General features: G+C 35.4%; 6 protein-coding genes and 1 long non-coding RNA gene across 9 annotated transcripts; 3 read left to right on the top strand and 4 right to left on the bottom strand.

The window, feature by feature from the left end:
* Positions 1-46,161: 46,161 nt before the first annotated feature.
* LOC123320641 lies at positions 46,162-47,943 on the bottom strand. Its single transcript, XR_006538783.1, has 3 exons — positions 47,225-47,943; positions 46,621-46,836; positions 46,162-46,510 (listed from the first exon to the last, which is right to left on the bottom strand). It is a non-coding gene; the product is annotated as an uncharacterized LOC123320641 (long non-coding RNA).
* A 19,376-nt stretch (positions 47,944-67,319) lies between these two features.
* Positions 67,320-69,437, top strand: LOC123321102. The gene has a single exon (XM_044908605.1). It carries the CDS (start codon positions 67,320-67,322, stop codon positions 69,435-69,437), a length of 2,118 nt encoding a protein of 705 aa, XP_044764540.1.
* A 7,384-nt stretch (positions 69,438-76,821) lies between these two features.
* LOC123320859 (cytochrome c oxidase assembly protein COX15 homolog) lies at positions 76,822-79,190 on the bottom strand. The gene is made up of 7 exons (XM_044908316.1): positions 78,915-79,190; positions 78,727-78,853; positions 78,242-78,374; positions 77,922-78,108; positions 77,548-77,815; positions 77,227-77,495; positions 76,822-77,111 (listed from the first exon to the last, which is right to left on the bottom strand). The coding sequence occupies exons 1-7, from the start codon at positions 79,080-79,082 to the stop codon at positions 76,977-76,979; spliced, it is 1,287 nt and encodes a 428-aa protein (XP_044764251.1). The 5' UTR covers positions 79,083-79,190; the 3' UTR covers positions 76,822-76,976.
* Positions 79,191-79,548: 358 nt separating this feature from the next.
* Positions 79,549-90,949, bottom strand: LOC123320858 (serine/threonine-protein kinase pelle). 2 transcript variants are annotated; one of them, XM_044908314.1, is made up of 8 exons: positions 90,878-90,949; positions 90,403-90,610; positions 89,997-90,347; positions 89,648-89,804; positions 89,292-89,439; positions 89,099-89,233; positions 84,737-85,284; positions 79,549-81,598 (listed from the first exon to the last, which is right to left on the bottom strand). In XM_044908314.1, the coding sequence occupies exons 2-7, from the start codon at positions 90,538-90,540 to the stop codon at positions 84,783-84,785; spliced, it is 1,431 nt and encodes a 476-aa protein (XP_044764249.1). In that variant the 5' UTR covers positions 90,541-90,610; positions 90,878-90,949; the 3' UTR covers positions 79,549-81,598; positions 84,737-84,782. The 2 variants fall into 2 exon arrangements, with proteins under 2 accessions (XP_044764249.1, XP_044764250.1); XM_044908315.1 differs by lacking the exon at positions 79,549-81,598 and adding an exon at positions 84,405-84,585.
* A 2,060-nt stretch (positions 90,950-93,009) lies between these two features.
* On the top strand, positions 93,010-96,641 carry LOC123320857 (sulfite oxidase-like). Its single transcript, XM_044908313.1, has 2 exons — positions 93,010-93,344; positions 93,412-96,641. Exon 2 carries the CDS (start codon positions 93,441-93,443, stop codon positions 95,112-95,114), a length of 1,674 nt encoding a protein of 557 aa, XP_044764248.1. The 5' UTR covers positions 93,010-93,344; positions 93,412-93,440; the 3' UTR covers positions 95,115-96,641.
* A 5,249-nt stretch (positions 96,642-101,890) lies between these two features.
* Positions 101,891-116,061, top strand: LOC123320861 (putative cystathionine gamma-lyase 2). Of its 2 annotated transcripts, none has more exons than XM_044908317.1 (2): positions 101,891-101,981; positions 114,342-116,061. In XM_044908317.1, the coding sequence occupies exon 2, from the start codon at positions 114,372-114,374 to the stop codon at positions 115,542-115,544; it is 1,173 nt and encodes a 390-aa protein (XP_044764252.1). In that variant the 5' UTR covers positions 101,891-101,981; positions 114,342-114,371; the 3' UTR covers positions 115,545-116,061. The 2 variants fall into 2 exon arrangements, with proteins under 2 accessions (XP_044764252.1, XP_044764253.1); XM_044908318.1 differs by lacking the exon at positions 101,891-101,981 and adding an exon at positions 114,116-114,191.
* Positions 116,062-117,609: 1,548 nt separating this feature from the next.
* LOC123320862 (kelch-like protein 17) lies at positions 117,610-143,841 on the bottom strand. The gene is made up of 14 exons (XM_044908319.1): positions 143,322-143,841; positions 138,676-138,876; positions 135,555-135,651; positions 133,758-133,994; positions 132,025-132,131; positions 131,631-131,747; positions 131,360-131,573; positions 125,617-125,761; positions 123,032-123,132; positions 121,449-121,604; positions 120,760-120,820; positions 119,725-119,828; positions 119,553-119,643; positions 117,610-118,995 (listed from the first exon to the last, which is right to left on the bottom strand). The coding sequence occupies exons 2-14, from the start codon at positions 138,871-138,873 to the stop codon at positions 118,782-118,784; spliced, it is 1,842 nt and encodes a 613-aa protein (XP_044764254.1). The 5' UTR covers positions 138,874-138,876; positions 143,322-143,841; the 3' UTR covers positions 117,610-118,781.
* Between the last annotated feature and the right edge of the window lie 338 nt (positions 143,842-144,179).

The following is a 144,179-nucleotide window of genomic DNA, read 5'->3' as shown; positions in this document are numbered from 1 at the left end:
GTTTACATCATTCATGTGAATTATAAAGAGTCCAAGAATCGATCTCTGGGAAACTCCTGCTGTTATGCTCCTCATCTCCTAAAGGAGATCATTCCATTGGACCTGCCGTTCTCTGTTCAATAAGAAAGAGCAAATCAACCCCAATGCTCTTCTATCGAAACCGTAGTACCGCATCTTACTGATCAAAATGCCATGATTCACTCTATAAAAACCTTTCGTTAGGTCTTTGGAAATTATTTGTGAGTTCGATTTTTCACCCACAGCTTCAATAATTAGGTTCATCAGCTCAATGAGCATTGTTGATGTGAATTTGGCGTTTCTGAATCCATGTTGTTGGCTGTTCAAAATTTCATTGCTTTTAAAATACGTAGAAAGCCTAGTTTTTATAATCTCTTCGAGTACTTTCGATATGACAGGTAAAATAGGTATAGGTCGATAGTTTGTTGGTTCGTGTTCATCTCCTTCTTATGGCCTGGTACGATTTTTGTTTTTTCTCACATCGTAAGGAATCACACCCTCAGACAGACATTTGTTAAAAATAATTGTGAGGGGTTGAGCTATTTCATTGCATATCGCTTTGATGAATATTGTGTTCATTCCATATACACTGTGGTCCAGATCGTAACCAAAAAATTTCAACCACGTATTCTACATCAAAAATAAGCCCTAGTTTGTCATATTAACATATGTCAAAAAATGTTTCCGCTCCGAGATACGGGGTGTTAACATTATAGAAAAAAAAAATTCTATTAATAACTTTCACACTGCTTGAAATATTTTTATGAAATTTGAGACATAGGTTTTGATCGTCAAGGAGCACTTTTGCATAATATCATTTCTTTTCTATTCTACCAGTGGCGTCCGTACTGCAGCGAAACTGAATATTTTCAGATGAAAAAATGATACGCCACTGGTTTTACCGACAATGAAAATTACTATTTAAATCCTTATTCAAATTGGAGCCAATTCGGTCTTTTGACTTTTTGCTGTACGAGGCACCGTTTCCGGTTAAAAAAATAAAACACATTCTCATGCATGAAGAAATCGCCAAAATTTTATATGGTAGGTACATAATAATAATCTTCTTCGGTACTCCCCAGCTGCTTCCGCCGAGTTTCCATTTGCCACTCCATAACAGAAATGGATCTCTGCTTGTTCCTGACTCGTAAAACAAAAAAGCATTTAGTTGTTAAAGAGAAACTGACTTATCACTGTGATAAATTACTGTCAATCTTGAAATAAATGTTCCAAGCTGGCAACAGTTTTTTTCTCCAGGACACACTTTGCTTTCCACAATAAGGAAATTAGAGTTTTTTATGGTTATGTCTGTATTGAAACGAGTAATTGGAAACCAAACCATTTAAGTTTTTTAATCAAATTATTCTACCCAAAAAATAGAAGTTGGGTGTGTGTTGAATTTATATAATTTAAGAAAACTGCTACAAAACCGAAGTGAGCATTTTATTGCTATATCAAATTTTGGCGTTTTCCTCATGCATGAGAATGTGTTTTATTTTTTTAACCGAAAACGGTGCCTCGTACAGCAAAAAGTCAGGAAACCGAATTTGCTCCAAATTGAATAAGGATTTAAGTAGTAATTTTTCACGCTGTAGTATGGACGCCACTGGTAGAATAGAAAAAAAATGATATTATGCAAAAAGTGCTCTTTGACGCTCAAAACCTATGTCTCAAATTTGATAAAAATATTTCAAGCAGTGTAGAAGTGATTAATGAAAAACATTTTTTTTTTGTATAATTTTAACACCCCGTATCTCAGAGAGGAAACATTTCTCGACATATGTTTATATGACAAACTAGGGCTTATTTATGATGTAGAATACGTGGTTAAAATTTCTTGGCTACGATCTCGACCATCCTGTATATCTGTAGTGTCTTTGCTATTGATGCCCTTGATGGTGGTTATCACTTCAGATCTAAAGTTTGAATTTTTAGAACATATTATATCATATGTGAAATGTTTCAATAGATGCCTATACAGTCGACTAATGATTTCGAATTTCAATCGATACTTCTCGATCTCGTTTCGCTTGTTTGAAGCTTCTATACCCGAACTGATTCCAAAGTTTTCATATTCGGAAACAATACTACCATATGTCCTTTATTGTCCAAAATATTCGCAAGATTTCGAGACCACTGTGTGACTCGTGGGCATCACTAGGCAAAACCATAACGATAAAGGCCCCAGGACTCATTTGTATGGATTCAAACACATATTTAGAATCCTAGGGGAAAGCAATCAGATTACTTCGGATTCCGGACAAACATCTTCATCCTTCCAGGCACACAGCAACATTTGAAGTGCTGCAATCGCAAAGCCGAACAGTGGGTTGGAGGAAGAGACCCAGAACCTAACGTGGGGTTCCCAAAATACATTTTCATCAACCTCTAACGTTTTTCGTCGGTATAATTATAGGCGTGCGACGAATGAAGAGATCTTTATCCACCTCTAGCCATGCCGTAACTCCGCATATCTGCCTCTAATTGCTCACGGTAATTTTTTTTCCGTAAGCCGCATAGCGCTCGAGTTATTGTAATAGGTTTCCCACATTTTTCCGATACCGTCGCAGCCTCCTACGCCGAACAGTCCGAACATTGATAATAATAGTAATCAATATTGGGTGCCGCGGGCGTCCCAAATGGGTCTGTTATATTAATTATACTCATATGATCTACGCGGTTTCGATTCTATGCAATTTTATCGATGTACGTGGGGCCTTATGGGGAAATCTGACCTCTTGGTCGGGCCGTTATTCCTATATTTATTCGATCGTTTTCGTGGGCCCGGACGTGGCACGCGATGGGTGCTGAGAGATTTCGGTTCATCATTTATAGGGTCGAGATGGGCAACCGATGAATTACCATAGAGCAAATTCGAAGTTGCTATGAATTCTCGTTTTATAAGCAACTGGCTGACTCAGCAGACGTTGTCCTGCCATAGTGAGGAAATATTCGGTCACTGAAAGAAAAAGAAATGAATAGAATGGTATGAAGAGTGAAAAAAAAATATTTCAAACTGTTTATTGAAATAATTGAGTACATTTTGTACATATATTCAAAGATCAAGACTAGAAAGATGGTAAACGAAGCGACTAAAGTGATGTGAGCGCCATCTGTGTTTCAAAAGTGTTTTTAAGGCCCTAAAACTGGTTAAAATATTAATTCTAGAGACATTTTCAGAAATATATGAAATTTTGTGAGATTTCAGATGGCCATTTTGATCAAAGACGTTTTGAATGTTTTGATTCTCGTACCGCCTTTTGTTTATCCAGTTCGTTCTAGTTGCTGATTATTGAAATATTTGTCTAATTTCTTAGTGAAAACCTCAAAATATCGTTCGGAAATTAATGTTCGGTGAAAAACTGAGGATCAAATGAAAAGAAAAATGGAAATGTAGTTATTGAAACTTATTACGTATGACTCGGTCATTCATGGATTTTTATTTTCAGTGCTACAAAGTGGATAATATTTTCAGAGCATAAAGGCCTGCAAACACTACTGACTACTCCATGTGCAATGAACATTTTCCTGGAAGTCAATTGAAAACTGTTCATCCACTTAAATTGTTGTATGCAGAAAAAATTGGAGTATCGAGCCATCATCAAGTACCTGTATTTAAAAGGAGGAAGCAGATTTACGAAGATATGCTTAATCCCCTTGGTGATCAATGTCCTTCATATACGTCCGTGAAAAATTGGACTGCAAGCTTCGAAAGAGGTCAATTTTCCGTTGAAGATGATGACCAATCGGAAAGGCCAGTTTCTGTGTCAGTCCCAGAAAACTCCGATGCAGCTCATGACATTATTTTATCACACCGTCAAACTGAGCTAAAACAGATATCTGAAGCACTGAATATTTCATACGAACGCGTTTATCATATATGTAGTTCACGTCAATTTGAACATGAGAAAAATTGCTGCAAAATGGATCCCCGAATGTTTGAATGTTGACCAAAAGCGTGTAAGGGTAGAAGCATCGCGTTCGACCTGTGCTCGATTTGAAAACGATGTAGACTTCTTAAACCGAACTGTTACTATGGATGAGACTTGGGTACATTTATACAATCCAGAAACAATGCTACAATCGATGGAATGGCGACACTCTGGTTCTCCAAGACCTAAGAAGTTTCGTGTCCAAAAATCTGCTGGAAAAGTTCTTGCTTCAGTTTTTTGGGATTGCCATGGAGTCACCATGATTGATTTTTTGGATAAGGGTAGAACAATAACCGGAGATTGCTATTCGACATTACCGACCACTACACGGGAAAAAGAGAAGAAGAGAAATAACGCGGAAAGCTATCCAAAGGTTTTTTGTTTTTGCAGGACAACGCCCCTGCACACAAATCTCATGTTACCATGCAAAAATGGAAAAAATTCTTGATTTAGGGTTTGAATTACTAGAACACCCCCCTTATTCACCAGATTTGGCTCCATCCGACTATCATCTCTTACCTCAACTGAAAACAAGTTCAAAAAGTCGAAAATTTTCTTCCAACGAGGAGATAATAAAAGCTGTTGAAGTCAAGACTAATAAAATATTTTGACATTGAAATTTTGTTTGGTTCTATAGTAGATAGTAGGCTAAGAATTTTTCAATATATCCTCGTACTTATTTGGTTGAGCTCTCAGAAATGATTTTTTCTGAAAATTATCAATCAATCCGAAACCCATTAAACTATAAATATAATATAGGTATATTTGATTTCGTCTTCTCAAGCTCTATTCAAATTTCGAATGAAATATAGGGTGTTTCATTCAAATAAAGGGTAACTGTAATTACCTAATTAATTCATCATTGGTAGGTACTCCTGTCCTTATTTTTTCAATCAATTAGTAGTACTGTATTGGCGATTCATTGAAGACTGATTCATGCCGAACAAATTTTTCTTGAAAATTTTTCTGGTAGCTCCTATAGATTCGCATTTACCATTGGTATATTATGGTTCGTACTTTTCACTTCTATAGATAATTATCAAGTATTGCTCATAATATTTATTATTCCCTACATTTTATAAATCAAATGGCTGCACAAATCTGAAGAAACCTTCAATGGTTCGTTGGATATACCACAAATCGTGAATGAAATATTAGAAACAGACTTGTAGAACATGTAGAGGAATGAACGTACCCTCTAGAAAATTTGAAACAAATCTGAATAGCATCAATTAAGCTGATTTAGCGCGATCAAAATATCTATTGCAGAATCGATCGATGCAAAATGCACAAATGGAAATTTTGCCGTTCAATAACTCGGTTTCCTGATAGCGCTCTTCTCCGGTCAATAAACAATATTGTCCGAGCTGTCAAACGTCATTCCTTGGACCGCCGATATTGCTGTTGGCAATAATAGATTGCTGAATATCGAGGAGAGCCCTCCAAAGAAGCGTCTTGTACGTTTGCTATACGCGAATTCGCCATCTCTCAACAACAGTTATGATAATTATAATTATGAAAGAATCCACGGGTTTATTCAACCATTTAACCAACCTTGCCAACATTTGAAAGCGCGTATTTCGAAAATTCACCCATCCTTAGTTGGATTGTTCGATTTCACCAATATTCTATTCCTAAAATAGATGACTGGCTCATTTGTATACAGAGTGGCAGTAGGTACAATGTTTTCTTTATTCAAATAAAATTGCATAATGGTTCTTGAACTCCTCTAGATCCAGCTTGAGCGAACCAAAGATTCCAATACAACGCCCTTTTGTTTCATCATTTAAGCAAAAAAAAACAATGTATAAATATTGTTATATATAATATAAATTTTGTATTCCATTCTATTGTCGATACAACTTAATTCGAACACGGTTAATTTATGGATCGATGTAAAAACTTCAGAGGATACAATTTCGATTGGTTTTTTCTAAAATAAATTATAACAAAAAATTTGTCTAAAAAAGGTATATATCTCAACTTTTGAAGGCTATTCTTAGTGAATAATTTTTATAACTAAATTCTGTATCCTACTGTATTCATGTATTCAGTTGATGCCGTGATATATCATTTTATTTGTAATTGTTATACAAATTTTGTTAGGTACTTTTTGTACTTTTCTTATATATATATTATGCGATGTATTATGTACCGCCTACTACGAAATATACAGGGTGTTTTCAAAAGTAAGACTTTCTGTTGGCAGAATGTAGAAGTCATGAAATCAGAATTTTCAATATAAAATATTCAAGATGGCTGAGATATAACCCCCAGAATTTCGACAAAATTTCATCGAATTTCAAATACGCGACGGTGGAAGGTGACTCCTTCAAAACAAGACAAAACAAAACAAGACATAAACATATAGCTGGACAATGGTTCAGTACATCAGACTCCATCTCATTAGTTGCATCAGGTCACTCGAAAAAATTGTTGTTTCGTGAGATTAAAACAGTGTAGAAAATTGAGACTGTGCTTATGTTGACAAATAGCAATTATTGTTACCCTATTACACACAATTTTTACAACGATTGTTGGGGGGTTCGAACAAGAAGAAAATTGTGACCATTTTGAAACAAATTTTGAATAATTCAGAGTTTTATTGGTGATCAATTTTTTTACACTTGTGTCCTAAGACCCGTTTGCACCAAACGCACTTAGTGTTAAAAGTGTCCCATAAAATGAACCCCTAAGTTAAATTACGTTGCACCAACTCTTAAGTGACATTTAAATGGCTAAGGCTAGCCTTAAATTTAAGCGCTCCTGTAATGACCACTTAGTTAAGGGCGGGATTCTAACCTAAAATAATTTGTTGAACTGGCTGCAGAACTTCCCATTTTTGATGGATTTTGAATATTGAATGAATTAATTACTGAATACCAAGCCTTTTCTTTCATTGTAATGTCATCATTTTTTTTTAATTTTCAATTTGGTGTGACAAATCATACTATAGTTAGCAACAAACTCTTTTCTTCTGTTGAGAAGTTGAGTGCCCTTCGTAAATGACCGCCACTTGTTTGGCAATAATTCACAGTATTCGTACTAACAAGGGAAATAAGGACATTTTCTTCACGTTTCTCTTCAACATAAGTAAAACAAATTCACACAAGACCTTACAAAGACAGTGTTGTACTCATATAAACTTAGGTACCTTTTATTTGAAAATCGTTATAATTATCAATATTAATGCTAATTCAACAACAAAAAGTTGTTACTCTTCGATAATTTTATAATTGTATAATCCTTGACACTGACTGACGGGACAATAAAGTTAGGTTAATGAAATGACAACGATCATCGGCAACCGGCCAACCAATGAAATGGCTTTATTGAACTAGGGTGAAGTTGCACCAAAATAAAAAACTGAAATATTACTAGATATAAAAACTTAAGATTCTGTTAAGCCACAGTCGTGCAACTGGAAATAAAATTAAGCGTCCATTAACTTTAAACGACACTTAGTTGAGTACTCGTTTTAAGGGGGATTGGTGCAAACGGGCCTAAGACTTTTTGTCAGTTGGTATCCCACGTAAATATCGAACGGGCCAATATCCTAAACGAAACCATATGTTTGAGTCAGTCATCACGAGATAAGTTTTTCCCATTGCTTTGCGATAATTCAGATTACAATTGATCTAGGGTCGTATTGGTATCTATTTCTTTAAGTTTTGTTCGGGTGATTTTTGGTGAAACGCTTTATTTGAACATTTCTACTTTCTGTTAAAAAAATGCCGCTCCTTCAAATACACCTGTATATATGAATTGAATCCAACGAATCTGAATAGCATATTCAGATAACAGAATTTGAATTAATCATGGTACTCCTGGGTTTTTTTGGCGTATAAATGGATGGCATCGAGTGCCACAAGACATTTGAAGGAAGCCTACGTCCAGGAGTGCATGAAGAATGGCCGAGAAGAAGAAGAAGATGGTACTTCCTCTGGAATTAATATGGAGAAATCTTATCAGCAATAAGCCCTTTCTGAGGGTTTTCTTCTAACAACATCAATAAATGGTTTGAAGCACTAGCTCATTATTTGATAAACACAATATTTCTTTTAGTTTCTGATAACCCCCAGCACTATTCAGAAGTAGGTAGGGGGAGTCCGGGAGACTTGCTCAGGTAGGAGACTTGAACCACCTAAAATATTTCAATTTCCTATCGCTACCGGTATCGTAAATAGCTTGCGACATACTCGTAACCAAAGATTATAGAGTTAGGTTAGGTTAGATTAGGCTCCAGAAGATGGTTTGCTCTATGCATCGCAACAGCTTTTCGAATATATATTGAAAAGCTCGAAATTATTCACAATGCATATTTCGAGGAGCTGTTGCATAGTTCAAACATTGTCAAAGATTTGATGGAAATCGTAAAGGTTACTCATGAAATTGATTTTGCACTTTGCTCTCCTGAATCCTCCGAGAGATTTTTGAATTTATTTATGACCATTCGATGCCATTGGGGGGTTCGGTTCATAAATCAGGCCAAACAGAGCAAAGTTGCAACAAAAAATCAAAAATTAAAAAATCTTTGTCATGAATGAATATTGACTAAGGCTGACCGGCCACAGAATGCCAAGTTGAGCATCACTAGATTCGTAGCTTGTCACTTATATTAGTATTGAAGAAGCTCAGCTGCGCTCAACTTCGCATTCGGTGACCGGTAAGCCTTAGGGATATTCTGGGGGGTTCTTTCATTTTTTCTTGAAACTCATTATTGATATTTTTAAGATTATTAAGTTTTAAAATTATCATTTACAAAGATTTAGGATATTCAGAAAAAATAATAATCCAATAATAAGTTTCAAGAAAGGTGGATGGATATTATTCTTTGCTGACTGCTGGATATATTTTTTTTTTAGCTCAAGAAATCCCTGGAAATACTTCTGTTTGTATTGGTACTTTTATTTAAGATCTGGGAGATCCTACTTATAATTTCTTCACAATCTGTTGAACAGCCTGTTTGATTTTGAGTATCGTTAAATTTTTATGTTAGAATCACTGTAATAACCAATAAGTACTTGTTTATTATTTAATAAGTGTTATATGAAGAGATGTTTGTATCTTCTATCTTTGTTGAATATTTGTAATGTACAATTGCTAACATTCAAAAATCAATTTGTGATTTATGAATAAAACAATTACTATCCAACCAAACGACGATTTTTATTTACTTTTATAGTCAAAAAAATTTATTGCTAAGAAGTAACATCCTGAACACAAAACAGAACACCATTTCTGTTTTGTCGCTCTGGATGTTTTTATGAGCATTGAACATTGAACTTCTATCTCGATATATATAGGATCCAATTCGAATTTCGCGCGCTTTCTAATTACAGTTTTCTGCATTCGGTGAAGATTCTGTTACAATACATATGCAGCGCCATCTGTTGCCTCGGAAGTATCAACAATCAAAAATCGTGGTCGGTTTTTAGTACTACGAATCTAAGGGTGTTTCCTATCTTCCTAACTCTATAATCTTTGCTCGTAACAAGGCACAACTAGTGGCGGCTCCATTTCGGCCTCCATCAGAACAGAACAGTCTTCATTTTCTGAATACGCTTCCAGGTCGATACTTCTGTCGCACATCGAGAATGATACGGTATAATTTATTTGCATGGTTCGCAAATTTATGGGATAAAGTGCATAAATGAATCTTGGAGATGGGATGAGATGTCGCGGTTAAACGGTCGATCAAAAACATAATTAAATATCGGGAAATATGCACTCGAGGTGACGTTACTAACGATGAGAAAATCCCGGAGAAATGTCGAATATGCCATCGATACTTCAAGCTCAATCGTCGAATCGTCATAAAAAACGTCGATAATTCAACGCAGAATGTGAGAATCTTCAGCGAAATACATCTCGCCATTTTGCAGAATTATAGAGAGGGGAACTTGAATAAGGAAAAATTAGTAACAGGATTCGCAAATGTCAATAGTCAACACCACATTCGGAGTCTGAAATTGATTTTTCTGGCGTTTATAATATTTTGTCCCATTGATCATAATGAACACAAACATTCAAGCCACGCTAGTATATTAGTGACGAACATCCAGACGAAAAGTGTTTGCGGACGAAAAGTGTATGCGAAAAACTTCAACGTGAAATGTAATTTTCGACATTTCTGAACAAACTGAACTTTCACGTAATAATTTTTCAACGAAAAGTGGACTATTTTTGAAGGCGAGTACTTTTCGTCCTGATTTACTTTTCGTCCGGCTGTTCATCACCAAGCAATATATTAGATCCCGGGACAATTTTGTGAATACAGAATTGATGAAAATATAAGTGCCTGTGACAATAACTGTCATTTGATGTTGTCAAATTAATTCTTTACGAAACCGGCTAGTGAATTAGGTAGGTGGTCTGAATGTTTTTGTGGTGAAGTCCAATCAAGAATGGATAGTATTAGCGATATGGATAACAGTACCATTTCGACAGAGCTCAGGGAATTGGCAATTACGGACACCCAGATGAGGCCATAAAACAGGAAACTTCTTACTGTCATAAAGGCATGTGAGGTCGACGAAAACATGTAATATGTACCTCGGCAAAAATCCGTCTATATTGTCTCGTCTGCTTGCTATCCTCGGCTGCGTCTCGGCTATTAATTTGCAGGCTCGATTGTAATAGACAGTTTTTCGTCCTTGATACATAAATAACTAATTCTTTGACCTCAATAAAAATTACATTTAGCGTACTAATTCCCGAACTCAATTTTTGAACAGACTATTTTTGAAGGCAAGTAGTATCAAACACTATTCGTCCGTGAGCTCCTTTCGTCAACTGTTGGTCCCTAAGATACCAATACTAGATAAGCGATTGAATCAACTTTAGGATTTGAAAAAATTGATAAAAACATGAGTGTGCGTGACAATAATGTCATTTGCAGTTGTTAAATTAATTGTTCACGAAATCAGCTTGATTTTACGAATAAATCAACAACGTGGTTTGAATAAAGGCTTATTCGCATGTTCCCAAAAATAAACATAAACATAAAAGTCACAGTGATAACAATACTTTCTTAATTTGCTGTACAGGGTGGCAAAATTGTTGATACTTGAACCACAACTTTTTAACTAAACGAGATAGGGGAAAACTAATGGCACATTACCGTCGTCTTTTTTTCGAGAAACTAATAATGCCATCAACTGCATTACTCTATCTTCTATTGTTTTCTAGTTATAGGCCGAAATTGAAATTTCCACTTTGGTCATCTTCTCCGTTCTGTTTGTGCTAAAATGTTGAAATGAAAACATTATACATACAATTTTTTATAGCAATCCAGTGGCGTACTATGATTTTTCCAACAAGTTTATACGAAGAAACACAACTTTATGATAAAGTTCAGCAAATAAACCTCTGGGAAAAAATCATAGTACGCCACTCGATTGCTATCAAAAAACTGTCTGTATAATGTTTTCATTTCAACATCCTAACAGAAACAGAGACAATGACCAAAGTTGAAATTTCAATATTGGCCCATAAACTCGAAAACAAAAGAAGATGAAGTTGATGGCATTACATTTTCTTGAAAAAAGAAGAACTTAATGTGCCATTCATTTTCCTATATCTCGTTGGATTAAAAAGTTATTATAGTCCAGGTATCACCAATTTTGCCCACACTGTACGTGACTGAAAAATATACCTCTGTAATTCACTCTGAAGAAAGTAAAATACACTCTGAGTCTAAAAATCAATAAAAAATATAATTTCACCAAATTTAATATATTCAATAATTTTTGTGTTATCATCTTAGGTTTTTGTCCGAATTATGTATCCTATATTGTATTATGCATTGCAAGATCGAAGAGATAATTTTTCTTTTTGGCTTTTCGAGAGTTGTTTTTATTTGTTTTTTTATTCCATATGTTTGCCATGATATCGCACCTCTCATTAAGTATCCATTGTTTCATCCTATACTTTGTATTTATATCTTTTTATGTTTTTCAGTTTTTTTGGAAGTATGGAGTTATTTTCGATGTTCATAATGATCAATAATGGATAGTGAGAGCGATGTGGATATCATTAACACTCCTCCAGAGCTGAGGTTATTGGCAGCTACGGCAACATAGCAAAAGCTAGCGAAACGGTGAGTTTTTACTTTCATAAAGGTATGAAGAGATGGAGAGAAAAATTTCGGGTGCTTCCCAGAAAGTGCACGGATTATTTTTTTTTTTCATATCTGGACATTTTCTGGACGAATAAAAAAACCTAGTGTCAAACATGGACCCACGATAAACAAACTAATCTGAATTTTTGGATTCAAGATTGGCTCGCAGGGTGCAAAACACAGAGTTGGAAAACGCGCGTCAAATTCCCAGGTTTCGTTAGCGAACAGTGCGATCAACTCTGTACCGTTAACGTCTGGGAGAGAACGCAGAGTCGGTAGGTAGGTACGCGAAATGTCGGACTCGCAGACCATTAAAAGACGTTTTAATTCGATTTTACGGGCTAATGAAGATGCCGTAAAACGGGGTTACATCGCCTCGGAACTATTCATCAATGGGCACCTTAGAGAAGGCGTGAGCGTATGGTGGTACAACACAATTTGCGCAAACTGGTAGTAAATGTATGCAAATGACATTCTGATGGGTTCGGGCAGGGTTGGAGTTGAGCCGCCGATGGGCAATGGTCCATATCTTGAAGATTTCTTCATTTCTTCATATACCCATCCAAATTAACTTCTCGAAAATGTGCGGACATTATAAATGATAAATAAATGTGGAAATCTGGATGTTTGTTATAATTTTTCTGTATGTTTGTCGTTCCATAACTCTGGAACCTGATAACTGATTTTGATGGGAATTTCATTATAATGTAGAGAATTTATCAAATTGGGTTTTCGTGTAGAATTTATTCCTATACATACAGGGTGTTTTCAAAAGTGGGGCTTTTTTTTGACAGAAGATAGAACTCATCAAAATAAGTCGTTTAACCAAAAATTGTCCATATGAAATACCCAAGAAGGCTGAGATACAACCCCTAGAAGTTCGACAAAATTTCATTGACTGAGGGACTGTGCATGGAAGGTGATTCCACGAACCACACGAACCAAAACATAAACATACGGCTCGACAATGAATGGTTCAGTACCAAGTTCATCGGATTAGATGCATCAGGAAAATCGAGGCAGTTTCTTGAAAGTGCTTATTTTAGTTTTATTGAAAAAGTGCTATGATGATATTTTATTGGTGAGATTTTGAAGTATTATTCTTTTTTTTTACACTTGTGTCTCTTCGGTCAGTTTGTATCGAAATGAGCCAATTCATAAAATCGTGTAAGTTACAAAAAAATAATGAGAACAATTTCGAAATCCTACGTTTCCATTTTCATTACCACGTAAATTTCGAACGTGCCAATATCCTAAACAAAACAGCATGGTGGAAACAGTAGATAACTTTTTTTCACAGCTATCAAACGGTCTAGGGTCGTATTAGTATCTATTTCAGTAATCATTCTCAATTTTCTTTCAACTTTGTCATTTTGAAAGTTTCGTATAGGTGATTTTTTGTGAAACGCTCCATTTTGACCAGTTCTACCTTCCTTTGAAAAAAAAAGCCTCTCCCTCAAATACATCCTGTATAATGAAGAGATGACGAAATATATCAAATTTTTCTAAATGAGTCGTGCATGAAATTGTTGATTTCAGGATTTAATGACCGACTCTTGGTGAACTATAAAAGATAGAGGAAAATGACTAAGTAAAATTATGTAGAGCTCCAAAAGTACCGTAGAAAATTCCCTGATGGCATGAATTTACGTTTGGAGGATAACCGACGATAACCAAATTCGACATTTTTAATACTATCAAAAATAATGTTCCATTTAAAGATGGTCTTCACATAACTCCCGAACTCCTATTTTCGTGTTAATTTCGCTATAGTGTAGACTGTAGAGAATTCAGCTGAGTAAGTTCTTGTATGTAATTTGTTGCTATATAATGAGGAAATGACGAAAAATAATCAATTTTGTCATAAACAAATCCTGAATGAAGCCATTGATTTCGGGCTTTTGTAGCCGAAGCTGGGTTAATAAATAAGAGATTCAAGAAAATGATAAAGTACAATTTGAAGAGCTGAAAAAGTTCTTACGAAAAGTGCGAGAAGGCATACATCAAACGCTCTTCCCACAGATGACTCTTGTGGTTCGTCGCATAGGTGACACTTGTGAATTAATTGATGTGATGTAATTGATGTTCCCATCCCCGGTCCAATAAAGGGCTTCGTGCGATCTCCCTATTCCAAAAAGTTTTGAACCTTCCGCCTAAACGGCAAAAATAGCCCAAATTGAACCTTTTCGGAAATTATTTTAGGCGACTTCCCGGTCTCAGGTCTGGGCATTCTATACCATTATGGAAATAGGAATTTAGGCAAGAAACGTGACGGCTACTTCGAAGTGAAGTCATTAAAGAGGCAGGATTATTTTGATTTGGACTAAGATTGTAATAAGTGATAACGTCGTAGGCCGTGGGGAATTCAGGAAGGTTGAGCGAATCTTTCAGTAATTGGATTTTATTCCTTCATCGTGAGGGATTTCGTTACTGGCTCATAATTTTTTTTTTGTTAATAATAATTTTTTTTCGATTTCATTTTTCGTAGTCAGGTTTGTTGATTTTCTGCTCATTATTTTTTTCAAATTATTTTAATTAAATCTTAACTATCGTGTCACCATGAAAATTACGCGAGCGAAGCCGCAGATTCAACCTAGTAATATATAAAAGGAAATGAAGAACGATTTTGTACATGTACTGATGATTCAAGTGAAGTTTCTATAGTACATGGTAAACCTGCCTCGAGAGTAGTAGAGGCATAACAGCATAAATATTGTACCTGATGGAGTCTGTGGCTTCTAAAAAAGGTCCTGTTAAAAACATCTCGAAATCAAGGTTCAATATCTGCAAGGGGCCTCGTCTAGCTCTTCGTAGTGCTCTCACTCTATTCGGCACTGTGTCAATAACAAAGAATTCTATCAATGAAAGTTTACTGGATGTTTTACCAAATGTCTGTCAAAACATTGGCGAGTAAAGTCTGCAGTGGGTCAGGCAAGAAGTGTAATTGCTGTGACATTGCAGATTAGACATGCGCAATACAATTTTGGTCCAGAGAGGCAGCGGACCAATCTATTAGGTTGATGCTATGCATTTTTAAGCGGTTGTTGACACCTCTGGAGCGGCGTGGAGCAACATTGTCTTCAATTAACATGAAATACTTGCCGATGGCTGCCGCAAATGGAACGATGATAAATTCTACAATCAAATCACCATAGCTTGCCTCTGTCAGGGTTTCGTTAACAAGTGAAATAAATCCTGTGTGTCCATTAAAACAAATTCCTCCCCCAACACACACTGATCCTCTACCGAAAAGGGTTGTTGGTGCCAAGAAATGTTAATTATACCGTTAACCCCGTTCTCAACACACCAACATTGGTCCATCAGACTTATACAGATGAATCAGGACTCATCTGGCGAATCTTTTTGCCTTCAAATCGAATCGATGTAACCTTTTTCGGTATGTTCGACTAGCAACTATCCTAGATTGCCGAAATTCGAGATGCTGTGAAAAGGGATCTGGTCATGCAGTTAAGAATATTTTTCGATCTTGTGCGACAGTTGTCACTCTTGCTTTCACACCCGTTTGATGTACTTTATGCACCTGAACCTTTAAGTATCATAAAGACCATATTTTGTGTGTGTAGTAGGCATAACTTGATTCAGGTGCAAAAAGTAACTTTGCTCTCAACTATCCGCTTCAATTTTGAGCAGTGTAATATGTGGATAAATTTTTCTTCCACTTCCAAATCTCTACACTCCGTTCCCATCTACGCTTCCTTAAATTTTCTAAACTTACACACCAAGTCATTTTCGTCTTCTGCAATCAGCACTAGGTCATCGGAAAAATATACGGTAAGGTGTTTTACCTTCCATTCCAAACCCAATGGTTCACACTGTTTTTTCCATTTCTGCAGGGATCTATCCAAATGTATTTTAAATCAAGGTGGGTACGAACAACACCTTTTTTTGAGATCTTAGATTCTGATTTCCTCAGTCCTCCAGATTTAGTCCTTGTATTATTGTAGGTGGCACCTACACCTAGACAAACACGTGCTGTTTGCTGTCTCTAGAGTAGGTCCTTGTCAAATGAGTAAAAGCGCCACTGAGGTGGTTTTCAAGAACAAAAAGTATATCATCAATTGCATTAGTCACTTTTCCCTAATTTCTAAGAATCTGTAAATTGTGAACGATATATTTTGGGAGGGTGCATCCGTATTTCATTGAACTCGCATAAGGAATAAGAACATATGATATGAAGAAGTTCCTTCATATGAGAACGTGAGAATATTAATGAAAAATGACGATATACAACATAATTAATCTCATTCTGATGAAGATTCGAATCTTTGAGTGAACTTATCATAATATGGGCTTAAAAAAATTATTACGTATCAAACAACTGAAGAAAACCAAGTAGGTATATGAAGATAGTTTTTCTTATGTTTCCTCGGTTCCCAAAGATGCCGGTCCGGACCTGCCCGGCAATTCCCAATAAGACTCTCACGTAGACAATGAAGTAAATAAACGTTTCGTACAAATGGATTGTTTGCGGTCACATCTTATAGCTAGCATTTGCGGCCTTAAACATTGTAAGAAAAGGGTAAGATTGATTTATGAACTTTTTTGCCGGTCGTAAAAAAGGAATTCGCCATTTATATACCACGATGTTGACTGCGCAATCATTGGGGTGAATATGGAGTTACGTGGAGTACGACGTATGTAACTTATCGTCATTCATATGGATATTATGAATCGATTTGGAACGAGATCAAAGGAAAATAGACAGTTCGTTTGTAGTCGATGTTGGCTTCCATGCAATATTGAGAAGGAATGACAAGCAGAGAAATATCTGAAGATGAAATAAACTGCTCGTCAAAAGTTATGGAAGATTCATTTGTGTTTTTTTTTTTTCAGAAAACTCCAAGCTGCTATAAAGCCATCTGCATATTGCAATATGCAAGTAAGCATATTTCTGGGTTTTTTGTTAAGTCATGGTTATAAATATTTTTAATGATGGTCCTGATACTGATCCCTGGGTTACTCCTGCTTCCAGATATCCTGTGGTTGGGTATTCGTCGTTTATTTAAACGTCAAATTTCAATACAAACAATAAATTCGTTTTCTCTATTAAAACCTATACAGTGTAGCCCAACGAAAACCTAACACCTCTATTTTCCGTCAATTCGAGGGAAAACAACTTTCCCGCTCTTTGCATCCCTGTAACTGCAAACCCTAAATGGGGATGAGCACAACCCCTTGATTTTGAATAAGGACCTTATCGAGTACTATCCGATCCTGAAATTTCCCTCTTAAATTTCCACCGATAACGAAATGATAGGTGATATAGTAGAAAGTACTTTTTTTGTGATTAGTCTATTAGATGCTGGAAATGGGCACCATCCACTTCCATGCAGTAATGTGAGTTTTGATGAAAACGTTCACATACAATACTCAAGATTTTTGGTGTAATTTGACGGCATTCATTAATAATCCTAGTTCGCAAATCATTCAGGGTAGCGTAAAACTTTAATTTCAGGTGACCCCATAGAAAAAAGTCCAGTGGAGCCAGATCAGGTGATTTGGGTGGCCACTCAATATGTCCCCTCCTCCGAATCCAGGCGTGAAGAAAATTTTCATCTAAGAACTGATGCATCGATTGAACGAAATGAGCTGGTGCATGGTGAGATTTTGTGATTTCCATAAATATCCGCAGAAATATTTAATTTTTGGGGGATGATATTTCATAATTTACATAGATTTTCAGACCTCTTTAGATTTCTCACATGGAAATGGGTATGTAGCACAAGAATTGAATCTTCTCAAGTCTTTTATATTGATAATGAATACTGATATACTCATGCTAATTTCTTTTATTTGATTCAGTTTATTTCATTTCTCAGTCAACTGCTCAATTACATATGACTAATTACATACTGTTGTCGAGTTTCAGATGAATGAATCCTCATGTTCTCCAGGCTGGACCCTAGATTTAGTAGTTTCCCTTCAGAACACGATGTGAACTTCTCAACTATGGTTCAACGATCAATATGTAATAATGATTACTACAATTTTATTGTGTTTGTATGCATATTGTTACCACTGTGATATTTTATATTTGTTTATTACTGTCGACACCATTTGTAATGTAAATTGCAAATAAAGATCCATCTAATCAATGGTAAACCATTATATTGGTTGATAGTCTCTCGTCCTTGGCTCCACCCTGGCAGACCTGCTTTGGTAATCGTGAACACTCAATTAGTATGATCTACGCATTGTAATTTGTACTCTCATTGATGCATTCTCACATTCATTCATCGTGCTCGATATACATGTTAGTTTTCAGCCTTCTGCACTTCTCAAAACCAACGATTAGTGGTTTCCCTCATCAGTACTCTCGATTTTTACCTCTCATAATTAATCAATTGAATCTTCAGTTTTTCTGATGGACGTTCCAATCGTGCTTACTTGTAATACTCACGCCCTTCTCATATTAATTATAATATTCTAGCACTTCTCAGATTAATTAATTTTGCTCTTCTCATTTATTATAACTTATATGATTCATGCTCTGCTCATAGTTGAATTATAATTATCGGTCAACTCACATTTAATGTATTGATCTCTCATTGGGGATTAGACTTAGACAATGTAGTTTTACATCTTGACCTATTTCACTGGTACAACTCGGTCTTCTCATTAAAATTCATTATTTTAACCTTCTCTTTTTCTGATAGAATAAATCAATTTTCATTGTAAAACGCTCTTTTAATTTTGAATTTATTGAACTCCTCGAAGTCTCACCCCGGGTTTCATAAAGCTTGATCGGGGGCTCAACCCTTGATTGACCAATAGACGTCAATTTGTTTTCAATCGTTAATTCAGTCATAATCATTCAGAATATCATTTTCGCATCATATTATGATGTTCATACGTCCATTCAATTATTCTCAATTGCTACTTCTTCAACATATTCAGAAATGAGAAGGTTTCAGTGAGTTCGTTTTAGAAATCGAGTGACTGTCAAATCGTTGATCAGAAACTCAAAGTTTTATGAAACCCGCTGTAAGTCTGACCTCGTGTGACTTCTAATTTAAATTGCTCTGGATTATCTCTGCTTTTGATTGAATAATGTCTCTCTGAGTCTATGGTCTATAGATGTTGTTAATATTTGTCTCTTTAAAGTATTAGCTTCATGCAGATGACTAATTCGTTTTATATTTGTTTTTAAATGATTTTATACCATCTTCAACTCAATTATCTTGTCATTTACAGAATTAAAGAAGCTTTTCAGAATGCTTTGAGAATCAACTACTCAAAAATCCAGAGAAGCCAGTAACATTAATTGTACACGATGCGAATTATTACATTACATTGAAAGATTTATAAGGTAAAGGTGCAGAACTTGAACCTTGCTCCAAAATTAAAAATTGTGATCTCCGCGTGAAGCAAGATTTATTTGCACCTGTTTTGTTTAAAGAACAATCCACCAGTGGCAAGAGAAATATCTTCAATAACATCATCAGTAATTAAAATCATCCAGTCCTCAACGAACCAAAAAGAATTTTCCACATGAATTTCCTAAAATTGCAATTACAAGACGACTACAATGACAACATTAATTATATATTTTTATGATATTAATTTTTCTTTGTTTATGTACAGAAAAAATCTCTAGTTTCTCCAAACTCGAATCTGGATTTTCCGACCAAAAGTAAAATTTATGAAAATCCAAGTTTGATTGAAAAAATGAATAGTTACAATTATTCATTTCTGTCATATCGTCTGAGTAGGTTCTTCGTCACTATTTATCTTGAGCAATATTGAAAACAATCCATTAACTTCTTCTCAAGACAGCTGCAACTAACTGTAAGAAATGAGTAATGAAACTTTAGTAGACATTTATAACTTATTTGAAATGAGTCAAAAAATTGATGATCCTTGATAAAAATTTGGTAGTTTTTGAAAAGAACTGATTGTGGAAAACTAAACTAAAATCAATCAAAAAAAGGCAAAATCAAAGTTTGTGAATTCAACATAACTCCCCAACCACAACAAAATGATCGAAATAAATCGCTACTGCACCGGCAACGTAGCACAGAGTCTAAAACACAAACTGTTAGACATTGCTCGGTTTTTTGCGAATTTTCAGGTGGTTGTAATTGGCATGACTGATATGACTGATCAGTCATTCATGAAGCCTTTCCATATCTATCCTTAATCTACTCTGCTTAGCTCTCACATAATTGGATATTTATTGACGTAGCAGGTTCGGTTCGCCAATGAGTAAAAGACTTGAGTAGCTCCCACATTGAGGAGTATTTAGTAGAGTGAGTTGTAAATAGTTACGCCATCTGTCGTCGTTCATTGAGATGACAGGATACATTCGCTGGTGCTGGTCTAGAATTTCCACGAAATAATTCAATGAAGTAATCGAATAGTTTTATCCTACTCACAGCATCGACCTCTGACCTAGTAATTCGAACACGCCAGCTTTGAACGCTCTTGAGGTGGTCTACGAGAAGCACAAAACGAAGACGAATGCTTGAACAGTTAACAGAAATCGATCTGCATAAATCAATAACTCGAATAACTGTTTGCGATGTCGAATCACATTTTAATACGGATGAAAATTGTGGTAACCATCTCCTTGTCCAATTATGAAGAAGGTTAACCAATTTAAATTATATTTACGATCGTTTCATACGTTCCCACCCCGTTTTCATGAACTGATGTATAAAAACATTATAAATCTAATTGCACGTTAATACATATAAAGATATAGAATACGACATTGCAATTAATTACTGTATAAATCAAGTTGAATCGCTCTGGCGTTTATGACGTGTATCTTCCGCTTTGCGTCAGCTTATGGGTTGTTTTCAACGTCTGGTTTTCTTGATTGTTTTCGCCTGGTATTTTTTCGAACAGCTGGGCGTTTTATATACGTGCAATTAATTAAGGTGTAATAGACTTGTTCCCGTGCCGTGTATTTAAAGTTAGGGTTTTTTTTAGCGGAAGGTTGAACTGGTCAAAAGAGTTCTACCAAAAATCACCTATACAAAACTTTGAAAATGACAAAGTTGAAAAAAAATTTAAAAAAATGATTACTGAAATAGATCCTAATACGAGCCTAGAGCATTTGGTATTTGAAGTGTCGCAAAGCAATGGGAAAAACCCATCTCGTGATGACTGACTCAATCCATCCCATTTATACACAGAAATGGAAATGTAAACATAGAATTGCCGAATTTTCCTCATCATTAAATTATGATTTTATAAAATGACTCATTTCGAAACCAACTGAAAAATACTAGTCACCTCTTCCACAGTCCCGCACCTGAAATTTAATGAAGTTTTGTCGAAATTCTACGGCTTAAGGCTCAGCCATCTTGAATATTTCATATTGACAATTTTTGGCGAAATGACTTATTTTGATGATTTCTACCATCTATCGAAAAGAGCCCCATCTTCGAAAACACCCTGTTTAGTTCAGTTTAGTTCATTCACTTTTAAGAAAGCAGTTGATTAGCCTTGAAAGTTTGACACATTCCACACTCTATAGTATGAATATTTGAGGGTATGACGCTTGTGAAAACATCTTTGTGTTTTAAATCATGTACATTCTAAATCTAAATGAAGATCTAAGTTCACAATGTGAATTTACTTGGAAAAATAACTGAATTCGAAATTATATGTTATAATTAAGGTTTATACAAAATGATTGAAGGGATTCCTTACCTAGTTATTTGCAGGGTAAGTACTGGAGATCAGTTCTCACGTATATACATATATTCGACGTTTCCTGTGTTGTAATACAGTACAGTTTGACCATACTTTCCAACTTTCAGGTGGAGTTATCGTTCATGATTTCAAGCAGTAGATATTTCGGCGTTTGACCGTTTAATTGATAAGGAGGAAGGTTGAGGCTTATATTTTGTTCAGGTTTGATGTAAATTGGTTGAAATATGACAATAAATCGTTGAAAATGTCGATTGTAGTGGACTCTGTGTGAATTATAGAAAACAGAAAACAATGATCAACTACGATATAGTAAAGCTGAAAAAGTTCTATAAAAAAGTCCTCGATGTCATATTAATTTCGATGATAATCAAATGAAAGCACTAGTAAAAAAATGGAAATTATGACTATAGAAAGATCAGGAAACGAAATCATAAGTCTAAGTGATAGTAGTCGGGTAAGCAGTCAAATGGAATAAAAGAATACTGTCTCTTTGTTGTTTTTTGGCCATTTAATTCATGTTCTTCTTCAGGGCTACTTAAAATCACAAATTATAACGCATATAATTTCCTTGGTTGTGTAACAGCATAAAATGCAATTATTTTCAAAACACAGCTTGAAAAAGTGCAACAGTAACTCGAATATTTTAGCATTTAAATTGGATGGTGTCTTCCCAAACCGGGGTTTTGATCATCACACGCTTCTGAATAGGTTCCCATATTTGTCATTGGAGAACAGGAGAGTCTACTGTCTTGTCTCTTCAAGCTGCTCAATTTCTGTTTGGATTGTACTGATTTGCTGACCATAGGCGTAGCCAGGGTTGAGTTTCGGGGGGGTTTTGAAATGAAATTTTTCTGATTTTGACATATAAATTGAGACTTTTTGAAACTAATATTATGTAACTATATTATTTCGGGGGGGGGTTTGAACCCCCAAAATTCCCCCCCCCTGGCTACGCCCGTGTTGCTGACCAAGCTAAAATTTCGTATTCCAGGCAATGGTAGTCGACCGATGTATGTTATGTGTCAAAATTTCAATGTGATATGTCCTCAACAATGGTTCGCGAACTTTCGAGCTCAAACTGAGAGAGTTACAGAGTCCTATGCCTGTAATTTTTTTTTCGTCGACGTCAACAAAAAATTATATTTCCGAACGAAAATTCTACTATTTTTGTCGGCGAGTACTTTTCGTCCTGATTCACTTTTCGTACTGATTTACTTCTCGTCCGGCTGTTCGTCACTAAGCAATACATTAGATCCCGGGGCGATTGAATCAATTTTATGTATCCAGAATTTGATGAAGTGAAAAGTGCCTGAGACAATAACTGTCAGTTGATGTTGTCAAATTAATTCTTCACGAAATCGAATAGATTTTACCAGTGAGTTAGGTACGTGGTCTGAATGTTAGTTTTTAGTATAATCAAGAATGGATAGTGATTGCGATATGGACAACAGTAACATTTCACCAGAGCTCAGGGAATTTGCAATTACGGACACCTAGATGAGGCCATAAAACGTAAAACGGGTAACTTCTTACTTTCATAACGGTATGTGAGGTCGACCAAAAAATGGAATATGCACATCGGCAGAAAACTGTCCATGTTGCCTCGCCTGCTTGCTATCCTCGGCTACGCCTCGGCTATCAATTTGCAGGCTCGACAGTAATAGACAGTTTTTCGTTCTTCTTATACAGGGTAAGTCTTCAATTCGTTCAAATAGTAGATTCTTGAGGTTCATAGAAACACATTTTTCCATTATAATTTTTTCTGAATCGGTTCGTTTTTTGTAGTTCTATCCCGCAAACGGATCTTCGACTAGCTGTGTCGCTTTTCATTTTCGTTTCGCTTTCTCTGTCAGATGTGTTCTTTTTTCAGCTGAATGTATCAGTTTTCAGATAGATATGTGTCAGTTTTCATCTAGAAGTGTCACTTTTCATCTGGACTTATCATTTTTTTGGCTAGACCTTCCAATTTTTTAGCTACATGTATTAGTTTTCAGCTATATGTGTCACTTTTTGAGTATATGTGTAATTCTTCGAACTAACTAAGTAGCTTTTCATTTTCGTTTTAATTTCATTGCCAGATTCATCACTTTTCAAGCTAAATGTGTGAGTTTTAAGATTGTTGTGTCAGTTTTTAGCTGGATTTGTCACTTTTCATCTGGATTTTTCACTTTCTTGACTAGAGGTTTCAATTTTTCAGCTAGATGTGTCAGTTTTCAGCTTGGTGTGTCAGTTTTCAGCTACATGTGTCACTTTTCATTTAGGATTGTCATTTTTTCAACTAGACGTATCAATTGTTCAGCTAGATGTGTCCCTTTTTGGGGTAGAAGTGTCACTTTTCCGACCAGATTTGTATTTTTCCAGCAAAATGTGTCACTTTTTGGGCAGATGTGTCACTCTTCCGACTAGATGTGTAGATTTTCATTTTTTTTTTGCTTTCTCTGCCAGATTCACCACAATTTCAGCTAGATATGTCAGTTTAGCTGGTTTATGGTGTTTTGCTTGTAAAGATTTTTCGCATTATCACGATAAATTAATCGACAAGAGCACGTTTTGTGAGAAATGTCAGTTTTTGTTGAAAAACTGGTTTTTGGGGAAAACTTTTGAACATATTTCTGTTATAGCACTTATGGCCATCGCTCTACGACCGGGCTCGATCCTACGGCCCTCGCGTTTATAAGATTTCACTCTCTAAAACGAAAGTTGTCATTAAATACAATAAGAAATGGATCACGCCTTCAACAGTAAGGCAGGTAAATAATAAACAAATTAATTCAGATGCATAACATCCGCAGATAATTAAATCAACAAATGTTACAATCTAAATCGAACTAACAAACTACCATCGCTCGAAGTATTACCAGAAATTTCATTTCGTCGACAAAGAGTAGATGCTGACCATGGTTTCGGTCTTATTTGACCTCGTCAGAGCAACAAAACTCATTCGTCAACGAAATGAATTGCCGGCCTCTTTTAAATACAATCTTTTGCCTTTCTCAGTTGAAAATGAGCAATATGTTGGCCTCATTCAGTTCAAAAATTCATGCTTTTCACTCAGGGAAAAAGAGAGTAATTGTTAGGAAAAAGACACTTCCTGAATATAATTTTTATTTAGACTACCAGATCTCGCAATATTTCAGCTAGATATCGATTGAAATTTATTCTGGGAGGATTCTGCATTTCTTAATAAACTTTTTAGGGTTTTCACCCCCAATCGATTTACTCCTGCGTAAATTCTTGCACTAATTTGTCAGTAGCAAATTAACTAGAAAAAATTGTTGCCTGACAATGAACTGAAAATAAATAACGTTGAAATTATAATTTTATGTTGTAACGTTTCGGAGTCTATATTTATATATTTCAGCTAGATGTGTCACGTTTTCGACCAAATGTGTCACTTTTCCAGCCAAATGCCTCACTTTTCCAGCTAGATGTGTCAATTTTCAGCTAAACGTGTCACTTGTCCATCTATATGTGTCACTCGTTCTCTAGCAGGAAGGGAACACATTGATACATCTAGATGTATCACTTATTCAAGTGAATGTGTCACTTTTACAGCTGAGTGTGTCACTCTGTCAGGTAGATGGTCGTAATTTCAAAGATGTCTTGAATTTTTTATTTGTTCCTGTAAAACTAGATAATGAGAGTTTACTTGTTTGGATTTTTTGCATTTTCGCGATGAATTAATGAACAAGAACATGTTTTACAGAAAAGGTTGACATTTCAGCCCAAATTTGGTTTTGCTGATAACAGATTTAATCTTTTAGATTCTGTTGGAAAACAGGTTTTAGTGGTTAATTTTCACAAAAATTCCAGTTATAGTACCTCCTTCTGACTATTTTCAAGCGTGACAAGTTTTCTCGATTTCGATGACATCGAAGTAAGCACAATAAATCAGAGATCAAACGTTTTCCCCCCTTTTCCGACAGAAAATCCGAACAACTAGTCAGAAAAACCGTCTATATAAGGTATCGTTTCTGGAGACGCCGACAAGGCGAGAAGCGCTAAGCTAGGTGTTAATTGCCTTCAATTACCCGCTCCTCCGATAGAACCTATAAAAAGTAATGAATTCAATTATTTCGCTTGCCAAACAAGAATGTACTCCATGTAAGACAAAGTGTTGGTTATGGCGGACCGCTCCAAGGCAACTATTTATTAATTACTCCCGACTCCGGGATTCTCGTCCTAGCGCGAATTGATTAGGGGGCTTTTTGCAGCGTGATATACCAACTCGGGGAGATCAATTGTGTATTAGAGTCGATTTGAAGTCGATATGGGTCGTTTGTGGTACTCGTAGAATGCGGGACGTATCCCCTCGAACTATTTATTAGGTGCTACTGATTGATTGGCGGAAACGCGGTTTGCACAATAAAGTGTGGAATACCTTGAAAATCTCTCTCTTCTATCTCACTATTTTCATCCCTTTTACTCCTTGAGTTTCCATCAGTTCATCCAAGAAATGATAATCCACCTTTAAAGAAGATATTACTTCTTTACCCCACCATCCAAATGATGTAAGGGCCATGTACTTTGGTACTTTGTTTTAGGTGAAAAATGGCCATTTCTCATCTAATTGCCACCACCGTGATGTGATGCAAAAGGTGATTCTTCTTCTTCTTCAATCTTCTGTGTTCCCTCTCTTCCTAGGGGGTGACTATGGGCTCGCTCTTAGGACATGCACCCAGCATCCATACCGAACGTGATTGTCGAATGCAATATAATCGAGATTTTCATATTTAAACAATACAAGTCTCAAACTTGGGATTAATTCAGTATCTTGTGTTGGATCAAGATCAGATGAAAAGTGTCATATCTAGCTGAAAACTGGCGCACCTATCTGAAAACTGACACATTTAGCTGAAAAAGTGACACATCTAACAGAGAAAGTGAAACGAAAATTTAGGAAGAGTGACACATCAACCAAAAAAGTCACACATATAGATGAAAAGTGACACACATATCTGAAAAATTGAAACGTCTAGTGTGATGGGCTTTTTCTCTCACCCTGGACGCTCTTTACCTTTGCTCGGGCGCCAGTGGGGCAATCAGTGGAACCCCACGTCTCTCACAGAATCTCCAAAAATTAGAGAGCCCGGGTAGACTTGAATGATCAGTGGAGAAGGGTAGCAGTGAAAACTAGGGTGGTAGCGTCTTCTTTGTCTCTGCTTTCTGACGGTTTTTAATCGTTCAAAAAGGGTACCTACCTCTTCTGACGAAAATCTAGTTCTAACTGATTTAGGGAACTGTCTCTCACTGGCAAAAATAACTGGCAACAAAATAAATGTTTAGTCGTTTATTCCTACTGGATTAAATTATATACAGAAATGTACAAGTCTCAACAAATATTGATGTCAACCGGCGTCCTGGTCAGTGTGGGGGCGGCTGATGAAACACAGACCGTGTTTCATCAGCCGCCCCCTCCAGGAAAATAAGGTTGAAATAGACGGTAAATACGGTTAAATTTTGTACGGTCACTCCAGAGGAGTACGGTAAAAATAGACGGTAATTACGGTCTGTTGAGATCCTGGCAAGTCACTCCTTCTGTCGGCGGAAATCGGTACAGTGGCTGGTCTCAGTCGAATGGCAGTGCACCCTGTCTCTCTCTCCTTGTCTCTCTCTCTCTCTGTTACCCTCTGTCGGCGGAAATCGGTACCGTAGCTGGCCTCAGTCGAATGGCAGTGCTGTCTCTCTCTTTCTCTCTCTATCTCTCTCTCTCCCTCTGTGGTCCTCAAAATGGCTGCCAGTCAGACAGCAGGTCGGAAGGAACTGTCAACCTGTAACTTGATCGGTCGGAAGTCGGCAATATATCAACAAAATAAGCACCAAAAATACGGTAGGAACTCCAAGTCCTACGGGGACCCCACGGCGATCGCACGGACACAGATGGCCGGCACTCTACACAGTCTACGATCACTAGATCAAGTTTAAACGTTTAGTAAGTATTCTCAGCCAGTCCAACGGACTAAAGAAAGCGGAAAATAGCCCTCAGGTATGCACTACGTAAGGAATAATAATACTACGAGTGACTTGCCTTAAACTTTCAAACTTCTTGACGTAATTTCCAACTCACGGCAATAACACCTTAAGCACTTTCCTCGGCAGCTCGATCTCCACTGACCTCGCTCTTGACCTTCCGCGCAGGGCTCGAAGAAGTACCACTCCTCGGGAAAACTGCCCCACTATCTGTAACTCATTTCCCCATTGGCTGCACTCAAATTGCTCGGTCAATTAGCCGGCTCGGAAAGAAACAGAAACAACTGAAGAGGAGGAAAAACTGAACAAGTTGAAAGACCGCTCTCGACTCAGAAAATGTACGGTTGAACGGAAATAATTATAAAATATATGAATTCTGAAAACAAAAGACATTTACGGTTTCTGCTACAAACATGGAAGTAGTCGGTGGAAAACAATGTTAAAATATCAATCGGTAAAGACCCCCTATGATGATATAACGGTTTTCTTCAAAAATATTTCGGTTAATAGGTCGTATTATACAAGTATAGGTGAAGAAATTTCCTTTTCGTGGCGGGGCAAAATCTGCCTCGTCACACTAGTCAAAAAGAGACAAGATCAGATGAAAAGTAACATATCTAGCCGAAAAATTGCGCACCTATCTGAAAACTGATACATTTAGCTGAAAAAATGACACATCTATCCGAGAAATATAAACGAAAATCTACCCAAAAAGTCACACATATAGCTGAAAAGCGACACAGTTAGTCGAAAAAGTTGCATATCTACTCAAAAAGGAACATCTAGCTGAAAAAATACACATCTGACAGTAAAAGCAACACGAAAAGTAAAAACGTCACATCTAGTCAAAAGAGTGAGACATGCGAACGGGAAAAATGACGCGTACTACATGGGAGAGTGAAATGAGCAACAAATTACAAACCTATTGACATTAAAAAAAAAGTTATAATCCACTTCGCAGAAATTCGGAAATCCCCTCTCAGAAGAGAAAAAAAATTCCGAAGATGGATCGACGCCACATGCCCCCCTGCAATTAACGCAGCTATGCCGTCCGAAAATTCCGCTCCCTTTCACTGCCGAATTGTTCGAGTTTCAACCACGCGAACCCACCGTAATCGTACGAATTTTCTCGGAACCACATCCTTGCCCCCCCGCGCGGGGGGACAATTAAACGGAATCGCGAAAAAACACGGCGCTCACCGATACATAATTAATTTAATAGTCGGCCGAGAAATAATTGAATATTTCGGGAAATGGCCCCCTCGCCTCCCCCCTGGAGGGGGGGGCCGGCAGCCGCCGAAACCGGTAGTCCCCGACGACGAACGAGATTTTCGACATTGGCGTAATTAAGAAAAAAAGCGGTCCGTCTGTCCGGCGAGGCGTGCCCCGCAATTAATTAGAAAAATTAAATATGGCCTCCTGAGAGTGAACCCGGGCCCCCGCCCCGGTACGCCCCTCATTATGTCCGGGCAAACAATCGCGTAATTGAACCATAGGTGCACGCCCGCTGCCCAACTCGCGGCGGAAGCCCGGACTGCTATCGTCAGCCCGGCTAATTAACGCGTTGATTTAGTGTGGAAACTGCGGAGGCAACAGGCAGATTGATTGCGTTTTAAACGGTACGTCGTACCGGCACACTGCGATAAGTTCATTCGTTACAGGCCCAAGTTTTTGTGGATTGAAGAGGTGATTTTTTTTCCTTTGATGAAGCCACCTTTCCTTCGAAAGATACGGGGCCATTCTTACCATTTGACTGCGAAATCTGTTCCTCTGATGGACCTTATCATAATGATCAATTAGGGTAAACGATAAGGAAAAATTGGGAAAATACTAACGAGTGTCTGGATCTCTTGCACGCTGGTCAAGTCACTAGAAAATGATTAAAATTCCTCTAGCTGTCGAATGTTTTGGTTACAGAAATTCATTTTTTATATTTCTACTTATACGATCCCCACCCTACGAAATTTGGCACAAATCCCTGTATCAGTAATATGAAATATTATTATATTTTTTTATATTATATCATTACTCAATTTCTATGCATTTTTTATGAAAAAAATTTCAAAAAATCTGGAAATTAAATAAACTCTCAGTAATTTGTGTTTCGGGATTTCTTATACTTCTTATTTTTTAGTGATATGATCGTCCTGAAACTTTGAATAAGTTTTTCTTGAAACTATTCACTCAAATTAAATACCGCTGTATCTTATGCGAAATTTCGTGAAAATCAAGTCACTAGGAAATAGAAAAGGAAACTGAAAACGGTCTACCCTCAAACAAACTATTCGTTTATTGATTCTGATTCTACGAAAGCGCTAGCGGGCCACACAAAAAAGAATCAAAATGTATAATTGCGACTTGCTAAGTCAGAATTCTGAGTTACAAATCGGAATTCTGAGATACAAGTCGGAATTCCGACTTGCAAGTCGGAATTCTGAGTTACAAGTCGGAATTCTGAGGTAAAAGTCGGAATTCCGACTTGCAAGTCGGAGCTAGAATTGGTCAAATGATATTTGCTTTATTCTATTCGAGCTCTCTGTAGAGCAGTTTTGTCTCATTTAAGGCATGTATAGGCAGATTTGGACCCAACCTACGCCTACCCTATCTCTTTTTTTCAAAAGTTTTAACGGACGTTATTGATTCTGACAAACTCACAGAGCTTCTGAGCGGTTCGTCGTTACCTACGGGGAATCAGGATAATATGATGATATACAATATATCTGTAGTATCCATATATGCTCGTAGGGTGACAATAAGTCGATCGCTTCTTCGTGTTTTGATACGATTTCCGAAGGCCTCCTCCTGCATAGCATTTCAAAATTCTGACTTGTATCTCAGAATTCCGACTTTTATCTCAGAATTCCGACTTGTATCTCAGAATTCCGATTTGTATCTCAGAATTCCGACTTGTAACTCAGAATTTCGACTTGCAAGTCGGAATTCCGACTTGTATCTCAGAATTCCGCCTTGTAATTCAGAATTCTGACTTGCAATACGGAATTCCGACTTGTAACTCAGAATTCTGACGGAATTATACATTTGGATTATTTTTTTCTTGTGTGGCCCTTCAGCGCTTTCGTAGAGACTTACGAAATTGTGCATAAATTTTTCTATCAATAATTTGAAATTAAAATTTCATGAGGGTCGGATCAATGAAAAAAGGAAAGCCGAAAAAATTTCCTACCTAGCAGATAATTGTCTGTCGATTGTTTCTGATACACAACTTCATTCAAGAATCCTTCAAATTCATAAAGTAAAACTCCTATTAGATTTGGCATATATGAAAAAAATTTCACCCTGAGTTCAAATTCCACTTCATCTTACGAAGAATTTCTTGAAAAATTGAAAGGGAAAAAATTTTAAAAAATTATTGTGTGCAGAGCAAATCAATAGAAAAAATCAAAAAATTCTGTTTCGCGGCAATTATTCATCGTACTTTATTTGAGATTTCTTTTTATTTTTACTTATGCAGGGTGATTCATTGAGAAATGAGTCAGGGTAGATGAAGGACTCCGAATTGCTTATAAAAAACCCATATTTTGTGGGTGCACCATTCTTTGTAACCAAGATACAGATATTTATTTATTTCTATTTCTAAATAAATAAAGATACGGGCTGATTTACTAACTTTCTACATTTTTTCAATAAATTACACATTTTTGTAATACTTGATTAGTATGTACTTTGTCAGGAGTGCTATCGATTAACATAATGAAACAAGTCTCATTTCAGGTCTGGCTCCAAAAACTGTAATTTCAAGGTTACGAGTCGAAACAACATGCTGTATATCAATAATTTGAAATGTTATTCACAAACTTGGAAATAACAGGAAAGTATAAGTAAGATTCAATTCATTTGGTGTTTCCGCATGCAACTTCTTCACTTGTTTGAGTCAAATCTGAATGTTTCGAAAATCAGGTGGCACAAAATTCAAAAAAATGAATTTTTTTCCCAAAAAGTTTTTTTTTAGCTGATATCATCAATTTTTCTTTATTCTCGTAATTTTTTGATCCAAACCTTATTGAAAAACTAGAGGGCATGTCCGCATTCTCGACAAATTTTATGATCAATTACTAACTTTCAAACACATTGTATACGTACAATGATCATCAATTTGCACCCCATCAAAAAAAAAAGGAAGTAGCCCATTTTGAAAGAAACAAAGCTTCATTTTTAACAAATATAATGATGCAACAAATCTACATTTCGAATTTCAAAAGTTGAACGTTTTAAAAAAATTTTTTTACAACAAGAGTATGATCATCTATCTCTCAACTATTCTTATGTTTTCTTGATGGTTATAGAAAAATAATGCCTTGTATACGTATTGTTGAATGAATGACATAATCACTTTAGGTTCGACATCCCAAAATGCTTTCAATTATAAACCTAAGGTGTATTATTTACCAAATTAATTCATACATTCATAAGAGTGAAGAAATGATCATACTGTAGCTGAAAAAATAATTATAAGCGGATAAAGAAAATGCTAGTTCTTTGATTCTCTACCCTATTCTTTACCTTTTTACCGAAAATTTGTTCCAACATTATTTTTGTATAAAATATTGTAATGATTTTTTCGGAATGCTATAATTTTCATTTTCCATTCTTTTTTCAAAGTTGTGCGATGAACACATGCATACGGGGTGTTTTGGACTCAGTTATTGTTAATTATAATTTGTCCTAATAACGGAAAAGTTCTCTTGTATTTCAATGAAATTTGGATCAAGAAAATAAGAAGGAATGATGATTTCATGGGTTGAATCTAGCAGAGTAATATCTGGGAAATGCAATTTATTTGTTTTTCAACTATCTGTCACCTCACTAACGAAATATCTAGATTTGATTCATGTTGAAAATCGAAAATATTGTATGTGGAAAAACCAGATACATCCAGATTTACTCATTTTTCCCCGCTCTTTCCAAATTTATAAATAAACTTTTAAAATATTGAAAAACAGGATGTTGTTTCGGCTCAAGACCCACTAATTAATTTTTTGAGGCCGGACCTGAAAACAAAATACTTGTTCCATGAAAATTCGTCAACTCAACTGAGGACGAAGAATGTATAAACAAAATATTATGAAAATGTGTAAGGTGGTTCATAAGTTAAAATTAATTGAAAAAATGAGGAAAACCACTAAATCAACTAGACTAGTTATGAAGATAGATTGACCCATATAATATAGGATATTTAGAAGCACCCTGGTGTCCCTCAACAACCCTTTCTGTAATCGCATTCCCCAATGAATCACCCTGTGTGATCCTCACAAAATTTAGTCCTTATATTCATAATTTTAAACCACTTTCTACTCTTTGTTTCATTAAACATGACGCAAAATTTCGAACAAATTATGAAAAATGAATTATCTCCCCAAAAATTTCGCTAGTGTGTTCAGAAATTTTTCTCATATTTTTTTCCTGTCTTATGATCAACAGGCAAATGTGCATATAAGTATCACTGAATTTCAATTCCACTGCATCTTAATCAAGATTTAATGAAGATCTAATCACTCGAAGATGAAAAAAGAACTGGGACGTCAAAGTCAGAAATGAGCATCGATAGTTCCCCGACTGATCGTCGATCAAAATTTTCTGACATAAATTCCCCTGTCCTCCATTCATATCACACCGGAACCACCATGTTGTAGGTAGTATAATTCCAGGAATGTCTGTTCAGATATTCAAGAACCCACCCATAAATTACCCGCGTGACAATGAATAACGCAATGAAAACTCTTATCAAGATCGATGATTCCCAACGTTCCAACCACGATAAAGGAATATTAAAAAATTATGTTGGATTAAATGGAGATACAGAGTGATGGAGATACAGTGTCAATGATTTAAAATTTAAGAGTTAAAGGGTGTGAATGTTTCTCCACATAAAATGAAATAAAGTTCAATAGTTTGATCGTGTTATCAAAAAACGAAAGTATTTCAAATTGTATAAATTCCACCACTAAAAAATGGAGACAACTTCTAGGGAGAAGATCGCAAAAAGAGTTGTTTAAACTTAATTTATACCACAGTACCCATGGTTTTATCCTTTACTTCTCGTTTACTGGCCAAAAAAATAATAAGCCAAAATCGTCAGGCCCATTCGACAAAACAGACAAAGGTCCAACTCAACTCCATGGACTTTTAGACGTCTTGATTCGTATTGTGAAATAAATATTCTACTTCGACACCGTGTAATTATAATTCATGATGATGATGTTCATGTTTCCGGTCCTGTGAGATTGTTGAGATAGGTGTCGTTGATTGATAGATACGAAGGAAGACACTAGGTATCTGACATCGTTGGGCATTTCTTCATTTATGTTCGTTCTGACCTGAAGGTTATGAAGGTCAATTGTTTAAACATTTCCTAAAATAAACCGTATGATGAATGTTTTCAGTAATATTCCCACTCATTGGAATAATTGGTAAACGAAAGTTTAATGATGAATGGGATATGTCCTGTGATTTTCACATAATTACATATTGTCCCCGAGATTCTGGAGAATTTTATCATTTTTCTCGTATGTGCGATATACAAAAAACAGACGTATTTCTTGAACAAGTGCTGGATTACCCTAAAAATTGCTAAAAGAAACAATTTTAAGGAACCAACAAACAAATCAAGGTCGACTACACTTCAACTACCATTTTATCATTTGACTTTTACCATTTGACGAATAATCTCATCCTGTTCCATCTCATTCATGAAAACGAAGATCAAAGAAATGTCTTATAACAAAGAAATAACATTTCAAGCATAATTATTTACAATTATTATTAGAGTGGGTGATCGATCGACAATTCTTCAGTCGTTCATTGGTTATATTTTTTTTTTCATACTCAGTATTCAATTTCCAAAGATCAAAAATGGAAAAGTCATCGAAAATTATAGTTTTGAAACTATTTTTTCTGGATTTCTGATTGGATTCGTATTTATTCATTTATATATTTATTTATTTATCTATTTATTTATTTATTTATCTATTTATGTATCCATTTATTCATTTATTTATTCAATTCATACACTATTCCACAGCCGAAACCAATCAAGGAATGGGAAAAAAAACATCATAATTATGAACTGTAAACTGTAAACTAAACCAAAGATAAATAACAAAATATTTTCATTATGCATAAAATTCATTAAATGAAGCATGAGCTGAAATAAAAATTCGATCGAGAAAAAATATCGTCCCCATGGAGGGTTTTTCAATAGGTGCAAAATTCAAATTTCCAATGAGAAATTGTTTTATGAAGTGACATTAATTGGGATAGAAAGTATTTAATTTTGATTCAATTATGAGTTTTTGAATTCGTATCGACAAATTCCAAAGGTAACTAATTTTGGGTTTTTGTGAACATATACCAATTTTTCAAAGGTTTCATAAAGTTTTGCAAAGATCGAGAATTTCCAAAGGTACCTACTTAATTTCATGGATTATGTTTGAAAAATAAACAACCCATTTATGAATTTTGTGAAAATATCGACTATTTTCAGAGGTATCTACCTATTATGGATTTTTGTACGCATGTCGACCATTTTCAAATGAAGGGTTCAGTAAAAAATGGAAATTTTTCGAAAAAAATTTTCTGTAGAGAAAAAACTTCAATGGTAGGTACCTGTAAAGTTTTCTGTAAATATATCAATAGTAATTAAGAACACCAGTCCTGGTCAAAGGAATATATAAGCACACTATTCTTTCAGCAACTTTTCCGCCCCTTTATTAAAAGTTCTTCAGGCTAAAAAAGTACACAAATATATAGACTAGACAAAAACTCAATCACATAAATAACAATGAAGGGTCGGTAAAAACAAATTCAACAACAAGAAGAATTCAATCTTTGAAATTGAAATAAACATCTTAATAACTTATTAAAAACAACAAAAATCAAAAGGGCAAAAAATAAAATTATAGAAGTCTGAATGAAATATATGTTCGAAAAAATATATGAGATCATGTACATAAAGTTGAAAATACAGCAGTCAGACAAAACAAAACGAAAAATGAAAAAAAGCGACATGATAACGAGAAAAATTCAGCACACCAAATGTGCGATTGCTCTTGTCACTTATGTTATTCAAGTTTGAATTGTTGCCAACCCTCCATTGTTATGTATATCATTTAGGTTTTCGCTTATCTATACATTTGTGTAATTGTATACTTTTTTAGCCTGAAGAAGACCCAATAAAGGGGTCGAAACGTTGCTGAAAGAAGAGAGCTCATTTGCCAGTCCCTTTGACCGTGACTTGTGGTCTTACTTGAATTTGGGAATTATACACATTGTGCCTTACATTTGTCAATAGAATATTTTCACCAGCCTTCTTTCTCCTCAACATTTTTGAACTAGGTGTTTTTTTATGTTGGTCAAAACCATCTTCATAATTTGCTGATTATTCTCATACAACAGCAATCCAGAACGCTAAATTGACACTTTATCTAAAAAATAGTACAGCAAAAACTAAGAATTACAGACCAAGAATAACAATCTTCGAAATTCCTTAGTTCTACTTTTCCACAATTTTTGAACGCACGTCAAGAACGTCAATCATTAAAATCATCGTCAATATTAAAAATTGTGTCCCAATATAAACCGATTGATCTGTATTTTAAGCGCTACCAAGCACTCATTCACAAACAAAACCAATACGAAGGAGAAAAAGAATGAAAATAACCATTCGCATGGCGGACAAATCCAAATCGACCTTGGACATAGAATTTATATCAGACATCTCTCGATGCCTCTCGGGCCGGTAACAATGTGTTTAATTGTCGAGAGGTGCTTATGTCAACATGCCGGGGACCTGAAGATGTGGGTAAATATTATTTTAGACGGTCGAAAGAGTCAGCTCACGCTGAGTAAGAAAAAAATTCGAACATTTCAGGCTCATAGAGTAAATAAATAATTTTCGAATATCTCCCAGTCATTTACATACGTGGGAAGGAGACGTTGGAAGGCTGGCTCTGCGGCGCAGAGATGAACGTTATGATACCGATAGAACGGAACACAGAGGATTATTATCATTTTTTTGGCCCTGGGTAATTCTCTTCTTTTTTTGGAGAGAGGCGATCAAAGATGATATTTTTCGATAATATCGTGTACGGAATAATTTGTCTGGTGGCGGTTGATGGAATTTGGTATAATAAAATAGTTTCGAGGAAGGTGCTGGGGTGCTGATCGACATTAACGAATATGAGTCATTTCCATATTTCTCATTAGTAATTACTGCGGGTACAGCTGTCGAATAACGATATGCGGACTATGTGTGTCTTTGCTACTTAAATATCGAATCTTTAGGTTGTAGGCCTCGAATATACTTCATTCACTCATAGCTCTGTATATTCTATAAACAAGGGAAAATTCAATGTAATACTTAGGTAACTTGCTATTGAACATTCGGCTAAAATAGCAAACTCAATTCGTGATTAAATAAAAAAATATGACAGCTCCACTCATCCATGAGAATTATTTAATTGGAACGGCATCCTTAGCTTATGTTTTTTAGACTGTTGGATATTGTTGCAACGTATGGTTTAAAGTGCTCATGTGCAAAAAATTGATACTATAAGAATTATAACTGGAACTTTTCGATCTTCACCTTTTAAATGGTTAGTAGTTGTTTCATACATTGTACTCCCCATATTCATAGACAGACTTCAGTTATAATTTCTTGGAATAAATTTCACTCCTTTCCCGACTCCTTTCAAATTCTGCACTATATTCCAGAAAATACGATTCCAAGACTGAGATCGCGCAAACCTTCATGGTCTAACACTTTTCTTAATCCGAACGTGAGGGACAAGTAGATTTGGCAGACTCAATGGCGTCGCTACAGGGAGGTAATGGGGGTTAATACCTCCTCTCCAGGAAAATACTCAGCTAGAAATTTTTAAGCATATTTCTTTCACAATTATTTTTACCAGATTTTTCTTTCAATTCAACATACATTGTCAATTGCTGCAGTTGCCTGCTGCCTTTGCTGATGGTCATATTTGCTCTCGAAATTAGCTTTGAGGGTGATTGCTGATTCCACGCTTATTTGAATGAGTCAAGAAAGGCTGATAGGCATTCTTGCATTTCCACCGAGAACGCGAAATATATTATGATGCAGTGTTAAATAGACTTTCTCCTCAGAATAGAAGAAAATTAGAATTCATTTTATGAGCTCGATACATGAAGACCAAGGAGCTCTATAATCACTTTTTTTTTATTATACTTTGTGCAGAAAATATTTTCATCCATTACAGATTACTGAGTGCTGTCTTACTTTTGAACTCGATGTACTTTTTTTCTCGTAGGTTGTCCCCAGCGGTTGCTCTGGCACTTGTTATACTCGGTGATTCCTTCGCGAAAGCTGAAAATAACAGGGTTGTGGAAATTAAATTAAACAGCAGGAAATTTCGGCTACAAGGCTATTTTTACACGTACCTACTTTGAAAGAAAGCTACAATGACCACTTATGCTCAGAGAAAAAGAAAATCTCCCTCTCTCAGAACGGGCTCGTCACTCAATACAGAAGCATCAATAGAGTGTAAGCATACAGTATCCGTACTCAATACAGATTCACCTATAGGCTGTGGAAACCGTATGTCCCTCATGTGTCAAAAATCGGTGAAATTCGCGTCGATGAAAAATGTCTTGACTCTGGCTTATCGGTACTGACGAACAAAAACTAGGTTATCTCCACATTCAGGATGTTTTTCACGTTGCTACATCGTTTTTCAGAAATGAAAAAGGAATAACAACGGTCTGTTGAAAAAAAAATTAACCTTCATTACACCCCCCTTGCGCTGATAAAAAATTAAATCCACCATAAAATAGTGAATTTCATCGAAACGAATTTTTTTTTCTGGAGATTTGCATCAGAATGAATCGAGCTGCAGAGGGACATCTGCTCTTATACCCACCAGTGGGGGATGGAAACAGAATGTGCTTCATGTGCCTAAAATCAGTGAAATTCGTGACGATGAAAATGTCTTGACTTATGCTTATTGGTACTAGCGGACAAAAACTCGGTAATCTCCCAATTCTGGATATTTTTCACGGTGCTATATCGTTGTTCAGAACTGAAAAAGGGTTAAAAACGGTCCGGAATGTTTACAGGTTCCAACGATGGCAGAATTCTTAATTGGAATTGAAATTAGGTTGATTGAAACCAAAACGAGGAAAAAAATGACCCAATTACTCTCAAATGACGATAAATTTTTATCAAAAAAAGAAACTTCAGTAAGGATCACGACCGTTTTGTTTGGGAAAATACACTGCTTCCAAACATTCCCAAAAATGGTCTTCAATTGTCAGACACGACTGACTTCTTATTCATTTGTCTGCGAGGCTAATTAGAGTTGTCGGAAGACTTCGAAATGCTTAGGTTCTTCTAGCGTAATCACCAAACTATTTTTCTATGCGGACTGAACTAGGGACGTCAAAGTTCGGTCCATAATGAAAATGCGGGATGTCAATAAATACGCCATGTTTTTCTCAGTTGATTGAACGATTGGCCACATTGTAGGAATCCAATGGAGGAATTGTATTGATTACAGTCTATTGTACAGCATCCTCACGAAACTCTCATAAATTCTGTAGCCTTCGAATTAGACCACATTCAAATCGTCTTATCTCGTAACAACTTCCAATATCCTCGTTTCCCTTTTTTTTTCGCGACCGCTCAATCGTTTCCTTTTCAGCCATAGAAATCGAACCGATAATAAGGAATTATCCGCGATCCATAAACAATAATCTACGTCCCCTCGCGACGTAATTCTCCACATCGGGGCCGACTTTAAGGCCGATAAACGTCGTATGTTAACAGTTAGGTCAACGGCTAGATGAATGCTGCTGCTTCTGCTGCCTGCATTCTGAATAAAATCATAATCGAATTACCGGAAAGATATTATATTCAATTACGGAAAGACTGTAACAGCTCGCGATGCGACGGTTTATAATATTTCCTAGTTTTCTAGGGCATAAATTTCAATATTTTTTTTTCGCCTCGGATTGACGAGGACCGTACACACATCTGTCGGAATGTCGGTGCTCACGATGAGATGGATGAGGGAAATTCTTGCGCCTTGGGACTCGGTTCGGTTAATCGCCGACCAACGTCAACGTGTGCTCTAGGCCTTGAGTGGATGAGTGGTGGGGGCAATAAGTTTCTGAAACATCTGCGATTTTCATGCCATTCATTCACTCGCCATAGGTTCGTAATCTGAGGATTTTTCTCCCAGCATACTAGTTGAAAGTTGATTGGTTACCTACTTCACTTTTCTGGTTAGCGCATCAGTATCCCAACTAGGTCGCTTTTGCGTCTATTTTGTGCCATTTTTCCGGCTAGTGAATGTTCATTGTTTTGGTAGTGAACTTCATATTTACTAAGTGAAACAAATGCAGAAAAAACAAATAAGTAACTGAAGTCCACACCAGACAAATCACTGCGACAAAACAGGCAGCAAATGTTACATTCTTATTAAAATCTACTAGCTTAAACCCTCAGCTTCGCTCGCGTAATTTTTCATAATAATTCAAGAAATCTAATGAGCAACAAAAAATCAACAAACCTCACTACGAAAAATGAACCCGAAAAGTAATACATAATAATTAATACATGTTAAAAATTGACCGTACCCTTCCGATCTTGCTCTTGTCTACGCTACTGATTAGCTACCAAATTTTCAAGTGCAAACTCTATGGTGCCTTAAGGTATGGTTTCGCTTGTGCGTCGGACGCATGCAGCGACTGCAGAAAGTGGCTGCTGCGTCTGACGCATCGACTCGATTATTGTAGTACTTCTCCATCAGTTCATCTCTTAAAGTTTTCTCATTCAATTTCGATCCTACTGGTTCTACGCAAAAAATAATATACTTTCAGTCTTCTAAAATTATTAATTACTCCATTTTCATGTTCTTTTTCATGCTTTCATTATGTATGAAAAGTGTCTACGTGTGAGATTATAAAAAATCTACAAAAATATTGATGATCCTTATTTGTACTGCTCATTTTATAGTTTTCCCCGAGTCCACTCATGTATGTGCCTCCTCAGGAATATATTTTATTATATTTTACACCTCAACTAGATTTCCAGACCTCTCTTGGTTTCTCAATAAGTTTATTTCATTTCTCAAGTCTACTGTGTTGTTAACCTCTCACTTACATATAACTAATCACTTTTGTCGAGTTTCAGATTAATGAATCCTCAGGTTCCAGGTTGGACCCAGGACTTCTGATTCCCTTCAGAACAGGATGTGAACTTCTCTAATATGGTTCAACGTCCAGTAATAAGCCATAATACTAGTCTACCGTCCTAGTATCCACCCTAGTAATCGTGTACACTCTCAATTGGTATGATCTCCTCATTATAATTTGATATTCTCATCGATATATTCTCATATGAATTCATCTTGGTTGATATACAGATTAGTTCTCAATCTTTCTGCTCTTCTCGAAACCAACGATTAGTGATTTCCCTCATTAGTACTCTCATTTTGTATCTCACATAATTTATCAATCGTATCTCCTATTTTTCTGATGGACGTTGTGAATGTTGTATCCATCGATTATTTTGCTTTCTTCAATACCATTGTTATTTATATTAATTATAATATTATTGCTCTGCTCATTTTTAATGTATTGATATCAATGATGACTAGACTTAGACAATTTTTAGTTTTCCCCCTCTTGGCCTGAATCATTATTACAATTCAGCTTTCTCAATAAAATTCATTATTCTTACTTTATGCTTTTTTGATGGAGTAAAGAGGCTCTCGAGATTAATTTTCATTGATTGCTCTGTCACAGTAAACGTTGTGTTGATATTGAATTTATCGAACTTTCTCAATGTCTTACGTCCAGTTTCATAATCGAATAACGTCACTTTAAGCTAAAAGCATCCTTTACTGTAATTTTTAGTAGGGTTGAAGGAAGCTTTATAATTAAAGGGACTTTAGGTTTGATTATGAAACCGGCCGTAAGTCTGGAATTGGACTGGCAGAAATCTATATATCCTCAGTGTAAAACATAGAGAACGTGCCGTCGCCGAAGGATAATACCGATAGACCTGTTTCGCTCTTATTTAAGCTCATGAGTACCGCATAAATCAACCAACTATGCTTACCGAATGAAGCTGAGGCTTCGGCTTTCGGTTGGTCTGGAAAATTTGACACATTCCAGGACGAAAATATGAGGTTATGACGCTTCTCAAAATATTTTTATTTTCAAATCAGCTCTATGTTATCTGTTCTACATAAAGATCTCACTTATTACGTAGATATTTCTTACAATATGGATATACTTAGGAGAATAAATGAATTTGAAAAGAGGCGGCAAACAGAATCACCGTTTATATAAAATGCTTGAAGGGTTTCCTTATCTAGTTACTTGCATGGAAATGGAAAGTATAAGAGAACGGTGTTCAAAGTTCCAATATATTTATTTTGGCTATGAAACATAATTTAATTATTGCTACATAATATGCAGATGGTTGAGAAGATTTAATGTTGGTTATCTTTAAAGTTGAAGACTACAAATGTTTAGGTAATTCGGAGTTTCATCTAGGAATACAAATATGGAATCTCCAACCAAAATATTCCAAATTTGTCATTGCAAATATTTCCTTTGAGTAAAGTCCAAAACTGTCACCATCCTTAGAGTCTCAAAATATCGAAGAAAATTCTTTGTCATCCTCTTCAAACACAATCCTCTCGATTGTGGAAACCTGTAGCAAAAAAGTCAGAAGAAACATAATTCATTTACATCGAATATGTTCGATACCGTCTGATAAATCGTCGATTTGAAAATATCAAGAATACTATCAGAACGTGCGGCGAAAAAAAATTGAAGGTGGTGAATGTTTGTAGCACCGTCGTTTTGACATAAACGAGACTTCATATGTGCCAAACTCACACCTTTCAGGTTACAAAAACGTAAGAAAAGTATTTTATGGCCAACCGAGTGATTTTATAAAAGTGAATGGATCATACAAAATAAAATGATACGACACCTGGCGTTCAGCGACCTAAGCTGTCACACATGGCTACATAAATTTCAAAAACTTAATATTAAATATCTGTGCAAAACTCAAAGCGGAACGTAAATTTTCATCAAACCGTATGAGCAATCGTGAAAGCGACGGCTGAATCATACTTTGTGCACTTAATAAAAATTCATCAATAGCTATAAACGACCTCTCACGTCGTTACTTTTTCCAGTCATAAATCCGGGTATTTGTCGCTTATGCGGATTAGAAAATCTAGTCCATTTGTCGTACCGAATGCTGCCGTATCAAAATATCGATTCGACCTGTCCGTGAATGAATTATTCAGAAATTAACGAATCCCTACATCATATAATGCCGTGTAGATAAAATGCTAATTGTCCACTGGTTGCGGTATATACTGTAATTTATTTCATTCAACTGTGTACTCTGTAATGTTATAAAATAAACATAATGTTCTCTGATTTACCAGATTGTGGTACAGAGACGGCCGAGCTGTGGGCAACTGGATTGAGATGGTGTCAGGAAAATCGTTTGAAAAAAATTATAGTTTCAAAAACTGAAAAGCACCTCGTGAATGAAGAATTAACGCAAATGTGGAAAATAAGTGGGTCTACTTCATTCACCTTTATAAAAGCAGTCGGCAGGTCATGGAAATTTGACACATTCCACAGGGTATAGTAATTAATTGTGAGGTTATGACGTTTGCCAAAACATTCTTTGGTTTTAAATCAGCGCTATGTTGTGCGTTTTACGTAAAAGTCTCAGTAACTAAGTATTTTATCACAATGTGAATTTACTTCGGGAAATATGAATTCCAAAATATGTGATGAACATAATCAATAATAATAAGAATTACTGCAAACCTATATCACCGGCTGGTGGAATACCAAGTCGAACTAGCCAATTTGTCATCATCTGGACAACGAAAGGGAGAACGTTCCACCGCAAAAGAGTAGATGCTGACCATGTTTTCGATCTCATTTAACCACGTCAGAGCAACACAACTCCTACCCCGATGGTAAACGCTTGGAATCGACAGACCCTAATTAAATACTCATGGTATCTTCTTAGTATTATCCGGTAGTACTCGAGCGCCATCCAGTATGAAACGAAATCCGGTTCAATCCCATTCAGATCGGAACCCAGACGAAGACAATGGCATATGGCCCATATTTGCTCTAATTCAGTACGCTAGTCTGCTTATTGCAGACAACATGCGTGTCAGAATAGAGGAAGTGAGAGCGCGTTCGAGTTCTCGGCAGAATTGATGCATTGTACTGCATTAGAGGAAATATGGGACATATGCCATTGTCTTCGTCTGGGTTATGATCTGAGTTGCCTACTAGATGGCGCTTTAGTACTGATAATACTCATAAGCTACAAGTCCGTCAATTCCAAGCGTGTTGCTCTGGTTGGCAGCATATACTCTTCTTCTGTGAAACTTTATACCTTTCGTTATTTTGACGATGATAAATCAGCTATTTTGATTCAGATCGTAACACTTGTTGATATTTATATCAGAGGGGCGGTATGCATCTGAATGAATCTTTATTAATTGGTAGCAAAGGGTTGGCGACCAATTTCAGATTATTATTATCGCGGATAGTGGGCAACGGAACAGGTGAAAATGCAATTACTTAACCCAATGGGCCTAAGAAAAAACCTAGGTGAATCTCCACTGGACTGATATCTGGAAGGGTGTTTCAAAGAAAAGGAAAAACTAAGCTTCCTTCCATACCGGCTTCATGGTTATAGAAGACACAAGCCACTTCACTCAAAGTTGCTCAATAGCCCTATGGTTTAACTAATAGATGATTAGAAATGACGAACTGCAATATATAATATATAAAAGAGGATAACTTGGTTTCTTTAGAACTTTTCGGAGCGTTCGGAGATATTTAATAATAATAAAATTCATTTCAAAGTATCATGAAGTCCACACATCAATGATGAGCATAAGATGAAATATCGTCGATTTAAGTTTAGACTATCCATCAAAATAGTCGCTCAGACAGTAGAGTTCCACCTCTACTAGCAAATTCTTGACCTTCTTCTGGAATAAACTCATATGTGAACATGTTTTCACATTATCTGGGAGTTGAAAAATCTCATACCTGCATAATTTGGATGAGTTCCTCTTATGAATTCTATGCTTGGGATAACAAATGGTAGCCCATTTCTGGAAACAAGTTTATGTTTTTGTAAATGTACATCATTGTCTCAAAAATGTCCAGCCCATATATTGTTAATATCTGGAATTGTTTCTGTTTGTATCCCTGTATTTTCTAAATAAATAAATAAATAAAATAAATAAATCTCATTCTTTTTGATAACTCTGCAACTTTATGTACATTTCAACCTGATGATCGCTCTTAATACTGATAATAATATTGTTGTGATGACTTACAGACGACGAGTTCCTTTTCCTGCCCGCAAATTGTCGCTAGCGAGTGGGACAAAAAAGTCTGACAAACCCTAGTGAGGCAATCCTATTTACAATCGGACACATATTATTCAACTCATAATTTCAAATTTGTCTTTGCTGTTCTTTTAAATATTCAAATCATCAACTGCAACAATCCGTTTGAGTCCCAAATAGAAGAAAATTTTGTGACATCCTCTTTACTCGCAATTTTTCTGATTGTGGAAACATGTAGCTCAAATATAAGTCGTCGATTTCGAAATATCGGGGTTACCTTCTTTGAAAAATATAACACTTCCTGATGCATTTTTTTTTTCTTTTTGGCAAGCACGGCATTTTTGCAGAGTAGAAAAATGTTGATGAATGTTGGAGTACCGACCTTACTCCGTTCTAGGTAACAACCGACTGCTTTTACAAAAGTGGATGAGTTATCTAGGGAGTGTCCCGAAATTGAAGCAAAAAAATTTGATCACAGATTCTCGTGGCAAAATTAGTAGACCACTACAGAGACAAACGAGACGGTCAACTACCTTCTAAAATGAAGTCACATCCTAATTCTCCATCTCTCTCATTTTTTCGGAAAGCATTTGTAGAGGCGCTGCTTGCAGTATCTCGCAAAAGCGCGGGAAATTTGAACTGACGCATTGCCGATTTTATTCATTTCGAAGAGCCAACATTGTTTTATGAGGAATTTTGCATTTTTGACGAACGGAAAATTTCCTATCTGATAAATATTGCCTTCATTGACAAATTTTCATCAAGGAAAATTTTCAGATATCAAAAATGCAAAGTTTCTCTATTATTCACTAAGGAAATAGGAAATGTAAAACTACATCAGTAAGATTCATAGCTATATTTAAACTCCAAACATAAAAAGTTCCAGCACAATTTTAGTAAAAAACAATTCAATAATTAACAGATATAGGTATAGTTATATATACAATATGTAAATTTTATTTTACAAATGAAATACAAAATAAATGGAACTTAGAGAAAAAAAGAAGTGAAATTAATGAATTCGAAATTTTTCAATGTTGAATTATATTTATTTTTCTTTTCACTGTCTTTTCTTTTTTCTAATTTCATTAATTTCACAATTTTACATACTACACTAGTTTCACACACATTTGTGAGAGCTTTTGAATCTTGGGATTTTCCCTACACAAGGTTTTAATCTTCCTAGGATTATTCTTCCTTCTATGAATGATTTTTATCAATTGCTTTTTTCTTGGTGTACTGTCCATTATTGAAAGTTCGTCAAAATTTCTGAATATTTTCTTCCTTGATACTCGGTGTGGCCAAATGTGGGGTTTTTGAGCTAGGGCTTGGATCATTCAAAGCTGCCTCAGTCACTTCAGTCATAATTTCTGAAACAGTTTATAACTATTTTTCAACAACTACAAGAAACAAAATGTGTTATCATATGAAGGGTTTCGTGCCAGAAGGGCGTATACACAAAATCGCAATTTTCAAATACCTTTTTCAGATTCTACAGATGAAATTCCATATTTACTTTATGTGTCTTAATAGTTCTTGCGGAGGTTTGCCAAGGAATAGGAACTGCGGATCTGTGAAGCTTAAATCTGTTTAGATCCATATATGAGTCTGGTGAAAAATGCTTATTGCAGATCTTGAATGAATGCAGAGATTCACCCTTGAATCCATTCATAGTATTTCTTGCCATTCCTTAGATCTGAAAGTTTAATAATATTAGCACAAAAGATTCCATTCATAGATCGACCATGCTTATAATGACTATTTTACATATCATTCTATAAGATTTACGGAAGACATTATTAGTTTGTTGGAACTGATGTTTCATCAGTCTGTAGTTCCCTAGCTATCAGATATGGGTGTACCTTTTTGAATTGAGGGCCAAATCTACTTCTTATATCAACAACTTTTATTTCAATATATGTATTTGACAACTATGACAAGTTCTACTCCAAAAAACATTACACATCCTGACAACTCGACGATCAACATATATTCAAAAAACAAAGTAGGGGGATTCTTAATTCCAACAAGTTCTTTGGTTTAAGAAACAGAGAAACCTTAACAATAATTACATATTAACTCACCTTGCTAGATTACAGGGAAAATTATGCAATTTTTGAACATTTGCCTCATCACCAACACAAAGTAAACAAAGCAAGCTTGGCATTTTGCTGTCTTAGAAGATCGTCTTCAAATTGTCAAAATAACTCCAGAACTTTGGTTGATAACTAAGTCAACCTCGAAACTTGCAATAAACAGAAAAGAATTGCAAATTATGCGAATTATTACACATGTAAACATAAACACAACCTAAAAGCTGTCATGTCAAAATTGTCAAATGACGCATGTAACAACTAGGAAATGTTTCCTACTGGGGCGACCTCTACAAATGCTTTCCCATAATTAAACGAAGAGAGACTTATGGAAGCTAATACAAGAAAGAGAGAGATGCACGAGTTCCTTAAAATGGGACAGATTTCACTGCCAAGTTAACCGTCTCGTTTGTCTCTGACTACTATTTTTGATTCTGCCAGGGGCCTTCTTTTTCGGAGTTACAGCACTGAGTTTCTACCCTTAAAATAGTCTTTTCTTTTTATTTCGGAATCCGGTCATATGAAAATCACTGAATTTTGCACTCGGTAATTTTATGATATCCGATATCTCATAGTGCTTCCTATTTTGCCGATGGGCCTTCTTATCTTCTTAAGGCTCTTTTAATTGGGCACAATGTCAGTGGAACCACTCAATATCAATCGCGTATTTGAAATCTTTATTATGCCTCAAGAGTTTGTGACCAAATTTTGTTGCATTAATTCTAGGACTGCCTGAAGGTATTCTGATATTATAAAAAGTTAAGGTTACAGATTTGTGAGTTTGTTTGTAGGAAGAATCTCTGCTATCGAGTTCATTCATAGCATGTCAAAAATCACAACTGCACTATCGATATCAAAAGCTTAGACGGTAGCATATTGCAATGCATCCAAATGAATTATTGTACACAATACCCACAGCAATTCATTAACGCCGAGTTCCCATGGCGTACGAGGACGATCAAACGCGAATATTTCAAAGAAACACTGCCCGAGAACTCTGAAATTCATCGTAAACCGATGCCTTGCCCCGGTCATCGGTTACCCTCCGCGCATATCCAAGTAGCAAGCGCGCTTATGAGTGTGAGAAAATAATTTGCAAATTTCGCGAAGTTATCACGTAGGCGACGTGGACGCGTGACAGTATTTCCAGAGGAGATGTGTGATCCGGGAACGGCCTTTGTCGCGAGAGTTTTTCGTTTGTCAAGGGCGAGAAACTGTCGATTTTTAGAAATTTTACGACCAATTCTACGCGATTCGGGTCTTACTGTTTTGAAATCGATTACATATCGTGGGAACGGCGTTTTATATCGATTCCTGCATTTAAACCGAAGGACACTTGGCTAATTCACATCGAACTAGCATAAATCAACCGGCAATATGAAATATTGAATGCATATGCATATGGTCACGAAATTGAAATTAAACAGATTGCATTAATATACATGGTGTCCCACGATAGGTGGCCTAATAGACGTTCCCATATAAAAACCTCGTGGTTCCGGAAATAAAGTCAAATTTTTAAATTATGAGGTATGGTATAATTTTTTGGGGAAGAAGTTCAGCGGTAGATGTAATTTTCAAAGTTCAAAAAAAAATTGTAAGAATTATGTATCATTTATAATGATAAATGTAGAGAGCCTTGTAGAGGTGTTTTCAAGAATAATAGAATTTTAACTCTGTATGCCTTATATATATATTTGATTGTTTGATTTTTTTTTCAAGCACAGAGAAAAGTTTGAGGTATATACTATTCAGCATGATTATAACACAAGATCAGAAAACCTGCACTATCCCATTCAGAGATTATCGATAACAGAAAAACATCCTTCTTACATGTGCAGAATCCTCCCAGAATAAATTTCATCGATATTTTCAAGGAAAGACTGAAAAACTATCTTATTGATATTGAGCCATATTCACTGAGCGAATACTTTGTAGCTGCAAAACGTTTGTAGATGTATTTTTGTGACGTCAATTTCATTTAATCTTTGTACAAAAATTCCTTGAAATGAAGTTATTTATTTATTTATTTATTTATTTATTCATTTATTTATTTATTTATGAAAATGGGGGTTTTCAGCGTACGTATATTGCCAATTGCTACCCTAGAATTACTGCCATGTTAATTTCGTGAGATTCTAAAATTATTGAAAATTCGAGTGAAGAAGATGTTTGTACCATTTATAGAAGGAATGGTGCTTGTTAGAGAAAATTAGCCAGGCATTCTGAAAACCCTCACTTTCATTGAAATTTGACTTTATATCCAAAACCATGAGGTTTTCGTACAGGAACCTGATACATCATTAGATGTATTTCGATTTTTGATTTTCTCTGAGAATATAAGATGAAAAATAGAATGTTTCATTCAGTGGCGCACCCAGAATGATATTATGGGGGGGACACATAGGTTCTGGGGGGGCACACATAACTTCATGCTTGATGAAAGTAGTTGCAGAAGCATTTTTTAAGGTTCAACTATGGCAAAATCAATTAGCATCTCGTTGCTTGGAGGGGGCACGTGCACCAGACTCACCCTGTATATTATAACTTATAACTGTTGCAGTAGAAAGAAACACTATATCATTTCAAGTTCTCGCAATGAGCTATGCCACCCAAAATTTCCTTCGGAAAAACCAGGTAAATCTGTGATCCTCCACGTCTACGGATCTTTTAAACAGAGTTGCATTCAGCAAAAGTACCCAATTTCTCAAATTTCACAGATACTTTTTATTTTTTGAACATCAAGTTACTCGAAAACGACGCATTATACGAGAGCATATGAAGAATACTTTTATTTTAGAAAACGTTAAAATATTCATTACATAGGGACCAACTTAGTTTCAAGAGTTGGATTCTTTGAATTTTTGGTATTTTTATGGTACATAATGGTACAATATGGTCATAATGAGAAAACTGGAAGACGTGCGGGTGATATCTTGTGTTCGAAAAGGATTCATCGAATAAATGAAAAACTATATTCCTGAATTAATTCCATTCGATAAAACCGTTTTTGGGATAGAACTAAAAATAACAGTTTTTATGGTTTTATGGCCTGTGTTTTTGGACCCAGCCGATTCGGAAAAAAACGTTAAGTAAAAAAGTGTTTCTTTTGATCTCAAGAATCTACTCTTAAAATATATATACGAGTCAAAGACCCCTGTATAGATTGTTCCATTAGAGATAACGAAGTTCGTAATATTTTGTCGTATAAGCAGCAACGTCGCAACATTGAAAATATTTTAGTAAGATAGATCAGATGAGTGAACCCTAGTAACCAAATTTTCAGAACAATCCTATGATCCGTTCTCCGTAAACGTCTAATAGGCCATCCATCGTAGGACACCTTGTATAATATGAAGCTAGCTGACCAGGCGAACTCCGTTCCGGTTCAAAGATATGAAATGTTGCATCAACTTGGCGTTGCTATTTTTTCAGAGTGGGAGAGAATAAGGTGAAACTTATGTACAAAAATTTAAAAAAAATCATTTTAATCACATTGAAATACTTAGATACATTGATATCGATTCGATAAAGTGTCAGCAACGCATTTATGAGATGTCATGGTGTACGCACTCGTCAATTTTTGAATTCCATGAAATCGAGAATAAAGGTGCCTACAGATCACTCTGACGTGACGTGGGACCACGTCATAATGCGCATGATTCAAAAATCGAACATAGAGTTCTGTGCGGTGGCGTCCAAATGCATGTATCACGTCACGTCAGAACAATTTGAACGCTTCCGCTCAAAACACTATGATATATTTTTCAGTCATGCGCATTATGACGTGGTCCCACGTCACGTCAGAGTAATCTGTAAGTACCTTAAGGGATTTGTTTCGTGGTTGCGCGAGAAATGAACAAAATGAAGTTTCTACCTGCTGGAGTCTACAGGCCTAAAAAGCGGTTTCTTCTATCACAAGCACCTTGAAATCAATATTGGATGGGGCCTCCTCTACCTCTACTGAAATCTTGAGGAATCTCATTGGTGAGCTGTCATAATGTCTGCGGAGGTTCAGGTAAGTGGTGTTATTGCTGTGATAATGCAGATCAGACATGGTCAATATAATTTTGGTCTGCAGAGACAGAAAGTCTTATTCGACGCTAAAAGAATCCGAATTATGAAAAGTTTACTAAGCCCTCTTCATTATCACGAGATAGATAAAGATATTTTCAACAGTTCAATATATATTTTTATGAAAACTCTTATTAAAATAACAAAATATTCTTCGTTCCTCTATATAAACTTACAACAGTCTACTAACTTTTTATTTACAGAACTTGACAACAGGGGACGTATCGCTTGTTTAAGGTATGAAATACCATTTCATTACCACGTAAATATCGAACGGGCCAATATCCTGAACGAAACCACATGGTCGAATCGATAAGTTTTTTCTATTGCAATCAAATTCACTAGTTTTCTTGTTAATTTTCAGCATCTCTGCAGATTCTGCCAGGTCCAAGTTCCGAGTACGACAGTGTTAAAAAATATTTTTTTCGATCATGGGCATATTAATCTAAATATATAATAAATAATTTTAGGTTCTCTTAGCTGCTCAACTCTATAAGAACGTCAATTCAAATTTTGGCGTACTGGGGAAAGTGTGCGCGGGTAAGTGTGCGCATAGATTCATTATATGTGCATTAGTTCAGTGAGGAATAAATTATGACATTGTTGATTTTCTTGGTTAAGACTCGATCAATATTGTCCTATTTGTTCGGAAAAATATGAAGAGCCACCAACAGGGAAATGTATCAAGTGTTGTGTTGTGTTCACCAGGAATTGTGGCACGAACAATAAGGCCTGCCGCAGACATGCAACTTTTCAGTCGCGCAACAGTTTGATTGCAAGCGGTTCGAGGGCACACACAAAGGCAATCGCTGCAACTTTTTAGTTGCATGTCTGCGCGGCCCCATTTAAATGCATTGTACTCACTTCTGCAACTAAACAGTTGCAAAACTAAAAATTGCATGTCTGCGGCAGGCCTAATGCAGTGCTTATAAAATGGCGCTTCTGTATTGACAATAAAAAGCATTTCTTTAATATTGTAACATTTCGATGACATTATTTTGTAATTTGTTTTGATTGTGTGGTTCACTAAGCATTGCGTTCACTTACCCCGTGAGGGTGCGCACACTTACCCGCAATACAGGACATGTGAACGCACTCCGACGTTCACCATTAAATTTCTTTTTGCGGAAAGAAAACGTTTTTGTTTGTTGGCTTTTTGATGTTTATTTATAGATTAGAAAATTCTCTATCTTATGAATATGTTTTAATTTTCCTAGCTTCAACATTTGAAACAGGGTATGGCTTGAAAGGCAAAAGTGCGCACATTTGCCCCGAAAGACTCTATGCACAACGCAAAATCTCACCCTGGTTGTTTTTTCTATATCACTCATTTTGTTCAGTTGGACGATTCATTCAACCACTCATCAAGTATTTGCTCAATCCGGTGTAATTCTCAAGAGACATGGCTATCGTTATGTAAACCGGTCGTTCAGTCCGAAAAAGGCCGTAGACAAAGCCGTAAACTGATTTATAACCCCGGTCGTTCATGTGGTCGTTCTTAAAACAATGCAAATGTTTACGTTTCGGTTTTTCACACCGTTCTGACAAATTTGCCCTTCTCCAGACTATTTGACGACCGTGTTTGCCCGGATCATTACGTTGTTAGCGTACGTTGTTTGCACAGTTGTCGACAACCTATCAACGTTGTTCTCTTTATCGAATTATCTCGCCCGTCGTTTTTGCCTCGTTGTTTTCCCCTAGATTCGACGGAGGTATTTTTCGGGTTGTTTTCACATCGAAGGTTTATTTTGGGATTTAGAAGAATGGATTGTATCGATATCACGTCGGAATGTGAGTTGATTCAGTGAAGGCTCGTCATAAGGATAACTTTTGCGCGTATATTCTAAATGATCTGCTTCACAAGGGTTAGGGATATCGTATTAAATCGTTTTTGAAAATATGTAATCTTCGAGAAAATCGCTGTAAAATCATTTAAAACTCAATAACAACTTGAATCGATCCAATAAAAATCAGTAAGAGACATTTCGACAATCTGTTCTCCTTTTTTCTGAAGTTTGGTTCTTTGCATATGCTTCATGAATGTTCTTATTTTGAAATAAAGTCATTTTATCAATGGCTTCGATTTGAAACGAGTTTTCTGAAAATTCCAAGATGTAAATTAACAAACGCTGAGGCTAAAACGGCTATCGGAATGCTACAGGGTGGCCTAACTCAGGTTGTTGTAGCGGAAAGGCTCCAAGTCAGCCAAAGTGTGACATCTCGACTTTGGAATAGGTTCAGGGAGATAGTTTCCATGTTGGAAAGACCAAGGCTTGGTGGGCGACAAAAAACAACAGCTGCTCAGGATCGTTTCATCACCGTTTCGGCGAGAAGAAACCCTACATCTACGTGTAGAATGCTACGGAATACTCTTCAAAATGCAGATGGGGTCCAAGTTTCCATCGAAACCATCAGACGACGTTTGAGAGAGGTGAATTTAGGTTCTAGTCGTCCATTAAGAGTTCCAGTAACACGTGACCATAAGCGTCAAATACTGGAATCGGCAACGCAACATATATGAATTGGAACGATCAATGGCGTAGTGTCCTTTTCACTGATGAATCCAGATATGGACGATTTTCAGATTCTCGAAGAATAAGGGTATGGACAATCCCACGCATACCCCGTAATCTTCGCTATGTCCAAGAAGTCCATCCATTCCGAGGAGGTAGTGTTATGGTATGGGCCGGGATACGTTTCAACGGGCGCACAGATCTACACATTTGTCCTGGGAATATGACCGCCTTACACTATAGGGAGCATGTCATTGACAATGTTGTGCCAAATTTCCATTTGGCGAAACTTTCCAATTTCTAGACGATAACGCTAGACCGCAACGTGCAGCCATAGTTGAGAATGCGCGTGAGGAGCTTGGTATTCCACATTTACCAATACCTCCGCACTCAACAGATTTAAATTGCATAGAACAATCATGGGATATGCTTCAAAGAAGCATCAACCTAGCCCAGAATTCTTAAATGAGAGAGCTTCTGCCCCGTTTATGGAACTAAATTCCTCAAGAAATGTTCAACAACCTCGTGTGAAGTATGCAAATAAGATGTCAAGCTGTTATCGATGCCCGTGGAGGCCATACATTGTATTGATAGTCTTAAAATGCTTGAATTCTCTGGGAATAAAATTTCGTTATTTTACACGATTTTTCTTAACCACCCTGTATAGATAAGATAAGATAAAATAAGGTAATTTATTGGTGCTACTTTACAAAATACACTGTATTGCACAAGTCATATTTCCAAATAGAAATAGGATGATTCAACCATCTCATATCACAGTCAAAAATTATATAAAAAACATTTAACAATAATAAAAAAAAACACCTGGACACTACAAATTTGGGAGGATACAAAATACCATTCCAATCAAAAATAAGGAATATAGTGAATATTCAATAATTTATTTCAAAAGATGTCAGGTCACTGGACAAGAACTCCTGCACACTCCAAAATGCATTTGTCGTAAATATTTCATTGATTCTCTTTTTGAATTCTTTAGAATTGAGCCTGTTAACCTCCATAGATAACTTATTGAAAAGTTTATGAGAGATGAAATTGGGACCATTCTTCGATTTTTCAAGTCGCATATACTTGGATTTTATATTATTCCTGTATCGTGTGTGATAATCATGGGTATCCTTATATTTTGGGAGATCCCTGATATTATTATATGCATAGACAAGGCATTCATGAATGTATATAGATGGAAAAGTGAGAATCTTTAGTTCTTTGAAAGCTCTCAAGCAATCATCTCTATATCCCAGACCAGCCACTATTCTAACCGCAGTCCTCTGCAGTCTGAAAATTTTCTCCCTACTGGAACAGTTACCCCAGATGAGTACACAATATCGCAGGTGTGATTCGATGAGGCTGTGATAGACAACCTTAACAACCTTCTTGGATACAATGTTAGCTAAGTTACGTAGTAGAAAGATATTCTTGATCACCTTTGACGCTTTTTCATTGCCATGAGGAATCCATGTGAGACTAGAGTCCAGATGAACTCCCAGAAACTTAATCCACTCATTGCCATTATGATCTTCAAGTCCTCTTAAGTTGAACAACATGGTGTCAGTCTTCTCTTCATTACAAACAAGCTTGTACAGTGCGAACCACTCCTTAGCCCTTAATTCTGCTGCACACGCCAGCTGCTCAGCTCCTCGAAACTCCTTATGCTCCACAGTTATTCCCGAGTCATCTGCTCATAAGAGATATTCGTAGGTCGCCATGAAAAAAGAAAAATCGTTCATAAAGATTATGAATAGTAGGGGTCCTAATATAGAACCCTGTGGCACCCCAAGACTCAATTGACCCTCTGTGGACCAAGTATTGTTGCAGAAGACCCTCTGTGTTCTGTTGAAGAAATAGGACTGAACGAGTCTGAGACCAACCTCGTCAAAACCATATTTCGAAAGCTTGTCAACAGGAGCCTGCGGCGGTACGCAGTCGAAAGCTCGGCTCAGGTCTAAAAATATTATAATAATAATAATATTATAATAATATATTTCGTGCTAGGGAAAAATACATATTTCTTGCACATGTCAAAAGAAACAATATAAAACAACACAATTTGTAAACAATGTAGGTATAATACAAAATAAATACACAAAAATACAAAAAAAACTGTAGTTAGGAAGAAACCAATCGAAAGTCGAATTGCAAGAATTCATCGACACTATAAAATGCTCTCTCCAAAAGATCCTAATACGACCAGTAAACATTTGTTACCTGAAATATCGCAAAACAATGGGAAAAACTATCTCTAACTCAACCATAGATGGTTGTGTTAAGGATATAGGCCCATTCGATTTTTACGAGGAAATGAAAATGGAAACATAGAATCGCCGTATTCTCCTCATTTTTTAGTAACTCAAACGATTGTATGAAATGGCTCATTCCGATACCAACTGACAGAAAACTACTTATGATCAAGTTTAAAAAAAGAATGTTAGTTCAAAATCTCACCAATAAAATTATTCACAAATTTTTTCATAATAGTCATCACAATCTTTTTGTTCGAACCCTCCGACAATCGTAGTAAAAATGGGGTGAAATAGGGTAACAATAATAGCACTTTGTGAAAAATAAACTGTCCAAATTTTCCAAACTGTCTTCAGCCCGAATCGCACGATATAACAATTCTTTCCCAGTGACCTAATACAACTAATCAGATAGACTCGGATTTACTGAACCAATGTCCAACCATATTTCTATGTTGTGTTTCGTTTTTAAAATTTAAAGAAATCTTTGAATAAATGATTTATTTTGATGCCCTCCGGTCAAAAATAAGCCTCACCTCTGAATACACCCTGTATTTCTTGTTGGCTAGCTCTTTCTCTCTTGACCTCGAAGTTACATGCATATGTTAGTCTATCTCTCTTATTTTAAGAATTACAGAGTAAAGGTTCTTGCGCAGGATGTTCGAAATAGATTTTTAATTCGATATTTTTTTTTAATGGATCGTTCGTTTTTTAGGACTTCAGCTGAAAAACTTGGTTGATCATTACTGAATAAGGATCAATCAAAAATCTCTCATTTGCAATTATGTTGAAACTCCTCAACTATCTCGATACGATTTCAATTTTTTTGTAAAGGATCGCAGTCATAAATGATGCTCTGATGTTATCGGTTCTCCCAGACGGTTGTAAATCAAATATGCCGATTGTTCGGGTTCGAAATTGCCATTTAAAATTTGTCGAAACAAGTTATCCCCGATGATGTCTTATTCGTTCCTTCAAAAACCGCCATCACCAATTCAAATTCCATATAACATGAATAATTCAGTCGGTCACTAACTCGCTGCACTTTATTTATAAACCGTGACTTTTTCCGAATTTAGTATACTCATGTCGATTAAATAGCCAATGTCCGGGAGCTTCTTTCTCCCAATGCGATATTTTTTTATGCCTTCAAACCGTTCTTTTTATAAAAACATTCCAAATTCAGAGTCATTGGAATTGTAAAACGTGGAAAGAATTCTTCTGATACCAGTTGTCATCCACCCATTTGTTTATTAAGTATTCCTTTCAAAATTTCAAAGAGTATAATTCTTTTCAGGAATCGACTCTAGAAGAATCTGTCCAAAATTGTCAAGAGGATTTCAGGAAAAATAGAAATTGTTGTGATCAGAAACTGACCATCACCACTTTCATTGAAGCAGATTTCAATGGTAAAATAAAAACAGGAACAGCATTTGTGGATTCATCTGCAGCATACACAAATGGTTTTTCGAACTCGTACAAGCTCACAGAGCTTCTGAGAGGTACTTCGGTACCTGAGGAGAATCAAGATTAAATAAATAAATACAACACAGTATGTTGTGATTTTGAAACTTTATACCCGTCTGATGATAACAGTAGTAATTTCAAAACAAACGGTCTTCCACAAGGATCAGTTATAGCACCTCTTCTTTTCATTTTATATCTGTGTGATATTCCTACGACTTCTTCTGAGAAATTTATATACGGTGATGATTTTGCCCTCGCATTGTGATTTCCGATGTATAGTGAATAATCTATCTATCTACAGATTTAGTAATTTTGGGGAATTACTTTTTCGAATGACGTTTACGTCCTTACCCAGAGAAAATTGAGGTTTCATGTTTCCATTTGGATAATCATAAAAATAGAAGGTTTTTCGTTTGCATAAAAAGTGTACCACTTTTCTACAGTCGATTTGATTTACACCAGTATAGAGGAAGTGTAGTTTATCTACACATAGTCAAAAGGAGATGTAGATAAACTACACCTCCTCTACACTAGTGTAAATTCAATCAGCAAACGAATACTAAAATCGAGTGTATAAAAGTGCTACACTTTTTATGCAAACGAAAGGACCTATGAAAAATTTAATGTAGTTTTCGAAAATTCTTTTTCGAACATAACTTCAATGCAAAATATCTAGGAGTTACGCTGGATTCCGAGCTGAATTTCAGAGCCCATATTGGAAAACTTGCGTCCGAAGTTGAAAACTAGGAATATTATGCTGCATAAACTAGCTGGTACTTCAACTACTTCATGGGGTGCTGATGCAACTACTCTTCGAAAGGCAATAGGGGGAACCAAAAAAAAACATAAATCATCTGGTTAATAACTGTCCAATTTATGAATTTCACGATGGTTTTCGGGCTATTTGTTCAGTTTCCGAATCTTTTTTGAAATACATTGTGAATTTTAGGTCGATCTGACTTATCTATAGAACTTAATTTTAATTTGTCACATTTTTCTAATTTTGTTTTTTATTCCAGATGAAATCTTCTGGTAACTTGGAGAAGAATCCCCTGTAGCTTTTTTTTTTTTCGAGGAAAGGATCAATTTTTGGAGTGCGAAATGCCCTTAAATATGAATTATTTCAGCTTATTTTGTAAACAGTTTAATTTCTTACTTATACCTTCTTATATATATAAGTATACATAATATATTTGAACAATTATTTCTTATCTATTTTTTAACCACAGCAGTTCTTTCAGAGAAATTCATTGAATTCAATGAGGTATTCTTGTATTTTTTTCAGTTGTTAATTGAAAATAAACTATTAGCTGAACTTTTGCTGAATGAATCATACGAGGATGTTTTGATGTCTAGTTAGCCTAGACCAGTTCCATTCATACAAAAATTGCGTTACCATAGCAACGAACAATAACACATTAGAAGTGCCAATGTGAATAAAATATGCTTAATACCCTTGGTGATCAATATCTTTCGGATGCGACCGTGAAAAATTGGACTGCAAGCTTCAAAAGAGGTAAATTTTCCATTGAAGATGATGGCCGATCAGGAAGGCCAGTTTCTGTCAGTCCCCGAAAATATTGATGCAGTTCATTACATGATTTCATCAGACCGTCGAATTGGGCTAAAACGAATATCTGAAGCACTGAATATTTCGTACGAACGCGTTCATCATATAGTTCACGTCAAGTTGGACATGAGAAAAGTTGCTGCAAAATGGATCCCCAAATGTTTGAATGTTGACCAAAAGCGTGCAAGGGTAGAAGCATCGCGTTCGATCTGTGCTCGATTTGAAATGAAAACGATGTAGACTTCTTAAGCCGAATACTATGGATGAGACTTGGGTACATTTCTACGATCCAGAAACAAAGCAACAATCGATAGAATGGCGACACTCTGGTTCTCCAAGACCTAAGAAATTTAGTGTCCAAAAATCTGCTGGAAAAGTTCTTGCTTCAGTTTTTTGGGATTGCCATGGAGTAATCATGATTGATTTTTTGGATAAGGGTAGAACCATAACCGGAGATTTCTATTCGACATTACTGACCACTCTACGGGAAAAAATTTAAGAGAAAAGATGCGGAAAGCTATCCAAAGATGTTTTGTTTTTGCAGGACAACGCACAAATCTCATGTTGCCATGCAAAAAATTTGTGATTTGGGTTTTGAATTACTAGCCCTGGGTTTCATAAAGCTTGATCGGAGAATAAGCGCTTGATTGACGAATAGACGTCAATTTGTTTTCAATCGATAATTCAGTCATGATCATTCAGAATATCATTCTCGCATCAAATAATAATGTTCATACGTCCTCTAAATTATTCTCAATTGCTACTTTTTCAATATATTCAGAAATGAAAAGGTTTCAGTTAATTCGTTTCAGAAATCGAGTGACTGTCAAATCGTTGATCGGACAATCAAAGTTTTATGAAACCTGCTGTAGAACACCCCCCTCATTCGCCAGATTTGGCTTCATCAGCTGTTATATCTTTCCTCAACTGAAAAAAAGTTCAAAAGGTCGTAAATTTTCTGCCAACGAGGAGATAATAAAAGTTGTGTTGGTCAGGTTTGCAGAGCAGAAACATTTTTCTTTGAAAGGTCTAGAGACGTTGCAGGTTCGCTGTAATAAATGTTTCCAATTAAGAGGAGAATATGTTGAGTAATAAAATATTTTGACATTGAAATTTTGTTTGGTTCTATATTAGGCTGAGAATTTTTCAATATATCCAAGCCTATATAATGATAAGTGATATTTGACACAGCAACTTTGTATCTCATCGCCACTATGAGGTGGATCTACCCGACGCTTCTTGTTCACTGTTATGCTTTCAGTCAGGTTAACCGTATGTAGACTGTAAATGACAGTTGACAATCAAACTTAATATCTTAAGGAAGAACATATTGATGAAGGATTGTGATAACAACTAGGCGACAAAACGAATTTCTATAATACCTCTGAGAAAGTCTGAGAATACTTTTCGAAAAAATCAATTTCCAATACCAGTATTTTCAACCCTACCTAGACTGCCTCTCCCGGACCTCGACATTGACACACAACGCAACGTTAAATATCGAATAGTCGACGTATATAGCGTCCATATTTCACTTTCGATGTCGCATAAAGATTCTCTCCGCCCCGCTGTTTAACAACGACCGAAATACCGAAAATATGACATATAAACTCGAATTCTACAGGATTTTTATTAATTTTTTGCGGGGGGACATCTTTTAGTCCAAGGCCGACGCGATTGTGTCCGACGCGAGGTGCATTCCGCCGTCTGGTAAATTTCTGCCATGTCCCTTGTTCCGGCGTCGTTAATATTTTAATTGTGGCATGATTCTTCGTTTTTTATGACCGTCGTTGGTCGCTTGGCAGCCGAAATTGAGTCATTTTTGCTTGAAAAAAATCATTTTTTCCATAGTTGTTTTTGGGGTTCCCCGTGATGCTGCTTCCTCGGGAATTTTTTTAACTACTGTTTTAGAGAGTCTAGATTCATAAACTGGGAAAGATATATGGACAATTCGACAACGCTTATGGTGCAATTTCAATCGACTGTAATATATTGACAAATAAAATATCAGTGGACAGTCCTGGGGTCCCAAACTCTCTAGGTCCATTATTTTCAACAGCAAAACTTCGGAATTCGATCAGACCCATAAATTTCACTCAGGGTACCAACTAAAAATCTCAGAGAAGAGTAGATGCTAACCATGATTTCGCTCATAATAGATCAACACAACTATCGCCTCAATGAGAATTGATACGGAATTGCCTGACTATGTTACATGCTGGTACTCGCTGGACAATATTGAAATACCCCAGTCCCGGTGAAAAGATTATAGAGAGGGAAGATGAGAAACGAAGCGGCTAAAGTGAAGTGAGCGCCATCTTTGGTTCCGAATGTGTTACTAAGACCAGTTTGAATTTTCGCTCTTTCCTGTTTATGATCATTGAAATTTTGTGTGTATTATCTTAGTGAAAACTTCAGAATGTCGTTCGAAAGATATTGCTTGGTGAAGAACAGTGAATCAAATAAAAAAGATTTTCCGAAATTAATTGTTTACTATAAACTCGTACCTTGTGACTAGGTTTTTCATTGATTTTTATTTTCAATGCTTCGAATGGATAGAATTTTCAGGGCGTAAAGACATTGACTTGAGAAAACACTACACCATGTGCAGTGAACATTTTACTACAAGTCAATTGAGAACTGTTCATCCACTTCTTCAAAATATTCAAAAATGAATAGGTTTTATTGATTTTGTTTCGGGAATCAAAGTTTTGTGTGGCCTGCTGTGAGTCTTTTGTTCATTCATTCATCAATTTACATATTGTGTCATAAATAAACCATACCATATACATAAGGAAATCATAAAAAAAGCATAAAGAAACTATACTGATTCCGAGCAAAGATTATAGAGTAGAAAGATAGGAAAAGCCCTCATAATTATCTCTAATACTAAAAACCGACTAGGTACATTTTGGCCAGTGAAAACACATTTAACAATGAGATGGTGCTCAAAACGTACTGTCAATAAAGAAAAACTGTTTAATAACAGTTTTCTGTTTTAGAATTCAGGGGCTCGAAATTCGAATTCTATTTCTTGCATTGGATTTCAATATCGACTTTGTTGAGACCAGAAAACAAACATACTGAGCGACAAAACAAAAGTATGGTTTTTTGTGTGACTAGGATGTTAGTTTTCATCTGAAAATTGCTTGGAATCAATTGATTTCAATGAAATACTCTGTCAGATGTGCCATATTTTTATTTGCAATTTATAAACATTCACAAAAATTTGAAATTATGGACAACAAATAGAGTTTTGACTAGGACAACTCTTGTGATCAACTATACGTCAAAGGTGTTATTTCTGCGCAATATGTTTTTTCGATATTATAAACTCAGTCGACTTTGTACAATTTATATCAGAAATTAATATGAACCAATATTCAATATACCATCATAGCATACACATTTCTGTTCCCCACATATTATTTACAGAATTTTTGAAACCACATTTAAAAAAACCTTACAGAGGTATAATACAAGACCTGTTAGCCCGTCAGTACCTATAGTTTCTTTATAATTTCTTTATGACACAGCAGGTTTCATAAAACTCCGACTTTCCAAACAATTTGACAGTCACTCGATGCCCAAAACGAAATCAATAAAACCTTTGCATTTCAGAATATATTGAAGCAATTGAGAATCTTTGAATGGACGTATAACAGCCGGTTTCATAATCAAACCTAAAGCCGCTTTAACTTTAAAGCTTCCTTTAATCCTACTAAAAATTAAACTTACGGCCGGTTTCATAATCAAACCTGAATTCGCTTTAATTTTAAAGCTTCCTTTAACCCTACTAAAAATGACAGTAAAGGAAGCTTTAAGCTTAAAGTGACTTTAAATTTGATTATGAAAGTGGACGTTAAGGAAGCTTTAAGCTTAAAGTGACTTCAAATTTGATTATGAAACTGGACGTAAAAGTCATAATTTTCCCTAAATAGGCCCTTCATGCAAGGGATGCTTCTTGCATACAATAATTTACGTGGATGTATAGTTCTCAATTGATTTGCAGTAAAATGTTCATTGCACATGGTGTAGTCGGTAGTGTTTGCAGGCCTTCATGCTCTGAAAATTTTATCCACTTCGTAGCACTGAAAATAAGAATCAATTAATGTTACCAGTTTAATACTTACATTCCCATTTTTTTTTATTTGATCCAGTTCCTCACCATACAATAATTTTCGAACGATATATTGAGGTTTTCACCAAGAAATTAGACAAAAATTTCAATAATCAGCAACTAGAACAAGTTCGATAAACAAAAGGCAGTTAGGGAATCAAAACATTCAAAACCTCTTTGATCAAAATGGCCATCTGAAATCTCACAAAATTTCATATATTTCTGCAAATGTCCCTCGAATCAATATTTTAACCAGTCCTGGGGCCTTAAAAACACTTTTGAAACACAGATGGAGCTCCCATCACTTTAGTCGCTTCGCTTCCTATCTTTCTACTCTATAATCTTTGGATTCCGAGCTGAGACAGTGTTAACGCATTTGACGGTAAGTTTTCAGCGCCATGGGCGCCATCTCATTGTTAATTGCGTTTTCACTAATCAAAATGTAATCAGTTTTAGTACTAGAAATATGAGAGCTTTGCTATATTTTCCTTCTATAATCATTGTACCCGAATGCACACCAGCAAGTAGTAGGTCAGGATGGAGACGAGAGGACACAAGGACACAACGATGGAAGAAAACATGGACATAAAGCACAACATGAGGACAGAAAAAATTTTTTTTTCTACAAGCGTGCGCGTTCAAACTTTTTCCCGCACGCATTTCAAGTTGCAAAGAGTCACTTTTCCAAAACGTGCGGGAAAAACGCCTGCTATTTCTTTCCCGCACGCATTTGCGTGCGGGAATGGATTAGCAGGGGTTTTTCCCGCACGCAAATCTTATAGAATAAATTAAATTCTATCATGTCTCTATGCACCGAACGTCAACGATGAGTAACCCATGGTAACGACATGCAGAATTAGTCTGTCATTTTATATATATTATTCAAATGAGATATGATCTGTATCGTGCAATTGCTATATTTATATATTTCAAGCGCTTGTAGAAAAAATTTTGTTCCTAACTCTTGCGGAAAGTGTCTTGCCCGCACTCAACTGCTTACCCGAACTCTGCTTCGCATCGTTCGGGCAACGGCAGTTTCGTGCGGGCAAGTATCACTTTCCGCACTTGATAGGAAAATAACTATAATTTTGTCAGTCATGTTTACGCGAGGTAGGGGACGATATGTGACAATTTCACACATATTTTGAGTAGCGCAATACTTTCTTATGGTGGGTCCCTCATACTCGGCACAAAATTTCAAATGGATGATTTTTTCAGTTGAATGAAATTTTCAGTATTGCAAAATTACCATGTGAAAAGGCGTATGTTCTCGGAAGGGTCCAGATTTTGACTGTATGGGCGAATGTTGGTGTGGCGAAAACGGGGTCACCGGTATGATGAACATTTGACAATCCCAACAACTGTTTTCTGTGATGCCTTAGTGGGCATTTGGGAAGCCATTTTTTTAATTGCTGCACAGATCTTATTATCCCCATTAACCACAACATGATAGCTTTAAGGATTCGATTGTAGAACCTATTATTGTTCATTTTGCGGCAGCTATCGGAACAATTTTATGTTAATCGGCGATAAAGCATGTCCACACTGGGCCAGACCGAATATAACATTAACATTAACAATAAAGAATGAACACGCCTGAATAGCTAGCATCATTTCTGCCGTGATTTGAACGTGTTCCCATTCTCAATTCATCACGTCGGTGTACTGAATTAGAGAAAATATGGGACATAAGCAATTGTCTTCGTTTGGGTTTCTATCTGGAAGGGATTGAATTAGACATCGTTTCATACTTGGTAACTGTGTAGTACTCAGTAGTCGCTGTGTTACTGTATAGTACTCAGTAGTCGCTATGTTACTGGATAGTACTCAGTAGTGCTTGCCAGTATTGAATGAGGGTCTACCAATTCCAAACGTTCTCTATCGGAGAAAAAAGCTATGTTGCTGTGATGAGATCAAATGAGACCGAAAGCATGGTCAACATCTGCTTTTCTTCGATGGGGCGTACTCTATTTGGGGCCTCGAGGATGTCAAATTGGATAGTTCAATTCAGATCGTAACACTTGTTGATATTCATATCAGCGGATGGTATGCATCTGAATTTATCCTCATTATTAACATTAACCTAATGGGTTGGTCTGCTGTCTCCCTAGACCAAAATTTTACATTAGCCGGTCGCATCGGGGAGCAGTAGCCTTATCATTCATTCTTCAATAGATACTTCCATGGCCACTGTTCTTTGAATGATAGTTTTATTGTCTGAAATATAATGAAATGAAGGTGTTCAGCGGCTTGCAGACAGGAATTGAATTCTGAAAAAAGTACCACCCAGAGCAGGATTCGAACGTACGACCCCCCGATTACCGGTCAGGTACTCTCCCAACTGAGCTACCCGGGCTGACGTGAGCATCCATCTGCATTGTCTGGAAAACACTATCCTCAGAATTCACGTGTTAGTATTATCACTTCCGAACTGTGGCGTTCGAAAGCGATTGGATTCCTGTCTGCATGCCGCTAAAAACCTTTTCACTGTTCTTTGAAGCTTACCCCTGTCATGTCACGGCTTGAGAAGCGCTATTTTAAACCTACTCAGTATCAGAGTTGATACTCTTTGTCTACACTTTTGAACCCCTGCCCCGAATGCTTTCCCGTAGAGCTTTGAAGAGCAAACCTTCAAGTGTCGTATTAATAGCATCCTTTTCTCCATTGATCCACGGTACTCAGGTTCAACCTTCTCATATCGTTTTCAGAAAAAAATATCAATCTTAAAATTTTCTATTCTGATTGAGAAATCAGAAAGGAATTAATATGTCGTTTATTGCGTAAGAGACGCTTGGGGAGGTTTAACGAAGAGGGTGAAACAATTGCACTCACTTTTATGGCGAATAGATTTGATGAGAAATCAAAATAAAGTATATCGATGGATTAATTATCCGTTTTATTTCATTGCAATGTTTATCGATATCGATGCTTAATTGAAAGTTGCCATCCCTACCATCGATAAGACGTTAAACCACCCGTGCGTCCTCCGTTCGGCATCGTGTTAGTGTTCACGCGAGCGTGAAGTTAAAAGCGACAAGAACAAGCGGTAGGCATGTAGGATCCTCGATTCTTGCCCATATGGGTAAATTGGGTGTCGTGTTTGCTTAGTTCGAACAGGCAGCGATCTCTTTGTGGCCGGTCCAAATGACGGAGGAAGTTTCACGTTTACGGATACCCGATTAAACAATACGTCGAACACGATGCATAACATGCACCTGTGAACAGATCCGGTATACAGGGTGCTGGATGCTCTACAAGCTCTATGACAAACTTTGATAGATATTAACTTACCTAACTGAATATTGATCCGATTCGTTTCAGTTTAGAAGTTACAAGAAATAACAAGTAGTCATTTTTCTAGCAAGTGCGGAAAGTGGTACTCGCCCGCACTCAACTGTTTGCGGCAGTTTCTTGCAAAAGTTAAGAACAATATATTTTTTACAAGCGCTTGAAATATATATAAGTGTTTTCCTTTTACGAAGCAAATCAAATTTGATTTGATTTAAGGCTCCCAAAGCTAGTAAGAAAAGGCTTCGGGTGAATGGCATGAGGAAGTGGCGTGGTTAACTATGGCTGTCTTGGCCCCTCTAGTCCACGGACAAGGGGTAGAACCAAGAAGTAATGCTAGCGCTGGGGTGTAAGGGGGAAGGATGCGTTTTATAGCCTCTTCCCTCAAATGCCAACCTCACCTACTTGACCAAACATGAGCGGTATAACTCTATTTCCCACAATTACCTAGTCCAAACATTGGCTTGAGCAGGAAATAGCTCTCTGCGTTGCTCAAGTTACGTCTTAGACCTTGTCATCTCAGGATACCTGTGTCACAAGATGATCTAGTCGAAACCGCAACCAAAGTTATACTAACAGCGTTACCAGAGCAGCTTTTAAACAACTTCTAACGCAGCTCCTACAAAAAGATGGATCAGTCGAACAGGACAGAATTTGTATCTGGAGGTATAAATAACAAACGTGGTGACCGAAACCGGTCACCACGTTTGATTAAATGCTGTTAGGAATTTTGAGTTTTTGACTTAACCCACATATCTAGCATTCCTACTTGGACTTTGTTATTTGCTTGAAGATGGCCGAGTTGGCTAAAACAGTCCACCACTACAGGAGACAACTTTTCAAGAGGATGAGATTACACGAAGATTTGTATTTCAACAACCAATGCTTAAACCATGACTTAATTCCTAGGTACGTCAAACATGAGTTTAAAAAGGATAATAGTAAAATAGTTAAACAGCTTGCTAAAGAAATTGCACGCAAACTCATTAAAAAGGAAATAAAACTTATTTACATGAAGTTAAACAATGTTAATACGCAGTTGAAGATGAATTATGACAAGATGAGAACATTAATGCGTTATGAAGATTTAAACACTTTCTTAGGGAGAGTACACACACAGATTTCGGTAGAACAACAAAGGAAAAGACACACATTGGATGGAAAGTTGAAGAAACTAATAGATGATAAAAAAACGGAATCATTGAAAAAACAGCTGAACAATTTCCACAAATTCCACGATAATCTCATAAATTTTACCCAAGTTCACTTGGAAAAGTCCGAAATAGACCTTCTTGAAAAAGGAATAAAGTTTAATCCTACATCCAATATCAATACGGAAAGAAACCTAATTAAGTTGGCAGCTGAGATAGAGGCTACCATGAACCACATAAGAGTCAACAAGTTCGAAATTAGAGATGAAATAAGACCATTACTGAGAAAAGAACTAAAAGACTTGAGGACAAACAAAAAATTGGGTAGAGGCCATTTCAATGATAAAGTTATCAAGTCAATTAGAGAGAAAGTTGAAAGGAACAAACTCACAATAACTAAGGCAGACAAAGGTAATTGTATGATAATTATGAAAACAAAAGATTACAATAAAAAAGTGTTGGATTTCTTATCAAAAAATAATATAAGAGAAAAAAAGATATCCTTATCAACAATCATACAAAAGATAAAAGAAGTTATTAAAAGGATTCCTGACAGTTTAGAGTTAAAAAATATAAAAGGTCTCAAAATTGACAACACTAGAATCCCAAGATTGTATGGCCTTATGAAGATACATAAGAGCACAATTTTAGATGAAATACCTATTAGACCAGTCGTGTCGAATTGCAACGCTCCAACATACCAATTGTCTAAATGGTTAAACATCTTTCTGAAAGAAAAAATTAATTTTTCACCATCATATACAATAAAAAACACCTTAGATCTGGTTAATAAAATTAAAGATATAAAAGTAGAAGATCATTACAAAATTAGAACATTGGACATAGAGAACCTATATACCAACGTGCCTACATTGGAAGTTAAAAGACTAATAGAAGAAGATCTTGATCAATCTAATTTATCAAATGATACAGTCGAAACAGTATGTCAGATTTTAAATTTATGTCTGAAACAAAATTTTTTCCAATTCGATAACAAAATATTCGAACAGATACAAGGATTGGCAATGGGCTACCCCATTGCTCCATATTTAGCAGATAGGTACATGGACTATTTTGAAAAAACCCACATCTTTAATTGGGGTAACGAATTTTCTCCACTTATCGTCTATTACTATCGTTATGTGGACGATATTATAATTTTGTGGAAAGGAACTGACCAAGGATTTAATGATTTTGTCACATATCTGAACAGTAGTGTTAATAACATAAAATTCAAGAATGAACACATCAATGATAAAGAGTGCAATTTCTTAGACCTAAACATAAAGTTGTTGGATGGAAAACATTCCTTCGACATTTTCAGAAAACCAACACATACAGACGTGTCAATTGACATCAGCTCACAACATCATTGGAACCACAAGATAGCAGTTTTCAACAGTTTATTAGAACGACTTGTGAATATACCATTAAATGAGGACAATTTTAATAAAGAAATGGGAATAATTAAACAAATAGCGAGAAAAAACAATTTTGACAATAATATGATTGATAGAATGTTAAATAAAAAATTACATAAACGCTTATTGAGGAGTCATTTTCCTATTAGTCAACATAGAATCGAAAATAAAAGATATTTCCCTCTAAGCTTTGTTGGGACTCTATCGAGTAAGGTAGCTAGATTGCTGGAGAAAGACAATAATATAAAGATAGCCTTCAGACCAACTAACAACTTGAGAAATTTACTTTTCAATAACAAAGATCCAGTTTTCCCCATTGGAGAAGAGTGGTGTTTATAAACTCACTTGTGACACGTGTGGTGCAGTGTATATAGGAAAAACTAATAGGACGTTCAATCAGAGAATAAAAGAACATCTAAGAATTTTGAGGCTAGGCCCACATTACGATGATTCCCATTTTGGCAATCACCTATTTAGAGAAGGTCACCACTTTGTACAAGAAACAGGTCTAAAAATATTACATACAGGCATTAACTGCCTTTTAATAGACTATTTGGAAAAATTCGAAATTTTAAAATTTAAAAAATTATATCCATCCTTAGTTCTGAACTCGCAAGTGGATTTTGGTGAGATGTACGTTATGAACGCTGTTTTATAGAGTTTGTGTGTAGTTCCATATATCCCTTTCTTCGTTGATTTGTATGTAAAAACAATTAGAAACTAATCTATGAATTCTGTGGTTCACGAAATGATTGTTTTCATATTCTATATTCTTAAACTAACCTATATTAGGTCTTGTCTCTCAGTTTTAATTTGATTGTTATTGAGTTGACTTGTGAATTGATGTACTTAATTTTAGTTATTGTGTATCTCGTTTTTATAGAATTGACGACCCTGATTAGAATAGCATAAACAGTAGGTTGCATTGTTCTTTGTCCTTTTGTTTCTTAAATAGTTGTTGTTTTCTTGTAGTGTGCCGATTGGTGTGAGGATGCATTAGCTTTGCTGATGCGAAACCGGTCACCACGTTTGATTAAATGCTGTTAGGAATTTTGAGTTTTTAACTTAACCCACAAATCAAGGATCTATACAGCCTACATCAATTTAAGTAAGGCCTTCGGTGAATCGGAGAGCGCTATGGAAAATAATGGGACGTCTTGGAATACCCGAAAAATTCTTAGCAGTGTATAAAAGCCTCCATACCAACAACACCGCTAGAATACAGCATAATGGCTCTACAACAGATCATTTCTTTACCAACTTTGGAATAAAACAAGGCTGCGTGTTAGCGCCTTTACTGTTCAATATTTTCGCCATAGCTGTCTCTATCATTGCTGACATGAGTATGCCTGTAACGGCCGTGTGCACCGACTTATTTAAGGCGAGATTAACGTTAATACTTGATTATTTCTCTTATTTTTATAGCAGTTACCGTAGCAATCACCTTATTAACGTTAATCCGGTCTTAAATAAGTCGGTGCAATCTGGTTTTAGAGGTGTTGGAATAAGATTCAGATTTGATGGTGGCCTGTTTAATCTGAAGCGCCTCAGAGCAAAAACCCGTACTTCAATATGCAGACGACTGCGCACTTATCGCTAGTAGCTCAGAGGATCTACAGATAATGTTGGACACCTATAATGTAAACATATATACGAAGCTTTGGGCCTTAGACTCAATATCGTCAAAACCAAAATCCTAGTAAGTCCGCCAGAAAGCCCTCAAACAGATATCAGCCTGGAGGATAAAACTCTAGAACAGGTCGATCAGTTCAAATACTTGGGAAGCTTCATAAATACTAGGACTAACCTTGACACGGAAATACAAAACCGTATCAATTCGGCTCACGGGCATTCTGGAAGCTTAAGGACAGAGTGTTTCAAAATCACGACCTCAATCTGAAGACTAAGACAGCTGTTTACAAAGCAGTGGTCCTCCCAACGCTTCTTTACGGAAGCGAAAGCTGGACTCCCTACAGGCGACATATAAAACAGCTTGAACAAACACAACAACGTCATCTAAAACAAAAAATGCTCATCAGATGGTTCTACAAAGTTTCAAATGCAGAAGTTTTGCAGCGCGTGGGTTGTATAACAATTGAGACTCGAGTAACGAGGGCCCGACTCAGATGGAGCGGCCGCATACTGAGGATGCAGGACACAAGACTCTCCAAAATAGCTCTGTATAGCGAAACCAGGAGGCCAGTATAAGCGGTTTAAGGATATACTGCATCAGTCCCTAAAATCAGTTAATGCAAATCATAACTGGGAACAACTTGCTTTAGACAGATTAAAGTGGAGGTCTTAAGGTCCACAGTTATAATGGAGACTCGAGAAGAATACAGCGGAAGTCAGATCTGGTTGGTGACTATCCATGCCCGGAGTGTGGAGGGATCTGTAGGTTGGGTCTCTTTAGTCACAGGATGGCACACAGTCGCAATAAGCCATTAGAAATTATAAGTTTGTTCGCACTGATAGTTTTTTTTTTGAGTTTTTTTGTAGATTTATTATCGGTAACGGAATACAGCAATGAATGAATGAATGCTACCGCTTCGGATTAGGAGAAACTACGACCACTTGCCTACCCCCACCGGGAATTCCAGCGTGGAAGCAAGCAGTATGTCTCACTTTCCCCCTCGGAGTTTGGCATAGATCCAAGGGGCATAGTTCGAAGTGTTATCAGAGTGATTATGACTCACTTGGCCCCCCTGAATCACAAGGTTGGGAGGAGACCCAAGGAGTAACGTTACTGTCTGGCAGACACCTCCAAATCAATGCGCAATCCCTGAGGAACCAGGGCCAGCGGCACAATATAAATATTTAGTAGAATAACGAACTGTATGTGAGACGGGCCAAGATCTCCCGATGATCTACCCCTAAAAGCTTGTGTTCCGCAACCAAAGCTAGGGGAAATACGGAACGGAGGTCATCAGAAACAAAAGAACTTGTGACCGCAGACTGTGAGACCCAGGTTTGAGGATAGCTTCCCTCTACATCCCTAACATCAAAGTAGGGTAAGAAACAACGGAAGCCTATAGTTGGAATCGGCGTAAAGGATAAAGGGGACTTTGAATCGACGGTGTAGGTGAAGTGTAAAGGGGCTTTGGGGCGACGCTGGCTGCTGGTAGAGTGTGAAGGGGCTTTGGATCGACGCTGCAGGTAGAGTGTGAAGGGGCTTTGGAGCTAAGGTAAGTAAATATTGGAAGGAGTTCCAGAGCGACGGTGTAGGTTTACCTGCCGACGCTCTGAAGCCCCTTTCACCACATTACCTATATTGTCGTTCTAAAGCCCCCATCACACTTAACCTATACCGTCGCTCTTGAGCCCCTCTACCACGTGTCGCTCTGAAGCCCCCTTCACACTTTACCTACACCGTCTCTATAAAGCCCCCGTTTACACTTAACCTACACAGTCGCTCTATAGCAGCCCTTTTCACTATTTACTTTCCATGGCTATAAAACTCCCTTCTCTTCTTCTTCTACGTGCGGTGCCCCACCGGGCTGAACTGAGGCCTCGTGACCCATTGTTCGTCCGCTTGTAGTTGGAGAGACTTACACTCTGTGACATGCTGACAAAAATGCCACAAGTCGACAGAGAGGTGTCCCTCTCACCATAGGAGCTGTGGGTGTTCTGTTTCCTAGATGTGTCATCCTTAAGTCCTCAAGGTTGATGCAGAAGAACATAATGTGTTCAACCGTTTCCTCCGTGCTCCTGCACCAGCGGCACAGGGGACGGCTAGTCAGTCCCATTCTATTTAAGTGTTTGTTAAACAAATGGCCAGTCATTGCTCCAGTCACTAGACTCAGTTGTTTCCTCTCAAGAGCTAAGAGTTTTTTGACCTCAGGCACAGAGGATGGTCTCTCAATGAGAAGCCTCGGCTGTCTGAGACCACTTCTTATGCTCCATCCAGAGGAAAATTTCCTGTCCAGCCAACTATTAAAGAAGTTCTTGACAGATGTACGACAGATAGGCAGCACCGGTCCTGGACCTACAAAAGCTGAGCGGGCTCCCTGCTTTGCAAGTTTGTCTGCCTTCTCGTTCCCCGGAAGTCCTGCGTGAGCCGGGCACCAGATAACTTTCACAATGTTATCGGAACCTAGCCCCCGCAGGGCCTCTCTGCATTCCTTTACTAGGTGTGAGTTAACCCTTTCCTCAGAAAGGGATTTCAGGGTTCCCTGACTGTCACAGCAAATATAGATGTGTTTTCCGGAGTACCCTCTGCGGATATTCTCCAGTGTGCAGGCTAGAACAGCATACAGTTCCGCTTGCACTATGGAACAGTCCTTTCCTAGGGGGATGGATAGATTGAAACGAGGTCCCACAATTCCCACTCCAGTCCCTGTGGGCATCAGAGAGCCATCGATGAACCAAGTGGGACCTTCGGGCTCAAGAAGCCTGTTTGGTGTAGACCAAAGGTCTCTGTCAGGGACAATTACCCTGTAGGGTTCGGCAAAATAGAAGCTGGTGCCCGCGCGGTCCCCTCTATGGAGAAGGGATGCGTTGGCATCCCTCACCATCTTGAGAGCCCTCGCATGCCCCCTGAATAGTCCTCTATCGCGCCATTGTCCCTGTTCCCAAACTCTAAGAGCTGTCTTCATGGCCACCTGTGTAACTGCAAGGTCCAAAGGTGGTAGTCCCAGCAGACACTCCATAGCTGCCGTAGGGAAACCCCCTTCACACTTTACCTATCGTCGCTCTTGAGCGTCCTCTAAACTTTAACTTCCATCGCGATAAAACCCCCTACAAAATTCACAAACACCGTCGCTTTAAAGCCCCCTGCACTCATTACCTGCAGCCGCTCTCAAATTCCCTTCACTCTTAACCTTCTGTGGCTCTCAAGACATTTAACCTACACTGTGGTAAAATTCCCCCGTAAAAAGGACTTTACGGAGCTAGGTGAAGGGTGAAGATTGCTTCAAAGTGTAAGTAGGTATAGAGTGAGAAAACTGTTTTAGAGCGAATGTAGGTGAAGTATGACGGGGACTTCCTGTATATAATCACACATATGACACAATTCGAATGATTCTTAAATGCTCCAGATACATAAGTCTCTGAGAGCTGCATATTTACACAAGTGACATTAATGTGGTCTCAAATTCAAATCTATCGAATCCATAGCTTTGTTTTAATTCGCACTCGGAACTGTTCAGAATCGAACCTAAATAGTTTAACCGAGAAATGGTGCGTGCGAAGCTACGCACGGGCTCATTCTGAATAAATAAATGTGCAGGTTTTGAACCGATCTGGAACCAACGTAAAATCGAACCAAAACATGCATCATATGTCTTTGCAGATGATGCTTCCACCATTGTATATAAAGACCAGTTTTTATACAATGCTTCCACTTAGCTTCCAATTAGCACCGTAATCGCATTAATGGCTGTTAAATCTGGCAACGCCTCCCCTATTGACAACTTTGCGCACCTCAGAGTTGGTGGGGTCCTGTCAGTACCGAAAAGTCGAGAAAGTTTAGAAACGAGTGGGGATGAAGGGATAAAATGAGCGGATTCGGACAGAAAGGGTCTCTTCCACATTACGACGAAAACGAGTGAGTACCTTTTTGAAATAGATTTAACTGTATATTTCTTGTGTGTGAATAAAAATCTAGACTGTAGTGAAAGTGCTCATCTCTCTTTTACCAACCCACAAAATTACCTGTCCGAGATCGAATATTCCTATAAATTCCTATTTCGAAATTCAACAATGGCACTTGTGTTGCTGCAACTTCGAATGAACTGAATATGTGTGCTAAGTCAGCTAAGTGATAGTAGTGATGTGAGTGCTTTTTCCAGTTGGCTGAAAACATATAGTTGACGTTTGTGCAGCTACAAAAATCAAATGTACAGCATTCAAAGTAACTCTTAAAAAATGTCTTCTCGTTGGGGGCCTAGTCACACAAGTGACACTGTTGTTTATAGTTTACGGCAAAGATTATAGAGTAGAGAAATAGGAAACGCCCTCGTATCGCTAGTGCTAAAAACCAACTACATTTTGGCCAGTGAAAACACGTTTGGCAATGAGATAGCACTGAAAACGTATTAATTGTCAATACAGAAAAACTGTTTAATAACAGTTTAACTGTTTAATAACAGTTTTCTGTTTTATAATTGAGGGGCGCGAAATGCGAATTCTATTCCTTGTATTCAATTTTAATATTGACCTTGTTGAAACCAGAAAACAAACATCCTGAGCGACAAAACAAAAGGATGGTTTTGTTTTGTGACAAGGATGTTAGTTTTCATCTGAACATTCTTTGGAATCAATTGGTATCAATGAAATACGCTGTTGGATGTGATAAATTTTTAGTGGCAATCTGTGAAAAATTTACAAAAATTTGAAATTATGGACAACGAATAAAGCTTTGAATAGGACACAAGAGTATATATGTGCATAATCGCACAAGTGACATTTGTATTTCACCAAATTCAAAATAAAGATTCGCACTGATTTGCATATTTGTGTTTCTTCAAATTCAAAATATGAATCCCATGGCTGCTGTGCATATTTGTTTTTCTCCAAATTCAAAATACAAATTCTTAGCAAGTGGTTTCTCACCTTCGTTGCATAACTGGAGATTATTTTTCAAGTTGTTTCAAAGTCACATTAGTGACACTTGTGGCTTTAGCTTGAAATGAACTGAATCTATATGTCTTTGCTCGCAGGGCAGCTTTCCTTATACTTACTTCCAATATTTTTGTTCAAGAACGTTGTTTATCTAAAGCTGTATTCGTAATCAATTCGCGGATCGAAGTTCACTTATCGGCACGAAATTTAAAATTTTCAATGAACTTCGGACAAAATACTCAAATGAGTTAAACATGTAATTGGGCAAAACTTAAATATTACGCATGATCCATTCATAGCCAGCACGAAATTAGTTGCCGAAGTGATAGTTTCAAGATTGCAAGAAATTTTGCCGACTTCGAATTCTGTGCTAGACTTGAATCTCATCACGCATGTAGCAGAGAATGACGCAATCTACTCAATATTTCAATTTTTTACGAACGCAGCAATGAATAAGTCTCAGAATGAGCTGGGATACATACTTTCACGAGTTAGTGGATGAGAATTGAATAAAATAAATATATTGCATTGAAAGGCCTTATGAAAGATACGCGAATTCGTACAAGTGAGACGTGTAGCGTGTGGCAAAACCCGATTGATCACGAGTACGGCCGATCTATGGAGGGGAGTCTACCCTCCATAGGCCGATCTCTTATCGCCCCTCCTTTATTTTCTTGCCAGAGAGTGCTAAGAGACTACAGATGAAAAATCAACAAAGTGTCTTACTTGTACAGAGTCTTTAACCAGAGAGTGGCGACAATTAGAAATTTTGCAATAACATGGCGGTTTAAAAGCACAGATTACAATGCTGTCATCTGTTATCCGGATTGGATCATATCACGTCACGTGACCAAATCGGTCATGTTACTGCACAAACGGAACTAACCGATGAAAAACTAGACCATTTTCCTGTTATGAGTTATTATACTAATTTGTATCAAAGAGCTCCCTCATACATGTTAGTAAATATTCAAATTTGATTGATTGGGGTGGGAGAAAAATAAAAAATCGGACTCAGAATCAAATAAATATCAATGTTTAGTTCAGTCATCCTGCCTGTAATATGCCATTCGCGCCCAACAAAGAAAAAAACTACCATCAATTCATCAACAAGTAACGATTCTCTGATCGATTCTGAAAATAGCCAAAAAATAAAAATACAAACGATTCAATAATTTTATTCAAATAAAAGATATGAAAATTATCACAATGAAACAACTAGCATGAGGTAGGCTAGAAGGAATTAAAAATATAGTTACTTTTATTTTTAAAAATTATAAATTTCATCTCATTCTTTTCATGACAAATCGCCAGTCATTAAATCTTAGGTAACCTTTTCAATTCATGTGTTAACCAAACAGCAAACGACAGCAGCATCAATGAGCCACTCTGATGCATTGCGGCTAATGATACAGGTACATATGTGAGTAATGTTGTTACTCCTAGACCAACCTAGAAGAAAAAAATTATTGCAAAACTTCATGTATAAAAGTAAAGGTCCAACCTACGTCTTATGAATAGACTGGTTATACCCTAATCTGTCTAATCAATATGAACCCTTACTAACCTGAAGCCAAGCCATGGCTGCCAAACATTTCGCTGCTGTATATGCTCTTGGTGGAAGTGTCTTCTTCCTTGATGACCACCAAAGTAAAGTTATCAAAGATAGTGTTGTAGTACCTAATATTCTATGATCAAACTGAACCGTTGTGGGATTTTCAGTTATATTTGACAGTTTTGGCGAGAAAGCCATGATGTCATCTGGTATCCATTTATCCGCCATTTTTGGAAACGAGTTGTAAACTAGGCCAGCATCCAAACCTGCCACAAACGCTCCTGAAACAAACATTTATAAGCAACATCTCGACTTCATCACAGTTGATCTAACCTGAAATAGCTGTCAGGAAAACCAATCCTTTACAACTGTGTGCAAGCATTCTGAATTTTCTAGCTGCTTTTATAACACTTTGTTGCGCTGTTTCTAATGTTTGGGCAGGTAGAAGATTATCTAATGCTGACCATAATAGAAGGGTATACAGTATGAATGCCAGTGATAGATGGGAGGCTAGACGATACTGAGAAACTCTTGGAATGTCACTTTCTCCATGGAAACGATCTTCAAGTCCAGATTTTACCATATACCAACCCATCAGACCCTGAATAATTAAGAATTATTGTATAATAGAAGAACTATGAAGATAGCGAAAGCCGTTTCTGAGGATGTACTTTCAGAATCAGTAAAAAAAAATTGTGGATACTCACTTGAGCTCCAATCAATAGTCCAAAAGCTGCCACTCGAATTTTCATACGTTTGCAGAGCATTCCTTTAAACCAGAAATAAGCAGCTGGTAGAGCAAAAGCAGTTCCGATAGCACGTCCCCACATTCGATGGCCGAACTCCATATACCATATCCACTTGAACTCTGACAATGACATATCCCTATTCTTTCTACAACAGTTTACCAAGCTTTTTGTACTCATTGATTGTGACTAGCGTTATAATATCAACCGTTCCACCAATCAAAATTACTTGAGTAGCTTTTATTATTTCTTCTCTTATTGCCTCAATTCCTTGTACTCACATTTTGAATTCTGGATACTGTTGATAATTAGCGAATTCTGCCTGCCACTCTTCTTCTGTTCTCGGCATTTTTTCCCCCAATAGTTTCCATGTTACCATAGAAAGCCCAGATTCAGTCAGTCTCGTAACACCACCTAAATATAGAGAAAAATATTTGATAATTTTGTGAATTCGTTAAACAAATCATTCTTCGAAATAAAAAAAAAATTATTTTCAACAAAAAAAAGTTATTCCTCATGTTTAGAGAAATTGCACAATCTTGTCAGGGTTAGGTGTCAGAATCGATTGTTCGGTTAATTGCACAATATTGCAATTCATTCCATACTACAAAATTCTACAATTCTCTAATACGAAATCATGCTTTCTCAAATCAATAATTAATAAAAAACATTATTTAATAATTTAATTAAGAACCTACAGATTTCAAGATTTCTTCTAAGACTTTACAGATTGAGTAGAATATTGCATTGTATGAGAAAAAACTACCTAAAACTACTGCAACAAAAACCATCCCACTGCATGTTAGGAGCCAATACCCTACAGTTTTCTTTCCATTATTTTGCGGAGTCTTTTGTGCATTTGTTCTCACTACATTATAACTAAGGGATGTAATCTGAAAGAGGAAAATGGTGCCGTATAGTATGATGTTCACGGTTAAATTATGAATTAAGTACCTTGGATTTTGGTAATGCATTAGATCGTGGGGAACAATTAAGGCAGTTGTATGACCTGGAATTCGTTTTTAACAAATTGACATAACTCCTGGTATTCCTTAAAAATATTTGGTTAACTGCACTACGGGAATTAACGAAATGATTCAAATAACGAAGTGAGGAAAACATTTCGGTTTCTGATCTAGTGATCTAATTCAAATTTTTGAGATCTCTAGGAAAATAACAAATCACAGAGCAGGAAAATGAATTTTTGACGGTGAGTGACACTACTGACAATGACTTTTGACGTAAGTAAGGGATAGTAACTTAGACTAGGGACTTTCCTAATCTAAGGATGGTAACGAAATAATTACATACATCTGTGGTCCAAAAACTCTCGTCTCTCTGCTGTGATCAGTCTGATCCTCAGATCAATTAAAAACATTTTATTGTGTCGCATCAGGATATATAATATCCATGATTTTTTCAACTTCGTCATCCTGAAAGTTGGGTGATTTTTGGTGAAACAGAGTTCTACCTTTAAAATCACCCTGTATATTTGACTTGTCGAAAAAATTTGATACCAGTTTTTTCAGTTCTAACATGATGGAATTATGAAAATAGATCTTATATTTTGGTGGAAATAAAAAAACCATTCGGTGTAAAAAAATACAGTTTATTTCTACACTTATTTATTTACAATGTACAATTATGTTTTATGTGTAATAAATGAAATAATATTTACTTAATATAAAATAAAAACTATTGGTAATGCTGCAGAATCTACAAGTTGCCAGATCGAAATAAAATTTATCAGAGGTTTTTTTAAAATGTTTGTTATATATTATTATTCGTTGCCACAATGAAATATGATTATGTATCTATTTTGTAAATTTGAGAAAGCATTCGAGTCAGGGACGTAGCTACAGGGGGTCTAAGGGGCACCGAGCGCCAGGGCCCGGGCTCTTCTGGAGCTTGACTTTTTATGGGAGAATTAACATTAATTGCTGCATACGAAAGATTCACAAAGGGCGAATATTTTTCTATAGAACTGAACCAGTTGAGATTTTATTTTTCTTTTAAATGGGCACTAAGTAAAAATCGTACTCTTTTATGATTTATGAGTTTATTATCGCTTTCAGAATGATTACTTCCATTACTGCACTACGGGGACGTCTACGTCCATCCCAGAGAATGAATGACTGCTGCCAGTCCGATTTTATTTATTTATTATTTTCCTTTATCTACCCGCTTTGCCGCCCTGGGTTTTGCCATCTGTGATACTGTGATTTTTGGATTCCTCATCGGAATATACTCTTACCCCATGTTTTCGGTTTTTTGTATCTTTCCCCCACGCAATTTCAATAGTGCAGTTCAAATTATTGTCAAAGAACTCTGAGTTATCCGCATCGAGAAATAGTTTGTACTGTGTTTAATATATTTCATTTAGTGGGAGCGCCCATCCAAATAGCGTAGCACTGACATGGCATATACATGACGCTAAATTAACCGATTACAGGGACTTGAATCTTTCAGTAACAACCGGTAAGTGTAAATTTTGTGTAAACCCCGTACATCCCTTATTGTCTCAGAAGGAATCAAAGTGACCGCTATTGATTGCTTTCTTTCTTTGATACCTGATATTTTGACTGAATATAATTGATTTGAATATTGTTTGATCCATTAATTTCACTGTGTTAATTTTGAATTACTGACTGTTGAGTTAGTTATTAAGTGTTTCATTTCTGTTTTACTCATTTTGAACTTGATCATCAGCTGTATATATTTATTGACTTGGAAATATCTGTATGGTTCACTGTAATTTAGATTATTGTACTAAATTCGGTTTTGAAGTAGTTGTTATCGCTTCCACCTTAGATAACACCCAACTCTGTCTCCGACTACTAGATGTTGGTTTTGCTATTTCTCCCTTATTGAAAGAATAGCTGGGACTCGAGATTAAACCCTTGATAACTAAACCCGTTACAGTGCTTATGTTTTTTAATTTATCGTATTTTTCTATTCATTTTCGTTCTGCTTTTTTAAATATGAATAATTTTATTCCAATATTTATATGCTTCATTTTATTTATTCATGTGAATAAATGTATGTGTATTCAATTATATTCATAAATTAATGAAAGCTTATGTAATAAAGATATGATTTTCAATTGTTCACCTTATTATTATTATAAATTTCCTTCTCCTCTAGTTCTCGACCTTTGTGCAGACTAAATCTCTAAATTTAAATTAACATCCCCTCATTGAAAACTCAAAAATAATAAAGGGGAACGGTTCCGTGAAATGGTTTGCATCAGGGCGCGGACCAAACTTGCTACGCCCCTGATTCAAGTGAATTTTTTTTTGGTGTTTCTCTTCTAAAACACTTTAAATCAACCAAGTCAAAAATTGAAATGAATTCCCTCCAATTATAATGTTTTTCATCAGAAAAGATGTCGATATGAATGTTTTCGACGCATACCGTGTGTTTTTTCATCCAAAGTGGCGTTCTGCCAAAAATGGCGTATTTGAATTTCAACGTCACCTGGCAAAAATTCTTTTTCACCTTCTGGATCACCAACTCCAACCACCACAACCCTCATTTTTGATTCATTCAAATCGTTTTCTACTTCCGCCTGGTAATCGTCCAGTTGTTTGCTCAATGTTGGTATCTATATGTATCGATGTTTTCTTCAAGTTCATTTCCTAAAAAAAGAATGAAGTGAAGATCTCACAATTGCCGTAATACAGAGTGTAATGGGTCTTCTTCCCAAGAGTTTATTCTCGAGCGCCAGCTATTCTTTCAGAAATGGAAAAATAGCAAACCCACCCAAGCACCTACTAATCGGAGGAAATGAGGCAGAATTCTGACTATTATTTTTGACAGTTCCCTTATTTGGTTATTCAAGAAAGTAGAAAAATATATTTGAACGAAATGGATACTCCATAATAAAACTGAAAAGAATAGATAGGCAGTATGTAAATTTATTAATGTTACACCACTGCCTTAGTATCGTGATAGACATAGAAGTGAAAGATTTTAGCATTGAACTCTATGGGAACTCTATGGGTTCCCATAGAGTTCAATGGATTTTAGAGACCTAATTCTATAGATCATATTAGTGAGGTTAGAATCACTCAATTGGCGGGAGACCCATATTCAAAATGTTTTACATAGGAATAAACTATAAGATGGAATATCGCTAGATGGAAATAAATGTTAGTATAAAGACAGGCAAAATTAGGTGCGTTCATTATTAGAGCCAAGTACATTTAGCATCACAATATACATTTATATGTCCTAAATTCAAAATTGAACACATTATTCAACGGAATATATCCGTATGTCGTAGATCATTTCTGCTATACGTCAATCATGAACCGTAACAAGGAAAATGACATGCTACGCTTGCGCGTTAGAATGATGTCAGCTTCAGAGGTAAGAAACGAAAAGAAGCTACGACAAACTTCCATGGATCTTGCAGACCAATTCAATATTGATCCATTATTAAAAAAATATACCATTTTATTTCGAAATTTTGTTTTCAGCTTGTTAAGAAAGGTTCATAGAACACATTCCAATAGAAATAAATCTTAAGAAATTCGCTAAAATATCCAAAAACAGGCGAGAAGTACGCGGATTTTTAGTCCCATAAGAAATGCATAGGTAATTCAGCGGACCCACAGATAGATCGCGATTCAAAATTCCCGCCTAACCTCACCAATATGGTCTATAATCTTTGAGAGAAGTATCGAATGCGTGTGCTTCACCAAAGTTGCATCCGTAGCACTGCAATGGCCATACCATGTGTTTATGTTTTTTCACCTCTATGAGTGAAAGTTTAGAGACGATCCCTAATACAAGGAGAGATTGCCACACCCTACCTTTATTCAAATATTCGAATAATAAGACCCGTTTGCACCAAACATGCTTAGTGTTAAGTGTCCCTTAAAATGAACTTAACCTAAATTACGTTGCACCAACTGTTACGTGACATTTAAATGGCTAAAACTAACCTTAAATTTAAGCGCCCCTGTAATGACCACTTAAATATAGAGTACTCTAACGATTTGTCAAAATCAGCTGACCGTTCATTACCGTGGGGCACACAAAGCTTTTTATTATCAGTGTAAAGAGGCATTTCTTAGAAAGTTATGGTCTAATCACTCTAATCTAACGTAGGGAAGAACATTTTTTCCAAAAACATGCACAAAACACGATACTCGACCAAAACAGCGGGAAAAGCTTGTGTGCCCCACGACAGCGAACGCTTAGCTGATTTTGACAAATCGTTAGAGTTCCCTATATGAGGGCGCGATTCTAACCTAGAATAATTTGTTGAACTGGCTGCAGAACTTCCCATTTTTGATGGATTTTGAAAATTGAATGAATTCATGATTGAATATCAAGCCTTTTCTTCTGCCCTTATTGTATTGCCATCAGTCTTTCAATTTTCAATTTCGTATCACAAATCATACTATAGTTAGCAACAAACTCTTTTCTTCTGTTGAGAAGTTGAGTGCCCATTGTAGGTTACCACCACTTGCTTGGCAATCATTCATCGTATTCGTACTAACAAGGACAATAAGGACATTTTCTTCACGTTCCTCTTCAACATTAATAAAATAAATTCACACAAGACCTTACAAAGAAAGTGTTGTACTTATATAAACTACTTATTTGTATTTTATTTTATTACCCTTTATTTGACAATCCTTGACTGACTGACTGACAGGACAATTGAGTTAGGTTAATGAAATGACAACGATCATTGGAAACCGACCAACCAATGAAATAGCTTCATTGGACTAGGATGAAATTGCACCAAAATAAAAAACAGAAATATCACTAGATATAAAAACTCAAGGGCCCCTTACTTAAGATTCTGTTAAGCCACAGTCGTGCAACTGGAAACAAAATTAAGCGTCCATTAACTTCAAACGACACTTAGTTAAGTACTCGTTTTAAGGGGTATTGGTGCAAACGGACCTAATAGAAACAGTATTATTCGACCAGACGTTACTTTCGATTCAAAATTATTTGAAAGTGGTGGAAGTGAATGTTTTATGAAAAACTAGGTTATATGTACCTAAGACGTGTCACAAACGCCAAAGTATCGAACGAGTTCAAAATCAAGACTCAAATAGATTAACCCATACAATCTGGTGAAAATAAAAGAAAAGTTAAGATGTGTCTTCGTGTCTCCTAAACCTGAATTGGATGCATTAGTTATATAGATATAACCCAATTAGTCGCATGGGATCTTTCGAAAAATGATGGTAAGGAGTTTGGCTAATAACTAAAACAAGTGTGTATTAATTATTATCCTAAGTTCTTTTTTAAAATTAATTACAAAAAACATGTCAACAGTACAATAGAATATAAAAATAAAAACTTCTAAACTACAAATCTTTGGCAAGGCCGAGATTAACGTGAAAAAATTTAGACTCGGGACGAGATTCTGCTGTTCTGCATTCAACACAATGATATTTTGTCGTTCTTTCTATGAAATGATCAACAGCGCCAGCGGTACCTAGTCTTATTTAACTTCGTACATTAGTTACCAGATTGAAAAATAACCCATTTCACCTTTAACTTTCATATAATACATAATGTATGTTGTTTTCTCTGAAGGTTCAAACATATATTTCCCAAAATTATTCCATTTGATACAATTGTTCGTAAGATAAAACTGAAAATTACATTCTTTTGATTAATTTTTAATAGCCTGTATCTTTTCAACCGAGCAGAATAGAAAAAAAAGGTGAGGAGGAAAAGTACAAAGACTCACCATGTATACATATAAATTCGACATTCGTCATTGTGAATTTTAAAATGTTTACCTTTGGAGGTTCAATCAGGAATACATCACAGACAGTTAAACCGTTCCTAACTTTCTTCATCAGGACAAACAAGATTTTCTAGCTCCTTGAGTACCACAACCATTTCGGGTCGATCTTTGGCCCTTCTACTGACGCAAATTTTGCCAATATTCATCAATCCCCTGAAACAGCTGTCGCCGCCTTCTTCCCTCGGGTCCTTCAGTTCTAAAATGTCGCCCTCGTAGTCAACGACATGGTCCCTAAGGAACTTGGAAGCTCTCCTGTTCGAGTAAGCGGCAAGGCCAGTTGTAATTTCGAATAAGACAATACCGAAACTGAAAGTGTCCACTTTGGTAGAAAACTTTTTCCCTCTGAGGAACTCGTCGGGTAGGTATGGCCTTGTGCCGTGAACTTTGCTGATATGCACGTATTCTTCATGTGGTCCTTCGCGAGCTAAGCCGAAGTCGCCGATCCGTGGAAAATCATTCTTGTCCAGCAATATGTTCGCCGGCTTTATATCGCCGTGAACAAGGGGATTGTCTCCAATTGTGTGTAGGAACTGTAGGCCCCTAGAAGAGAAGAATAACAATCATCAAATCTTCGTGAACTTTCATAAACAATGCTCATGTTCATGTGATCACAATCATCATTATGGGTAAGTACATACACTAATCATCAACAGTACATACAGAGTTAAGTAGGAAAAATTACCCGAACCGTCGATTGTTTCAAAATAATGTACAGTGTAAGGAAGTTTGATTTTTGTTAAAAAAATTCCGTCTTCATTTAAGACGAGTCTGCGACTTTTTCCCGTTACGGCCGGTTTCATAATCAAACCTAAAGTCCCATTAAATTTTAAAGCTTCCTTTAACCCTACTAACGTCCAGTTTCACAATCAAATTTAAAGTCACTTTAAGCTTAAAGCTTCCTTTAGTGTCATTTTTAGTAGGGTTAAAGGAAGCTTTAAAATTTAAGTGACGTTAAACTCGATTATGAAACTGGACGTTAGAGAATATTTTCGTTGTTCCTACCTAAATAAGAGTGGTATTCAAGTTCATTAGGTCATTGCCTTATTTGGGCAATCCGTAATAAATATATGAAAAGTAAGTTGATATACATATTCAACTTTTGAGATGAAAAATATTGAAAGATTTCCAAGTTAAGTTTTAATTTTCTTTCAGGAAATACAAAAAGTTCCTATTTCGTTGAAATAGTGGCCGAACGTTATTACCAGAAAATAAACAAGATGGGAGGTTTTGATCCATACTGTGTGGATTATACACGATTCAGGAGAAATATAAGTTACAATCCTGATGGAATTATTGCAGTGATATTGTGGTTTATCTAGTTTCTACAACCAGTTTTTACACAAATCAGCAAATTGCAGCATTCAAGAGCTTATCTTGTCAGCCTACAAAAACTTGAAAGGTGGCCTTTTATATCTAGGTTACGCCGTAAGATGTTTGGAAGAAAATATTCTGGGAAGTATTTCGCAAAAAGGTCAGCACAGATGGATTGGTGTACATGTAGGGAAGGGAATAATGACCAACCTATGATAAAAAATGCTGCTGAGGATTGGGGAATTCATTGGATCTACAGGGTGTTTCCTAAGTGGAAATTAAAAACAAAGTGATACATTAAAAAATGCCTCTTGATTCATAGTACACGTAAGACAAATTTCATTGAAATATCTGTAGTGGCATTGTAGATATTAATAATAAATGATTTATTTTTGCAAACTTTACCATCCTGTTTCCCAAAAGGTAAGACGTTTAGGACATATGTTCATATAAAGTTTTTCCTTAAAATGAGCCCAAAAATCACCCCCATAAATATTGACATTAAATTAGTTCCATGTATGTATATGGAATGTGTAGGGTACACCATTGTTCCTGACATTTCGTTCTGCAACGTCCGTACGAGTAATTTAGAGATGGAAGATTTTCTTTCTAAAGCCCGTTTGCAACAGCCGAGAATTTACTTGAGAATTCATGCGCCGTGTATTCTCTACAGTTACATACGCACTATCGGTAGAATTCACTGTTCAGTTGCATACAAAATAATCTCTGCCGTTTTCTTGCCAAAATTTCGTAGAGAATTCTCGGCTGTTACAAACGGGCTTCAATTGTAAATATAAAATATGATAATGATGGAATTTAGATGTACATATTACATTTTCTTGAAAAGATGTACTGTTTTATTTAAAAGGTATATTCCCTATACATACACATACTCCATTCACTTTAATAAAAGCACTCGGTTGGCCATGGAAATTTGACACATTCCAAGCTGTATAGTACGAAAATGTGACACTTGTCAACATATTTTAGGGTTTTAAATCCGAGCTATGTTGTCCGTTCTAGATAAAAGTCTCAGTAATTACGTATCTGTCGTAATGTGAATTTACGCCAAAAAGTAAATTATTTTGAAAATCTGATAATCTCTGTCTTCTTTCTTTTTCAATCACTTTCGGCATTTTTGTTATACCAATTTATTTTATCTGTGGCAACGTCCTGATGACTATAACGACATTCCATGTGTGCCAACCTTACTCAGTTCTAGTTAAAAAAACTTAAGAAAATTATTTCATGGCCAACCGAGTGCTTTTATAAAAATGAATGGAGTATATGCGAAGAAATTATATTTCTTCAATTAATCGCACTGAACTCTGTCGAGCGTTGCTATAGATTCGTTTCATTGATTGTTTAGACAGGAATTTGTCATACGCGAATAATTTATAGTGATTGTTAAATAAAGATATTTTTGGATAGGAATTGTAATTAACAGCATAAAATGTTGTTTCTTAATTCCAGGTAAGGTTCTGGAAATATTTTGTAATAATGTACTACCTATGTTTGTATGTTTGAATAATAAAAAGATTCTTTACTACAGAGAAATTCAATTGTGTTGTTGATCTGCAATCATTACTCTAAGAAAAGCATTATACATATAAAACAGAAACATAAAACTATAATCAGTACAAAAATAAACAGAATCAAAATATAATCAGCAAAAGTAAACAGCATATGTATATAATGAGTATAAAAATATAACCGGTACTCAGCTCTTTTGATAGCATTCAACCATTTTTTCATCTCTTTGTAAAATCATTTTGAAACTTCTTATGCTTAAACCCATAACTTCCTTCAGGAATACGAAAAATAACACATGCAACAACACAACAAGCGGATGACATAAATATCTATTTCCTGCTAAAATACTGTGTGACTTGCCAAGTTATTGAATACTTTCATTACCTATAGGTACTGCCGTAAATTCAACACTGTTAACAGAAGTACTACTAACATTAACACCCCCTACAAATTAAAAACAAAAATCATGCAATTTCAATATACTCACGTATATTAACTAGTAAAGTAAAATAATATTTCAAATTATGTGTTATGTGTGCATACAAAACACTTTATGAAGGTCCTCCAAAATTTTTGTTTAAGTCTGTCTGACAGCGGTTCGGAGTGGCCTATTGTAGGAAACAGGAAACATTTAGGACCATTTTCATTCTTTTTTATTACTAAAAACAACAAACAAATATTTCTAAAAACAACAAAAGAGTAACAACGCTTTTGATCGTCAGTGCCGATAAGGCATTTTCAACGGCGCGAATTTCATCATTTTCAGCCCATGGGAGACATTCCTTTTCCTCACCTCTCAGGTGGTATACATATAAGCGGATCTTTTCCAGATTTGCGTTTTAAGTTTTCCTACCCGAGTTATTGCAGATAGCAGTGATTTCGAACATCGTGAGAGTGAGTCGTTATTTTCATTTGTGCGAAAGTCTAGAAAAATTCAGAAGAACTTTATTAGACTTCAAAATATCAGTGTTGTGAGTTCAGAGGTGAGACTTCCCCAAACTTTAAAATTTGAACCTCACATTAAGCGATTACCCTTCCTGTCCGAGTTTTCAGGACACTGGAAGTAGTCTGACTGGTGGTGCGCAAGCCCCTGGAAATGCGAAAAGGAACGGAGAACCGAATCCTGCCGTCTTACTCTCGTCCGACCTGTAACTTTGTGATATTTTGCAGCTGAATTCCGTAGATATTGTCTTAAACTCAAAGTCTTGGTTCTGGCTAATTAACGAATCGGGAGCAATCCAGACGCGTCTCCCTTTCTTCAAGATCGGAAAAGGCCAAAAAAAGCATGAGAGAATTGAGATTTTTGACCAATGTTCACCAACCACAAATGTAAACAAATCCATGTCAGTTTAACAAATCTGACAACAGTGAGGTTAGCACCGATCACAGTCAGGGGTATCGCGTCGTCTGAAACGGATTTCGTAGTATTTTTTTCGAAATGTAAGCACCTATAAGATCTGCTTTTTAACTAATGTGAATTGCACTGTTTATTAAATCTTGCATGTCTTACCTTGCCGTCCCTGTAGCTATGCTAAGTCTTGTGGACCATTTCAATCTCGACTTGGAATCTCTGAGTCTTCCTTCCAAACTTCCCCCTCTCATATACTGATAAACCAGACACGGTTGAGGCCCCCCCATACTGAATCTGTCAAAATTCCACACATTATGAGAATTTGCAGCTTTTGATGATATTAATTACGTACCCATACAAAGGAAGTATATTGTCATGTCTGTAGGCATTCAAGCAATGAAGTTCGGTCATTGATTGTTTCATTTGCTCAATGTAGGAATTTCGATCATCCTCTTTCCTTTCTATTCGTTTTATGGCAACCTGAGTACATTTCCAAGTGCCTAAAAGAAAATTTTCATTTGACACACATTGTACAACGACCTTACCTTCATGGCTGGTTTCATTTCTATACTTTGGAATTCTATTTCCAATCTTTCCATCGTTCTGTGAACAATTAGTTGTAGTGATAGATATTTTGAATTTCTGTCGCTGCAACCAATTGGACATACATACAACTATATGCAGAATTGACTAGATATATTTAATCACCTCTGAAAACAGTGCCAAAGCCTCCCTTTCCTAGAATTGTAGTTGGATCCCAATTATTAGTGGCTAATTGTAAATCATCATAAGGTATTATTGGTATTGGTAATTTCACATCATTCCAGGATCTCACAGAAACAGTTGTCAATCTGGAATTTCCACCCTACAAATAAAAAATTAGAGATTTTCATAAAAGGAATCTTAAATTTTTAAGTAGTTTCATTTAGTTCATATTTTGAATGTGACAAGTCATCTTCATTATTGTTTTTCACTACATTTATTGACTCTCATAATGACGGCATTTAGATAAACTATTTGATACTTCATCAATCTGAGTGTATAATGAATTACTTACTGGAGCAGCCAAATATGGCAATTTCAGGTTCATTTCTGGACTACTTTCATTGCTTTCTTTACTCACAATATCAATATTCTGTTTAGGAACATTCAATATTTTCTCACTTTCGATGTGATTTTCTTGAGGAACTTCAACAATATCCTCTTCCCTTTTTCTTTGACAATGTTTCAACTGAAATTTGATCAAAATATTCGGATTTATAAATTTCTTCAAAACTTCCATTGCCTCAATGTTTTTCATACGATCTAGTAACACGAATAATTCTAGAACAGTATGATTCAGATTTCCCCATAGGGAAAGAAGTTTTTCTGATGGAGATTTACCACAACCTATCTCTCGTCTAACTTCCTGAAAGAATTCTTCACCATTTCATTTTATTTTTTAAAATGCAATTTTTCTTTACCTGAATTGTGGTCCTCTCATAGCCCATATGAACAGACAATTCTTCCCATAAGTTATTTTCGTCCAAAATATTGCAACAAGCTTTGAACTCAAGGTAGGGTAAATCATAAATGTACATTGTTTCTTCGGCAACTGACATAGTCCACAACACTTTACTTACTGAAATTGAAGAAAATTAAGAAAAAAGAAAACTAAACTTGTAGCAAATAGGGAACTCTAACGATTTGTCAAAATCAGCTAAGCGTTCGCTGTCGTGGGGCACACAAGCTTTTCCCTCCATTGATTCGCGTACTGTTTTGGTCGAGTATTGTGTTTTCTGCATGTTTTTGGAAAAAATGTTCTTCCCGACGTTAGATTAGAGTAATTAGACTATAACTTTCTCAGAAATGCCTCTTTACAGTTATAATAAAAAACTTTATGTGCCCCACGGTAACGAACAATCAGCTGATTTTGACAAAACGTTAGAGTACCCTATATAAACAGAAAAATGTAGGTTAGTTTAGGTTACAGAGGTTATGTAAAGGCGATCTGTCACAACACAATCAGCTGTTTCAAAGGCGTTGCCACTTGCCACGTTGCCAGACGAACAGTTGGGAATTCTGAACAATCGATACGCCACCTAGCGTCAATTTTTGTAAAATATAAGAGTATCTAGAGCAGGGGTTATTAAATAATGGCGGAACGCGCCAATTTTTTTTTTGTGCGGACCCAAAGTAATCTAAAAGCAGCATTTGTTATATATGAAAAATTGTGAGTATTCAATTTTACCTGCTCTTCGTCTAATCTCAAATTAATTAAAATGTCCATCATCAGATATACATGCGAAAACGGACCGCGACAGATGTAATTTTTTTTCAAACGGACCCGTAATTAAACTAATTGGTGACCCCCTGATCTAGAGTATCAGAGTCTGGTAGAGTATGTTTAAGGACATATGTATCTTCTTCTTATAGAATGGTCAAGTTTCTGTACCTTTTGAATTGCTTACGAAGAATAGGATACGATAGCAATAAGAATTATTGTCAACATTCTTATTGCTATCGTATCCACTTATATTCCTATAGTCTATAATGGATATAAAATTATCATTGTAACTTCCAATAAGAAATCCACCTCGGAATTATTAGGACAAAAAAGCATTGTGAATACTACTTAGAGTACCTATTTCAAAAATCTTTCTCCATCAGGACAATGAAAAACTTTCTACAGAACTGGAACCTCCATAAATATAAAAAAATCAAAATTGTTTCCAACCCTTTGTATAAGAAGTTGAAATCTTCAACTCCTTGTCTTATAAGTATTCTACAGATAGAAAAGGTGGTAAAATTTTGATACATCACAAACCTAGATTCTTAAAAAAAAATTATACACCCAAATTTCAATGAGGCATTGCGTACTGGTTACAACATGTGTTTCTCTTTCAACGTTGCCGAACAATGATTTGTAAATGAAGGCAAAATCGCTTATTTACTTTCTCCAACAGAATAATACAGATTGAAAGCATAATCGGTCATGCCAAGTGTATCCACCCCGAAATCCGCATAAAACCAAAGAATTTCAGTTGTCAACACCATGCTACGTTGCCGGTGCACTAGCGATTTATTTTATTTCAATCGCTTTGCATAAAGTAAGTTAAGGGTGTGTTCTGTGTCGCTTTGTTTGGCACAATAAAGTGTCAGAAGTTTTTTGAATTTATTTCTCGTTTTTTCAATTTTCTACTGAATAACTATATCTATGGGAGATGATTAACCAACATAAGGTTCTGTAGCGTTCCTCGAACAACTGAAGAATCATCACTTGTAAGACTGGACCTGGTCGAAAGACCCTCCCAGTCAAAAGTAAGATTTGGCGATTATTAATATGGCTGATTTCATAAGGGTGATCAGAAACGAACTAACTGGTCCATCCCCTTTACTGCCGGCATCCCTTTGACTCTGGGGTCCCAAAGGGGGGCGTGGCCTCGGCACTCTTTCTCTCCCTTGACTGGCTTAAGTTTGCCAATATTGACCTCATACCTCATTGCGCAGAGTCAGCAAGATGGAGTCAGAATATGAGCAAAAATCGAGGTAGACCATTTCGCGCATAATTGCATTGTCAATGACATGACATGATGAGCTGAAAAATATATACACATATATATAAAATGAACGGCAATAGAACAATAATATAATATAGTAAAAAAATCTACTAACCGGGAAGAGATAAATCCAAATTATGTTTTGCAATCAAGTTCTCTTCTTCGATATAATATATAAATTAATATATTTTGTTTGTTAAAATACCATGCGTTATGCAATGAAAAGAAACAAAAAAACCCGGATTTTCTCAAAACCTAAATTATGCAGATAGGACCTTTCATGTTAGGATTGTTAGGACGGCAGAGAAGGTAATATGTGTAGGTAATGGTAGTAGTAGTTGCTCATATATGACATACTGAACTAGTTCAGAAAACAGTGTTATTTAAAACAACGACTGCAAGTAACATCATTCATGTCAGAATGTCAAAACCTTTCACACGAAAATCCGTTGAAACTAATGTCAGAAGTAGAAGCTAGAATTATTTTGACAGTCTGGCAATGATGTTTTACATCTGACTGCAGACGTCATTTCATACGGCAAATGGAGTCAGCGCATCTGAAAATGGCACGTGGTGCGATTCTCTGTTAAACTTTCACCTTCAAAAGATATCGTACGTAAATACTGATTTTTAATTGTCATTTAATCATCATAACTAGATACAAAACTCGAATTAGTCTTCATCTTGATTTCCAACTAGAGTTTATCACTCAACATAGTTACTTTGCTGGAATAAATCTCTTTGAAAAAGTTATTTACTTGAGCAATTGGCGATGAGAACAGTATAGCAGAACAAGTGTTACCGGTTTCCTTCAAGATATACGTGAAGAATTTCCATCTGCATAGGATACACATAAAGATTTATCTGTGAGTTTGCCCAAAATTTTGTTTCCTTTAGTTATATACGCGCGCCATATACAGTGTTAATTTGCAGAATTGGAGTAGCTATCTGGACGAACCAAAATGTTCAATAGAAATTTGAGGAAATTAGTTCGTGAAATAAATTCTTGGATCTCTTCGAAGTTCGTCAATGAACCCACACGGTGTTCTGAAATCATCACGAAAGATATTTATAATAGAAAATTCTCGAAATATAAGATTCAAAATAAGATAACTGCACTAGCTGCTGCCGCTGGGTACTTATCGTTAACTTTTCAGGATAAAAGACATGTTATTTATGCAGATACAGTTCAGCAGCAAGATCTTCCAAAGATTCCTCTAAAACCCGAACTTCCAATTTACACCACAGATGAAGTATCGAAACACATAACCAAGGACACAAGGATATGGGTAACATTTCAACACGGGGTGTACGACATTACTGATTTCGTACATGAACACCCAGGTGGTGACCAGATTCTGATGGCTGCTGGTAACGCGGTCGATCCTTTCTGGATGCTTTACAGTATACATCTAAATTCTCACGTTTTAAATATACTAGAAAGATACAGAATAGGTAATTTAGACCCAAAAGATGATCACAAAGATGTAGTGAGGGACATGTCGGATCCCTTCGCTAATGAACCAAGTCGGCATCCTATTTTGAAACCTGCTTCTAAAAAACCTTTCAATGCTGAGGCACCTGAGAATATATTAGTTCAGAGTTTTTTAACCCCCAATGAGATTTTTTATGTAAGAAATCATTTACCTGTGCCTGACATTGATCCTAAGGATTATACATTGGAAATTGAGATAGAAGGTAAATCAGGAAATTTAACTCTGTCTTTAGAGGAGCTGAAGCAGTTTCCTAAACATTCTGTAACTGCAACTGTGATGTGTGCAGGTAATAGAAGGAGCGAAATGCATAAGGTCAAACCAGTTAAAGGCTTGAATTGGGGTGCAGCTGCCTTGGGAAACGCAACTTGGACAGGTGCTAGTCTTAGAGAAGTTCTGGAGAAGGCAGGACTTTCAGAGCATGAACTGGACAAATATGAACATATACAGTTTGAAGCCTATGATACAGACACCACAGGCTCACCATATGGGGCATCAATTCCGATATGGAAGGGAGTAGATAAGAGGGGTGATGTGATCCTTGCTTATGAAATGAATGGGGAAACTTTACCAAAAGATCATGGTTTTCCTGTTAGAGTCATCGTGCCTGGGGTTGTTGGAGCCAGGAATGTCAAGTGGTTAGCCAAAGTAATTGTGTCATCCACGGAAAGCCAATCTCACTGGCAGCAAAAAGATTACAAAGGTTTTTCCCCCAGTACTGATTGGAATAATGTGGACTATTCTAAATCGCCTTCAATTCAAGAGCTCCCAGTTACTTCCGCAATCTGTCAACCTATGAATAATTCCACAGTTGAGGTGAAAGGAGGCAAAATAACAGCGAAAGGGTATGCATGGTCAGGGGGAGGTCAAGAAATAGTCAGAGTTGATGTTTCCTGCGATGGTGGTAAAACTTGGCATGTAGCAGAGTTTGATTACCACGAATCCAAGAAATATCCACGACATTGGAGTTGGACTCTATGGTCTTGCGAACTTCCGGTGCCCAAAGGAACTGAAAATATGGAGATAATAGTTAAAGCAGTGGATTCATCTTATAATACTCAGCCAGAATCTTTCGAAAACATATGGAACCTTAGGGGAGTTTTGAACAACGCATATCACAAAATATATGTTAATCTTAAATGAATAAGGTCTGTCAAAAATGGAAGATAAAAAAATATCAGTTCAATAATTTCCTATATACTAGTCTACGAAACGGGTCATCTACAAAACGACGAAGCCGTCGGGGTCTGTCAAATAAACGTCAAAATATTTGCCGGAAAGATGTGTTGGAAATTCCGTGAGACGTGAGAAAGGATATTGTATATAGAGAGTAGAGAAAAGGAGAACGATCGCTGTACTAAAAAAGGTCCCCGAAAATGGGGAAAATTACAGTGACTCTATCAAACACAGTGGCGACAATTGTGGTTCCGTTTTTCATCGTTTTAGCAAGAATATGGCGGATTCGGTCACATGACGTGACGTGAGCCAATCCGCATTCCGAATTAGAGATCATAGCATTGAAATCTGTGCTTCTAAGCCGCCATATTCTTGCTAAATTTCCAATTGTCGCCACTGTGTTTGATAGAGTTACTGTAGGGAAAATAAGTGAGTCGTATTGTAACGTCCATTTGAAATGAACTGCCTTCATTTGTTTGCAAGATTACGAGAAATGGCCTAAAATCGAAAATGGTTGAAAAAGTAACTAACTAATATTTGTCAGTAAGGAACTTTCCTTACTTTCCCCGATACAAAGTAGACTTTTACTTTTAGTATATGTCACAAGTCGCCGAGTGTCTTTACCGACTGAAGGATTCCCTCTTGACTAACGACGAAAGGAATAAATTTTAAAAAATTCACAAAAATGTTTAATATTTTTCATCAGAAGAAACCGAAGAATTTACGGGGTTCGGCCAACTTCACGTTAATATCAATCACGATTGAAATTGACCAATGACGTGTCGTTTTTCCATCTTTCAGGGTTTTTTCAATTTTAAACATTTTTTTTTTCGAGGCAACGAAAATAAAGATAGTATAGAGTTAGGTTAGGTTTACCTAACATAACTCTATATATTAACCTAACCTAACTCTATAATCTTTGATTGTATGATGGTTAAAAATGATTCTATAGGATTATTTGGAAGGGCATTCTTTGATGGGTTTTCGTTTTTTTTCTTTCAATCGGCTGTACTCAATTTATTATGTGTTTTTCCACCGTTGCATTTGACGAAAAAGTGTATTTACCAAACAAGTGCACCTAAGGTTATTAATATGGTAGATCTAACTAACAGTTGGAAAGTATTGATGTATTGAAAGAGTTTGATTGTAGTAGTTTGAATTTCCATTTGTTTACTTTATTTATTTATTTGTTAGTGAGTAATTATTTGCTGTTTTCAATTTAGATTTTTGCTGATTTTATATGAATACCTCATAATCTGCATAACTACATTGTTAAGAAAAAATTACCTAATTTTAATGTATTGCTTCCAATCATTTATCATTTTCTATATAGAAAACTTATGCTGGACGTAAATAAACCGTTTTTTTGTACTGTTTGTTCATTTAATTTTGGATATTTGACTCATAGGTAAGAAATGCTTATTTTGGTTTGATTGTATGATAATTTTTTACTTTTATAATTGTCTGCACTGACTGATTATACTTTTATTATGACCAGTGATCTTTTAAATACTACTCGTCCCCCCCCTCCCGTGGATGGCGGTAATGACCTCCCAGAAAACAGTTTTTCCAAATAAATCTAGGTGAACTAGATGCAATCCCAACCCCCCGCTTTCGCTCAGTATTTAGGTCAGTCACCACCCCTGCTTACATAGAGCTGCCTAAAGATGGCACCTGAAAAGCAATTTTCAATATTTTTCTTAGATACCAGACAGGGGTTATGTTCCCCTGGTGTTATTATTGGTGGAACTATCCACTTCTTGAGGTATAGCTCACCACCTAATCCCTATTAAGAATTTAGGGGTGATTGCTCCTAAACCTAGGGTTGGGGAGATTTCAGTTTACAATTCTGCTCAAAGTATGTCCCCCTCCCTTTAAAAATCGACTTGTTCCGGCTTTTTCTTTGAAATTATCCCTGTCGTGACATAAGTGTACTCGCAAGTTTTCGAATTGTCACCCTGTATATTCGATAGTTCATAAGATATACCTATAAGGGGTGAAATAAAAGTTGGGAATCATGAACAAAATTTTATTTTTTTCACATAAATGAATACAAATTCGTCATAACATAACAGCTAAATATATATATCACGGGTAAGTATATATTTTATATAATCTATATTGGAATCTTCTGACGGTAAAAATAGGAGATTTGGATGCCTGGAATAGTAGATTTGTGTGCTATTAGTAATTGCTTGGCGCACAAATCTACTATTCTCCTATTTCATAAGATATGCATTCATATAGGGTAGGTATATAAAATATTAAACAAAACCTTAAGAAATAACCTATAGGTTTGTTTTACATTTATAAAAGTTAAACTACCAGTCATCATCAGTTTTGAAATACATAGTTTGATACTTTACGACCATTGCGTAAAAGATCGATAAAAATGAAATATAATTTTTTATAGCCTCTAGATTTACCTATTCCATCACAAGACTATCATTTAATTGATATATTACTTTGCAGTACATCGATCAATACTTCAAAGAAAATGCTTTTGAAAGTTTTCAAAGAAACAACTATCATTTAGTTGTATAGGCATGTATTGGAAAAAAGATCTGATGGAATTGAGTTTTCATTCGAAGTAACTGTAATAATCAGACGAATACAAAATACAATTAGCTTTATTGAAAGAGATCTATGAGAGAAACATTGGATTTGATTAAATTAAATTATCAAAATATATGAAATAGTATACTACCTTTAAATTTCTGCTGAATGGTGATTGTATCGAAATCCCCCCCTCCCGGAATGTCTTTCATTTCTCTATCAGTTTTCTGAAAGCAAAAATTATTCAGGCATGTAGTGTAGGACATGACTGATTACAATTCAATTCTGGGATATTTGAAGTAGGTATACAAAGAATATAATATGGATAATTCGCGGTTTTTTGAAATCATTCACAGTGCAATTAACAATTAACATTTACCTAATAAATTTTGTTATATGATAAGTAGGTAGGTATTTTTGTTAATTGTTCATAAATATCGGTTTAAGAAATCAGAACATTAAACATTAATCATAATTTTTCTCAGTACAGGTTAGGCCGTAACAAAAATTAAATAGTCCATACTTTCAAGGTAAGCGTCCACATGTGGACACTTACCTTTAACCAGAGCTGTGCCAAAGCATTGTGCTTAGTGCTTCTGGAAGCACTTGAAGCCTTACTCAGAAAAACAATTATTAACCACTAAAAAATTTCTTATATATGAAAAAAATAACTGTTGCAGGATATGGTCCAACAAATATTTTTTTTAAGTTATGTTTCGGTTTCTTACAGATTTGAAATATTAATATTAGGAAATCGTTTGTTTATAGTTTATACTGAGTTAGACATCAATTGAACTATTTCCTCATATTGATTGCATTTATGTCCATATAAATAATCAGATTTAGGATTTAGGGAATATGAAAGATTTCAACTGTTAACGGATAGGTAATTGTTAATAGAGAAATAAATCAATTAAGAATTATTGATTTGGATTTCATGAATACATATAGTAGTATTTATAGTTAAGAAATTGAATATTCATCTTGATTATCTTATATGTTATATAGTAAAAAATTTTTTAATATTAAATACCAAAATATGATTATTTTGAAAATAGTACTCTTAACTGTAAAAATTCATATCTCTGCATTAAACTCAAGCTTTTATCCCTTAACTTATGATATTAAAAATATTATGTTATGTTCCATAACTGTTATATATCATTAGTAAGTTGTGCAGAAGATACTTATTAGGGGTAAAATAAAAATCTAGTACAGAGGGAACAAAATATATTCATTAAAATATTAAAAACGTAAACATAACAACTTATCGATATATATAAATGAAGTCAAAAATATGTTCAAATATTTTCATAACTTAAATCTATTAACCAACATATATTATACTGAATGAACATGGGAAAAATCAAAATATATTAATCATCATTATACTCAATAAAAGAACGTAAACTTCATTGTTTTTTATTGAGTTTTTAATGTTGGAACCATGCTACCGAATGGCCTCCCCTGATAGGCAGCAGACATCACATCTACTCTGTAATCTGTGGCAGACATTGCAGTATAGCGCAACGGCCGCTATGTAATGTAATATTTTTCACGAATTCGAAATCTGAATATCCAGCACAGGCCTTCTGAAATATTCTGTTTCAATTCATCCATGAAAATTATGATGGTTAGAATTGTATGTACATTATGAATTTTGGTAGGGTTGTACTATATGTAGCTTTTTTAAATTTTTTTTCATTAATTTTTTTAATTTTATTGTATTCCGATGGTAATTTTGTAATTGCCATTTTTAGTATTTTTATGATTGTATTTGTTTATTTTAATGTTTCCTTGTTTCCTGATATGATATGATATATTATCATTGTAATTTTTTATTTGTACCTATATTGTATTGATATTTATGACTCTTCTCATTTTCAGCCTGTAAAAGGCCCAATAGTGGATCCGAAACGTCGCTGAAGGAATAGTATTCTTTGTTTTTGTTCCTTGACCGATACCATCAATTTCATCTATGTAACTACGCTCCATAGTTGTAACACTAAGGGTTGAAGCGATACAGCTTTCAATTTGATCTTAGAAATTGTTCCACTGGAATCAAAAATCAAGTTTTTTATATAATTCGGTTCTACCGACCTACTATGGAGGGTAGCCTCCATACTACCTAAGAGGCGCTGTTTCGTTTTCAATGGACCACTCTGAAGAAGCTTCTTCAGAGAGAGGATTGAATATTCAAATGAATGAGCTAGGTGAGTCACTTATGTATTTATTAATAGTTGATAGTTTATGCTCATTCCGAAATTGAATTTTCAAAGTGTTTGACAAATGAAGAATTCGGTCCATATCCTTGTAAGAATTCTTATTTGAGTGAAATATTTTTAGGTACTAATGCTGGATGTCAGGAACCATGACACTGTGTACGATTCTAACCAAATGTTCCCGATGTCAACCAAATTTTTCTGATTGCGATAAAATGTAACAGAAAGTGCCAATTATAATTGACAAAATTTGGATTGCTCCTTCTTCAACAATGCCTATAGAAATATTGAGTGAAAGTATATAGATTTCAATTTGTATGTCCAATGTTATATGCATAATTATTTCATTTTTTTTCCATAATATTTCTTTACATTGCATCATTCTTTTGAATAAATATTTTATTATATTGAATATTATGCTCTATTCTAAAGGTTGATCGGGTATGTAGTCAACTATATAGTTTTTTAGCTCTTTATTGTATCAACCAATCTTTCGGACAATGTCTTGTCCTTCTTCGGGGTTACTAGAAAAATTGCAATAATGTTGTAAAAATTACAAAAAAGGTAAGATTAAAATAACTTACAACAATGTGAGACTTAACTATTAATAACGATAAAATTAAAATATCCATATAAATCATCAGTTAAGATCTCAGATGAATCCTAAGCCAACATTCTAATTTTAAAAAACACATGAAACAATGTCAAAGGTTGAAAAACATAGAAGAACAAAAGATACAGACAGGAATGACAATTGAGGACATGCAACGTCATAAACTAAGAAAGTACAAAGGCGTTTTATCATGACAGAATCATCCACTCTCATTCACATTGATCAGTTCGACGATATTACAGTAGATGGAGTTTATACCATTAAAATCTGAGTTTATATTTAAGTTGTTCTTGTGACTCATGATTTCAACAGCCTCCAAAAATTCCCTCTTGTATTTATTTCTTTCAGATCGTAAACACCTCGCATCTGAGAATTTCATAGTATGTCCCGTTTCATTTATGTGTTTTGATAAGCCAGTGGTTTGCTTTGCCATTGTACAATCTCTAACATGTTCCCTTACTCTCGTTTTCAAATTTCTGCCAGTTTGGCCTATGTATGGCTTATTACATTCATTGCACTCTATAGAGTAAATTATTCCAGATTTGTTGGCAGTTGGTGTTTTATCCTTCTAAAATGATTTTAGAAGGATAAAACACCACCAGTTGGTGTTAATGGTATAAACTCCATCTACTGTAATATCGTCGAACTGATCAATGTGAATGAGAGTGGATGATTCTGTCATGATAAAACGCCTTTGTACTTTCTTAGTTTATGACGTTGCATGTCCTCAATTGTCATTCCTGTCTGTATCTTTTGTTCTTCTATGTTTTTTAACCTTTGACATTGTTTCATGTGTTTTTTAAAATTAGAATGTTGGCTTAGGATTCATCTGAGATCTTAACTGATGATTTATATGGATATTTTAATTTTATCGTTATTAATAGTTAAGTCTCACATTGTTGTAAGTTATTTTAATCTTACCTTTTTTGTAATTTTTACAACATTATTGCAATTTTTCTAGTAACCCCGAAGAAGGACAAGACATTGTCCGAAAGCTTGGTTGATACAATAAAGAGCTAAAAAACTATATAGTTGACTACATACCCGATCAACCTTTAGATTAGTATTTGTATAGTCGAGATAAACAACTATTTATATTATGCTCTATTTCTCCACCTAAAGTAAGTTTTGTATGATTTCTAGAAGAATTTGTGGGCTGTTTCCATCATTTGTATTATTCTCTAGAGAGAATGATCGAAAATGATGGAAATAGACCAATAAGTTATCAATCATCTCGTCGACAATGATTTGAATTCCCGCCAAGCTACGATTAGTTCAGCATACAAACACAAGAGGCGCTGAAGTTAGCGCGACCAGGCTTTAGTACGTACCTTGGCCATCTAGAGGGATTAGTTTATCTATGAGTCAATCATTATTCCACGTGCTTCACTGCTTTAAACGACTACATTCTGCCACGTGCTACCCAAGCTCATTCACCTACTGGTAAGTCTACTTGCATTATTGATACTGAAAGTGTTTGTCAACGATTTCATATCTGCTAAGATTTGTATTTCACTCTGCTTGATTCTCATCAATTGTTGTAATTATTACCTAAACTCTATACTCGGTTCCTCCATTTAAGAATTATTATCATCTCCTGGAAAATCGAAAATATGTTGGTAGTGCATGGCGCATTCAGTAAGATTTTGAGTTGGAGTTGCGGCATTCAGGTTGGTATTGGGAATAAACTGTTAACACTGAACCATAGACCATTTACATATAAGAATTGAACTCAATAAAGAATTGCAGATAAGTATATGCACTGACCGAAGATATTTGTAACTTTGTACTGTTATTAATATTCTTGGTTTAATCGAACAAATTGGGAAATTAATTGTATCAATTTGAGTAGTTCTTCAATTTCGAAACTTAACTAGATTATATATTTTTATATAATTATGATTTTCGATCCGCAAACTCTGTTTTTAAAAAGAATTTTATTCTTTCAATTATAAATCACAATTTCGAAAAACTAAATGACTTTATAATTGGACAGAGCGGAAAGGAGTTACAAACAGAATGAATTCTAAAATGGAACTAAACTAGAATGTGTCTCTTTTCACATGGAAACCTTGGATTCTGGAAGAATCCGAGTCATCACTTTCTTCTCGCACTAACACTTTCCGCGAAGACGAAGCTGGCGTCAGCGTTCCAGTACGAGGAGCATCTCGTAATACTTTCCCCCTTAAGAGATAACGTCTCTGTTATCTGCTGGGTGGCCTTGGGTGATGTCTTCCATTTCTACGTGTATGATTTTCCTTGGACTGTAGATTAACTCGGAGATCCTTGTTTTGTTCTTTATAACGAAGATGATTCCAAGAATTGTGAAACAGCACAATATCACACTTGTAGACTGGTGAATGACCTGAGTTATTGGATGTAGGTACATGGGCTGGTCTGAAAGTTTTTCTGCTTCTTGAAGGATTGAAGTTGGTTCTTTCAGATGCCTCAGGTGAAATTCAATTTTGTGGGTGGAGTTCAATGAAATTTTCGAAATGTTTTTGGTAGTTATTTCGAAAATCGGAACTGTGTCATCGTAGATGGATTCTTCAATAATAATTCGGCAGGTGGAACTTAGAAGGTTGATTCCCTGGATTGATTTCCTGAATGGAATTCCATGGCAGTCTTCTAGTACTGTTTTGTTCTTTTTGAAGAGGGTCAGGAGCTGGTGATTCTTCAGCGGGTGGATGATGTTGAAGTCGTTGTTCACTATAGTCTATCCAAATCCGAGAGGCCAGCGTAAACACACTGACTAACGCGTGATATTATTTAAGGTACTCCTCTTATTGGTCAAAGCTTCAGGAACGCCATGTTTGCAGGTGGGAGTAATGCAGAACCGCATTACGTTTGATTCATTGATTGTATGCGAATTGTTGTGCAGAACTGCAGAGATCATTCATTGCTTTTTCTTTCGTAAATTGGTTTATAGTTGTAGCAAGTTATTCAAGTTACAAGCATTTAAGATAATGTCAAGTACTAATACTGCTGAGGAATCGCGTGTTGACTTAAGTCCTCCAAAAAAGAGAAGTCTGAAACGACACTTCAGTGCCGAGATAAAAGATATGATTTTGAATACTTATAAAATTGAGATTATTCAAAATGCAAGAATGTGTTTGAAGGACGTAGAACTCCGAGTTGCTGAGAGACTTGGCATTGGAGCTCGAAGTGTTAGGAGAATTATTTCCGAATACATAAATTCCGGTGTTCTATCACAGCCGGCAACAAATCAAAATCGGACCACCAAATGGGAGTCCTTATCAGATTTCGATAAAAATGTAATACGGCGAAAAGTTCACGAGTTTTTCTTCAGAAATGAACACCCGACTATAGAGAAAGTATTAAAAATAGTTAATGAAGACTCGAACCTGCCAAATTTTAAGAAGAGTACCTTCTCTATAATATTGAAAAAACTTAATTTCAAATATGGACGTCGCAAACGCAACAGTTTTTTAATGAACCGTGACGACATTAAATGTTGGAGAAGAAACTATCTCACAAAAATTAGGACCTTCCGTGATGAAAACAGGAAGATTTACTGCTTGGATGAAACTTGGGTAAATGCCGGTCATACTAAATCCAAAGTGTGGACCGATAAAACAGTTACATCTTCTCGGCAAGCGTTACTTGCTGGATTATCTACTGGATTAAAAATCCGTCTGGGTAGGTCTTGAATTTTGAGTTTAACCCTCGGTTTCATAAAGCTTGATCAGAGAATCAACGATCGATTGACGGATGAACGTCAATTAGTTTTCAGTCGATAAGTTGGTCATAAGCATTCTGAATATCATTCTTGCACCAAATAATTATATATACACCCCCATTTGATGATTCTCAACTGCTACTCCTCCAATATATTCGGAAATATGAAAGTTTCAATGATTTCCTTCGGGAAATCGAATGCCAAATCGTTGATCGAGCAATCAAAGTTTTGTGAAACTTGATGTAAGTACCTTTTAGGTGGAAAACAATTTCAACATTCTTTTTCAAATGAAGTGAATATATTTTTCCAGGCAAAGGGCAAAGAATTATAGTGTGTCATATTGGCAGTGACACTGGTTTTTTAACTGGAGGACTCTGGACTTTCCAATCCAAAAAAACTGGTGACTACCATGAAGAAATGGATGGTCAGTCCTTCGAAAAGTGGTCGAGGGTATACTTCCTAAATTGGAGGAAAATTCTATAGTAGTTTTAGATAATGCTCCTTACAATTCAAGGAAAATGGAAAAAATTCCTAATTCACAATTCAGAAAGAGTGATATCCAACAATGGTTGAGGGAGAAAAATATTGATTTCACCCCTGACCTCATAAAAGCGCAATAGTTGCAGATAGTCAGGCAGAACAAAGAAAACTTTGAAAAATACATCGTGGATGAAACCGCAAAGGCCCAAAATATTACTGTACTTAGATTACCGCCCTACCACTGCGAACTGAACCCTATTGAATTGATTTGGGCCGATGTCAAGAATTTTGTGGCAAATAAAAACACCACATTTAAAATGGCTGACGTCGAAAATCTTTTTCAAGAGGCTCTCTCATGGGTTATTTCCGAAAGATGGAGAAAGTGCGTGAAACATGTCAAACAAAAAGTTGAGGTAGACATGTGGAAACTGGATAATATTATGGATGATATAACAACAGTCATCGACACTACGGGGTAGTCACTTTTACAAAAAAAATATTGTTACACATTTATATACATAGTATTTATTAAAGTGAGAACTTTAGATTAATTGTTCATTACTGAGACTCGTAGATAAGCATACATATTTTTCACCGGAACTGGAACACCCAAAAAGTTTTAAAATATAACGCTCTCGGAATTCAATTTATTAGTACACCTCTGCGTTATCACGTTCTTGACGCGTGATCACTGCATGCTGTAATGTTTACCTCTGGCCTCTTGGATTTGGATATACTATAGTGTTGTTTGGCATCGACCTGGGGTTGACAGAATGCATGCTTCCTTGGTAGGCTGTTGAAGGCAAAGCACCATCGAACTTCCCAATGTTGATTTGCATATTTCATTGGTCCAATATTCCTCGTTGTTGATTTTGATGGAATACGTCCTTGGCGGGATCACAGCAATATCTTGGGTATTGGGTACAGGGTAGATTCGGGAATATGAAGCAATTACTCGTTTGAGAATTGGGATTTTGAGAAGGAATGTGATAGTTTCCTCCGTTCCAATGACAGACATTTTTGCATATTCGATTATTTTGAAAAGATGAACATGATCAATTGGTGATAGTTGCTGTGTCTTATAAATTTTTTCAAGATATGTCCCGATGGAATAAAGTTCTTCAACTTTAATGACTTCTAAATTTGGAATTTCTCTCATTGCAAAACTTATAGTCCTTTCTAGCATTAATAAAGTGTTCAAGAGTGCTTGGGACTGAAGCATTTGGTATTCTACAATGATTCGAAATCCTTCGGTAGATTCAATATTCTGGAATAATGCTTTAGTATGAATAATATTTTCGTTTAGCAGAGCCAAATCTTCTGAATATCTTTTTGACAAATGATTAGCAAAAGAAGTTAATTTATTTATCCTTTCGATTTCGGAAGATTTGCTGTTGTGAAGGCTTTCTAAATTTTCGTAAATAGTTTTCAGATCATCATCGTCTAGGTTACCTGTAATGAATTTAATACCTTTTCCGATGAAATTAGCCAAACCTCTTCTAACTTTTCTATTGACAAATTTTCGTAAGATTTGTTCGATTTGATCCAAATTCAAACTCAATTGGTGAAAAAGTCGACGGGGTAATTCATCGAATGTTTGGTATTTCTGAAGGTCATTAAAATTATCGTTCAACCGATCGAAATTGTCTTGCAAATTGGTAATATTTATGAAGAAAAGAAAATTATGGTAATGATCAAGAATTTTGGCATGACTCAAAGGTTCTTCAAAGTATCCATTACTTTTTATTTCGTGGACCTGAAGGGCCTGGTTTGTTTGGGTCTGAATCAGGAGGATCAGCAGTATCCTGAAAAGAACAAACGTTTTTTCTTAGTTTTTTGACTTTTTGTATGTGCGCTGTTGTTTCTCTTGATTTTGTAGTTAGACCACTTATTTTGTTTTGTTGTTGCTGTTCAACAATAATTTTTTCGAAGGGTGGATCCGTTTTTCTCGGTCTGTTTCGTTCGACGTAAACTTCTGCTTGCTCTAAATTTGGAGGGTCATTTCGCTTTTGGTTCAGCTTGTTTAATGTTTTCTGAGCTTTGTTTTTATTTCGTTCGTAAATATGGTCAAAAAATGGCAAAATTTCCTGTTTTCGTTTTTCGTTATACTGCTCATAAATAGTCATATTCAAATCAAATTCTGGTAATTTGTCGTATGGACCATAAAGTAAATGAAAAGGTGAATAACCAGTCGCTGAATGTATCGATTGATTATAAATTAATGTTGCTGTAATCATGAGATTAGCTGGATTTTCATTTGGGTTTTTCAATTTGAGAATTCTGAGTTTTTCCAAAATTGTTGAATGGAATCGTTCAATTGGAGAATTTGAGCTCGGATTGTTCACTGTTGTAAAATGTAGATTGATTTTGTTCAATTTACAATACTCTGTGAAAGTCTTGTTCTGAAATTCTCGTCCTTCGTCACAAACAATCTTTTGTGGAATATTGTGATGTGAAAAATAATGACGTAATTTATTGAGAATTGTTAAAGCAGTGCCGTCTTTTAAAAGGTATGATTGCGCGTATTTTGAAAATAAATCAATTATTGTTAAAAACTTCGAATTTTGAAAAGAAAATGTATCAATGTGGATTATTTCGAAAGGTCGCTTAGCTAGGAGGGGACCTGAAAATTTCAATTTATAAGGGTTTCTCTCGTATTTTGATTTAAGGCATAATTCGCATTTATTTATGATTTCTGTGATTTTATTCCTCATTTTTGGCCAATAGTATTTTTTCGATAATTGATTAAATGTTTCTGAAATACCATTATGGTTTTTATCATGATATTCTGAAATGATTTCGACTTGATTCTCTTCACAAGGTACATCTAATAAAAGGGTGTTGCTTATATAAAGTTTCACGGAGTAATTGAAGGATTCTTTGCAAAATCTGATGAAAGGGAGTCGTAATTTATTATCTCTGAAAAATATTCCGTAAGATTCATTCGGTCTAAAAATTTCTTTGAAAAAAGTTGAAAAATCATTTTCCATGAAATTTTGTCTTATTGTTATGTTGTAAGTATTTTTCTGAAAATTTTTTGTGAATTTTAAATTGTATTGTTCGCCAATATTTAGAATAATTCTATTCGGATATATATTCACAGAAGATTCCGTGATTGGAATAACTTTTCCATTGTCTTCTTGAGTTGAATGAATGGTGGCATTAGAATCATTATTATTTGCTTCATGTTGATGATTGGGATCATCGTTATTTTGACGATTGTCTGGGGGGTTAAAAATATTTTCAAGTTCTTCATCACTAAGTACCGGAAGATCATTAATATTAGGTAAAATTGAGGAAACTTCTATATTTAGGTCATTTTCTGATAATAAAGAGTCTTCATTTTCTCTGTTATTGATTTCAATTCGCGATAGGGCATCCGCAACTTTATTTTCTTTTCCTTTTTTATGAATTATGTTGAAATCAAATTCATCAAGTTTCAATTTCCATCTTATGAGCCTGGAATTAGGTTCTTTTATTTTATAAAGCCAAACAAGGGGATTATGATCAGTTTCTATTATGAAATTTTGTCCGTAGAGGTATGGTCGAAAATGTTTTGTTGAATCTAAAATTGAGAGGAGTTCTTTTTCTATGGTTGAATAATTTTTTTCGGCTGAATTTAGGGTTCTTGAATAATAGGCAACTGGGCGGTTGTCTTGTGATAATACACTTCCAATTGCAACATTTGAAGCATCTGTTGTTAATTTAAATGTTTTTTCAAAATCTGGATAAGCTAATATCGGAGCATTTGTCAATAATTCTTTACATAATTGAAAAGCATTTACATAGTCGGGATCATCAATTTTAATTTTCGCTCCTTTCTTAAGGCATTTGGTCATGGGAGAAACTATGTGAGCAAAATTTTGAATGAATCGTCTGTAATAACCTATTAATCCTAAAAATGATTTGATTTCCTTCACTGTGCGTGGAATAGGGTACTTTTCAACAGCTTTCAGTTTAGAGGGATTCGGAGATATTCCGTCAGGAGTTATTAAGTGTCCTAAGAATTCGACATTTTTACTCAAAAATTCACATTTGTCAAGTTCAATTTTGAGGTTGAATTCTCTAATTTTTTCAAAAATTGATTTCAAATGGCAAATATGTTCTTGTAACGATTTTGAAAATACGACAATGTCATCCATGTAAACGAAACAAAACTTATGAAGATATTCTTTAAGTACATTGTCCATTACGCGTTGAAATGTACTGGGTCCATTGTTCAATCCGTAGGGCATACGAAGATATTCGTAGTGACCATTATTCACGGTGAATGCAGTTTTTTCTATTGATTCCTCGTCCATTTCGATTTGGTGAAAGGCTTTTGCCATATCGAGTGTCGAAAAATAGCAACTTTTTCCTAAATTATCCAAAATTTCTTCTATTCGCGGGAGCGGATATTTATCCTCAATGGTTTTTTCATTTAAACGGCGATAATCAATGACCATACGATATTTCTTTTGGCCGGAAGCATCTTTCTTTTTGTCTACAATCCAAACTGGAGCACTGTAGGGTGAAATAGATGGACGAATGATATTATCATCTAAAAGTTTTTGAATTTGTTCTTGAATAATCTTTTTCATGCTGTGAGGGTGTCTGAAAGATTTAACGTGAACGGGTTCTTCATCTTTCGTTCTTATTTTATGCTTGACAGTATTGCTAAAAGAGAGATCGCAGTTTTCGTTATAGAAAATATTTTTGAATTTACTACAAAGTTTCAAAATTTCTCGTTTTTCTTCAGAATTCATGTGTTGCGTACGAATATTTTTTGAAAGTTTTAATTTAGAATTTTCAATTTGAGGAGCACATATTTCTGTTTCAGATATTGATTTCACGGGTATTCTTTCCGAAAAGTTAATCTCTAAATTCCCGTTAATTGATTCTGAAATAGGAATTAGGCAAATACCATTTTTTGCTCGTGCTATACATTCTGGTGTTGAGAATTTTTTAAAATTAATTTCGGGTAGTAAAACGTCACCATTTTCTAGGGATACTGGAATTTTTACAAATTTTCTTGCTATAGTTTTATTTGGTTTAAGTTTATTCGTGGAGTACTCGAGGTTGAAAGGTATTTTCAAATTTTTCATTTCCAAAATGTGGTTTTGATAGTCAATCTTTGCACCTAATTTTTGCAAATCGGATGTTCCTAATAAAGCATCGAAATTTTTATGCCAGTCGACAACATGTAAATGAATATTGTCGAGGATTCCTAATTCGTAAAACAGTGGAATATTGATGTTATCATCAGCGTTAATTGTATTTCCTAATCCGGACACACTGAATTTTTCTTTGAACAAAAATTGGAAAAATTTCTCAAATGCTGGTTTTCTATTAATGACTGAATTTGTGGCACCCGAGTCTATTAAAATTTTCAAATTTATTTTTGGAAGATAAATGTAAGGAAGTTTTGATTTTATTTTCAATGAATTGAGATCTAAGTTCCTGGGATTTCTGGAGGAGCTTCTTGAAAATTTTCATCCATTTCGTAATAATAATTCTCATCTTCTTCGGAAAAATTCATAACATTTTCTTCAGAATGTTCGGGTTCGTAAGATTCAGCTTCATGATCGATTACATCATCGGGTTTGAATTGTACGTTGAATAATTGTTTTTGTGGGAATTTGTGGGAAATCGACATAGGCGTCGGTTTTGTATTTCTGGTCGAAATTGACATTGGTGTCGGTTCTCGATTCGATTTATAGATACTTGACCCTGGTTTAGTACCAAAAACTTCTTGATTTGTGAAAAATTTCTGATTATTTCTCAAAGATTGATTATTTGGAAAAACAATGTTTGGTAAGTTTTGATTAGAGTTGCTATTGGAAAATCTTGTTGGTAAATTTTGATTGAAACTGTTATTAGAAAGTCTAGGTAAATGATCATTATAATTTTGATTCTGTTTGAAATGAGGTTGTGCCAAAGGCTTCTTGGTTTCTTGGGATTTACGAAGAAATTCGGAATATTCCCATTCTTGTTTCCTGTTGTCATAAAATTTACATTTATTGATGCATTCTTCTAAGCTCTTCAACTCGAAATTGCTTATATAGGATCTATAAGGTTCGAGTAATCCTGCTTGGAATGTTTTTAGTGACAATTTCTCTGCTTCGCATTTTTTATAAGTTAATAGATTTTGGTCTTGTATATTCAAAGAGAGGTGTTGTAAGAGATCACTCAGAGTTTTTGAAATTCGGCAATAATAATCTAAATAATTTTCGTGTCTTTTTTGGACGCATTGTGAAACCGCAGCAATTAATAGTTCTTCGTTCCTTTGATCTCCGTATCTCTGAAGGAGAGCACGTCTGATCGAAGGCCAATCCGTCGCATTTTGGAAAGAGATGAAGTCTCGTGCTTCATTTAAGATTTTCGAACGGATCGAAAAATTCAAGCAAAATTCGAGATCGGTTGTTAGTCTGCCACGTAAATGTAAGACTAAATTATCTACCTCGTTTATGAAAATTGATAAATTTTTACCCGGTGAAAATTCTGGAATAGAATTAAGTAATAATTGGATGTCTTGTCTAGACATAGGGTCGGCTACTGTTGGGAGTGTTGGGGTGTTAGAAGAGTTTTGATTCATTTCGTTATTTCTAATAGGATACGGCCGAAATCGATTATTCCTAAGTAAACGTTCTTGAATATTATGAGAATTCAAAGATTCTAAAATTTCTGGCTCTTCAGCAATTATCTCTAATTGATGAGATGAGTCTGTCATCGAAATAAAGAATACTGGTGATATAGGAAATGTGGTGGAAAATAGGACTCACACCAAGATTTGCATCCTAGGGTGGAACGTCCTTCCTTCTGGTCGAAGTGGGTTGGTGAAGTTTGGAATTTCGCACTAAGAGTTAAAACTCAACGGGGTTCCTCGAACAGTTTGTGTTCACTAGTGGAAACTATTTTCAGTTAGTTCGTTTCTTGAAAAAACCGAAAACCGTTGCGAAATCCTGTTCGCAGCGCCAATTATGATTTTCGATCCGCAAACTCTGTTTTTAAAAAGAATTTTATTCTTTCAATTATAAATCACAATTTCGAAAAACTAAATGACTTTATAATTGGACAGAGCGGAAAGGAGTTACAAACAGAATGAATTCTAAAATGGAACTAAACTAGAATGTGTCTCTTTTCACATGGAAACCTTGGATTCTGGAAGAATCCGAGTCATCACTTTCTTCTCGCACTAACACTTTCCGCGAAGACGAAGCTGGCGTCAGCGTTCCAGTACGAGGAGCATCTCGTAATAATATATTTTATTTCAATGTTTGTTCGGTTAAACTCAAAATATAACAACAGTAAGAAATCCACAACATCTTGGGCCAGTCAATAAACTAATATATAATTAGTCAGTGTTTCATTTCAATAACAACCTGAATTCCGCAACTCAAAATCTATGGGCATGTGCTATTACCGACAGATATTCAATTAAGGAGTTAGAGTTAGACAGTCTCTGTTCAACTTTTACCAGAATTTTTGTTGATTTTCATTCATAATAACGACTAACGAAAAATAGCGGTCTAGCTACGTTGTCGAGAAATGTCTCGACGATCCATATCTACCTAAATTCCTTTTCACATCACAATTTGGGTGGACTATACTGGTACTATACAGGGTGTCCCGGAAAATGTGGGAAATCTCTCGGATTCAGATAAAAAATGAAGATGACAAGTTCCTATAATTTTTTTTCCTAGCGGCCTTCCCTACGAAGATTCGACTTCCTAAATGACGCCACTGGAAATCCATTTAAGTGGAATAAGTTTCAAAATACTCGATATAATTTGAAGGGTACAGGAAAACAACCATCGATGTCAATTTTCCTTCCAGCTGAGAAAAACGCGTATTTGAAATATGACAAATTAAATATTATTGTTCTAGGAATAATCATTATTAATATTATTATATGTACATAAAATGCGTGTATTACATGTATTTTACATTCTATCTGTGTATTGATCCGAATCGTTAGTTCTTTTCCTGTACGGTAAGTCTTCGGCAGCGATTTAACGTAAGACTGAGCTAGTTTCATGCTTGTTCTAATATACCATAAGATACTACTCTTCGTTTTGAATTTAATTTTATGTCTAACTCATTTTCGGACCAAAATTGACATTGATGGTTTTTTCCCTGTACCCTTCATTTGATGAAAATTTGATATGATTAATAGTAGTAAGGACCTCTTATATCACCGCACTCAAATTTCAATTAGCTTGTTTAGTTTACCAGGGGCGGACTGGGTTGTACATTTTAATGCTTACATTTTTAACACCCTGTAAGATGCTAAAAAAAAACAAATTTGGATACCTTCAACATTAAGTTAAAGAAAATGTACTCTTCTTCAGTGTCGATAAAATGAACCGTTTTCGAAAAAAAAAATGAAAGAAGTAAGTAATTTTTTAATTTCTATTAAAAATAACATGAAGTCTAGTTTTTTGTCTACAAAAAAGTGTGATACGAAAGTTATTGAAGGAACAAAAAAAGTTTTATTTTGTGTTATACAACAATAACAAAAATAAATGAATTTCCAGGAGGTCGTATATCTCCGTAGGGAGAGCCGCTAGGAAAAAAAAATTTTGGGAACTTTTTTTTTCATGTTCTATCTGAATACGAGAGATTTCCCACATTTTCCGGGACACCCTGTATGTATACATAGATGTTGAAATTCTAATTAGATCTTTACTTTCAGGCGTTGAAAAATGAAAATTTATCATTTCAAATTGTTCTGATAGGCGCAAGTTAATATCAGGAAAACATTTGTATTTTATCAGGAGTTTCGAGAAGAACCAATAAATATCAAATAGAGAGAAATTTTACTACCTTGTTAGATTATGGTTGAGTAAAATCCCATGAAATTATTTCATCTCTGTAATGACTAGAAAAAATGTAAGACGGAATTAACGCCAATTAAATTTTGGTCACATATTCACTGAACGTCCTGTATATATAGCGAATGCGGCCTATCAACGTGAATTTCATGAAAGATTTGAGATTCATTATCTTCCCTCTGATGTTTATGTGATTATTAATCATTTTATATGTTGATTTTGTGCTAACATAATCTACAATAATCTCTTAGTAAGTTCTGTCTCCTTCATTCAACCCATATGCAAAACTTTGGTGTAGATGTTGGCAGAATAAATTTATTCGTAATGATGGAGAAATAGTCACATAATAATATTTGAAATTGGCGAATAAGGTATTTTCATTCCATGTTGAATGGGTAGCAACAAGCAACAATGATCAATTGTATTTCAAGATCACAATTTCTTATCTTTTGCAACGATATTACAGTTACATTAAAGACAACATTAGGAGCGATATTTGTACAATGGATAAGTATGTGTGTGTAATGAACCGGTTAATTAATATTTGTAGTGATTTATTATATCAACTAACGATCAGAAAAGATTGGATGTTTGCTTCTGTATAGTTATCGAAGTCATCACTCTCCAGTCCGCAATTTGTTATTTATAATCAATTACCAAGTAATTTTATTAATACCTTATGTATTATTGAAATATCATTAGAAGCATTTTAGGGGTTCTGTGCTTTAGAGTTGATCCCATAGTATGTGATCTGTTTTTTTTTTAAATATAATTAATTAAATAGGATCTCACGTTGAATTTTTTTTTCAGTATCTACAGTTGTTGAGTAATTTTCCAAAAATGTCTGGAGATAGTTTCCTACCCTTACAAGAGGAATTTGCAACAGTTGCGATCCACGAAGCTCAAGAACCGGAACAATGGTCTTGCATGGAGGTCGTTACCCCAATCTCAACATCCACGACATTCAAACAGAAAGGTCCTGCCGATTTCAAGAAATACGAATACGGTAGAAGTGGAAATCCCACCAGAGACGTTTTGGAGAAGGTTATCGCAAAACTGGAAAATGGCAAATATGGATTTTGTTTCAGTTCCGGTTTGGGGGCGAACACTACACTGCTTGGATTACTGAAATCTGGAGATCACATACTTTGTATCAACGATGTTTATGGCGGAACTAATAGGTTGTTCACCAAAGTTGCTAGTAGGTTCGGAATAGAAACAAGCTTTACTGAGATAGAAGCAGACAGTTTCGAGAAGAATCTGAGGAAAAATACCAAAATGATATGGATTGAAACGCCTACTAATCCTACCCTGCAGGTATGTGATATACGAAGAGTGGCGGACATCTCCAAAAAAAATAATGTAATTCTAGTAGTTGATAATACGTTCTTAACACCATATTTTCAAAAACCTTTGATGTTGGGAGCAGATATTGTAGTACATTCACTTACTAAATACATGAATGGCCATTCTGACGTCGTCATGGGAGCGGCTGTATCTAGCAATGAAGAGTTAGCTAAGGAAATAAAATTCCTCCAAAATGCCATGGGTACCGTGCCATCTCCTTTCGACTGTTATCAGGTGTTACGAAGCTTGAAGACACTTGCCTTGAGAATGAAACAACATTCTGAGAGTTCTCTTCATATAGCGAAGTATTTGGAAGGTCATCCAAAAATTGAAAGTGTGATACACCCTGGTTTGCCTAGCCATCCCCAGTATGAATTGACTAAACGTCAAACTAGTGGACATAGTGGAATGCTTTCTTTTTATATAAAGGGTGACCTAGATTCCTCGAAAAAATTTCTACAATCTCTTAGGATATTCACCCTAGCTGAGAGTTTAGGAGGTTATGAAAGTTTGGCTGAATTACCAGTTCTTATGACCCATTCTTCAGTACCGGCAGAGCAGAGGGCAATATTGAGAATCACAGATAATTTGATAAGGCTGTCTGTTGGTTTGGAGGATGTAGGAAGTCTTGTGGGTGATTTGGAACAAGCATTAGCTGCTATATAAATATGTATGAACGTATTTTTGAATCAAGAAAAACTCATCATCCAATATGAAGAGAGTTTAAACGATTTTCATGAAACTTCAATATATTTTATTACATCCGCAAGAAATGGTGTATCAACACTATTCAATTACCATCTTCTGATTTTGAAGGCAACAGGGCATTAGTCAGAGATTTCTGCGAGAGACACAATGAAACCAAGTCGGAAGATTGTTCTTGTTACGATAACCCGAAGCATTACAACAAGAAGTCAAAGTTTTCCTTCATTTTGGTCTACATATATTCCGACTTCACCTTGCTGACTTTGCACAATGTGGTCGATATTTCCAAAATAAGCCAATCAAGCAAGAAGAAGAAGAGTGCAAAGGCCACGTCACAGAACACTGAGGGACAATGATCAGCGTATAAAGAAAATTCTAGTTTTTTGATTTTCTGGTTTGTTTGAACTTTGAAATCTATAGATTTGTAAAAACGTTAATTTTGTTTAATAGGTATGAATAAAATAAACTCAAAACCTGATGTTTTAATATAAGTTATAGGGTAACAGTAAACGAAAAACGTGAATAAGGTAGATATCAAGAAGTTGCAACACCATCGATACTGAAAACTGTAATATTATAAACATCGATTTACAACTAAACACTCATAAAATTTCCTATAGTACAAGTAAAGGCATTTTTGAATTGAGAACTAGTCACACTCTAAATATTCTGAATTTAATAAAGATCACTACTCTGCATTTTGAGTATAAACGCAATACAGCCTTTAAATATATTGAAATAAACCTCTTTATGATTGTCTGTGAGGTTGTGAGGTAGTTGGAGTGTATCCCTCCAAAACGGGAAAAATTTCCCATTAAAAAGATGAAGACTTGAATTACAATAATTATATATTTCCTAATAGTTTCTTATGAACTGCAAAGTTCAAAATGTTTTCAAATCTCTAATTGGACAGAGAAGTTTTTTATAATACTATTGTACTGTCCTGTTTTCTTTTATTTCAGTTTTCATTCGGTCTGAAATTATTTAAAAAACTGAAAATTATCATTAATATTCTACATTGACCAATACGACCTGGGGTGAAGTGAAATATTAAAAGCTATCGATAATACAACATTGCAAATAGTCGACAAAATACTTACAATGGAAGTAGATTCTATTTGAGCCTATCGGTATCCTTTATCATTTACCAATCGTTGGATTCCTTAGAAAGGTGCTGGCTATCATATCTAAGTGATGATAATTCATTGCATTTTATGTAAGTTTATGCCCAAAAAAAATGAGTCGCTCCATCTCGGGACCAATGGAAGACTGACCGTATTGTTGGTTGCATGAACAAAAACTATTGTGGCGTTACTCTTTCCCAAAGATTGTAAAGTTATAATCTTTGCTCTTTCTAGAAAAAAGTCAGTCGAGTCATAGCAGTATACGAGCAAGGTATTTTATTCAATCGCTCTGCTTAACATTTTGAAGGAAATTTTGTACTGTACTCCTGATATAGTTTTTTTTTAACCCTTATCAGTTTAATAATGTATGGAGGAAGTGTTTGACCATAATACTCCTTTTTCAAAATTGGGGTTTGGTGTTTTATTATTCTTGCCAGTGTACTATGAAACAGTGTAATATATGATGGTGCGACTTCTGCTTCTAGGTTTATTTCTTCCATTATTTCTTTGTTGACTTACTCTGTGTTGAATTTTTCAAATATAAATTTGGTTTCTTGAGGGTATTTCAAGGGATTTTTTTTTGGTATCTATTGTGAATCGTTATATGGTTCGAGCCTAAGTCGGGAGTAAGCTTAATTCTTTGGATGTTATGCTTTATATTTCTTGTGCACAATAAACCATGTCAAGTGTAGAATCTGGATTGTTTTGAATAGACAGATGAGGGGTTCAGAGCTGAAGTGGACCCATTCCATTCAGCCTAATTTTGAGATGAATGGCTTAGAAGTTGTTTATCACCAATTAATTCAAAAGTGACTTCTTTATTTATTATTATTCGTATGTACGCATATGCTTACATTCTAACCTCTTAAAATCTAAAGAAGTCACATTTGAATTAATGGGTGATAAACAACTTCTAAGCCATTCATCTCAAAATTAGGCTGAATGGACTTGGTTCACTTCAGCTCTGAACCCCCCATATGTTTCAAGAACATGAGAATTTGAAGCTACGATATGAGACACAAACTTTATCCTACAATATATCAAAATGTGCCTTGTCAACAACACAGAAGCAAATGCAATATCGCTGTTTAAAAATGTTTAAATTTCTGTTGAATAAAAAACCCTATTGTATGGGAGATTGCATTATATCAACTCAATGTGAAGTTGCAATATTTTAATTATAGAAATAGGGAATGGACTGAGCACCTCTCAAAGTCTTGATGGCAATACCCGTATGAAAGTGCCTACTCTGAATCAAAATTCTAGAAAAAGACAGCATCTGGTCGCACGTTCGGTTTTCTCTTTCACATTTTTCTGCCATATTTACTGAATAGGGAATGCTCAGCCCATTCACTATTTCTTTGATTTTAATAACTAACTTTGACACTTTAGTAGTTTTTCTGTTACCAAACCACCAATGTTATGCACAAAACAGAGAAAAAACCCAAATTATGTCGAAAAACTAATACAATAATAACACAATATACATTTTCACTTGTATTTGATAGTCGTCGCTTTTCCAAGGAACGTTAAATGATGAAGACAACCGAAAGGCACAAATAGAATCTAAGAGAAAATGCGTTTCCACTGTTTTGTCCAGAACAGAACAGAAAACTGTTATTCAACAGTTTTTCTGTATTGACAGTACGTTTGCAGCGCCATCTCATTGTCGTATGTTTTCACTGGCCAAAATATAGTCGGTTTTTAGTACTAGAGATATGAGGGCATTTCCTATCTTTCTACTCTATAATAATCATTGCCCTATTTCTTCATAACGGACGTTGTCAAGAAGGTAATTGCATAGTATTCTGTGCTTGAACGTTATACGTAGCTTTTACTAAACCAATCAAAATTGTATAGCTTACTTGACAATGAACGCTCGTTTACATAGTTTAAAAAATATAAAAACTTGAAAAGCTTAATAAATGTATGCCATATACAAAAAATAGATGGCGAAGTATCAATAATATTCTGATTATAGTCTAAAATCTGAAGAGATATTCCTCCGATGATATCTTGCTTTAGAATTAGATACGGAAGACATTGATCCTGCATCAGAATCGTCAACTGACCGTCAAGATGCAGTTGTGTGACGGAGCACGTGCTCTAAATTGATGCATTCCAAAATCGCTGCTCCTACTGAACTCCTTCTAGTCATCATAGGTGACACCACCATCCATTTATTCAACGTTGGATCATACTGTTCAACAGAATTTAAACTAGATGATCCATCATTGCCTCCAATGGCGTAAATATGGGATCCGATTGAAACGACCTCATGTGTGGACCTAGAAACATGAACATTTTCTAGAACATTATACTTATACAGATGTAGCAGCAAACATTGTTATACGCTCCCATTGATTTTGTAGGTAGGTACATTTTTTTATTCCGAAAAAATTACCACGTTTCGGAGAAAGTATATTGAGACCTGTATGCCTCAAAACGAAGATAAAGCTCTTAAAAGTGTGAGCATAGAACTTCTATGAAAAAAAAGCGATTTGAGAAATTGATCTTCGTTTCACTAAACGAAGATTGAGCTCTCATTTTTCAAAAACGCCCTGTACCTCGAGAACGAATCAAGATGTCTTCTGATATCTAATTATTTTGAAAAAAGAGATTGGGGTCCTTAAAGATTTTTTCTTCAAGTCTTATAGTCACAGATGCTCTCCGTGAGCATCGAATTTGGGACATCATGTACATTTGGAATTTCTGAGTACTCAACTCTCTACTCTCTACAGTTTCGACTTTTAATCTTAAGAAAGACTAGGTATAGAAAAAGTTTCTTCCGCTATGGAGACTTCATGGACGTAATAAAGGAAAACGCTTTGTTATCTAATCATACCTTCGGATGTGCATTGCTGTTATGGGTTCCCAAGCATTTCTTTTGATGTTGAACCTTTCACCGCTTGACATACACATTGTCCCATCGGTACCTGAAAATTTAAACTTATTATCTTGATCATAATCGATTCGATCAGTCAAAATTTAAACCTCAGTTTAATGCGCAAACTAACCTCCTATACAGTACAAATGTCCATCAAATGCAGCGACACCACAGCTACTTCTCCGTGACGTCATAGAAGGCACAGGACTCCAGGAGCCTTCCCTAGGATCGAATCTGGAACAATACAAATGTCTAAGAAGATAACTGACTTGTGAGCTAGATCAAAAAATCAAACAAATAATGTCATTAAAAAAATAAACAAAATTCAGCATAGGTACGATGAAGCCACTACTATTGAAATTAGATTAAAGAAACATATTTCGTTAGGTACACTATATATCAAGCGTTATTATAAGAAATAATTCATTAAATAAACGGACTGTTGACTTGTTCAAGTTCTTTCGTTTTTTTATTGAGATGGAATATGAAGCTTGAGCGATTGCGAAAGTTTCGTAAACTTGCTCTCAAACTATGTCAATATGATTTTTCAACGCATAACTTTCTTTATTCCTTCGCTTTGAAACATCGCACATTTGTTCGCTTTGATATTTTTGTTTACGCTTCTAGTTTGTTTTCAACAACGCATTTTGAAACAGAAAGTTGGAGCTTACACCGCGCATCAAAGGGTCTATGTAAACAGCTTTTCTATACTATTGACGGTAATACCTTGGGCGGCGGCTCCGCACGCGCAATATTTCATTATGAAACGCTAGTTAAGATATCATATTTCTTTCGAAAAAGAAAGTGAACAGAAAATCAGCGAACCTCACTATGAAACCTGAAATCGAGAAAAAATAATAATTAATAATCAGAATCAAAAATTCTTCAACATGTAACCAAAACCTACACGATGAAGAAAACTGAAAACAACACTACAATTCTCTACGGCTCACGACGTTATCACTTATTACGTCCCAATCCATATCGAAATGATCGTGCCTAAATTCGTATTTCTTTAACCATCATATCCCGAAGTATGTACTATTCTGTAAAGAGCAGATAAGGGTAACATATATATGCGATCGCGAACTTTTTTATAGAACACAGACAGGTTTTTTGTATAAATCATTGAAACAAAGTAATTATGAACAAAAAATCCACTTACCTCTCTACTGATGCTTGGTAATTGGCTGAATCGAAACCCCCAAGGGCGTAAACACAGTTTTCTGTGGAAATAAATGTAATCAGATACTTGAACGGTGAGTTTTAATGGCCATAATTCCTTAGAATTTTTAAAACAAATAGAAAACTCGGACGTATAATATATGAAGAAGATATTTTCAGAGATCCGTATTATGTGTAAATTATTATTATTACATATAGATCAGAGTTGAAACAAAGCCTATACACTCACAACAAACATGAATTTGAATATTCGATATGAACAAAAACAAAATAATTTTAGAAATAAAAGATAAATACAATTGAAAAACTGAGAAAAAATAAGAAAAATGAGTTTTATGTTCAGTAAAAGTCCCTCGGTTTTCGAGAGAGGTATTTGACGGTTTAGAAAATTCAAAACATTATATGTACCTTTTGCCACTTTTTTGGTGGCAAGATTTCAAATGAAAGAATTTATTTTGGATAGTATTCCAGGATAGGAATTTTTTATAAGCTTGATCTTACGTGGTGTTCAAAAAAAAAAATGGTTACCCGAGTGCCAAAGTAAGGAATAACATGCCTGTTTGATTGAGATTGCGAAATGGTATTCCCAACATTTAATAATAATGAATAAATAAATAAATTGCTATTACAATGAGTCAAACCCTAGTTGCGAGTTTTGGTTAATCTCACCCACTACAGCTACACGACAATAGCGTCTTCTGGTATTCATGGCAGGGCAACTGCACCAGATTCCAGTCAAGGGATCAAACCTTTCCATGGAACTTAGACAAGACGCTCCATCGTATCCCCCGCATACATAGATGAGGCCATCGAAGGAGCATATACCTGAAATCAGTCCTTATTACTATTGTGAATGTGTTTGTTAGTTTGTCCTTATGCAGGTCTGGTACCGGTTATCTTGGGATATCCCATGAGATTAAAGTTAAAGGCAAATAGCATCAGCTAAACGAAGAAATAATTCTAGAACTATTTCCTTCGCTTGAACTTTCTAAGTCGCGGCCAATTGGAATTACTTAGTTCCATTGCGTTTTTATTCGTTAAGAAGAAATGGCAAGGAAATGGCGGGATAGGAGGAAAAGTATTTGTTCTCTTCATTTCTCGCCTGGTTTTGTTTATACATCTTAGTTCCATTCCTTGATTTGCTACCTATAAAAATGGTTTCCCGAACCTGTATAACTCTTGATTTTGATGGACCTATTTTGGAAGATATTTTACAAAGTTGTCACAATCTGGACAGCGATTAGTTTCATTCGTCAAATTATCAGTTTAGGTGGTGTGTTTATTTCACGCAAGTTATATCAGATATGTATGAAGACCCTTCTCAAAAGACACGTATCAGCCTATGCCATAATCCCATTATAAATATATGGTAGTTTATCAAGTTGAATACTCAACAATAGAAAGTCAAAAAGAAGATACAGATATTGCAATTTGACAAAACGGGTCTCGCAACTGGCCGTTGTAGGGATATCTCTGTAAAATATGAAAAAATTCAAGCTGCAGTTCATGCTGACTTTTCGAATATGGGTGCCACGGATTTCACAATGTTGTCTGAAGCTTTCTATAACAAGAAAACAAAGGAAACCGAAAACATGATGCATAAGAAGTTCAGTCGAATGTACCTCACCAACGCTCAACGTATTACATTATCAGATAGTGAAATTGCTGTGAAGAATATTCCTGCAGTGTGCTTTTTACTACTATTTGAATTATATAGTTGATAACAAAAAATTTTTATTTTTTTTAATTCCGATTCTATATTGAAGCGTGCTTTCTCAGTTTTTTTAAACTATAATTTATTCTTATACTTATATCATTCATTGACAAAAAAGGATGACAAAAAGTCTGATTGCTTATATGTTTCATCATCATTCTTGAATATGACACAAATATAGTCTTGTTATACTATTCGAACACTACTAAAGAAAATGATTTATTACCAATTCAGAATCACCAAAAATTATTCACAATTCTCTTGACAATGCAACTAACTTCGGTCACCTGTTTTTTTGACACATTGACGTTTTCGTTAGTTAGAGTAAATCACCATAGGTACCGATAACTGGAATGAAAGGTGTAACAATTTTTGTGTTCTTGTAAAAGTTTTTTTTTTGGTTATGGGACTTTTTTTCTTAGAATCTCCCCTCTTCCTTCGTATCTCCAATTAAGGAACTGGAACTGGAATTTATTCACAGGAATAAACCCCATGGTGCTTTCAGCTGCTGGTAATAAGGTCAAAGAAGAGTACTTACCAAGACAAGATCTTTTTGTTCCCATAGGTGTGATTGGAAACCAAGTTTTCGTAAGGGGATTATAGCACTCAGCTGTAGCAATATCAGATGCACCATCATAGCTGAAATGGACGAATCGGAAATTAAGGTTTGAAGAACATGCAATATTCCTGCAAGTGCCTTCATGAGTATTTCCCAAGAATATATACTATTCAATAACGCTGGCCTCTTGAAAAAAAAAGTGACAATTTTTCAACATCACTTCATTTGATGTGTATACAGGATGTTTCACGCAAAGTGTCCAATAGAGGTATCTGGAGAACCGAATTAAATTTTTTGCTGAAATCCTGTAGAGAGTTTAGATCATAATGAAATCCTGGGATCTACTCAACTGAAATATTCTCATCACAGCTGAATCAGAATAGTAATGTTGTGCATTCTATAGAGCAGAAGGTGTTCTACCTTCAGCTCTAGTGATGCAAAGCTTTTCTAAAGTGTCGCAAATGGCCTTTTAAGAAAGAGAGTAGAGTAATCTGGGGGTGTTAAAAATAGAGCAAAGCCCCCCTCAGACCTTTCTCTTGTCGACGCTCCTGACCAGCTCCGATGTCCACGTATAGTACCCCAAGTCTGCGGTGCGCTAATTGACCGAAGCAGGAGCCCCACTCTCAGTGTTTTCAGGAGCGGAAAACTACTCATTTTCTTATCATTCTTTTTGTTCTCGTTGTTGAATTGACTTCTCATTAACCTCGATTATTGTAGTACCCCTCTATCAGTTCATCTCATTTAAGCAATTCTTTTTGAAGTCTTCTCAAAATTATTAATTAATCCGTTTCCATGTCCTTTTCATGATTTCATTATGTATGAAATGAGTCCACGTGCGAAACTATAAAAAGTCTACAAAAATATTGATGATTCTCATTTTTTATTGCTCATTTCACAGTTTTTCTCGAGTCACCTCAATCGTGAATGAATATTTTATTATATTTCACACCTCAACTAGATTTTCAGACCTTTCTAGATTTTCTAGCATGGAAATGGGTATGTAGTACCAGAATAATTGAAACCTTCTCATGTCTTTCTCATCTATAATGAATACTGCATGTCTTCCCATGATTATCTCTTTCATTTTAATCAGTTCATTTCATTACTCAGCCTGCTCAATTACATATGACTGATTACTGTTGCCGAGTTTCACACTAATGAATCCTCATGTTCTCCAGGGTGGACCCTGGATTTAGAAGTTTTCCTCCAGAACACGATGTGAACTTCTCAAATATGGTTCAACGGTCAGTGGTAAGCCATGATACTGGTTGACAGTCTCTCGTACTGGTTTCCCCCTGGAAGGTCTGCTCTGGTAATCGTATACACTTTCAATTAGTGTGATCTACTCATTATACTTTGTACTCTCATTGATATATTCTCATATTCATCATGCTCGATATACATGTTAGTTTTCAAGCCTTCTGCTCTTCTCGAAACCAACGATTAGTGATTTCCCTCATTAGTACTCTCGTTTTGTACATCTCATAATTTATCAATTGTATCTTCTATTTTTCTGATGGACGTTCTAATCGTGCTTACCTCTAAGCAGTCCGTCTCTGTGAATGTTGATAAATTTTTGCACTATTCGAGACCAACGTTATTCATATTAATTATAATATTCTTGCTCTTCTCATATTAATTATAATATTCTTGCTCTTCTCATTTAAAGTATAATATTCTTGCTCTGCTCATATTTGAATTATAATTATTGCGCGACTCACATTATTAATGACTAGACTTAGACAATTTAGTTTCACCTCTTGTCCTATTTCACTATTACAACTCGGCCTTCTCCTTAAAATTCATTAATCTAACCTTCTGTATTTCTGATCAAATAAAGAGGCTCTCGCAATCAATTTTCATCGATTGCTCTGTCACTGTAAACGTTGTGTTAATTTTGAATTTATTGAACTTTCTCAAAGCCTAAGTCTGACCTTAAGTGACTTTTCATTTGAACTACTCTGGATTATCTCTGTTTTTAGTTGAATAATGTCTCTCTGAGTCTATAGATGTTGTTAATATTTGTTTTATTACTGTATAAGCTTCATGCATGTGAGATTTTCATTTTATGATTGTGAACGATATACAATAAATATATAAATAATACAATAAATGTTTTTACAATACCATCTCCAATTCAATTATCTGGTAATACAGTCCACTACTCTCTTTTACAAAATCATAACACCCCCGATTTAGAACAGGGAGTATAAGAGGGGAATTGATCTAGGTATTCTAAGTTTTCCAAAACCTGCTCAGCAAAGTCGGGAGTAATGTTCTTCATAGCTCTAACTACCTGAAACTCCCGAGAAAATGCCTCGTGAGTGGTACCCATTAAAATGCTCTTGAGTTCTAGCCGTGACACTTCTAAAAGTTCTACCCATATAAAAGGCTCCGCAAATACAATCAAGTTGGTAAATGCCAAATCTATCTAGCGGATGTACCGGATCTTAACTTTTAGAAAGATGTGATATCAAAGTTTCACACATTTCAAAGGAAATTCGGATGTTGAATTGGCACCCCATTTCACTTCTAAATAAGATAGGAGGAACTTAAAAACTTACCCTCCAACAACATACAAAAGTCTCCTCAAGCTCGTTACACCTGTTCTGGAACGTCTCCACAGCATAGGTGCTATAGCACTCCATGTATTAGTTTTCGGGTTGTAAACTTCACATTCTGCGTGAATGGCAAACAAGGAACTACCACCTGCAAAGACCAAGATATAAGAATTATTACAATTATGACAATTATCGTAAGGCGTTGTACAAAATGTATTCGAATTCAGCACATACTGAGTGTTCGTAAAAAAGTGTTTAAAAGTATGCAAAGTCGAGCTGTGAATTGTTTTGAAATTACATATTGAATTTAGATAGAAATGATGAGAACCATCTTGGAAAATGTAATCCGTAAGTGTATTTGCTTCATAACTCACATAAGTATTGAAATTTATTCTTCAACATTGAAAATGTACTATAATATCATAAGAGATGTTCGAAATGGAGTTCTTCCTTCTCGACGCATTTCCTAGCGCTTAAAATCAGATTATATTGCCCTTCTTATCATATCGGGATTTTGTTTAACTTCTGCACAGGCTTCTTCTATCCTCTGCCGCAAATGCTCCCGCGAAGTCAGAAGTGTCTGTCACTTTTTCACGCACACTCAGTAGGAACGAGGGTTTAAAATGAAAAAAAGTTGAACAGAATTTTAAAAATTTTAAAATCTCGACCGAAGACAATGAATAATATCACCAAAGGAATAAAAACAGGACCGCATTGCGAATAAATGACATAAAACATTAATTCGTCCGGTTCCTTCATTGTTGTTTCATGAAAGGAAATGAAAAGATTAAGGTTTTTCGGAAAAATAAATTTTAATATTATGTGTGTTATGAAGCAAATACACTTACGGATTACATTTTTCAAGAGGGTTCACATCATTTATATTTAAATTCAATATGTAATTTCGAATGAATTCACAGCACGACTTTGCATACTTTAAAACACTTTATTACGAACACTCAGTATGTGCTGAGGGTTTAAAATGAAGAAGAAATGAACAGAATTTGAAATAATTCAGGCAAAGGACAATAAATATTATCACCGAAGGAATAAAAATATGACCGCATTTCGAAAAAATGACATAAGACATAAAATATTAATTCGTCCGGTTCCTATTCCCTTGTGACAAGTGTGCCATGCAAAGTGAAAATTGAATTCCTTAGAATAAATTATGTAGTTTTTCATGGCGATAACGAAATTTCTGTAAGGGATGTAAAAAATCAGTGGCGGCTCGAGCATATTTATCGTGGGTCGGCAGATATATATATATATATATATATATATATATTTTTTTAAATATTTTCTATACCTATGTAATATGCAGGTTTCCACATTACCATGGGGTACTGCACTCGGTGCGTTAGTTTTTCATAGTGGAGTTTCGCCAAAATTTTTGTTTCTGTTTCAATAATCTCTGAAGATAATCCGGAAAATGAAAAATGATTGAGAAAGAACTATTTTAGCCCTGCATACCACTTGAAAAATCAACATAATTTCGGAACAAATATGAAAATAAGAACCGAAAATATATATAACAAATAAAAATACTCTAAAAATGCTTATCCATAAAATAAAATTGGAAAAACAAACAAAAGTGCATTCTAACGAAATTGAGAATTGCGAGAAATTAACATCACCTCGAGCGCAAACGATAGAATCGAGATATCACGAACGATCATTCTTCGAGTTACCGAAGATAGGCATTCTAGGGTCGGCAGGGTCGCTGCCTGCCGGACCTATATGTCCTACACCGTGCGAAGTATTGAGCCAATAATATCAACTTTCATCATAGTTTTGGTTCTTAAAAAATTGTCGGAATTTGATTAGTATTATATATTCAGCACTCACGTTTATAAAAATTAACGAATACGATAAAAATTCGTTTTAAATAACAGCGTTCTCTTATAATTTGTTATGTAAAACTGAAACTATCGAATATTGGCGGAAAAAACATCAAATAAGAGGCTTATCTAATTTTAATTGTTATCCGAATGAAATTCCAACAAAAATTATTCAAGTTTGAAGCAATTTGACTCATTGATATTAGCGCTCCTTCGATATGTTTACAATGCAGATTCGGCATGCCGTACCTGAATGAACAGAACGAACGGTCGGTCACTCGGTCGCTAGAGAAGGCATCTGCGGCGCTGTCTTCATAGCTCGATTGGAGATGAGCGTATTTTGTCTACAGACCGAGTAGGGAGTATAATTGAAACAGCGTATTTCGAAGAAGTTCCATATTCCATTGATATCAGATATCATATACCTAATATTTTGATAAAATTTATTGAGAGCTATGTTATATGTTTGGAGAATTTCTAATACATTATTATTTTACACAAGTGAGAATTCACATTTTTGCTGCTCGCGAAAGTTTGAGTCGGCACTGCCGACCTGCCGTCCCTAACGGGCCGCCACTGTAAAAAATATAGATTTTGGGGCTTGAGTGAAAAATCATGGTATTCTGAGTACTGCCCTGAAAATACTGATATTTCATGAACCTTTGGAGGAGCTTTCTGAAATGAACAAACCCATAAAATTTGATCGAAATCGGACCTTGCTTTCCAGACTTATGGCTATCGCAAATATAGGTCAATATTCATGGATCACCCCGTATCTCCGAAACTAATAGCCTTAGGATACAAAATATGCAAGTTTTCTGAAAGGCTTACATGACCTGCATTCACCATTGGACTATGGCCAACGACTCATGAAACACCCTGCAGATCATAATTTCATACAAAAATGATATTTCGAATTCTCATGACTGAATTATTGATTGAAAACAACGTCAATTCATCTCCGATCAAGCTTCAAGAAACCGAGGTTAATTATTTCCAAATTTTTTTAAAGTTGATTTCTCATATTCCGCATCAACTTCAACACCCAGTATATTCGAACATCTTTAATTGAGGAAGCCAATCTTCTTGCATTTATAAATATGTACTAAGTGGCCGTGAAAGGAAAAATGCCCACAGTGACACGTAACGAATGGCTCCGAAATTGGGACTGATTATGTTCATTTGTGCCCCTATACATTAATTTCTTGCCTCACCTAATAGTTCTACTGACCTAGACAAGTATTCTTTTATTACCACTTGATTCGATCGATTGAATCAATTGAACAAGGGCGCATTCAAGGCAATTGAGTATTAATTTTTTTAGGTCATGTTTTTGAAACTTCATATGGATACTGAATACGCTATCCTAACGGAAAAAACATAACGTTGTTGGTCGGCTGGCTGGTTTTCATGTTTACTGAATACCCAACCCAATTTTTGAAATTTCAGCTTCATAAACTATGAAATGCACTATCATTGGATCCACGTTTTCGGCAGTTTTTTGTGAAAAATCGTTTATATCTGCGAAAGTATCAGGAAAAAGGATACCGAAGTACCAGACAAAAATACTTGGATGGGGATAGAGAAGCAAAAAAAGTTATAAGAATTAGGGTGACCCATTGGTTTTCTTCTTTGGCAAAAAGTTTGAAGACGTTATATCAGTTGTAGATTTCAAAAAAATTAACCCGAAGATGAAATGCATATTTTGCAGTGGTTGGGATGATTACAAGAATGTTAAATTCTGCAACAAAAATCATCTTGCATCAACGAAAGTCAAAATAATTGAAAGTTTCAAGGCAAGAGGAACTTCAGCTTTAAACAAAAATTCCACTGTTTATTTTTCATACTTTGATATAAAAATTATAATATATAACATCTATATTTATTGATCCCTTAGGAGATTTACAATGTATAGGACAAGTTGAATGAAAAATAGAAATTAGTATAGGGATGGTGGTGAAAAAGGTCGAAATATTCAGTAATCGAACCTTCAAACTAGCCTACGTTTCGGAAATTATATTTCCATCATCAGGGCACTGAAAATGAGTATACAAAATTTTAAAAGTCTCTCCCTTCACGACAGTTTGACAAAAGTACAAAATAATACAGAGATAATAAATAGTTCTCAAAAATTGATCTAAGAATGACGAAAATCTTAAAAATTACAAATCGCATAAAATTACAAAAAGTTATAAAAATAAAGCCACTAGAGTCAAAACCAAAAAGCACAGTACAGAAGAGAAGGAGAAGGAGAAGAAAAAAAAAAGTTCTTCATGTTGTCGGACAAACATTAAGGATCTATATATATACAAGCCAGTCAGAGTCATCAGACTATGCTTTTTGAAAACTCCTCGGCAAGTATCTGTTTTCTTCATTCCATAGATTGTTCGAATGCACATTTATATACAGGAGGAAAAGAAGAGGGCCCAGAATGCTATCCTGTGGCACCCCAGTCTGAGCCTGAGCACCCTCACAAACATAGGTAACGCCATCCCTCTCGATCACTGTTATCTGAATTCTTTTCTCCAAATATGACTTTATTAGTTTCAGTTGATTGTCTCTTACTCCGTATGCCTCTAGTTTTCCCAACAATATTGCATGATCAATAGAATCGAAGGCTTTGGAAAAGAAAGGGCCACCAAAGAAACTACATGCAATGGTGGGCGAGCAGTTTGAAACTGATACATCGAATACTGATGGTAAGTCTTCCTAGATATCTGCAATGCATTACTCATTTATCATATGAGGGGTTCAGAGTTGAAGTGAACCAAGTCCATTCAGCGGATTCAGCCTAATTTTGAGATGAATGGCTTAGAAGTTGTTTATCACCAATTAATTCAAAAGTGACTTCTTCATTTATTATTATTCTTATGTAAGCATATCTGCATATGCTTACATTCTAACCTTTTAAAATCTAAAGAAGCCACACCCAAGTCTTTTCCCAGAAGTGATAGAAAGATCCGAAAACTGAAAACAACAATCAACTCCTTGCGATGCAAAATATATGGTATATCGAATATTTGTTCATATAGATTTCTGACGAAAATTGTACAAATTCAACAAATTCTATTGAGTAAAAAAAAATTATTGCATGGAAATAACAACTTTCATATAAAATAGTTCAATATGTACTATTGTATCCTTTATTCAAAGCTGTATTATTTGTATACAGGTGTTTTCAAAGGTGAGAATTTCGAAAAAATCATTCTCACCAGTTTTACCTGTCAAAAAAAACCTCACCTTTAAATATACCCTGTAAAATCTTCAATTCTGCCGTATTTTTTTTTAAATTTCGAATAAAAATATAGCAAATCTAACAAAGTATTTCATTAATATTAATTGATTAAAAACAATGTTTACATGAAAAAAACATCCTGATCACAAAACAAAGCCCTGGTTTTGTTTTGTCGCTCAGGATGTTTTTTTCTAGTCTTGACTAAATCTATATTCGAATCCAATATAAGGAATAAAATTCGAAATTCGCGCCCTTCAATTGTAAAACAGAAAACTGTAATTTAACAGTTTGACAGAACGATTTCAGCGCCATCTAATTTCTCAGTGCGTGAAACACTAAACCAGAATGTTTTCAGTTTTTGGTTTTTAGTACTAGAGATATAGGGGCGTTTCCTATCTTCCTAACTCTATAAACTTTGGTTACTGTGTCCTTACGCCACCTTAGGCACAGCACCCAACAGTGAATGGTGGCCCGCACCTGTATCGTACTAGAAAATTTCCCTAGCCCGGGATCGAACTCAGTACCTCGCGGTAACAATATACTAAGCCGACGCTCTACCACCAAGCTACGCACGCTAATAAAAAATTCGGAAACTATTCAAACAAAATAGTAAATACCTAAGATTTGATATGAATATTGTGAGTTATCACTCACTCTGTGTAAAACCTACCTATAGCGAATAAGTACGGCTCAGCTCCTTTCGGTTTTCTTTCTACCGTTCTCTTATTGGATAAGGCGCAACGTCGTTCTGGTGCCAGATGGTATCTCATTGCTTCTAGAAGTAATTCCCTACATTCGTTGTTTTCTCTGATAAGACCCTCGTTATCTACTCGTGTCATGAGAAATTCTCTATTAACAAGTGGCAGTCTGACGTGAACCATGAGCTGGAAAAGGTGGAAAAATGTATTTCTTTGTTAATTGACACAGGTCTATTCACTTACCTTCGCAATGTATTTACTTCTTTCTGTGAGGTCATGTTTTACCCAATTCAGAGCGGCGATGAATACATCTTCTTCTGAAGAAATGTTAAGATGACTGTTGGATATCAATTCCTCGACCTGAAAATGAATAAGTACAAATGAGGAAATCCAGAATTTTGTCCACGAAGAAAAAGAATAGGTTGTCCCGTATAAGGTGGGAAAAATTTTAATGTGGGATAGAGAACACTTCATTGAAAGTCTTGGTTCTGGCTGGCGAATGAACCCGTAACACCCGTAGCGCGTTTAAGATTGGGTTCCCCGGGTTTTTTCGTTCAATTCACTTCGGTATCTAAATTAATTCTTATTATTGTATTCATTGCCTAAAGCATTATCACTTTTTGATTAACTTACTCACTTCTTGAAAAGGCAGTAATAAAAACTCCTCCGTACCCACAACTTGCTGAAAATTCTGTAAAGCGAAAACATGGGACTTCATATGTAGTTCTTTACATGAATGAGTATCTGGAACAGAAATAATCGATATAATACTCTAATTAGAACCATGTATTTACAACAATAACTTATCTACACTGGAAATTATTTCAACGCTAACGGCTCAAATCCGGCTTTGTATCGCTGACTGCATGAACAATTCTACTGGTATAAATACAGGGTGATTCCTTGGAGGAGGTGTTAATTCAACTCATAGAGCTTGTTGATTTTCGGTTTTCAATAAATGTAGCTCAAACTACAGCAATGAGTCATGCTAAAAGCTCCTCCAAGATTCACGTCTAATTTGGAATGACCCTGTATACAGGGTCACTAACAATATTGTTTCATAGCTACAAGCGACGGTGACGTACTTAGGATCGTTTTTAGCAATATTATTAATTTAACTCTGCTACAGTCATATAATTCCCAATATAGTTAAGTTAGTTTGTTCAATGAGTATTAGGAAGTGGAAGAAAGTTTGTGTTCATTTATAAGCAATAAAAAATATATTCATCCTAGATGCTGAGTGTTCGAAAATTTTGGATGACTTGAAAACTGAAAAAAAAGTGCATTCTCAATCACTATTTGTTTGAGAAAAGACTTCTTGAATTGAATAAATTGCTTTTTGATTTTATGTATTTTATAAGTTGCGATTTTGTTGACTGAAATAATTTTATAGGTACCAATATATTTCGGTTCAACAAATTGGCGTAACATTCGAAAAGTACAAGAGCAATTGGCTCTAATATAAATAGAATGAAAGGGAATGTTGAGAAACAAAATGAGATACCACAAAGAGTGATAAGCAAAGAAAATTTCCTTACATCAGGAATAATCAATTTACTGGACAACAACAAAAGGAATTTCCATGAAAAAATTAAAGATGCAGGAAAAAGATATAAAAGAAATGAGAATAACACAATAAACGGAAAATGGAACAATATCATAGAAAAGTTAGAGAAAAAGTAGAACAGATAATATACGTAAAGAAGATTCAAAAAAAGAAATGGAAATTTATATACGAAAAAAATAAATTCAGTTCTAAAAATTAAAAATATTAAACTTCCAAAATCTTCAATTAAGAATAATAATCTCAAGTAGTTCAATGAGTGTGTGATTTTTGTTGATATGTAAGTTAGGAAGACGAATTATTTAGAGTAGTATCGAAGATACTTATTATCTGGAACTTGAACCTTCTGCAGTCACTTTTTTACGTGAATTCCACTGACGAGCTCAAAAAATTCTTTCCTATTCTAGATTTCGAATTATTAGGCAACCTTTTTTTTTAATTCGAACTAATATTGAATTTGTTATTTTTGATTTAGAAAAAATCGTTTGTCAATGAATTATACGTATGGAAGTGCCCGTTGAAGGTTCAATTTTCAGATCTGTAACTTCAAAGACAAAAAACTTATGAGAACTTTTCGAAATAGTCAAATCTTCAATTTTTGCTCATTTTAGCGCTGGACAGAAATACTCAAACATAAGCTTTGAATTTCTATTTATTATTTCAAGAATTCGTTGAAGAGATTATCAGTATAGTATTGTATAAGCAATAGGTATTATCGTTTTGCTTGATTCTCAGCAGATTTCATATCGCATTTTCAGTGAACGAATGTGAAATTCGAAAAATTTACATTAACCTCACCGACTAACCTGCGAAGCTCCTGATCCCCAAGCAATTCGTTGGATGTAATTGCTTCAGTAAAAATTTGCAACAAGCTTCTCTGACATCCTGCATCTGCAGAGCACTGCTAGCCGGTAGGAGCACTTGAACATTATCTGGTGTAATGTTTATTTTCCCAGTATAAGCGTAATCTAACAATAATCCTACGGCAGTGGCATCTAAGTCGTGTATCTGGATTTCAGGCAGCGATTGTTCTTTCATGTCACCTGAAAAATTGTTAGGATATTTCAATTTAAATTAAACTGTTAGTCAAATAAACTTCTTTAATTATAATTCTTACACAACTGAAAAAACTATCAAGGAAAGTTGTTGACGTGAAATAATCGATGATGGAAAATTTATTGGACCATGTCCATATTTTGGAGATAATAAATTCTACAATATAACAAGGCAACCAATAGATATTACAAAATTATTCTCATGAGCAAACATTGAACTTTTGTTTTACAAAGTCGCTACATGAAAGAGTATATTATTATTAATATATCATAATTTTTTGTATGGTTGTTTGTCACAAAAAATTATTCGAGGTTATAATTATGATGCTACAAGAAGTGGAAGTAATTCAATACGTTAATTAGACAAGGATATGTTTTTTTTTAACTGAAATCATTCAACATATTGTATTGCTGACATTCAAAAGAATATATACCGGACGGCCCAACCAAGACACTGCGCTCTTTTTGAGGGAGATATTTTGAAAATCTTTTCTTGTGTTGTGTGTAGGGTGTTCAAAAGCAAAGTTGAAAACTATTGCATCAGGGTGTTCGAAAACAAAGATATAGACCAAAGTTTCACTTTTTTAAATGTAACACCCTGTATTTGACCTCAAAAGTGGAATGGCAAGCTCAAATTATGATGAGTTTCTACAGATCACTTTATATCTTAAAAGCACCCTTTACGAGATATTGGCGAAAAATTTAAAATATGGAGTTTTTTGAAATATGAATTAATGAAGAAACTAGTTACGCCAGCGATACAGACAGTATTTGTTTGGGTAAACAAGTTGGCTACTCCTACACATAAAAAAAATTTCAACTCTTTAATATACAGATCATAATTAATTCTCAAACATCAACAACAAATATTCGTCAAAAACGTTCTTATTTCAAATGGCACACCCGGTATTTATGTATCCCGTTGAACGCGAAAATTAATTGCGAAACTATCTTCATAAGGTTTTAGTACCTGATAGTTTCTCAGCAGTTTTTTACGATTATTTGTAGTTGATGTTTGAGAATTAATTATGATCACTGTGTATATTCCAGAGTGGAAATTTTTATTCATGTGTAGGAGTAGCCAACTTGTCTACTCGAAAAAATACTGTCTGTATCGCTGGCGTAACAAGTTGCTTCATTAATTGCTATTTAAAAAAACTCCATATTTTCAATTTTTCGCCATTATCTCGTAAAGAATGCTTCTAAAGTATAAAGTGATGTGAAAAAACTCATCATAATTTGAGCTTGCCATTTCATTTTGGAGGTCAAATATAGGGTGTTACATTCGGAATGTAATTTTGGTCTATATCTTTCTTTTCGAACACCCTCTAGATATGACAATAATTTTAAATTGTGCCTGTGAACACCCTACATACACCATAAGAAAAGACTCTGAAAATATCTTTATTTACTCAAAATGAGCGCTACGTCTGGGGTGGGCCAAACGGTATATTCAACATATTGAACTGCCTACTCTCTACTCTTTGAATTGTAGCTAAATTGTCAAGAAAGTCGTAGGAATTTAGTATTGAAATGAAGTTTACTTACCATTGAACATTGCAAAAAAATATGAACTAACTGAGGCCAGCACCACTTTGTGTGCTCTAAATTTTTCTACACCTATCCTAAGAGTTATATCACAGAGCTATAAAAAAATATCTCATTACTAAAAATAAACAGTCAGGTATTATACTATTGATGGTATATGATGAATCTTGCAAATATTAATCTAATGCAAGAAGAAAATGAATAAGGAAGATTATGAAATTTAAATTGCTGTGGATAAAACACAATATTATAACCAATTAAAAGAATGTGCATTCTCAATGATGTTTTTTCTGCAATTTCAGAAGTGAAATTTGGCAAGTTCCACCCTATGTTTTATAAATTATAAATAGAGATTTGACTACATTGAAATTGTAAAAATTGTATGCCGAAAAACCAAATATATTAAATTTTACTCATTTTCTTCCGGTCTTTCCAAATTTGTAAATAAAATTTTGAAATATTGGCAGACAATATTGTTACTACTCAAGACATAATAAATCATAAATTTTTTCGAGGCCAATCCTGAATATAATGTGTACTTAATGAAGTACTTCTAACAAATTTTAATTCATTTAAGCCCTGAATGAATTGAAATTTGTGAGGTTAGAGCTTAAATGAATTGAAATTTTTGAAGTTAGAAGGACCTTATTTACTTGACATCATGATTGAGCTTTACCCTGGTGAAATCCACGACAGTCCGAATAATAATAAGCGTATAAGCTAAATATTATGAAAATGTGTAAGGCGGTCAATTCATTCATTCATTGCTGTATCCCGTTACCGGAAATAAATCTACAAAAAGAAGAAGAAAAAAAAAAAAATTGGTCAATAAGTTACGATCAATTGAAAAAATCTGAGAAACTCACTGTATAACCCTATATCCTAGTAATAAAGAAATATAGATCCATAAAATATGGGTTGTGTAGAAGCACTTTGGTGTCCTCTATCTACGTTTACTATAAGCGCATTTCCCAATGAAGTTTTCAATGTGTTTAGGCCGTATACCTTAGGAATCTATAGTATGATGGAATATTGATTATCCGGCTTGATTTCCTTGATAATTAGGTTTTAGTAGAAAACAACTTTATGTGTATGTTCACATCATATATCGTCTAGTGGTCATAAAATTTTCACGATGTTTAATATAGAATGTCCTAGTCGGGGCATATTCTCAATATTCGTGTTTTATAGTTCTCTCGACCCCGTTCTTCGCTTAGAAAATAGTATATCATGAACTTTTACTGGGCGTTTCAAAGAAAGCTAAGACTCGACTTGAAGAGAATTCTGAGAATTTCAAATTTATGCTAGATATAACGACTTTGCTAGAGGATAACTCGATAAGCTTCAATTCTTGAATATTCCAATGGGGCTCTGGCCACCAAAAAGCCCAGATATGAACATCAAGCCTCTATGGTATACATGAAAATGATCTCTTAGACGCCACATGCATACTGAACATCTAATTCCTCAAGAAACTATTCACAATTTGATCGATAGTATAACCAGACTAGTAGAAACAATCGGCCTAGAGCATGCGCTACTATATTTAACTTCTCATCTTTTAGTTCAGGACTAATTATTGTTTTGAACTTTTTCATCTTCCTTCCTATTGTTATTGTTCATTTATTGTGTTCTGTATTCATCTCTAAAGCACCGAGTGGGAAGAGCAAGGGGAGAAATCAAATGATTCAGAAAAATAATCTATTCGTCCAAACCGCTGCGTCTCGCTGGACGCCAAGGAAACCAAACGAAAGTTTGGCATAAATTGCTTTTGAAATTAGAAATCGACTGGTGCCAAAATTTTCCTCAATAATTCTTCGTACAAGAATTATTGACCAGTTACATTCCTTATTTGGCACACTGTATGAGGAGTGGCAAAAATGAGGAAACCTTTAATTCTATAGAATTTGTTTGTGTGTGTGTGTGTGCAGGTATATTCCGATAATAATGATAAAAGCCAAAACCACGTCCCACATTAAATAGCTCAGGAAATGATCGGTATTGATCAAAATATTGAGAGGTCATTCTTGGAGTAATAGAAACTGAATTACTGTATTACATCATAAGTAATTAGCGCTGCTGCCCCCGTAACAATTTAACTACCTAATTCTTGGACGGGTGATGATGAGGTCATTGCTATCGCAAAATAACTGAACATATCACATAATTTTATCGCCGTTTTATTGGATTGGGATTCACGAATTCGAATCCGTTAGAGTTAGGAGTTTAGAAATTCGCTATTTCATGTCGATATATCTAAGTATACAGGTTTTCCAGTTTCAACATTTACTCAAATTTTGGCATATATAAAAGAAATTTGGTTTAGCTATAAAGGTACATACAGGGTCAGGGTGACAATTTGAAAACTTGCCAGTCCAATTATGACACGACAAGGATGATTTAAGAGAGAATGCCGGAACAGGTCAATTTCTATTCGTAGGGGGACATATTTTGAGCGGAATTGAAAGCTGAAATCTCCTCAACCCTAGGTGTAGGAGCTATAACTCATGAATTCTCAATAGGGAATAGGGGCTGGTCTATACCTCAATTGAAAGATCACTTGACCCTTTACATGCATACTATGGTTTGCAAATTTTTATTGAGTCTTTGAAGTAGTTACAGTGGCTGACAATTTGAAAACTTGCAAGACCAATTATGTCTCCACAAGGATGTTTTCAGAGAAAATGCCGTAACAGGTCAATTTTTGTTCGGTGGGGGACCCTGTAATGGTAATATAAGATAATGCAAATGATCTTTCATAACGGTTGAAAAATGATCTGATGATATTATTGAATGAATTAAATGAAACTGAATCTAAATATTACCTAACAACATAGACGTACGCTCAATAACAGGTAATCATTCAAAAGTTCTAACTAATGAGGTAAACGCCAACTGTCAATAGACATGAAATGAAAAACTTCTTTCTTTCCACTAAATGAAAAGCAAAAACGATAAAACTGAAACATTTCGAAGAAATAATCGAATAAATTCAATATGCAGAAAAAACATAAGAATATCAATTAAATAAACTCAAAATTTCGGTGAGCATCGAGCCATGCATATGCTCACCAGAATAAGACCAAAGAAATGATTTAAGTAATGAATAGGTTATACTTACTTGTCCGTGTTGACGCATGCGTTGAATATTATTTAAGGCATGATTGCTATGATCGGCAGTGTTAAGGCAGTAGCCCTTTTGGGTGAAAAAGGGCGAATCACATTGTTCGTTTGTAGGAGTTTGGGTGGAAGCCTCGAAAACAACGCTCTGTGATTGAGCCTCTGATTCGCCAGAACCGTGTTCGTTGTCAGAACTCATTATCTGGCAAAAAATAGCACGAATTAGAAATTCCTCAACAAGTTAAAAATAAATTTACAAAATAAAAGTGCATATTTTCAAATTATTTGAGTAAAAAGTTGGTGGGTAAATTCCAAGTTTTCTCAGTTTTATATATTCGTTATTGACTAATGGAGGCAAAGTTTAGGGACAAATTCAACCTAAGGTTCAAGAATTCATAATGATGCTCTTGTCTGATGACGAAGAAAAAACAATATATACCTAATACAAATTTATATCTAGATACTATTGTATAAAATTAGAGTGTTATTCTCGAATATCTAACCATTTCGAATTTTGTGGGTTATTTTTAATTTATCCAAATATAAGGGTCTAAGGGTGAACTTTGGACTGGCGCAACCGTTTGTCACTGTTTGAAATTTGAACAATGAACAAAGAGAACTGATTTCAATCGAATTCTTACAGTATTTTTCGTGATATTTGATAATTATTTTCATTTGAGCTTTTTTTAGATATATTTATATGCACGTGCTATGTTTTGCTGTTAGCAGTTCATTTCTAACCTACACCAATTCGCTTACGCAAATCAATCATGGACTGTTGAGACACACAAAGACAAGAATTTAAAACAGATTATATTATTTTCACAATTTGAGTTTCAAACCACGACACCTGTTTCGTTATCATAATAGCATCTTCAGGTGGGTGAAGGGAAACTGCAGTTAACTTTGTGAAAATCATTTTATCTGTGTTGACCTCAATTATGGATTTTCATCAAGTATTCGGCCACATAATTCAATACTACAAAGACTAGAGCCCCAACAAACACAATATGCAGCAACCATTGAACTAAAGTTCAATGGCAGCAACTGACAGTTATATAGATACTGCATAAGAAGTGCAACACAGAAATTATTGTACTGAAACAGCACAGTTTCTGTATTGATAATACTGCATTCTAAAAATCCAGTAATTGATATACAGTTACTGTACAGTTTCTGTATTGATAATAATGCATTAAAAAATGCAGTATTTGATATATAGTGACTGCACAGTTCTGCATTTCAAAAATGCAATATTTGAAATACAGTTACTGTATAGTTTCTGTATTGATATTTCTGCAATTTGAAAAGGCAGTTTTTGATATACAATGACTGCACAGTTTCTGTATTGATACTTCTGCTATCAAAAAATGCAGTGTTTGATATACAGTCATTGTAAAGTTTATGTATTGATAATTCTGAATATTGAAAATTTAGTATTTGATATACAGTGAATGCAAGGACTGCACCGTTCTGCATTTCGAAAATGCAATATTTGAAATACAGTTACTGTTTAGTTTCTGTATTAATATTCCTGCATTTTAAAAATGAAGTTTTTGATAAACAGTGAATGCGCAGTTTCTGTATTGATATTTCTTCATTTTAAAAATGCAGTTTTTGATATACAGTTACTGCACAGTTTCTGTATTGATAATACTGCATTCAAAATATGCAGTTTTTGATATACAGTTACTGTACAGTTGATGTAATTCTGCATTTTGAAAATGCAGTTTTTGATATACAATTACTGTACAGTTGCTGTATTGATAATTCTGCATTATGAAAATGAAGGTGATTGAACCTTGAAGCTACTGCTCGAGAAGTCGAAAGACTTTTACTTCCTAAGGCTTCTTACAAAGCTCAAAAAAGAGACGAATGTTCGATCACAGTCAAGCAAACATCATGACCTCCCCTTTTCCTTGCGTAGGAGAAAGGACTAAGATGAAACCAAACATTTGCACCCATATTAAGTTTTCCCTCATAGCATGATTCATCTGGTTGAAATCCTTATATGATAGGAACCCTTTGTAGGAGTTCAAATCAAGCGGAATGGAAAGAAGCCCTAGTTTTGCCTTATTGATTATCTTTTACACGATCTGACCTTGAGAGTAAGTTCGTGAAAGTTTACAAGAGCGACGACCTCAAGGGGTTACCTAAAATCCAGGACAATTCAATTCAATATGTAGCCCAAAATATTATACGATAGTAATAATGATTTCTGTTTAACTTTCACATTTTTTTCATGTCATTCTTATATTCTTCTCTTATTTCTTCGAATAATAAATTTTGTTTCGCAATTTTCACACAAATTAGTGAAAAAGGAATCTGATCATTTAATGAAATAATTCACATAGTTCAAAAATAGGATGTCAAAAGGTACTTATTTTTTTATAATTTTTCGTCAAACAAAAATTCGAATGATAATAAGTAAAAGAGCAGCATCGTATCGAGCGAAGAATAGCGATGATATTAGTGTGTCGTTTGTGAGCCACATTCCTTTATTTTCATTTTACTGTTTTGTTTGGAAACAAAAAACGATGAACAAATACGTTTTATTTTCAAATCGCCATTCAAAACAAGGATCGATGACGTCATATCTCAAATTTGGGACATGCTGTCCGTGAAGTTAGCCTTCACTTTTTCGAAAATGAAGATAATTTTTTTGCATTCGTAAGTAACTCGTTGGTAACTATATGTTACACAAAATTTTTCGTATTTTACCTCTAAGAGAGTGGTAGAAAAACACCTTGTTTCGCTTTGTGCTAACTTCACCGTCACACACTGTTCGATTTCTCGCTAAAAATAGAGTACAGTTGGAAAGTCCATCGTTAGTAACTATTTGTAACTCAAAAATTTCCGTTTGTAATCTTACCTATAATGGTAAAATGACAGCCTCAACATGCGAAGTTGGCACCCACTTTTTCGAAGAAGAAGAAGAATATTTTCTATTCGTTAGTAACTTGTAAGTTACCCTTTGTAACACCAAAATTGTCGTTTGTACCTCAAGGATAGTGGTAGAAAGATACCGCATTCTGCTGGGTGCTATAACGACATCAAATATCAATTGAATATAATCCATCTCGGAAATACTGAATTTTCCAGATTGACCGGAGAGCTTCAGTCAATATGAATTGGATGTGGAATATGTATCGATACAAATACAAATATACTCCGAGCACAAAAATCAGGCCCTAAAAGGAAATTTTCATGAAAAAAACTGAAAACAAAACAGAAATGTGTGTCACAGATACCTATGTATATACAAGGGCGGTCCTAGACTGATTTTCTGGGGGGGGGTTTAGTAATTGAAAGAACAATTGAAATTTCAAATTAAGCCTGTAGGTATCTCCAGGTAGCATTTTTTTTTCTTAAAATTGTACAAGGAAATCCCCTATTCATTTCATTATAATATTGTTTTTTCTTAGTTTTTTCATAGGAAGAAATCAAAAAATCAAATTCTTACAAATAATAATTTTTGTGTTACAAATAAATTGTTACTAACGATAGACTTTCCAACTTTACTTCATTTCTCGCAAAAAATAGAACAGTGGGTGCCCGCGAGGTGGCAAACAGAAAAATGTGGTGTTTTTCTACCACTATCTTTGAGGTACAAACGAAAATTTTGGTGCAACAAAAAATTACTAAGGGGATACTAACGAATACAAAAAAATTATTTTTATTTTCGAAAAAGTGGGTGCTAACTTTGAATTTTGGGGGTGGCATTATCCTCTTATATGTGAGGTTACGAACATTTGGCGTTACAAATGGTTACTAACGAAGTGCTATTGGAAGCAATAAAATTAAGAATTTTCGGAAATGTCGGTGCTAACTTCGTATTTCGAGGGTGTCATTTTACTGTTATAGGTTGAGTTACAAACAAAAATTTTTGTGTTAAAAATAAATATTTACTAACGATAGACTTTCCAAATGTATTTTATTTCTCGCGAAAAATAGAACACTGGGTATCTGTGAAGTTAGCACTCAGGAGAATGTGGTGTATTTCTGCCACTATCGCTGAGGTACAGACGAAAATTTTGATGTAACAAATAGTTACTAACGAGTTACTAACGAATGCAAAAAAATTATCTTCATTTTGGAACAAGTGGTGGCTCACTCACTTCACGAAGCAATTTAATACACTAATCGAACTATCCGAGCATATTGACAACATACAAAATTTTTTGATTTACTGAACATATTCAAAATTTGAGCCTCGCACTGTATTAAACTTATTTTGGTGTAGCTTCTTGTAAGGCAAAGATTTTTTGTCTTAGTAAATAATCGAGATGCGCTAATTAAAACGTATGGCTCATAAATGTACATATAAAGAAAATTTATTCGAGTAAACTTTGCTCTGTAATAAAAAAAAATTACGTCCGGTTGGCAATGGAATTTTCAGATTTGATCTTTGGTATCTGAAATACCGACTAATAACAAAATTGCATAGGCTACCTGACGATTTTTTTTGAAGGAATTTAGTTTGAATAAACTAAATTCCTCTTTGAATTTTGAAAAAATGGTGAAGTAAACATTTGTTTTTCTTCGAAAAAATATGATTAACTCCACACATAGCTTGAATTACAAAAATAATTAATTCATCATCGTCACAATAGAATCTGAAAAAAAATGTATAAGTATGTTACATACCCACAAAAAATTCGCTCACAACTTTTCTCGTATATTCTCATAAAAAAGTAGAAATATCAACAAGTGATGCAGATTTGGCGAAACGGTGTAGCTCGAACTCTCAATAGAGATCGTTAACACTTATTCTTCGCGCGCTAATTGAATAAATTGAACCCGTGCGCTTTCCTGGCCAACCAATATAAAATACGGGCGTTGTGCGAAGTGTTCGCGAGCCAAGTAAAGGTATAATAATAATGACGTATGTTACGGATCACAGAATTTCTGTCACAGAGATAAAATTCGTTGTTTTTCATTTATAGGTCAACGCTCCCGTTTGAAGGATTGCCAACCTGAACCGCTTGCGATACGGAACCAACTGCTTGTCACGAGGGGTTGTAGAGGGTGGCAGCGTCGAGTGTACTCTGATATTGATTTTCCCGGATCAACGAAGAAACATTACCGACTTTTTTCTGTTGTTTTATCTGAATTAAAATTGTTCGAAACTGGAGAGATGTAAACACTTCACGAATTATCAACTGAAATTTCCAGGATTGAAAATTCAATCGGGGTTCCTTTGGTTTTAATGATAAGATGACAAGAGAAGAGTTTTTCCTTCTTGAAAAAGTGCACGAGTACAGCCCATATCAAGGAAGAAAAATTACATTGAGTAACTAGTCGTGAAAACGATACTTTCCCCGAGGCAAAGTGCATATCCGAGATCTAGCGTGTTCAAAACTTGCTAATATATTACCGCCTTTCAAAAGAGATTCATTTTCATTGCTGTATCCCGTTACCGAGAATAAATCTACAAAAAGTCTCAAAAACAAAACTATCGTTGCGATCAAACTTATAATTTCTTAGGGCTACTTACGACTGTGT

The sequence above is a fragment of the Coccinella septempunctata genome, chromosome 9 (assembly GCF_907165205.1).
Source record: "Coccinella septempunctata chromosome 9, icCocSept1.1, whole genome shotgun sequence".
Lineage (NCBI taxonomy): Eukaryota > Metazoa > Arthropoda > Insecta > Coleoptera > Coccinellidae > Coccinella > Coccinella septempunctata.
The sequence above is the reverse complement of the archived record's forward strand: the minus strand, read 5'-3'. Positions and strand labels throughout refer to the sequence as shown.

What these genes read in the sequence shown, in the direction of transcription:
- LOC123320862 (XM_044908319.1), bottom strand. Translation starts at nt 138,873, where the DNA reads ATGAGTTCTGACAACGAACACGGTTCTGGCGAATCAGAGGCTCAATCA. An exon ending in TATTACTGCCTTTTCAAGAA is followed by an intron (nt 131,748 to 132,024) that starts GTGAGTAAGTTA and finishes ATTCATTTTCAG; the next exon opens with GTCGAGGAATTGATATCCAA. An exon ending in GCCGTACTTATTCGCTATAG is followed by an intron (nt 125,762 to 131,359) that starts GTAGGTTTTACA and finishes TGGTCTTTGCAG; the next exon opens with GTGGTAGTTCCTTGTTTGCC.
- LOC123320859 (XM_044908316.1), bottom strand. Translation starts at nt 79,082, where the DNA reads ATGTTTTCCTCACTTCGTTATTTGAATCATTTCGTTAATTCCCGTAGT. An exon ending in TTTTGTTGCAGTAGTTTTAG is followed by an intron (nt 78,375 to 78,726) that starts GTAGTTTTTTCT and finishes CTCTATATTTAG; the next exon opens with GTGGTGTTACGAGACTGACT. An exon ending in GACTATTGATTGGAGCTCAA is followed by an intron (nt 77,816 to 77,921) that starts GTGAGTATCCAC and finishes TTAATTATTCAG; the next exon opens with GGTCTGATGGGTTGGTATAT.
- LOC123320861 (XM_044908317.1), top strand. Translation starts at nt 114,372, where the DNA reads ATGTCTGGAGATAGTTTCCTACCCTTACAAGAGGAATTTGCAACAGTT.
- LOC123320857 (XM_044908313.1), top strand. Translation starts at nt 93,441, where the DNA reads ATGTTCAATAGAAATTTGAGGAAATTAGTTCGTGAAATAAATTCTTGG.
- LOC123320858 (XM_044908314.1), bottom strand. Translation starts at nt 90,540, where the DNA reads ATGTCAGTTGCCGAAGAAACAATGTACATTTATGATTTACCCTACCTT. An exon ending in TGCCATATTTGGCTGCTCCA is followed by an intron (nt 89,805 to 89,996) that starts GTAAGTAATTCA and finishes TTTTATTTGTAG; the next exon opens with GGTGGAAATTCCAGATTGAC. An exon ending in AATATACTTCCTTTGTATGG is followed by an intron (nt 89,234 to 89,291) that starts GTACGTAATTAA and finishes GAATTTTGACAG; the next exon opens with ATTCAGTATGGGGGGGCCTC.
- LOC123321102 (XM_044908605.1), top strand. Translation starts at nt 67,320, where the DNA reads ATGGCCGAGTTGGCTAAAACAGTCCACCACTACAGGAGACAACTTTTC.